The sequence below is a fragment of the Sitophilus oryzae genome, unplaced genomic scaffold (genome assembly GCF_002938485.1).
Source record: "Sitophilus oryzae breed Bouriz unplaced genomic scaffold, Soryzae_2.0 scaffold_866_pilon_pilon, whole genome shotgun sequence".
Lineage (NCBI taxonomy): Eukaryota > Metazoa > Arthropoda > Insecta > Coleoptera > Curculionidae > Sitophilus > Sitophilus oryzae.
The window spans coordinates 1,177,983-1,322,161 of record NW_022147490.1 but is presented as its reverse complement, the minus strand read 5'-3'; the positions used below and the strand labels follow the sequence as shown (position 1 = coordinate 1,322,161).

The 144,179-nt window shown below is 33.1% G+C and overlaps 6 protein-coding genes across 11 annotated transcripts; 2 read left to right on the top strand and 4 right to left on the bottom strand.

The window, feature by feature from the left end:
- Positions 1-28,621: 28,621 nt before the first annotated feature.
- Positions 28,622-57,915, bottom strand: LOC115890451 (eukaryotic translation initiation factor 5B). The gene is made up of 22 exons (XM_030910677.1): positions 57,708-57,915; positions 57,559-57,630; positions 57,260-57,422; positions 57,025-57,205; positions 56,689-56,966; positions 56,402-56,627; positions 56,208-56,346; positions 56,016-56,154; positions 55,197-55,368; positions 54,998-55,140; positions 54,794-54,940; positions 52,655-52,873; positions 48,785-49,002; positions 48,598-48,722; positions 44,219-44,400; positions 41,951-42,112; positions 41,579-41,701; positions 41,384-41,524; positions 41,062-41,138; positions 38,886-39,189; positions 37,128-37,289; positions 28,622-29,052 (listed from the first exon to the last, which is right to left on the bottom strand). Exons 1-22 carry the CDS (start codon positions 57,752-57,754, stop codon positions 28,945-28,947), a joined length of 3,528 nt encoding a protein of 1,175 aa, XP_030766537.1. The 5' UTR covers positions 57,755-57,915; the 3' UTR covers positions 28,622-28,944.
- A 77-nt stretch (positions 57,916-57,992) lies between these two features.
- On the top strand, positions 57,993-58,644 carry LOC115890452 (mitochondrial import inner membrane translocase subunit Tim9). The gene is made up of 3 exons (XM_030910679.1): positions 57,993-58,152; positions 58,214-58,309; positions 58,383-58,644. The coding sequence occupies exons 1-3, from the start codon at positions 58,090-58,092 to the stop codon at positions 58,509-58,511; spliced, it is 288 nt and encodes a 95-aa protein (XP_030766539.1). The 5' UTR covers positions 57,993-58,089; the 3' UTR covers positions 58,512-58,644.
- Positions 58,645-58,935: 291 nt separating this feature from the next.
- Positions 58,936-72,380, top strand: LOC115890459 (histone deacetylase complex subunit SAP30 homolog). The gene is made up of 3 exons (XM_030910699.1): positions 58,936-59,309; positions 65,635-65,850; positions 71,752-72,380. Exons 1-3 carry the CDS (start codon positions 59,139-59,141, stop codon positions 71,881-71,883), a joined length of 519 nt encoding a protein of 172 aa, XP_030766559.1. The 5' UTR covers positions 58,936-59,138; the 3' UTR covers positions 71,884-72,380.
- A 2,387-nt stretch (positions 72,381-74,767) lies between these two features.
- On the bottom strand, positions 74,768-79,332 carry LOC115890458 (exosome complex component RRP45). Its single transcript, XM_030910698.1, has 8 exons — positions 79,196-79,332; positions 79,043-79,137; positions 78,702-78,924; positions 78,427-78,647; positions 77,892-78,113; positions 77,661-77,836; positions 75,158-75,331; positions 74,768-75,099 (listed from the first exon to the last, which is right to left on the bottom strand). The coding sequence occupies exons 1-8, from the start codon at positions 79,268-79,270 to the stop codon at positions 74,981-74,983; spliced, it is 1,305 nt and encodes a 434-aa protein (XP_030766558.1). The 5' UTR covers positions 79,271-79,332; the 3' UTR covers positions 74,768-74,980.
- A 1,505-nt stretch (positions 79,333-80,837) lies between these two features.
- LOC115890457 lies at positions 80,838-111,956 on the bottom strand. 4 transcript variants are annotated; one of them, XR_004051647.1, is made up of 17 exons: positions 111,743-111,956; positions 111,322-111,681; positions 111,148-111,264; positions 107,067-107,147; positions 106,375-106,455; positions 101,505-101,618; positions 96,784-96,897; positions 96,404-96,517; positions 96,031-96,144; positions 94,895-94,999; positions 92,314-92,436; positions 89,928-90,017; positions 88,627-88,698; positions 88,472-88,555; positions 84,817-85,067; positions 81,554-81,695; positions 80,838-81,456 (listed from the first exon to the last, which is right to left on the bottom strand). XR_004051647.1 is itself a non-coding variant. In XM_030910697.1 (16 exons), the coding sequence occupies exons 1-15, from the start codon at positions 111,817-111,819 to the stop codon at positions 84,839-84,841; spliced, it is 1,875 nt and encodes a 624-aa protein (XP_030766557.1). In that variant the 5' UTR covers positions 111,820-111,956; the 3' UTR covers positions 80,838-81,456; positions 84,817-84,838. The 4 variants fall into 4 exon arrangements, 1 of the variants encoding a protein (XP_030766557.1); XR_004051648.1 differs by lacking the exon at positions 94,895-94,999; XM_030910697.1 differs by lacking the exon at positions 81,554-81,695.
- Positions 111,957-112,386: 430 nt separating this feature from the next.
- Positions 112,387-138,022, bottom strand: LOC115890453 (cystathionine beta-synthase-like). Of its 3 annotated transcripts, none has more exons than XM_030910680.1 (12): positions 137,866-138,022; positions 125,455-125,607; positions 122,973-123,085; positions 120,912-121,079; positions 118,024-118,205; positions 117,872-117,958; positions 116,642-116,801; positions 115,968-116,093; positions 115,642-115,819; positions 113,483-113,617; positions 112,581-112,768; positions 112,387-112,516 (listed from the first exon to the last, which is right to left on the bottom strand). In XM_030910680.1, the coding sequence occupies exons 2-12, from the start codon at positions 125,595-125,597 to the stop codon at positions 112,431-112,433; spliced, it is 1,566 nt and encodes a 521-aa protein (XP_030766540.1). In that variant the 5' UTR covers positions 125,598-125,607; positions 137,866-138,022; the 3' UTR covers positions 112,387-112,430. The 3 variants fall into 3 exon arrangements, with proteins under 3 accessions (XP_030766540.1, XP_030766541.1, XP_030766542.1); XM_030910681.1 differs by having other exon boundaries at positions 137,861-138,011; XM_030910682.1 differs by lacking the exon at positions 137,866-138,022 and adding an exon at positions 133,220-133,346.
- Positions 138,023-144,179: the final 6,157 nt, after the last annotated feature.

The window sequence follows — 144,179 nt, the reverse complement described above, 5'->3', positions numbered from 1 at the left end:
TTAAATTTTGTTAAATAAATTAATTTTTTATACTATAAATATCTTTTTTTCCTAATCTCCTACGAACTGATATAATATGACGAGCAATCTATTAAATTACAGAGATTATATGCTTCGATAACATATTGGTGCAGATTATTTTCACTCAAACAAATAATAACCCAAACTATACATTGATGCGGATTGTCTATGAACTCTTTCTGAAGGTCACAGAAACCTGAACGCGTAATTCGGTGTTCTTTCGCATCTGTTGTAGTTAATTTGTGCTATCGGTCTCTTCCACTGCTACTTTTTCAGATCTATTGTGAGCTTTCTGATATCTAGGTTACATTTTACTGTCCTACTCTTTTCAAAAAGTCTAATAACTTGGATACTGAACCCTCCATATAGCTCTTTGTCAAAGACTTTTGCCAAAAAAAGAATCGCACATTTGCCAAACACGCACAATCGCACTGACATAAAATATGTGTTCTGTCATTTCTTCTTCAGATTGACAAAATCTGCACATGGCATCGCCCTTCAATTCCATCAGCTTTCGATGCCTATTATAGTCAAAGCTGTAGTGACTACAACTTTAACTATCTTCTGTTGTTTCATATGGTGAAAGTAACTATAAAAATAAATGAATGGATAAAACTTTGGCCAATATTTTTTTTCCTAGGCATCGATCACCAGGATCATTAGCCATGTACGACCAGGGCCTATTTTTCATCTGGGGTGCAACTTTGTTCATGTTTCAAAGCGATAGCAAAGTAATTTGTAGCTTGAGGCACTATGTTCAGTAGCAACATCGATTCGTAGAGATATTCTGATTTCTCGCTTTGTGGCGAGGCGACTGCCTAGACATAGTCTAGACCGTGTCGCACACGTGTGCAAGAGTGTGATAGTGATATCATATTTCTCAGCATTTAAGCGACAAAAGTTTTGCAATGAACATAGTACCGATCTGGTTTCGACATCGCTTCTAAACGATCGGTTGCTAACTTGAACAAAGTTGCACCCCTGGTCGGGCCCTAAGACCCAAGCAAAAATTCGGGCCCTCTTTTCCAATAAAATTCAATAATTCTTTTGTTAGTTTGGGTTAAAAAAATAAAACAATTATTTTTATTTTTATTTTTTTAATAATTTTAAAAAATAAGTAAACATTATTATACCCAACAAAATAAATAATAAAAAAAATTATATCAATCTCTAAAGCTTATTTTATTTAATTATATTTTCCTTATCAGAGGTAACTGTTTTTTTTCTCTGCTATGTAAATTTACATTTGAAATTATGAACATTTTACAACCTGTAACGGGCCCCCCAGACCATCGGGCCCAAGGCCCAGGCTTAAGCGTAGTTTACACGGGCAAGTAAATTATCGCAAGTATATGTCTGAGAGCACTTCTACCAAAGTTGCATAATGTAAACAGTATCTGAAAGTACTCTCCCAGCAAGTCACAAAAAAAACTGGCGGGGAAGTGGTTGCGGCGAAAGACGCTTGCAAGTGTAAACACTTGTGTCTAGCCCTAGCAGGCAACTATTAGGCCCGACCAATCACGTTAGAGTTTTTGACAAACACAAATGAATTAACACACTTCAAATAACCACGCTAACCAACCTGATTGGTCAAGCTTAAAAGTTGACTGCTAGGGCTAGACACTTCTGTGTAAACAGGTTGAGATAATGCTCTGGCAAGTTAAAATTTATTTCCCTCTTGTTGGAAAGTTTTTGGTGCAAGTGATTTTCGAAGGCGTGTTAAATAACGATATTAAAATCAAATTCTGTAAACTTTGTTAAAATGGAGAAACGTATGTGGTCGAAAGAAGATACCATCACTTTGATTAATATATTTGAAGGATTTCCGGAATTGTGGCATGTCCAATTTTGATATTTTATTGATTATATCCAATTCGAAATTAGTTGCAGTAAAAAGTTAAAATCGACTTCTGACATTCGCAGAAAATTGTTTAAATGCTTTGGGTCTTCGTGTCTTAATTCTTTTAATCACATCGAGTAAGCTCCAAGACTAGGCCTTCTGGCAATCCATTCTTTAACCCATATTCTTTTCCTAGATTTTCTTGACTGCTTGCGTAAAATTGCAACAAGAAAAGCAGTGGCTGTAGCTCTTTTTACGGCGCGACATTTTTCTACTAAACAATATACTTGTGCAATATACACCATACCGTGTAAACGTGTATGCAATCAGTGCCGTACTAAGGGGGGGGGGCGGTAGGGGCGGTCCGCCCCGGGCCCCCTCTTTTAGGGGGCCTCCAAATCTTAGTAAATTTTTTTTAATCAATGTGTTCTTTCAGTAGTTATGAAGCAGTTTGTAGGTGGACTATGCAAACGATACGTATACGCCAACTATAAAACAGTATAAATGGAAGCAGATATTTACTTAATTACCAATTATATCAGGCCCCAGTAATTGTCAATGGCATTTTCTATTTAGGAAATTAAATAAAGGGATAATTTTCTTTGTTTAAAATATCGAATAATAATTATTTTTTATATATTTTGAGACTGAATTTATTTATTTTAGCTTTTAAGTTATTTTTCAATAGTTTCATTATTTATTTTTACTGAATAAACATTTTAAATTAAAACCAATGCACAGCATAACTTGTATTCTAGCTTCTTTACCGATGATGAGCAGTGAAGTCTTTAGTATAACGGGAGCCACGGGCCTGAGACAGCGAAGGGGCCCCCTTAAGATTTAGTTTGAAAACGTATATTTTTCTTGATTTTATCTAGCTTCCTTTGGCATTAAGTGTCAAACAGTCAGACAATTTATTTCCATCTGTCAGAAAATGAATTATTTGAATTTCCTATATTATAAATACTGCTGCTTAAAAGTTTAAAAAGTGTATTTATATAAATATATCTTTTATTTTCGTTCTTTAGTGATATCTAATAGTTGATATTTTAATAATATACCGTATGATCGAAAGAAAAACAGCGCAAAGTTAGCTTGGAAATGATGATCGATAATATTACTGTCATAGGCTACTGGTTAAAATTAAGAAAAATATACGCTTTAAAGCTAAATCTTAAATAACTTAAAAACGATTAATTTTAGGTACATGAACATGTATAGTCAAAAAGTAACAAATTTTAAAAACGAAAGTAACGAAAGCCTTTTCACGAGTGAAATATAAAAAGTGAATTTCCATTTGAAAAAAAAAGTATTTATGATAATTTTTTAATCGCTCAATTCCATGACAGCTGCGGCCATTATTATATTATGACATTCGGGCAATTTAATTTTTGACATAGATAGCTACATGTCTTATGGTATATACTTATGGTCTCTTTATGGTACAGTGCCTGTCGCAATCACTAAATTTGACGTTTAGGCTATATACATATTTTTGACAGGCAGTTTTTTCCTCCAAAAATTATAAATATATTTTTTCTCAAAAACAGTTAACGTTAGGTTAGAGTGTTTAATAGCAAAATTCATAAAATTTTACAGAGAATTTAAGTAAGTAATAAAAAATGGGGTCACCCATTTGAAATACGAAAGTTGCTGTCAACTTCCTGTACTCCCGAAAGTGGCGCCATATTGAAAATATTTTTAATCGATAGATCTCGTTGTGAAACAATGATATGCACAAAATCTCGGATCTAGATATTGTAGTTCTCTAGAAACTTCTAATGCAGGCTCAGCCTGGGATACCCTGTATATTGTATATGCACTACACTATGTATATATACTTCAATTTTGTCAACCATTATACATAAGTCATTCAATTTTTACAAAATGTGCATTAGAAGTATATCATTATCTGAAAAGACCGGGGGCCACATTTAGCTTCGCCGCCCCGGGCCCCCGACACGCTTAGTCCGCCACTGCATGCAATTTCTTGCTCAAAGCATATGCCTAGAAAGTACTTGTTGCAAGAAATTGCTTTAAAATTTGCTTAAATGTAAACACTATCGCAAGTTACTCTAGCAAGTTCTATCTCAATTTTCTATCCCGTGTAAACTACGCTTTATGGGCCTTATGGTAAAATAGGCTCTGTGTACGACTCGTTATTGATAACAACGCAATTACAAGGTGTGATGTCGTCCTTAGGGGAATCACTTTTACAAGGACAATTCAAAATTTAAAAATCTACATTGACGTTAACATTTCAAGTTGAGTGGGTGACAAAAAGATAAAAAACAAACACAAAAAAAGTAGAAAATAGGTAAGTATGTACATCAAAATAGCACAGTTGGATTAGAATATCACAGGTGAGTATCAATGGCCAATATTAAATTTTATTATGCAAAAACGTAAATCAAACCTGTGATGGTGTTTCTTTATTAATAACTTCTAAATAAATAAACTACAACGATTTGAATGATGTAGGCAGTACCTATCGTAATTACCATTAGATATAGAAAAGCTCTGACCTATTCTAGCTACCACCCAAGACTTAATATTCCATACCAGTATTAAGCCTTTGCAAATATCGTATTTGATCATTCATTATTTTCTATAAAACCGATAAAACCACGGTACCGTTCGATATGTATTTCTTATACATATGCACTTATGTGTATGCGTAGTTGCCGACATTTACTATATTCCTACGCACAAAATAAGTACACCAATTCTAACAGTACTTATAGAAAACTTCTTACATAACAATGTAGCAAGTTAATTTATAACTTATAGGTGACCAACCTGTCGTATTTTTTATTCATACGATTTTCTTTCTATAAAAACTTACCCAATCGCACCGACCAGAGGCGTTTTTCCGTATTTAATCTATCATTAAAGGTGTGAAATATATCGGAAAAAAATATTCTCTATGAACTCGGAACAAAAATCTTAATCTTCCATTGAACAGTACGTCTTTAAATGAAGTAATCATTATCTTTGTTAGATCTGTTCGATAAATTAGTTATTTACTTAACAAAATATTAGAACAAAACATCGACATACGTGTGACATAGGCAAAATCCAGTGACCGGTTTTGGGTATCGACTTTCGTGTGTACGAAGGGTGCAGTCAATGTGTTCAGACAATAAGATGTACTGAAAAAGAGACAAATTGAAAAGAGACATTTTATCTATCTTTTATTATCATCTTTTATCATTTTTCTTAAAAAATCATGGAAATGTAAATTTTTTTACTCAGTGTAAGTCTCTCTCTCTCTCGCTCTCTCTCTCACCTAGTGATTTTCCCTCTGCAGGGACCTAGTCATTTTCCCACTGCGGGGTCCTGGTCATCACTATAGTTATTTATTTTCAATTAACTAAGGTTTTTTTTTCCGTAGCATCTGTTAAAATTGCCTTATAGCCATGGCTGAGAAACTTAAATGGAAATGACGGTTCATTAAAAATAGTTTTTCCTCCAAGATGCAGAGGCGCAAAATATTAAAACTGTCAATATTAACAATGCAAATGTCAATATCTGACAATAATAAAATTTGATTTTTAACTGTCACTCAGAGACGCTTTTGTTGTGATTTTACGGTTTGATTTCGTTTTGATTTGTCGAATTATTGTAAAATTAAATTCCTTCAGAGTTTTTGCCAGTATTCTGTTTTTAGACAATGTTTTTTAAAAATGGTGGGACAATTTGTGTTTTGTATAGACTCTTAATTATTTTTTATCATGGAGTTTAATTGTTGTACACCTGGTTTCCGAAGGATACAATGGTAAGTAAATTAAACATATCTACTTACAGTTATAGATTTTTAAATTAGTACTGCTAATAAATGCCACCTGCTGAGCAGTTATTTAATTTTATTACGGTGCATGTAAGGAATTAAGGACGCGCGTTGTGTTATATTAGCACGATCAGCAGATGATTACATCTAATTTAATTTGTTTTTATTATTTCAGGTCTCAAACGGAAACAAACTGGGAATCTTGCCTACACCAAAATTATATAGCCGTTTCCAATTCACTTCAAAGGGAGGAAAATTATGTAAAACTGCCTGCTATTTGCTGAAAACCGCCAAAGATTAAATTATAACTGTAACAACATACAATATATACTATTTCTAGTCTTTTTAATATATTTTTTAATTAATATCCGACATATAAGAACACTTTGTATGCTTTTAATTCAGTTGATTTATCGTTTATAATATGTTCGACCTAATTAAAAGCACACAAAGTGTTCTTACATGTATGTCTAAATTTATTTTAAATTAACTAAAACAACCCCCCTTCCCCGCACCCCTCTCATCCATTAGTATTTCTTCCTCCATCTACCAGAGGCGCCCTTGTATAATAAAATTGAAATGTATTATAAGTTGCCTATCTATTTAATAGTATAAGTCTTTTATCTATGCTTATAGCTATCAAAAATAGTAGATGAAATGGTATTTTTCTCACAAAATTAATTCACTCGCGATTTCATCGCTCGTGTCATAAGTTATTCGGGATTTAAATGGAAGTAGTTTGGATATGGCGTTTGTCGCCTCAGCCTGAATATCTGTTGGTAATTTACTTATTTCGTTTTGAGCCATTTCTGGCACCAATTCAATCAGCAGGGGGCGTTTGATATATATATACCACATAAGGTGGTCAGGCGATCTCTAGAAACAAGAGGGGTGAACAGAACTATTATTCGCTGGTTTTGGGAAATGCTGTCAACACGAACACCAGAGGCTCAGATGGGCACCAAAACTGTAGCTGTTAAAACAACGCAAGGAACTCCACAAGGTGGAGTAACCTCCCCTTTGCTGTGGAGCTTGGTAGTGGATGAACTACTAGACGAATTAACTCTAGCGGGAATACACTGCATTGGGTATGCAGATGACATAGTCATCATCGCTCGGGGGAAAAGGCACCCTGTGTAATATTATCCAAAGACGACTCCGTATCACTGAGAGATGGTGTAGGACTGTCGTGCTGAGTATCAACTCAGACAAAACCGCGATAGTGCCATTCACCAGAAAGCGAAGTCTGAAAAACTTGAAAAGAATTCAACTAGATGGAAAGGTAATACTGCCAACACAGGAAGTTAAATATCTGGGAATAACCCTGGACAGTAAACTCCTGTGGAACAGGCATATTAAGAACACTACCAGCAAAGCCATAAAGGCTCTCATGATATGCAGAAGACTGGCCGGAAATAGATGGGGCTGCTCCCCTAACACTTTGCGCTGGATGTATACCATGATAGTAAGACCCATGATTACTTATGGAGCAGTTGCCTGGTTCACAAAACTAGAGCAACGGACGGCAAGGCTAAACTTGTGCAAAGTCCAGAGACTAGCATGCGTTTGTATCACAGGAGCCATGAAAACCTGTCCAACAGCAGCAATGGAGGTCATTCTAGATCTAACACCACTGCACATTGTCATTGGTAGAGATGCCCATGCGACAATGATTAGAATGGTCACTAACGGAATTAGAACTGGGAGAATTGTCAGATCAGGGGCTTGGAACACCCTCAAAAAGGAAATACCACTCCTGAAACTCCCAGTGGACGATATGCCAAGAACGTACAACTTTGAGAAAATCTCAATGTAGTATTGAACAATAAAAATGATTGGAAGAGCGAAACGCTTGCCCAGCAGTTGAAAGACCATACCATAACTTGGTATACTGATGCTTCCAAGACCAATACGGGAACAGGGATCGGAGTATTTGGGCCGAGAGCTAAATACTCCGAACCAATGGGCACTTACCCTAGTATCCTACAGGCAGAAATCTACGCTATCGAAAGATGCGTACAACTTATCTTAGATAGGAACTATCGGAAACAAGAAATAGCCATCTTGTCTGATAGTCAAGCAGCGTTAAAGGCGATCAACTCAGTATCAATCAATTCGAAATTGGTCAAAGAATGCATAGAGAAGCTGAATAAATTAGGCAAAGAAAACAAAGTCCTCCTACACTGGGTGCCTGCTCACCAAGGGATAGAAGGCAATGAAAAAGCAAATAATCTAGCTAGGAAAGCAGCGAACACTCCACTAACTGAACCAGAACCGTTCTGCTTTCCAAGTGGTAACCAACTCAAGGCGGAACTCAAGAACTTGGAAGATTCCATCCGCAACCTGGAATGGAAATTTTCCAATGGTCTAAGACACTCGAAGAAGTTTCTGAGGGCTTATGATGAAGAAAAATCACAGATCTTCCTGGGTCTGAGTAAGAACAATCTTCGGATTGTCACGGGGTTTTTAACAGGACACTGTCTCCTCAACGAACACCTCAGTAGATTGAAACTAAGAAGAAACGGCGAATGCAGATTCTGTGGGGAAGATGGGGAAACACCAGTACACCTCATCACTGAGTGCGCCGAGATGACAACCATTCGTGCCATGAATTTTGGTACGACTGATATTGGAGATGGAGAACTACCCTCTATAAAACCGTCCCAGATACTGGCTTTTGTCAAAGCCCTGGGACTGTATGATGAGTTATGATTCAAGAAAGGGGGACACAATGGATCTGTAAGGTCGAAGTGATTAACCCCCCTCCCACTCATTCTAAATTCTAAAATAAATTCAATCAGCAATCGGCATGAAAGAGAATTAAAAAATATTGACTCAAAACTGACATCTAAAGAGACAGCTTTATTTATTTGTCAAATTACATAGAAACCAACGGCAACCCAGCACAATATTGTTTTTACTCGTAATAAATTCCTTGAAATAATAATTTCTGAATATTTTTTAAAACGTAACTCGCTATGAAAAAAAAAATATTCTTTTATACACGGCGATAAAATTGCATTATCGTATATATATTATATACCATTTTATCGTCTTGTATAAAAAATAAGTATCAATTTACAGCCTTGGACAGCTTAGACTGACGACTTGATATCCCAAATAGAGTTATTTTTAGGCTTGGTCATGTGACAATTAATTTTTTCTAAAGTACCACCACGTTACGCCACTGCTTCTCCATAGTTTCACATTCCTGTTGATTTTATTTACCCTGCTAACGAACCTCAGGCTATTTCATTCCTTGCTACAAAACTATCAGATTACAAAAATAGTTTTACAGTGACCACAAAACTAAATAAATTTGTAGATGTAATTCATCAATTTCGTTCAAGGAAACTAAATGATGTCGAATTACTTAACAATTAATTTGCTGGCGGCGTAAGATCGCAATCAAGGAAAGACGACAAAAAATATCGGAAATTGATGATATACCATATTACAGTCACCATTATCCCGTTTTGAAATTTAATAGTTTTTTCGTTGTATATCAGTGAAGTTTATCTTTTTGTCTTTTTGTATTGATGTAATGAAAGGCAACGTAACTTATACTAAGGGCTGGCAAAGGTTAGTCTTGGGTCGAGATTTCCGTATGTAAGAAGAGTACAATGCGTTTATAATGTACTGAACAAAGAGAGGACAGTAAACACGTTGCCAAACGTATGAAATAAACCGAGAAACTGTGTACATCGCTAAGAGACGTGGAAGGGGATATAGCAGATTTATCGCAGTTGACCGGTCGACCCAATACCCAATCAATACCTCTGTCAGTACTTAAAGTTGTAGGGAAAGGTGTACGTCATGCGTCCAGCTTCACGATATAATTACGTCTCGTGACACTTAATTTCTTTATTTATTAACGAGTCGTTGTAATTTTCCCTATAGCTTGATTTTTTTTAAGTGCAAGCTAGAAACACTTGCATTTTTGGTAAAAATAAGTGGAATTGAGTGGGTGTTCGATAGTGGTCGCGCTATTAGAACTCTGAATTCAAAAATCGATATCTCGAAATCTATTTGAAATAATAGATTGTAGTTTTTTCAAGAAATTTGTTAATATTTCTGCTGTATTTTCTTTGTAGACAGTATGTGAAAATCTTTATCAATAAAAAAAATACACGATTGCTGAAAATTGCTATGCTCTAAAAGTAAATGGATGGATTGTTTACAATTTTTGAATGGAAAAAACAACCTTATCGAATTTTTCTTATGTAAACATATTGTAAAATATCCGATCTTGAAAATAAAAAAAAGTTTCAATATCTAAAGTGGTTCTTGAGTTATGGCCTGCTATTATATTATATTATTATCCTTATAATTCCATTTCAGATGCTCAGAAACATGTCTAATAAATGATAAAAGGCGTATCGATATCCCTCATAATTCCATTTCAGATGCTCAGAAACATGTCTAATAATTTTATCTAGTATTCTCTGAAAAAAAGGCTTTTAAAAATAAGCGGTTTGCGATCGTGATTTTACTTTACTTGATAGGGAAAGGCGTATCGGCAACGCCGCAACAACAAACCGTCGCGCGCCGCGTCGGTCGGTCGCATTTCTCTCACTCCGACTTAATAAGATCTCTATGCGATTTACTTCCACACATGTAAATGCCGACCCAAAAGTAACAGTTGCCAGCACGGTATGTTAATTTTATTTATTATAGCGCATGCATTTAAGCAAAAACAAAGAAGTAGAAGCCTTTAAAAAACAAATGGCCGAAGGAAAATTGACCAATAACAAAGTATCAAAACGAACATTTCCCTAATTGAAATTGAAAATTGCCCTAAGAACATTTTACCGAACCAGAAAGTTTCCCGAAAAAAACAATAATTGTCAGATCATTGCCATCACTGCCATCCTTGCAAATTTCTGTAAAATTGTATTTATTGTGCAATATTTTACCAAAAATTTACACTTCGGGAAAATTTTATTTCTGTCCATTGTAATTCGGTGATATTTGTTTTCGGGTAATTGTCGTTTCGTTCAGTTGTTTTCGGGCAATTTTCCTAGATCCAAATATGGTTATTAAATGTTTAATGTACGTATTTGTAAGATACAATCTTAAATTTGCTTAAGGTGCGTCCAGACCTAACGAGACGAGGGCGAGGCAAGAGCGAGACAAGAGCAAGACGAGAGCTAGACGAGAGCAAGACATCTTCTATCCATTTTTGGGGCAAGCCTGCCACGAGACAAACGAGTTGGATTATAGTGAAAGGAACCCAAACACATATTAAATTGTAATTGAATATAACAAACGATGGCTAAATAATAACACATGCAGTAATATTTTTTTTATCTTTAACATGGTATTTGGTTCTTCGTATTTTATTCATCGTCGTTTTTTATCTCGTTTGGTTGTTTTCCCTTTTAACCCTTCATTTTTTTCGAGACACGACGTCTTTTACAAAATACGGATTTCAACATTTTTTAGAACAAAATGTTAAATAGAAAAGTTATAGGGTAGGTTAAGAAGCACATTTTAAAATTACTGTAGAGTATACAGGGTACTTCACCCAAAAGTGTTGCGGATATAACATATATTTTTAATGGGAATACCCTATTTTTATTTTATTATTATATTCTACATACAATTCGGTAACTTTTTTGCATATGATATATCTGAAATTAATAGTTTGTAATAATTCAAATTTTTTAATAAATATTATATTTCGGTACGGTAAAAATTGTCAGTGACGCAAAATTGGTGACGCTATAGTAAATTGATAAGTGACGCAATATTGAAATTCTATCGGAAAAAATTATAATACAATATGGAGGCTGTACCATTTAAAAAAATTGAGATTATTTAATTTTAAATAGTCGAAATTCATAAATTAGCGAGCCTACGAAAAACACGTCCAGGCTGTGTCGCGAGCTTTCTTTGATCGGCTACCGCCGCACCGCCGCACCGCAGCAAAACTGGGTGATCCGAGAGCCTCGCGAGACTCGTCCACATTTAGCGAATTTGAAACGTCTCGCGCTCGTCTCGTTAGGTCTGGACGCACCTATAAATGCTAGGCAAGTGGCGGGAGTGGGGCTGTATGTTATCGGTTATCGGTCCCGGACCGAAAGGACCAAGACCAAGAAGAACTAGAGAAACTAAATAAAAGACTAGTTCACGGACAGATCGTCCAGCGCTAACGTAGGCGTAAAGTGCTTGAAGTGACAAAAATGCAATTTTAATTAAGAGAAAACTTTACCTTCTAATTATCATTTAGCTTCACCAACATGTGTCAGTATTAAGTATCTAATTATTCGCTCCAATGGGCTCTTTCACAAAAAATGAAATACCCAATTCAAGGACAAAATCTGAAATAGAAGACTATTTTCAGTATATTTATCAAAAAAAAAATAGTTCCATGACATTGAATAATTTTTTTATAGGCCCTCAAAATTGCTTTAATTTCAAATAATGTTAAAGTGCCAATTGATGACGTATGAAAAATACGCCCAATCACATTGCAGAACCGTGCTCGTGCGCCAGCCAACAACTGGCAACATTGCGATTTGATTTGACCAGCACCACCTCAAGTCAAGGCCAATCAACATGATATGGGCAAAGCGAATATGGCGGCGAAGGCAGCGCATTATTAAATTGTTTACCTTGAATATAAAAGCCGGTAGTGGTTTCTCGTTCCGAACACATAATATATAATAAGTAATTATCTCTAGTTTGTTGTGCTTCTGCAACACATTTGTTTAGTTCTTAGTGTTCAGTGCATGGTGTGATCAGAAAATTGTGATAAAATAACAGTGTAATAAAAATCCAAACCAGACATTCCACATAGGGAACTTCAAACTTTTGTGCTTGTCGTACTCCTCTATTATTAATTATTGTAAGGTAAGAACTAGAAGTATTTATCAAGATATTACACCTAAATGAGTAAAAAACCTTCGCCACCAGTCTGCATAGTACTTTATAATGGTTACTTACAATAATCAAAAGATAGGTATTAAAGGGTAGGTATTAACATTTTATTGGTAACATGCCTTTTACATGCTCTGTTCCAAATTGTCACGGGAATTATAGAGGAGGTCCCAAGGTTTCTGCTTTTATATTCCCCAAAAATGACGAGCTTCGTAAAAAATGGTTGACATCTATTAAAAGAGATAATTTCACTCCTACTACCTACTAGTAGTTCTCAGGTAAGAGACGTGCATTAAATATGCCTCAAAAAGGCCAAAGGCCCCAAAGCCTCTGTTACCCTAGTGAGGATGTAGTTATGGCTACTGCTTACACTTGCCTCACTATAAGTAAAATATTGGAAGAAGAATCAAGCTTTTTACATCAAAAAGATCACAGAAAGATATTGACAACATTGACATTTGAAAATATAAATGGCCTGGATGTAAGTCTTTTTTAGGTTACAATTGCTCCTCACATACGTCAGAATTTATTATTAAATCCATCTTGTTCACAATATCCAATATTTTATTGAAGAACTATGCACAAAAAGGAATGACGTCTTTACCACAAAGATAATGCCCTATATAAAGAGAAAGAGTAAAGAAAACTAAGCTAAGCATAAGTTTTACTTACGAACCCCCAAAAAGGTATTTAGGTTTTTTTCTATATAAAATCTTGAAACACATATTATATTTTTTTATTTTATCAAACGTTCAGTGAATTCTAAACTATGGTAGGTAAGTGTTTGCAATTGAATATTTAGTTTATATTGCTATTTTCTGTCATATATTTCTGGTTATTTCTTTTTCCGATGATTTTGATCACCCTATATATGCTATCTCAAGTTTGAATATTTTAACACTACCTATTTTCTGAGAAAGCAGACCTTTTTATAAAAAGTAACTAACTGATGTTTTCATAAAAGTAATAATTCAAAAAATTTCATATTTATGTGGAGAACTTTAGACTCCATTATTAAAAAATTAGTGAAATATTACGTAATCTAACCCGACATTTGTGTGAAAAATGTCTATTTGGAAATAAAATAGGTTTTAAAATACGCGCCAAATAAAGCACTTCTATCTCCGCCATATTGGAAAAGGTTGAATGGCCTTGTGTGGAGGTGGTGGTGGGTCAGCATGGTGGCCCGGCCGCGGCCGTGTTGCCGCTTTTCAACATGCCAGGTGTGACGTATTAAAAATAAAGTGCGGATTTTTATTCTGCGCTTTTTTGTTTTTATTTATTTTCTTAAGAACGACTTCAAATTTTGTGAGATAGCAGAAAATTCTAGAATTAATTGCTTTATTCAATTATGCTAATTCCAAAATATAGTGAAAGAGCCCATTGATTTGTGGTTATTAAAATTCTGATTTGGGGTTCTTTTTAATTTTTTGTTCTTATCTGCAATAAAATTTACCTATACGTTATATACGCAGTTACACCAATTACACGTCTCGTAATATTTCTGTACATTATAAAAATTATACAAATCATACTATAAATAGTTCTGACTTATAACGAAACTCATGAGCAAGCAACGGGGATGTCAATGGTAGTCGGGAACTAATGTGAACTAAAGACCTAGTTCAAGGAACTATTCCTCTGGAGGAACTAGAACTAAGGAATTAGTTCCTCACAAAGAACTAGAATTCCCACCTCTATCTTCTCTCAATCGTTATCAAGTAAAAACGAAATTTACGACTATATCAATAAATGTACTTCTTAAATACTAATTGGTGTGATTGGATCATGTCATCAATAATTGACAAAACGTCGTTTCCCAGTTAACATGGTAGCTTTTATTTTTTCAATCAAATATGTTATTGGCTTCGTTTCCTTTTAAGAAATCCCACCTGCTACGCCAATGGTGCCACTTTCCATCCACCCAGGCAATCCGCGTATACCTACTGGTCGCTGTGAAAGAATACCAAGAAATCGGGAAATTATTTCGGTATGTGGGTTCGGGCAGGCGTCTGCCCACCAGTTCTGTTGTGCCCGACGAACGCCCATTACGCTGCTTTATTTATTTTGTTACCGAAGCGGACAGCCGCCCGAATAATTAACGTTTACTACGTCGGCGAGGTAAATTAAATAAAGTTCATTAAAAATCGATTTCAGCCGTAAATTATTTTGTGTACAGGGTGGGCCAAATTGGACGCTTTTAAAGGGAAACACCCTTTTCTATAGGAGATAGACGAAAACTAATATCGGTATCTGGAACTCAATTTTTATTAAAAATACTAGCGTGTACCAGCGACTTCATTCGCGTCGAATTAATCATTTGTAATGATGATGATAAAGCAAAGCAAGAAATGCCATTAACATACGAACTGGATAAAATTTTCTCATATTTATGTCAGCATGAGAAAAAATAATATGGCGATATTATTATATAACTTCGTAATATTTGAGGGGTAGTTTCATCTCGTTTGTAAGGTAAGGTTCTGAAGACTGGTCAATAAAACAACTACTGCAGGAAATATTATCTTTTTTATTTTCCACGCTGATGGTTGTAAGTGTGGTTTAGTAAAAGTTCTACAAAGTTCTAAAATAAATTATAATTAATAGGTAACCGAGTTAAGGATTGTAAATCAATTTCTTACCGAACACCAGGTTTATACCCCAAAATAATAAGAATATAATATATTTGGTAATAAGTCGAAAACCAAAGGCTGTTAACACTTGTAGCGGTATAAATAAAATGGCGATCACCCGGATTCCATTATTGCAAAAAAGCGAAATTTATAAATTGAACTACCAGGGCCATCTATATATTAGTTTATAAGAAACCTAATGTTAAGATCCAGAAACCTGTTTTACTATTATATTAAATTAATGTATTATATTTAATATTTCCCACATATTTTATTAATTATGCTACACGTTGGAATTTGACTTTCGAGAAATCCGTTTGCTAAAAATAAGCTTTTTACGTCAAGCAGTTTAAGCAGAATCGTGGTTAAGAAATTACCCAACTTTTTGGAACACCCTGTATGATTTTTTTAAAAAAATTCAAAATATGTAAAAAAAAACAAATAAATTATGCTTGTCCAAGCGTTTTCCCGAAAGACTAACCGTTTTTTAAATAACAAATATTGTAATATTTGAGGGGCGTTTTCACCCTCTTGGAATTTGAGTTTCGAGAAAATCCCTTCTTATCGAACCTCTACACCCCAAAGTCAATCTGTTTTCCAAAAAATCAGCTTTACGTCAAGCGTTTAAGCAGGATCGTGATTACTCAATGACCAGATTTTTATGAAACACCCTGTATACATTTTTATAAAAATCTTAAAATATGTAAAACAACAAAAATAAAATATACGTGTTTAAGACGTTTTTCCGAAAAACTTAACGGTTTTTAAATAAAAAATATTGTAATATTTTATGGGTGGTTTCACCCTCTTGGAAATAGAGGTTTCGAAAAATCCCTTCTTATCGAACCTCTACACCCTAGAGTCAATCTGTTTCCAAAAATTGAGCTTTTACGTCAAGTGGTTTAAGCAGGATCGTGATTAATCAGTATGTCAGTCACTTAAGATTTTATATATTAGTATAGATGGTGTTTTTCAAAATGTGCATTTTTAACAAATTGTATACAATTTTTTTGCTATTGAAATTGTAAAAAAACAAAATACAGTTTACGTGTTTAAACGTTTTTCGGAAACTTAATAATTTATTATCAACAGAAAATTTGATTTTTTTATGGGACACCCTGTATATTTTTAATTCTCTGAAAAGAATTTAAAATTACCTTTCCAAAAATATAGCATACTCATTTTCCTGATGATAACTCTTAAATTATTGATTTTATTTTCCTCTTGGAAATAGAATTTGTTAAAAATGCCCTTCTTATCGAAACTCTACACTCATAGACGGTACCTGTATGCCAAAATTAGCTTAGGTTACGTTGAGTAAAAAATTTGAGCAGGATCTTTGATTAATCAGTATGTCAGTCACATAAGGATTTTAAATATTAGTATAGATGCGATGGCCTCAAAATGGTACGACGTTAAATTACTGTTTATCAGTGTCGTTCTAATGTTTTTTTAAAAAATGTGCATTTTTAACAAATTGCTGTAGACTCAATGCTTTGTTATTTTTTTACGTTGTGAATAGTGGTTGGTAGTTATTAAAATTTTTATTAATAATATATAATTTAATAAAAATAGATAAGTTATGAGTTTTTATTGGGACAACATCCGATACGCTACTGAAAAGGAATTTCAAATTAACGAATCAAAATTATTGACATACTGATTTTGACCTGTATAAATAAAAGCTAAATGCAAGAAAATTTATTTTTTAAATTTTTTTAAGTAATTTCATAAATGATCGGTTTACTACACGTATGTATATTATATAGTCACTTACTAGCGAAAAGTTGTTCCATTATTTCACTCAATTTTGCCGAGATCTACCGCACGCTACACATTCCATCTAGATTTACTACCTTTATACAACTATCAGTAGAATATAAATAATAAATAACATGAAAATAAGCTCCGTAAAGACTGACAAATCCACAAAATTTCAAATCAAATTCAAATGTGTCAAATGAATCGTCAAACAGAACTGTCAAGGATCCCACCCTAGAGAGCTTTTATGGTGGCTTTTTCCGCCCACCATAACATGAATAGATGGATAACAGATGTACGTTAGGTTAGTCTAGGTTATTCAAATTGGCGCCGGGAGGCACGTATAGCCGCCCATACTAAAATATGTTAATATCTCGAAAACTGCGACTTTGATTTTGATGTTATTACAAATTTTGCTGCAAATATTATTCCTAATCTTAATTTGAAAACCGCGTTTCGCTAGCTACTGTAATTTTGGAGTTACGATTTTTAAAAATTTTTAACCCCCTCCCATACCCCCATACCAACCCCCCACCCCTACCAAAAACTAATGGCCAGATTCTCGGGTGCCACAGTATTTTTGTGCCAAATTTGGTTAAAATCGGTTCAGCGGTTTTTGAGTTATCGTGTTACAGACGGACAGACAGACATCATGATAATATTTTGTATTTAGGTCATACTCATTTTGAGTGAAATTAAAAAAACTTTTTTTTGCCGATCTTAATAGCCTACCATACCTATTGGTATGGTCGGCTAATAAAAAAGAGTACCGGCCAAGTAAATGACATCTAGGGCTTGACCAAGCCAAAATTATCATCGCTTGTCATTACCCAGCCGTCCATGACGCCGTTTTTTTATTGGTACCTATGGTATATCGGCAATAAAAAGAAAAAGTAGCAAATCGTGTGCCCGTTCTTAAACTTAATTGGAGATGCACTTCCTCGTTCTTATCCGGTTATAAATCTTACATCACATACATACATACACGCTCAAAGATTACACACAAACACATTGAGGCTACCGTTACGCTTTCCATTCTAAAGTTGGTGTGCGCTCTGCTGCACCGAACCGGCAGTTCAGCTGTTCATTCACGAGAGTTCATTCAGTTAAACGGCATTTAGAGACCAACTTTGCAAATTTTGTTCTTATACAGGTTGTCTCTTAAAAAATGCTAATATTTTTAGGGGTAGTATATTTCCATCGCAGAAACACGTCTATGATTTTTTTTCCTAAAAAAAATAAAAATTTGTTTAGGTTAGGTTTTTTGAATTTTTTTAAATTTTTAGTTTAAAAAACATATCTGGATAATATTATGACCACATAGGTAGTAGATGAAATTTAGTGGAAAGAAAGAAGAAAGAAAAAAAGCAGAGGTTTTCAAAATTTAAGCAAAAAAACATATAATTTTTAAATCCAAAGTAAAATAATGCGGCTTAAAAATACCTCATTATTTTACTTTGCGGATATTGATTTTACTACGGATTTAATAATGCGGATATTTAAAAAAGAGTAATGAGAAAATATACTTTTTTATTTTTTTCAGATAAAAAAAACGAGATTTGGTATATGACATAAATTAGGATTGATTGACGTATTCAGTTGTTTGTAGTCACTTCCTTTTCCACTGGAAATTACTACAACTTCTGATTTTTAAATGGTACAACCTAACCATCGATATATTTTACTCTGAATAGAATGACATATCATATATAGTATATCACATAAATTAGAATTGATAGACGTATTCAGTTGTTTGTGGTCACTTCCTGTTTCATCGGAAATTACTACAACTTCTAATTTTTAAATGGTACAACTTAACCATCGACCATCGATATATTTTTACTTTATTCGATAGAAAATGACACTCTGAATAGAATGACATATCATATGTATATCAACTTTTGACGTAAAGTTGCACTCACAACTTTTGACGTTTTGGCTTAAAAAATTGTATTTTAAATTTCAATCTAGTGCCATGGCTGTTTTAAAAACACTAATTTTTAATTTTAATCAAGGAGCCTTGGAAAAATATATTTGATTGTCTAATGTTTTTAGTGTCTTGTCCTGGCCGGTTAAAAAGATGCCCAAATCGTATTTTTAATCATATCTCAATTTTTTCGAATGGAACGAGGGTGGTTCATTAGAATATTTGGAACAAGCATTGTTTACGAATAATTTGGTACCACACATTTGGTATTTCGAGTCAAATTGTCGTTATGAACCGCAAATTACAATTTCAAATAAACCATAACGTGAGAAAATATCAAAAGTTGACATATTATTATGTCATTCTATTCAGAGTGTTATTTTCAATCGAATAAATTAAAAAAAAATACCGAGGGTGTCGTTTAAAAATTAAAAGTTGTAGTAATTTCATACCTGAACTTTGGAAAAACAAATTGACACGCGTCGATACAAAAAAACGATTCTCTTTACTCTATTAAATCGTCAATCTAAGTATATACTTCGGAGGATCTTGTTTAACTCAAAGTTAAATCAACAAATTACATTGATTGTAAAAATAATCGGAAATTCTAGAACTACCTAAAGCTCTACATTACAAAATCTTTCTGTCATATAAGTTTTATGGTATCACCCTGTACACGAGCTTCGTACTGCATCTCGTAAACCGCAGCGCTTCCTCAAACCCAATTAGATTCATTCACTAAAAGCACTACCACCATTCATTTGCGCGATGGGTCTGCAAGTTTACGAAAGCGTTTCCGATACGGCGTTTCCTGCATCGGCGATTCACCATTTTTACCGACCCTAACGTTTCCACTTCCGCTCCACATAAAACTGAAACGGTCTAGCGACCCTACGTTATCCCTCTCCGCTTCCTTTACTCTATGGTAATTTTTACTGAATGGGCTTGTTTTCAGCCCATGAATTAGGGTTAACCGTCGCTGGCGTGCCAGTGAGGCCCGTGGCGCCTGCGAAGGACTTGAGTGATTGGCAGGCCAGTCAACTGGCACACCAGTTTTTCAATGGCTGCCAGTGAAACCAATGACGCCAGCTACTAGATCTCTCTACACGTATCCAGTTGCACGCCAGTCCATAGCTGGCGCCACTGGCCTCACTGGCACGCCAATCCTTAGCTGGTGCCACAGGCCTTAAGACCAATGGTGCCAGCTACTGGAATTCAATACACGTATCCAGTCCACAAGAAGGACTTGCGTGCCAGTGAGGCCAGTAGTGCCAGCGAAGGACTTGCGAGCCAGGGAGGCCAGTAGCGCCAGCGAAGGACTGGCGTGTCAGTGAGGCCAGTAGCGCCAGCGAAGGACTTGCGAGCCAGTGAGGCCAGAGGCGCCAGACTCCAGACAGATTTCCAGTCGGAAATGACTACAACATTTCATTTTTAAATGGCCCTCTCGGTTTTTTTACTTTGCTTGATAGAAAATGACACTCTGAATAAAATGGCATATCATATGTTAACTTTTGACATTCTCGCTTTAAGAATATCGTATTTTAAATTTCAACCTAGCATGGCTGTGTTAAAGACACTAATTTTTAATCAAGGAGCCTTGAAAAAATATATTTGATCCTCTAACGTTTTTCGTGTCTTATCATGGTCGGTTAAAAGATGCCCAAATCGTATTTTAACCATATTTCAATTTTTTCAAATGGTAACGAGGGTGGCTCATTAGCATATTTGGAAAAGCAATTTTTTACGAATAATTTGGTACCACACACTTTGTATTTCGGGTCAAATTGTCGTTATATTTATGGCCATTACATACCATTTAATTCAGAAAGTAATTTTCTATCAAATGAAGTCAAAAAATACTGAGGGTGCCATTTAAGAACCAAAAGTTGTAGCCATTTCCGATGAAACAGGAAGCGATCAAAACCAGCTGAGTACGTCAATCAATCCTATTTTATATCATATACTAATATACTCAATCTCGTTTTTTTATCTGAAAAAATAAAAAAGTTATAGGGGTAAGCCACTTTTGACACGCACCCGGTATACCAATAGTACATTTAAAGAACCATTGAATGACAATTTAAAATTATTTCAGCACAAATTGAACCGAACTAACTTTTTCTACACTATGTACGACCGTTCATTTTTCATTTCCGATCCATTCATCTCAATTCCAACTAACCCTAATTCATTCAACTTTAACAGAACCTTCCCCATTATCCTTCACGTATAGTAAAAGCACTTGTGTGTGCGTGTGTATATTAGGCCCCTATGCCATCTGGCTAGGCGGCTTGTTAAAACAGGAAGCCGGAAATAGAGGGAACAAGTTCCCGAAAAGATGCGAGAGGGTCGTAAAAATTCATTCATAGAAAAACAACCCCGGCTCGGAGTAAGGTGTGTGACAGATGTCTAATTTCGGAATGGTATAGAGGCCCGACCGGATTCGGATGTACTGTAGTTTGTGGGAATTGGTTCTACAGGGTGTGTCTGTAAGAAAAGTTTTGAATATGGTAGAATGAAGGTTCAAAAATGTTTTAAATAAAAATTAAAAATGTTAGAATATGTAGCGGAATTCAATTACCTCGGCAGTTTGATTTCGGAAAAGGCCAATATCGACTCTGAAATTCAGCACAGGATTAGCAGCGTCTCAAGAGCATTCTGGAAATTAAAAGACAGCGTTTTCTACGATCATTACTTGAGCACAAAAACGAAACTTGCAGTGTACCGAGCAATAATAATCCCCACCATGCTATATGGAAGCGAAACCTGGGTGCCGTACCACCGACACATGAACGCATTAAACAAGTTGCACCAGAAACACCTTAGACAACTCTTAAGAATCAAATGGTTCCACCATATCTCAAACGTAACGGTCATTGAAAAAGCTAGCTGCGAGAGCGTTGAAGTCATGGTTACAAAACCCCGCTTAAGATGGGCTGGTCACGTATGCAGAATGCAAGAAAACCGCCTACCAAAATATCTGCTTTACTGTGAGCTTGTAGACGGTAAGAGGAAACCGGGTGGACAACTTAAAAGATACAAGGATATTTTTCATGAAAACTTAAAGAGGATAAGCATGCAGAATAAGTAGGAATAAGCAGCGCACAATACAACACACTGGAGAAGAATTGTAAACTCAGTTAACAGCGACAACCAAAAAAATATTTTTGACAATTCTGTACAATTTCAAAAGTTCCCAGTTTATAGGATAAGGGTACGTCACAATTAAATAAAAGAGCTTATGAAAATATTTGTGGCAAATATATTACAATTTAAATTTATATACGGGTGCGTCTCAAAAGTGGCTCACCCCTATAACTTTTTTATTTGTTCAGATAAAACGAGAATTTGGTATGTTAGTATATGACATAAATTAGGATTGATTGACATATTCAACTGTTTTCGGTCACTTCCGGTTTCACCGGAAATGACTACAACTTTTGATTTTTAAATGGCATCCTCGGTATTTTTTTACTTTATTTGATAGAAAACGACGTTGTGAATAGAATGACATATCATATGTCAACTTTTGACATTTTCGCATATGGTTTATTTGAAATTGTAGCATGCGCTTCGTATCGACAATTTGACTCGAAATACCAAGTGTGTGGTATCAAATTATTCGTAAAAAAATACTTTTTCCAAATACGCTAATGAGCCACCCTCGTTCCTTTTGAAAAAATTGAGATATGATTAAAAATACGATTTGGGACAAGACACTAAAAACATTAGACGATCAAATCTATTTTTTCAAGGCGCCTTGATTAAAAATTAGTGTTTTAACACAGCCATGGCATTCTAGATTGAAATTTAAAATACAATTTGTGTTTGAGCAAACATGTCAAAAGTTGACATTTGATATGACATTCGATTCAGAATGTCATTTTCTATCGAATAAAGTAAAAAAAATCCGAGGGTGCCATTTAAAAATCAAAAATTGTAGTAATTTCCGGTGAAACAGGAAGTGATCGAAAACAATTGAATACGTCAATCAATCCTAATTTATGTCATATACTAACATACCAAATCTCGTGAGACGCTTTTGACGGTATTTAACTTTAAAAATATAAACACTTTAAAAATATATTTTTTTTTTACATATAAAGAACAAAGCAAAAGGTTCTAAAAGTACCTAGATAAATACCATACGATTGAAAAAAAACTGTCACAGTTGGTTTAGAAATGAAGATCTCTGTCCGCTTTCATTTTATACGCAAAATTGTATGGTATCATCGATCGTCATTTCCAAGCCAAACTGCCGGCTTTTTTTTTCGTACGATATAGAGTATGTCCCCGGATCGTCTTTACAAGAAGAAAAACTTTTTTGTTATTAACATTTTGAGACAAACAGATACAAATTTATAAAAAAAATTGCTGGTTCTAAAATGGTTGTTATTATACGAGTAAATAAAAAATAAGTAAAAAAACGCATGACCGCAAACCGCAAGTGTCTTTCACGCCTGGTCTTGGTCTTACGTTAGTCATGCACTGTCGGTCTTGGCCTTGCATGTCTAACCTGGTCTTGGTCTTGCATTTTTGCAATCATTACTAATCGTTACATGGGCGTAGAGTCGATATCAAAATATGCTTTATCTTAGGTTATCTGTGCTTATACTTTACTCAACAAAATAGTAACTTGATTATAAATCAAGTAATCTGCGAGATCTCTGGCTAAATCTGGCAAAATCTTGATTTCTAATTAATTTTTCGCTTATTGAACTAATCTGCTTTTCATTTACAAGTCTATTTCCTTCCAGTTCTCTGTTCCTACTGCTCTAGTTTCGGTAATTAATGTTACCCACGATTTGTTTTGACTCACTTGGCTAATTTTGTCACGCTTGGTCAGTACCAACCGAGCGCCTATATAAACGCTCAATTTGTAGATAATAGTTTAGTTTTAATAATCTGCTGATGCTGCTAACATGGTTAGCGAAATACGCGTCCAGTGTTAAAACTTAGGTGTATTATGGTAAATTAGTAGAGATGAGCAACAAATCGCAAACGGCGATTCAATCGCAGCGATTTTAAAATCGCAATCGGAACCTGCGATTTTTTCGACTTGCAAGTTTCAATTTAGGCAACCAATATTACCTACTCTAGCTGCGATTTGCGATTTTGTTGCGAATGTAATTTTGTGGTCCATTGAAGCATTTTATAGAAAAAAATGCGATTGAATTTTTTCTCTTATTTTATTTATTTATAGAGAATGTATTAATTTCTAGGGCCAAGATCAATAATATACCGGGTGTTTTTAAGAGTGGTTCGCCTCTATAACTTTTTCATTTTTTCTGATAAAAAAAAAACGAGATTTAGTATGTAAGAATATGACATAAATTAGGATTGACTGACGTATTCAATTCTTTTTGATTACTTCCTGTTTCACCGGAAATGACTAAAAGTTTTGATTTTTAAATGGCACCCGCGGTATTTTTTTACTTTATTCGGTAGAAAATGACACTCTGTATAGAATGCATAATACAATATTTAAATATTAAAATCGCAATTGTAGGTTACTGTCGCAGCGATTTAAAAATCGCAATCGCAGTTTTGCTCATCTTTATAAATTAGTGTTTTTTTTTGTTTTTGATGTATTTTAATAAAAAAATGATTATATATTTTTGTTTTCCGATCCACCGGTAAAATTACCCGGCTCTTTTCCATAAATAAAATTGCACGATCAAACAAATTATCGAACAAACAACACGCTCGAAACATCTTCAAATATCCAATATATTTCGAACATAAGCACTCTATACCGAATTAGTTTAAATTTAGCCAGACCCGGCAACATCGACTCACACCACCGCCGCACCCACGCGGGGGCGGCCAATACCCCCCTCTCACACCCAGCGCCGCCCCCGCGTTCATTCACGGTCACCGGCGGCGTCACCATGACAACAATTGAGCTACTACGCTCAACGCGTAGGCGGCCACAGGTATCGGGGGATGAGGCTTAATCGCGTGGGATCGGGGGCGGCACTACGCGTACACCCCCAGCGCCGCAGCCGCCCCCGCCGTCCGGTCACTGTCTGCCGGTAACGGCTGTGTTGCTACTGTGTTCGTATCTATGTAAATATCGTTCGGAGACATTTAGAAATGACGTCACGGACGGGTAGAGTTGTTTTTTTCTGTTGAAACTCAATTTCTCGTCGACGTTCGGGCTTTGATATGATTTTATTCCGAATGAAATGTGTCTCTAATAGAACAAATCATATTTCAATGTTAATGGAAAAAAGAATGAAGTTACCAACTTAATTTACTGACATATTGGTTTTTATTAAATAGATTTTTAATTAACAAAAATTGTGTGTTCACTATGTGCGCAATCATTATAACAGCTATTAAATTGAAGGATTTGAACGACATGTTTGAAAAAGTGTAGTTTGAAATGAGGCGTCAAGTCGCAAAGCCCGCCTTATCCATTTGTTTTAAAAAGGCCTCATGATGCACATTAATAATGGACCCTAAAATCTACATAAACATAGTCCCAAACTGCAGCAAAAGTCCCATATTCCTATATAAAATTAACTACAAATTAGTAACATTATTAGTAACTGCAGCAAAATCCGTCTTATCCACTTATATTTGCTTTTCATTGTCATTATTATTGCAATCCCGCATTTTTTCATAGGCTTTTTTACACAAATATAGTACCTATTACCACAATTAGTTTAATCACAGATTAGGTATACTGTATACAGATAAAAATCTTATCCCTAATTCGTGGTACGAAAATTGTTTTTTATGACAATGTGCAAACGAGTCAAATTTCCTGTGCGCAAAAATAAACTCGCGTAAAATAACAATAAACAGCGTAATAGAGAGATATCGCTAAACCGAATAGCGTGAATGAACATTAATAAGCGTGAATGAACATTAATTAATTTAAATTCAAAGTTAGAATTTAAAATTTTGAAATTGTTTTGTTTACTAGGTATTTTAAAACTAAAGGGCTAAAGTGCTTATTTCCAGTGCTTTATTGTTCAACGTCTGCTAGTGGGTTTAGGGCAAGCAACAAATTCTCTTAGAAGTCGTCATTTGCTGTAAACCTAAGCTTCTTTAATATTGGAAAAGGTGGAATCCATATTTTGGCCCATATTTATTTAATTAAAACTAATCCCAGCTACTTAAATATCAAATTACCTAATAAAACTAAAGTAATAATTCAAAACAATTCAAACATAACCTAAAATAAAAAATCTCGCCGTCCGGCCCGGTTGTCAATAAATAGCCGCACATGCCCATTTAGGCAATTTTTAAACGTTATTTAGAAATAGCTTGGTGTAATTGATCCGCAAATTACGTCAGGCGGTAGCGTTATTAGCGGGTGCATATCGTAACCATGATAAGGTACGCGTAAATACTGCATGACGCTATTCGGTTTTCCGATATCTCTCTAATAACTGTGCCGGTCAGGCGCTGTGCACAATTTTAGAGGCCCTAAGTGGGCGTGCTATGTGCGCAAACTATAGTAACCTAACTAGTGCCCGATTCCGAAAATTGGAACCACGAAAAACAATAAAGAAAAAACAAAGATTATAATCTGTGGTTTAATTAATTTAATATACAGGGTGTCCCAGAAATAAGTGCCAGTATTTCAACTGGTAGTATTTATAGTTCGTCCCCAGAAACACGCCTATGATGTTTTTTTCGCGAAAATTTTTTTTTGAAAATTCGGAATTTTTTGAAAATTTTGTTGGAATTTTTTTTAGTTTTATTTAAAATAAATATTTCTTGATAATCAGGCAACATAAGTAGTAGATTAAGAGATTATAAGTACAAAAAGAAAATCCAGAAAGGATCAGTGGTTCTCAAAATTTTAGCAAAAAATGATTTTTTTGGACTCCGTTATTTTGGACTTATTTGAAAAACGATAAAGAGAAAATATGTTTCTTTTATCGAGATCACCACCCCTTAAAATACTTGCACTTATTTCTGGGACACCCTGTAGTTTTACTACGACGTCTTATCCATTTCAAATCTACCTAATTTTAATAAAATAGCATACCTAATAATTCCAAGTTAGGATGCAAAAATTATCTTGCTGTAGCAAAACAACACGACTAAAAACGTACCCATTAAGTAAGTGGAATCATAGTTTTGTATCTGGTTTTTGTAGAAATAAAAATTAATATATAATTTTTAAAGAGAAAAAAACAGATAGAAAACAATGATTCCGCTTAATGGACACGTTTTTTTTGTAAAATAACGTTTCAAACATTTGCTAAAACAGTTTTTGTTTTTCTCGAAACATTTTTGGGATAAGGCGGGTTTTGCAACTTGACGCCTCAAATGTTCAGAAAGTAATAAATTAAAAATTAACAAAAAAATTTGATTCACTTTCACAAAATTTGTATTAAAATGACCTTCTGTCCGTTTGAGAACTCCATTCGGGTACCTCTATCAACGTGCCGAGTTTGGTTCCAATCGACCGATAATTAAGAGAAAAATCCTGATGATTTCGTCCATTTAAAGACATCGGTTCGAAACGTCGAAGGCGTCATCCTGTAGCCCGTCCCAAATTATGTCGAAATCGACCGACATTTTTCTTCAATATTAAGTCCTTAGTCCCACCCTGATGGAGAGATGTAAATGAAACGTCTTATACAACTTTGCAGGGTAGAACCGTGTGCACCGTCGTTCACATAGGCTACCCACCAAACTTGACGTTTCTTACGTCAAAACTGTCACAGTGACATGTGTCGTACATGGTCAAGTTGGCCTTGGTCCAATATATCGATCTACCAAATCTCATTTAAATCGGACGATTTTTCTAAGCCGTAGGCTGTCCTTACCGCTTTTCCTCTCGCCTGTTGTGTCGCCTGTCGTGTAACGGTATTTGAATTTTCACTCCTAATGCGCGTAAAAAAGTCTCACTTCAAAAATAATTTTAAAAATAAGTTAAGACGGAAACGGTACTGGGAAAAGTATCATCTCAGGAGATTGGAACCTTCTGAAAAGGAAAATTCCCTTCATCCAACTCCTAGTGCATGACATACCAAGAATGTACTTAACTTCTACAATGTTCTGCTTCCCAAGTGGTAACCATTTAAAGCGCAACTCAAGAATCTGGAAGCCTCGACCCCTAACCTGGAATGGGAATCTTCCAAATGTCTAAGACACTCGAAGAAATTTCTCAGAACTAACAACCGAGAAATATCAAAGATTTTCCTTCATTTAAGTAAGAACAAACTTCGAATTGTCACGAGGTTTTTAATAGTGATGGGAAAAACCGATAAATTTCAATAATCGCGCGATCGCTCGAGCTTAAAAAATACGGGTTTTCGCCCGTCGCTTGGTGTACTCGCAATTCGTAATGCCAAGCAAGCGACGATCGACGAGTAATTCGCTTGATTCAGTTTAGATTAAGGCATTGTCGATGTAAGTCGTAAAATTTTGTCATGCAGATACGCAACGGATAACGTCGCGTCGTATAAATTTGCTCCGTACAATGTATATAGAAAATTCGCTCGGCTTTGTATCGAGTATGTCACATTAAAATATTATTTCAATTTATTTCATTCTAGGATCGTTTGCGTTCACCGCTCGCAACTCGTTCATAATCGAGCGATGTCGGTTATTTCAATAATCGAGCACTCGATTGAATTTTCGCTCGAGTTATCCCATCACTAGTTTTTAACAGGACACTCCCCTGAATCAATATCACTTTACCATCGAATAAATATTAAATAAAGAAGAATGAAGAAGGGAAAAAAGAATACAGAAATGGTTGATGGTATTCAATTCGAAAAAATAAAACAATGAAATGCAAAGATAGTATTTTATTATATCTTTAATACATAACATACATCTTTATTTCCGGTAGTTGTATATGTTCAACTCAACTGAAGAAAAAATAAACTTTATAAAATAAAAAGTCCTGCGCCAAAAAGGGCCTCGAACATCGCCAAAATCGAATTAAAACAACATATATAGGATAAATAAATAGTTTCTCGATTATGTTTACATGGATTATGAAAACATAGATTTATTTGATTATTACACTGCTGGTTCCACCAAAGCAAACTTTAGCGATACGGTCACTTTTCGCCCCCGTTCGCTAATATAAAACATGTATATATCAAAACGACTACAAAATCTGGAAGAGTTTCTTTAGTTCCACCATCAGTTGCCAGTCGGACTTCAGAAGGTCGTCTCTGAAGTAGTCTTTGCAAGCATCAATCGATTGACGAGATATCTGAAACAAGAGAAAACATTTAGATGAAAAAATTAATACTTTTCGTCAATGAATGAAGTCCGTCGTTTCCAAAGTGGATACGTACAGGGTGGACAAATTTAATTTTTCAATTGTAAATCTGGAATAGAATACTTGTTTCGAGAAATTAGACAAATCTAGATCTAAAATTAAATAATGCATTTCGATGCAAAAAATTTTTTTATTGTTTATTTAGTTTGATTGAGAGAGAATTGACAATGAAGTTTTATTAATTTCGTATATTCATCTGGTTCTAGTGTTGATACTTAATTAAAAATAATAAATTTAGTGAATATATAGTATGTTCCCGGATTGTCTATACAAGAGGAAAAAAACTTTTTTATTTTTGACATTTTGAGAAAAACGCCTGCTTGGTCTAAAATGGTTAATCCCGTTAATTTTCCAAATTTCCATACCCTTTTACAAGAAATTTAAAAAAAACCGGGAAAATATGATTGAAATTGTATTAATTACTCTTTTATCGACCGCTTTTATATAGCCAAGGATGCAAGTGTGTTCAGTGAGAAGTTAACTTTAAGTTTGTACAATTATATTTCCATTTTTTTTTCGTTGGACTTTCTAAATACTCGTTAAAATGACTAGAAAGTGTTCAATGTGCTAAAGTTCTAATATAAAGGTCCCCGAATTATCTTTTCATATGCAAGTATTCAGTTATTTTATTTATATTAAGCCACATGCATACTTTCTGGTTAGATTTCCTAAGAATACTGATATTCGTACGGAGTGGTTAAATGTATTTTTTATATAATTTAATTTTTGTGACGGTAAACATTCAATTTATTGTTCAAATATATGCATTTTACAAATTATATTTTTAAAATTAATGTTCAAACTTGGCGCGTGGACGCTAGGTCCTCGACAAGGATAGATAGAGTAGAAGCACCGCCTGTGCAACAAAAAAAGAAGATAAATGGAAGTCATTGTTATGTTTGCGACAGTTTCCATAGTGATTTACTTATCAACGTAAGCATAGGATTGGAAAGCCCGTAAAAATTTTGGGTCGCGAAATTATTATGGGTCGCGACCGTTATACGCGATCTGGCGCTGGTATAGCGGTCGCTAAGAACAACGGCAAACAAAAACAGAAATAATTTTCTCTTGTCAAAGTCAGAATCTTCAAAAATCATAATAATCTTTCAAAACCTAAACCGCTCTGATTAAAGAAATTCCGAAAAGTGTTTATAGCGTCCATTTTCAAAGTAATTATTGCTATCTTGTGAGTTTAATTCAAGTTTTATTTACTCCAACCGGTAATAATTGTGAAAAAGTGGCATTAAAAACTTAAAAAGCTGTGCTGTGAACTGTGAACTGCAAAACCATCGTGGATCGTGGCATAACGTCGGTTTCCAATGTTTCATAGGTATTTCATACATGCGTCCTTATATAAAATAAAGTTTCTTGTATGCAACACACTGTATTTTATTTATAAAATTAAACGAAAATAATAATAAATTTGAATAAACAATATTTGGCGATATAATTCCGGAAAAAGCCGAACCGCCCGAAATTTTTAAAAGTTTTGGGTCGCGACCGTTGCAAGAATAGCGCCAAATAGTGTTTACATTGTCCTTATGGGCATTTTCCAATCTAAACTTACGTAAGTATATATTATGATCTAGGTCATTTACACTCTGTACAAACGAAAAATATGGATGTGCTTTCTATTTATCCGCATTTTTTGTTTAAAAACCAAATCGCCAAGTCACGGCCATTGCGGAACGAATTCTGCGAATTCGTCGCAAAAAAATTACCAATTTTATTACAGATACTGGAAAAAAAGTTGGGAAGCGCAAAAAAAATTAGTCTAAACAGCCGACTGCTGTGTTCTAAACATCCGTTGTCGGTGCCGATCCCAAACTGGAAACATTGTTTACATTTCGCCTTCCGAAACAAATTTTGCCAAGTGCGAACTTACATACGAATAGATTTTATGGTGCAATTGGCTTAGGCATCGAATATTAATAATTCTAGTCTAGTATGTACTCTACTACTACTGCCATTACTCGCTGACGAGTATTTGATACGCATCAGAAAATGGTTAAGCGGGGCGTTTTCTTTCATAAGCTTTTCTTTGGCTGAAAAGCCCGATACGTGATGTTATCCCTCTTCCGCACTCCGGACATTCAAAAATCTCATTACTTTGTTGCCTCTTTATTTTTTGGTTGGCGTTGTTAACTGAGTTTACAATTCTTCTCCATTGCATTCTTGTGCGCTGCTTCCTCCCCCTGATTCTATATGCTTATCCCCTTTAAGTTTTCATGGAAAATATCCTTGTACCTTTTGAGTTGTCCATCCTGTTTCCTCTTACCGTCGACAGGTTTACCATAAAGAAGAAATTTCGGTAGGGAATTTTCTTGCATCCTGCATACGTAAGCAGAGAGCCATATTAAGCGGGATTTGGTAATTATAACTTCAGCGCTCTCGCAGCTTGCTTCTTCAAGGACCGATACGTTTGGGACATGGTGGTACCATTCGATTCTTAACAGTTGTCTAAGGTGTCTCTTTTGTAACTTGTTTAATGTGTTCATGTGCCGCCGGTACTGCACCAATGTTTTATGCCAAAACGGCAACAAGGCTTCCATATAACATAGTGGGGATTATTGCTCAAGGCATGATTGTAGAAAACTCTTTTACTTAATTTCCAGAATGCTCAGCACAGAATTAGCATATCTGCCTAACTCCTATATTCGTTAGGAAGGGATCGCTCAGTGATCCATGATGTGATACTTTAGACTTGTTATTGTTATAGAGTCTAGTTGTACGACTCACAGAACCACCAACTTAGAACAACAAAGAACAGGTCCACCAACAACGGCAGTCACCTAGAAAAATGTCAATGATGTACGTAAGCTGATCCAAGAAGATCGACATGTTACATATCGTAAAAATGAAGCATCTTTGGGCATTTCAAAGACCTCAATTCAAAAAAATTTCATGAAGAAGAATCTGCAAAAAATAGTTTCTGGTTGGATACCGCTTCTGTCGAGTGAAGAACAGAAAGAAATTAGAGTCAATTGGTGTCAAAAAACTCTACACTGGTTTAACGTAGAAAACTCAAAAAAACACATACAGTATTCTCAGTGATTATGAATCCTGGATATGTATATATTTTTTTCTTATGAACCCAAAAATAAACGCCAATCGACTGTTTGGGTGTTCCGAGATGAACCAAAACCGATGAAAGTTATCCGTTCTCGAAGTTATCAAAAGCGGTCATGTAGCAGCAATTCCTCTGTAATATCAAAGAACTGTTACTGTTGATTGGTAGATATCTATTTGTTTGTCAGAAGTAGTTGCTGAGTTTCAACAAACCAACCCTCAACGACGAATGATCCTCCACCAAGCCAATGCAAGTTCCTACACAGCTCGAAAAACAATTGAGTTTTTAAAGCAAGAAAACATCGAATTGTTAGACCATCCTCCACGCAGTCCCGACCTAAGTCCTAACGACTTTTTTTCTTTTCCAAAAATTAAAAATGAACTGTGTGGTCATAGGCTCTATTCTCCAGAAGATGCAGCCAGCGCCTTCAAAAACGCAGTTTTAAACGAACAAACAATCATTTTTTGGAATAGACTACTTTATGATATGCGTTTTATTATCAAAATTTATTATGGGCACATAACCTAATATACCGGGTGGGTCTCAAAAGTGGCTCACCCCTATAACTTTTTATTTTTTCAGATAAAAAACGAGATTTGGTATGTTAGTATATGACATAAATGATTGATTGATGTATTCAATTCTTTTCGGTCATTTCCTGTTTTACCGGAAATGACTACAACTTTTGATTTTTAAATGGCACCCTCGGTATTTTTTTTGCTTTATTCGATAGAAAATGACATTTTGAATAGAATGACACATCATATGTCAACTCTCGACATTCTCGCTTAATAAAAAATCGTATTTTAAAATTTAATCTAGAGTGCCATGGCTATGTTAAAAACACTAATCCTTAATCAAGAAGCTTTGGAAAAATAGATTTGATCGTCTAATGGTTTTAGTGTCTTGTTATGGCCAGTTAGAAAATGCTCAAATCGTATTTTTAATCATATCTCAATTTTTTCAAATGGAACAAGGGTGGCTCATTAGCATATTTGGGCTTTTTCCAAATATGCTAATGAGCCACCCTTGTTCCATTTGAAAAAATTGAGATATGATTAAAAATACGATTTGAGCATTTTCTAACTGGCCATAACAAGACACTAAAACCATTAGACGATCAAATCTATTTTTTTACGAATAATTTGATACCACACACTTCGAGTCAAATTTTCGTAACGAACCGCAAGTTATAATTTCAAATAAACCATATGCAAAAATGTCATAAGTTCACATATGATATGTCAGTGTATTCAGAGTGTTATTTGCTATCGAATAAAGTAAACCAAGGGTGCCATTTAAAAATCAAAAGTTGTAATCATTTCCGGTGAAACAGAGGAAGTGACTGAAAACAATTGAATACGTCAATCAATCCTAATTTATGTCATATATTAACATACCAAATCTTGTTTTTTTAACTGAAAAAATAATAAAAGTTACAGGTGTGTGCCACTTTTGAGACGCACCCTGTATAGATATTTTTTGATACACTGTTCACTAATTAAAATAAAAAAAATATATTTACAGATTAAGTCTAATTAATTTATTTCTCACCGTATTTTGATTAGTCTCACATTATTATGGAAGACAAATTTAAATATCGTAAAAAAAATCATATTGTTTAATTTTTGGTTTGTTTTGACTCTAGCGATAACAGCCGATAAATATTCAAATTTCTTAAATTTATTTCCAAACAAAGGAGCAAAATCATTGTTGATCGCAAAAAAATAGCCAAACCGGCAGTACCTATACGCTCGATGCTTTGGCTCGCACCAACATAAACTTGACATTGAAAAATCTATTTTAGTTTGACCGAGAATTAATTCATTAGATTCATTCTAAATAATGTATTATTGAATGAAATGAAACTTGCCAGACATCGCTGTACATTAAATAACGGAGAGCGGATAGGCGTGGTTTTCGTCAATGAATGAAGTGCGTCGTTTCCAAAGTGGATACGTATAGGGTGGACAAATTTAATTTTTCAATTGTAAATCTGGAATAGAATAATTGTTTCGAGAAATTAGAAAAATCTAGATCTAAAATTAAATAATGCATTTCGATGCAAAGATTTTTTTTATTGTTTATTTAGTTTGATTGAGAGAGAATTGACAATGAAGTTTTATTAATTTCGTATATTCATCTGGTTCTAGTGTTGATACTTAATTAAAAATAATAAATTTAGTGAATATATAGTATGTTCCCGGATTGTCTATACAAGAGGAAAAAAACTTTTTATTTTTGACATTTTGAGAAAAACGCCTGCTTGGTCTAAAATGGTTAATCCCGTTTATTTTCCAAATTCCCATACCATTTCAGAGAAAATTTAAAAAATCATGAAAACAGTTGAATTTTTTCAAAGTCCTAAAAATCGAAAGGTGTTTCTATGGTAATATCATTTCGATTTCATTCTTTGACAGATTGTTATTAATAGAATTTTAATTAACATCATATTTTTGCTGTTTTTAAAATGTTAAAGTACAAAATTTATTTAGTACAATGCTACGGAAAGAGTGTCGATAGTTATCGGAAAATGTGATACTTTAACAACAGCAAAGAATATGACGTTAATCAAAATTAATAACAAAATTAATAATAACAATCGATCAAAAATCTGTAAAAGTATGGAATTGGTATGGAATTGTATGGAATCGAATTGATATTACCATAGAAACGCCTTTTGATTTTTAGGACTCATTTTTAGGATTTTTAGAAAATTGTTGAACTGTTTTCATGATTTTTTAAATTTTCTCTAAAACGGTATGGGAATTTGGAAAATAAACGGGATTAACCTTTTTAACCTGCACTTGTGTCATGTTGATAAGATATAAAATCATTTTTTCTCTAATGAAAATAGCCAAAATTTGCCAACTTCCTTAAATCAAATATCCTACAGAAACAATGAAATCTGTCCGCCCTGTAAATACTTGACATTCTCGGTAAAATAATATGTTTCTGTTAGTTAACTCGTGATTACCATTACATAAAATTGTAAAAGCTATGAAGTAAAAATAAAAAGACAATTTTCTTGTGCCAATATCACAGATTAGGTATCCTATAAGTATACAGATAAAAATCTTGTCCCTAATTCGTGGTACGAAAATTGTTTTTTATGACGATGTGCAAACGAGTCAAATTTCCTGTGCGCAAAAATAAACTCGCGTAAAATAACAATAAACAGCGTAATAAAGAGAGATATCGCTAAACCGAATAGCGTGCATGGACGTTAATAAGGCCAGGTGTTATTTCCTTTACGTGAGGTGGTATTAACTCTCTTCATTTATAGTTATCGGATCGGAAAGAATTCTGTTCGCGTCGCGTCTGCTATTTAAACTTAACCTAACTTTGAATTTAAAACTTTGAAATTGTTTTGTTTACTAGGTATTTTAAAACTAAAGGGCTAAAGTGCTTATTTCCAGTGCTTTATTGTTCAACGTCTGCCAGTGGGTTTAGGGCAACAAGCAACAAATTCTCTTAGAAGGGCTAAGTCGTCATCTGCTGTAAACCTATAAGCCTCTTTCTCTCTCTTTGGTCCGTTTCCCTGAAGAGGGATTAGTGACTATGATGTTCCTGTAGCGGTTTTTATCGTATTGTGCCAGTCCGCTCTGTTTTGAGCCATGCTGACGGTTTCATGAAGGCCTTGGCCGATTAGGTCTTTAGTTTGATCAACCCATCTCTTGGGTGATCTTCCTCGTGGTCGCTTTCCCTCTACCTTTCCCTCGACTATTAGCAGCTGCAGTGAGTCCGTTCTTCTAGCAATGTGACCAATATATGTCAGAAAACATCGGTTTATTTTTTTTGAGAGGCTGAGTTGTGAGTTTAGTTCTTGGAAAACTGACTCATTCGTACGATGGGCTGTCCAAGGTATACGTAGCAGACGTCTATATGCCCACATTTCAAAAGCATCTATTCGCCTGGTATCGCTTTTCTTCAGCGTCCATGTTTCCGCCCCATACGTAGCAATCGGGAAAACAAGCGAGTTCAGCAGTCTTAGTTTGGTATTCTTAGTGATGGCTGTATCTTTCCATATCTTAGTTAATTTAGTTACGGCTGTTCTAGCCAGCGCAATTCTACGTCTTATTTCGCCTTCGCATGAGCCGCTGTTGTCGATTAGCGATCCCAGATATAAGTATTTATTAACCACCTTAAATCCAGCTATGTTTCCCACGTGAGGTTGGTTGTTGTTTTGTCGGTCCACAATCATGACAGTAGTTTTGTTAGGATTAAGTTTTAGCCCAAATTCTGTACTAGTTTCTTGGAGACGTTGCATAATAAATTCCATTTCTTCCATGGAGCCTCTTTACAGGTTCTTTAATAATGGAAGAGGTGGAATCCATATTTTGGGCCCATATTTATTTAATTAAAACTAATCCCAGCTACTTAAATATCAAATTACCTAATAAAACTAAAGTAATAATTCAAAACAATTCAAACATAACCTAAAATAAAAGATCTCGCCGGCCGGCCCCGGTGGTCAAATACCCGCACATGCCCATTTAAGCAATTTTTAAACGTTATTTAGAAATAGCGCTTGGTGTAATTGATCCGCAAATTACGTCAGGCGGTAACGTTATTAGCGGGTGTTGCGTTAAAAATTGACTCGCGCATATCGTAACCATGATATGGTACGCGTAAATACTGCATGACGCTATTCGGTTTTCCGATATCTCTCTAATAACGATGCCGGTCAGGCGCTGTGCACAATTTTAGAGGCCATAAGTGGGCGTGCTATGTGCGCAAACTAGTAACCTAACTAGTGCCCGATTCCGAAAATTGGAACCACGAAAAACAATAAAGAAAAAACAAAGTTTATAATCTGTATAATCTGTGCCAATATTCTAATTTTCAAAAAAAAAATCTTTAAATTAGTATGAAATTTAAAAATCCATCAAGTACCATTCTTTTTTAATCATTAACGAACTGTATTCAGACTTACCTTACTAACTAGCATATCAGTTTCATCAAAATGTCGGCCAAACATCTTCGGAGATTCTCCAGGTATTGGTTCGATTTTGATGCATATTTCCATTCCTTTCCTAGCATTTTCTACTGGTTTATGATTGTTTTCTATGCTAGTCACTATCCCTATATCAACAAACTGAAATATAAAAAAACCTGTAAGTAAATCGTAAATATAGTAGGTTCTTTTTTAATACAAAAAACTTTCAAACTGTGCTTCAAACATATACTAGCCCTGGTAACTTCATCTACGTAGTCTTTATTTTAATGCATGCGACAGAGATAAACATAAATGACCGGTTGACAGACAGAGACAGAAAATAAAAAGCGGCATACAGTGTTGCCGATTTTTAAATTTGTAGGAATATGTGTGTAGAAAAAAATAAACTATTTTAAAAACTTTCATGTATATGTCGGATAATTTATAATTTAATGATTAAATGTTAGACGTGGCAATATACTACAAATATACTACTGAAATGAAGATAATATATCTAAGCTAAATATAATCTATTACATCTGAAGTAAAATGAGTAATAAAATTTTGAAAAATAAAGTTCCAACCCTAGATGCAACATTTTTCGATACATGTGATACTTGTGCGATTTGAAATTTTGATGCAAAATCTGGCAATACTGCATAGAAGAAATGTATCAACCCAACTTTTATCATTTTTAAAACATTTGATTTTTCTTTAAGCTGCCTACATCACTGTCTTACACGTTAAAATCCAGACCACGCTTTTACAATGACCAGGTTGGTATACCCTACAACTTCTGGGTATACAGGGTGCTACAAATTCGAGGTACGAGCATTGGTGTCTCGGATAGATATGAACATAGTTAAATTGGGGCAAAGTTGCGCCTTGGGCTGTCCACCAAGATGCTATTAAAAAAGTTAAAAAAATTTCAAGGATAGCCGAGTTTTTTTGAAAAAAATAACGGATTTTTTTGAAAACAATTTTATTTTTTGACTATCTGATAGGATTTTTTTTATATTTTCAAATTAGCTGATAAATTGTGAGGTACATAGCCAACTTAATTTTTTTTAAATACGGATCTGCATTTTTTATTTCAGGTTTTGAAAGAACACGGTCTCCTGAGTACAATGATGCCACACTTTATACTTTTGTTTTTGTTTTGGGTACCCTAACAGCAACAAAACTATTTAATTATTATTTAAAATAATTTCAAGTCCGACTCTATTTTTTTAAATTATTTAATCTGATTATATTCATCGCACCAATATTGATCACCGCTAATTAACATGGAATAACGAAAATTAGAGCTAATTAAAGGATTCAAATAAATAATATCCGGATCAGCAATTTAAAGATATTATTTTTAACTTTTTTTATTGTGAATTTGAAATCTCAGTGTATTATCTAATAATTTGCATTATATTAATCGTAGTCATTATGACTAAATTAACTTCTACCAACTAGTTTCTAATGCTCTACATGTTTGAAAAGTTTACCAGCCTCCCTATTGCACAAATTTAGTTTTTCTGATTTTGAAGGAGCAACTTTGCCCCAATTTAACCATGTTCGTATCTATTACGGTTAGCGAGATACCAATGCTCGTAACTCGAACTTGTAGCACCCTGTATACCAGGTATATACCCAAATTTTATTTACCTACCTACGACCTTTGATTATAAAATCAAAAGAGCCTCGATTCAAACTTTGACTGGTGTAAACAATTTTAAAGATACTTTTTAATCTTACTGTACTTACTTCTTTACTAGGTACGCAAATAGGAGTTCCCTCTTTGACGATACCCGCCTCCACCATAACACCGCACACGATAGGATCCCTGGAGTTGAAGACGAACTGGGGAAGAACACGTAATTTGCAAGGAAACACAGCGATATTCTTGAACTCTTCCCGTTTCCTCTGTTTTAATTCCTCGCGGTAAGCCATGAATTTATCGAACAAGTGATAGATTATGTCCGCCTGGAATATTTTCACGCCCATGCTGTCAGCCAGTTCTTGAGCGTCTTTTTCGATTTTCACGTCGAAGGCTAATATTGTCGCGTACCTGTAAAAAATAAAAATGCATCTTATATATTATAAGTTTTTTTACAATTTGCAACAATACACTGAGACACCTGTTACACTGAAAGACTTTATTCTAAATATGCTTTTACTATAAAATTTAAAAGAAAAATATTAATGGTACTGATATTTTGCAATGTTATTATCAACTACATATACCGGGTGCGTCTCAAAAGTGGCTCACCCCTATAACTTCTTTATTTTTTCAGATAAAAGAACGAGATTGGGTATGTTAGTATATGACATAAATTCGGATTGATTGGCTTATTGGATTGTTTTGGTCACTTCCTTTTTCACCGGAAATGGCTATAACTTTTGATTTTTAAATGGCACCCTCGGTATATTTCTACTTTATTCGATAGAAAATGACTCTCTGAATAAAATGAGATATTACGTGTCAACTTTTGACATTTTCGCTTAAAAAATCGTATTTTAAATTTCAATCTAGAGTGTCATGGCGGTGTTAAAAACACTAACTTTTAATCAAGGAGCCTTGGAGAAATAGATTTCATATAGAATAGATGACTTGATCGGCTTAATGTTTCTACTGTCTTGTCCTGGCCGGTTAAAAGATGTCCATATCGTATTTTAAATCATATCTCAATTTTTTCAAATGGAACGAGGGTGGTTCAGCATATTTGGAAAAAGCATTTTTTTACGAATAATTTGATACCACACACTTCGAGTCAAATTTTCGTAACGAACCGCAAGTTATAATTTCAAATAAACCATAAGAAAGAGAACCATAGAAGGTGCCATTTAAAAATCAAATGTTGTAGTCATTTCCGGTAAAACCGGAAGTGACGGAAAACAATTGCATACGTCAATCAATCCTAATTTATGTTATATACTAACATATCAAATCTCGTTTTTTATCTAAAAAATAAAATAAAAAAGTTATAGGGGTGAGCCACCTTTGGACGCACCCGGTATATAGCCTAAATTTCAATAAATTCGTCATTTTGATTCAAATTTAAAGTTTGTTTATTATTCACATTTTTTGGATTTCTTTTGAAACAAACATATTCCCTCGCTAAATAGACTATGGGTTTGGTGTATTTCCGCCGATTTTTAAAATTCCGACAGCAGCGCTAGACACGGCAGAAATCAGAAATTTCTGACTTTCCTAATAATACAATATACTCGAAAAAAAAACGGCATCACCGATATCTATGAAATGTCATTTTAAATGTAAAATTATATGGGGAAAGTCATCGATCGTCATTTCCAAGCCAGCTGGACGCCGTTTTTTTTTCGACCGTATGGTAGCTTTCAGTTCTGTACAGGGATAAGGTCAAACGGTACTGGTTTAAAGAATTATGATTAAAGTGAAGTTAATCAAGTTTTAAAGTAAAAAAATCAGTACATATTTGTAAATTATTAAAATTATTATTAATAAAATATTTTGTTTCATTTATGTTGTGCTTTATTACCCTAATTTCTGTGCATATCAAAACATTTGCCGGAAGTTTGAATGTAAGAAATAATTATTTTTATATACACGTTAAAATACTTATATATTTTTTATAAACTAAAAATAGCTCAACCCAGTTTTTTTCAGTTATATACATATTTTTTCAAATTATAGGTACCTATAGTATCTTAGAGTAATAATTTTCCACTGAAATTCTATTTATTATTGAATATCTATTGATTTCCCACTTGGCATTCCAATTGTTCCCACTTATTTCTTTATAAATCCAAACATATTACATATGAATTAAAATGACACATCTATCACTGCAATGTCAAGAATTTTCTTGTTAAACAGACTATAGTTCTATCATCAAACAAGATTAAAATCATGTTATTCGCTGTCAGGATAAAAATACAGTACATATAAAAATATACTTACTGAGACTCATGTTCTAACATAATTGATGCTTTCATAACATCCTTCTTTACAACTGGACCAATCCTAATACCAGAATACTAGAAATAAATAACAAATTACAAATTGACAACTAAAAATCAGAAAAAATATACATATGGTAAAAATAAAATATTTTCTTCAATGTTAATATGCATGACCAAAAATACTTTAAGAACACATATATGTTAATTTATCGCTTTCATTTACGAAAATATATAACTATCAAAGCTAAGAAAATAGTTTTAAAACATTATGGATTTTTTTTGGAATAACAACTTATTTCATTTGACAACATTATACTTACAGGTATTTTGCTGACTTTCAAAAATTCAAGTAAAGCCTCAAGAGAACCCAAAGTCGATGCTTGAACGTAAACGCCCCTTTCTTGCAATTTTATGCCAGACAACGCACTTCTTAATTCACGAGCCACTTCGTCCCTTAATATCTAAAAATTACTATTATTTTATTTCTTTATTATATAAAAAAACAATAAACTTACCTCAACTTCGTCTGGTTTCACAGCCACATATAAATTTAAACCAGCTATAGCCTTTTCAAGCTCCTTTGCCGCTATCTTAACACCTTGGGCAGCTTTCACTTCCCTATATTCAACATAAGCATTCTAAAAAATTAATAAGTAGGGTTAGGTACATAGAATTATATTTTTTATTAAATTAAATAGTATGTTTTAAAGCATTGAAAAAACAAACTAAGGAAGCAGTATATTAGCAAAAAAGATAGTAGGCTCAACAATTTGCTAGTTTTGTTGTACATAAAAAATGTTAACAGTTATTAAAATTATTAAAAAATACATTTGTATAAAATTATTTTTTTTGCTTCTTAGTATTTGTATTCAATGGTTTATGCTTACCTTAACCCTGAGTTCCCTCATTGGCTGGGGCATTAACAACGACCTAATTTGAGTAACTATAGGGCCATCGGTACCTGCTACTAGCATAGTTTCACCTTCCCTTAAAGTACCGTTGACTAGAATAACGTCAATCGTGGTACCTAGACCAGGAATGGCTTTAACCTAAAATAAAATATGTTTATCAAAACTTAAATATATTTCTTAAGTAAAAATAACAATATCTTCTAAATAAGATGTTAAGATAACAATTTAAAAAATAAGAATTCCAGATAAATAATGGTAACACTACATTTCGTGTAGAGAACTACTTCTTTATTTAAATCCACACTATTAATAAGAAATGTTGGTACAATATTTTATTTTCTATATGAACAAATACTAAAAATGCCAACATTTGCCACTTTTTTTTTGACGTGTGATTTATTAAAATCAGTAAAACATAAATAACTTTTATCAATTGTGAATTTCTCGTTACTTCCTTTGAATTTATGTCATAAATAAAGCCACAAAATATTATCAAAAAATGATAATAACGAAGATTACGCCAACATTGATATCCCATCAAACTTAAAAATAACTGTATACAGAGCAGAAGCCAGAAAAAATGGAAGACAAGTGAGGGAAATGAGTGAGTAAAATGGAAGAAGAAAGAAAAGACATTTTCAAGTAAGAATTACACTTTCAGAATTGTACAAAGTGGGTAATGTCAAAGTTTATAGAATTAATATTACTGTAAACTTTGCTAAAGTCGACATTACCGGTTATAAATATGTTTTTTTATGTAATTTCTACGTCCATTATGACTGCTCTCGCATTCCATCATATTCTGTATTATACACTGTAATAAAATATATATTCAATAACAATTACACTTTTAGTTACGTAATCGAGGGCGCGATTTTTAAATTCATTATTGCCAAGAATGGACGACAATGGAAGTTAAATTTCCCGCTGGGGATTCAGGTGGTAGCTCTACTGTAAAATATGTCAAGTTGCCACCTTTATTTATTTATTTCCATAGATAAATGAAACAAGTTTAGATTGGAAAGTGCCCATAAGGACAATGTAAACACTATTTGGCGCTATTCCATAGATAAATGAAACAAGTTTAGATTGGAAAGTGCCCATAAGGACAATGTAAACACTATTTGGCGCTATTCTTGCAACGGTCGCGACCCAAAACTTTTGAAAATTTCGGAGCGGTTCGGCTTTTTCCGGAATTATATCGCCAAATATTGTTTATTCAAATTTATTATTATTTTCGTTTAATTTTATAAATAAAAGACAGTGTGTTGCATACAAGAAACTTTATTTTATATAAGGACGCATGTATGAAATACCTATGAAACATTGGAAACCGACGTTATGCCACGATCCACGATGGTTTTTGTAGTTCACAGTTCACAGCACAGCTTTTTAAGATTTTAATGCCACTTTTTCACAATTATTACCGGTTGGAGTAAATAAAACTTGAATTAAACTCACAAGATAGCAATTATTACTTTGAAAATAAACACTTTTCGGAACTTCTTTAATGAGAGCGGTTTAGATTTTTAAAGATTATTATGATTTTTGAAGATTCTGACTTTGACAAGAGAAAATTATTTCTGTTTTTGTTTGCCGTTGTTCTTAGCGACCGCTATAGCAGCGCCAGATCGCGTATAACGGTCGCGACCCAAAATAATTTCGCGACCTAAAATTTTTACGGGCTTTCCTATCTAAACTTGTTGCATTTATCTATGTTTATTTCCTGACATTGTCATTCTTTTTGACACTTTAGTTGTTTAAATGAATTGTGTTATGATACTTTAAGCATAAAAAAATAATATTAGCAGGGGACCTTGCAGTCAACACTGTTCTTTTTAGAACCTCTTTTAGTGCAAAGTGTATAATATAGGTTAATAGCCATACAAAACTCATCGCAAATTTATTAGAATATCTTGAATGGGAAAGCGGTAGTAATGGCACTTTATGTCCGGTAAGTGCTGTTAAGGAGCTGAGTTTTGTTGATTTAAATAATAACTGTTTATATATTTATAATTAATTTATTTTTGTTTCCTAAAATATTATGATTAAAAGAAAATATGTAAAAATGGGCAACAGTGTGCCGGTCAAGCTTAATCACGTGACTAAAAGTTTATTTGATATGAACTATATGTATAGTTTTATTAGTGATAAAAATAGCATTATAGCTTGTTATTTGACTTGAATGTGTCAAAATTCTTCTATCCACTAAAAAAAATATATAAAGTATATTCAATAACTTACCTCAAGGACGGTAGCTTGTAAGTCTTCAGAGTACATCAAACGCTTACGTATTTTCGTTTGGCAATAGTCTACAATTAAGGCCAATAGATTACCCATACCCTCGCCAGTAATGGCACTAGTGGGCACCAATGAAATATAACTACGTGGATCGGGATTTTTGTGAAACAAGGCAGCATTTAGACCTGTCAAAAATCATTAATAAAAAGTATAAATAATATTCCTATTTCTTGTTCATAAATATTAAATATTATATTGAAGCATTTAGTATACAGGGTATTTCAAAAAACATGTGCCAGCTCCCGTGGGGAGATTCCTCACGTAAAAATAAGATTTGTTTTTCATATCAACCTAGGTCCGATTTTGCTTAGTTTTGTAGTTACAGTAGAGGTGTGTAGTTTGTGAACGAACTAGTTCCAATGAACTATTCCGACCCCGGAATGAAAGGAACTAGTTCCTGGTTTCTCAAAGAACTAGTTCCTCAGGACCTATTCCGGGATCGAGACTGTGACCGATATAGAATAATATGCGACGGGGACGGGTCGGCTAGCGCGCGTAGCCCGATGGTAGGCAGGAGTGGGGAGTGCCAGCCGTACGCTATCGGATCTGGACCTAGAGGAACTAAACTAAATAAAAGACTAGTTTACGTACGAATGGACTGGGCCAGCGCGATCGATGCTAGGCAGGAGTGGGGAGTGCCAGCCGTATGCCGTATGTTATCGGATCCGGACCTAAAGGAACTAGAGGAACTAAATAAAAGACTAGTTTACGTATGGATCAGTCAGCGCGATTGATGCTAGGCAGGCGTGGAGAGTGCCAGCTGTATGTTATCGGATCCGGACATAGAGGAATGAATTAAAAGACTAGTTCACGGGAATCTATTAGGTCGGCAGATCCGAGATATAATACAAGGGACGACGATGGATTCGGCCTTGTCTATTGCCACAGCCGGCGCGGCGTAATTACCACAGAAACTTGTCGTGGATACTGTTTTTCATTTCTAGTTTGTTTTTTAAATATTTTATGGGAATTGTTTCACTTTAGGTCCCTAAAATTAAGAAATATCTTATAAAACGAAGTAGATATTCTGAACTTTTAGACAAAAAGAAAAAGCTTGAAGTGAGGAAAAATGTAATTTTTCGTAAAATTTTTGTAATATTTGCTCCAATTGATTTGTGATATAGTTTTTTAAATTCTGATTTGAGTTTTTTTTTATTTCTTTTTATCTGCAATAAAACTTACCTATATGTTTTTAACATACACAATTACACGTCTCGTTATATCTCCGTACATTATAAAAATTATACAGATCCTACTGTGAATAGTTCTGACTGACAACGAAACGCATTAGCAAGCAAGGGGGATGTCAATGTTAGTCGGGAACTATTGTGAACCAAAGACCTAGTTCAAGGAACTATTCCTCTGGAGGAACTAGAACTAAGGAACTAGTTCCTCCCAAGGAACTAGAATTCCCACCTCTAAGTCGCAGGGTGTTAAAGTCTTAATAATTGTTCGACTTATTATAATTTTCTTCCAAGTACTTTTAGTGATTCAAATGAAATTTTGAGGGTAAAAGTTACCATAAGTGCTACATATTTTAATGCTAAAAAAGGTCGATAAATTCATCAGGGACGTGCATATGGATTAAGTGTAAAAACTGTAATAAAAATATTCCAGTGTTGATCCATATCAACACTGGAATATTTTTCAAAAAAAACCTGTTTGCTACTGACTTTTTTCTTTTGATATCAAAATTGTGTAGGCCGTTTAATGCCAATTAAAAGTTATCTCTTGATATTTTGTCGAATTCGGTCCTCCTTGTTGAGATAAACAAAATTTTATTAATCACAATAATTAATAAAATTAAATTAAAAATAAAATTAATAAATTATATATTTTACCTAATTTATTTTTAAATATTATTACTACTATTAGTCCAAGCTACAGCAATTGCCAATAAAAAAAAATAATGGCATGTAAGATAATTACAAAAAGCTTAATTTTAAAAACTTTTTAACATCCTGTAACTCTAAAACTATGCTTTTCTATACCCATGTTTATAGGAACTTTTTTTCATATTTTTTGATGAGGAATCAATGAGTACTTATTTAAAACTTTCGCAAGTTAATGATATTAAAATTTTTTAAAGGTTGCTATTATACTTGGATTAAGGCAAATTAATAAAATTGCGTTTGTCTCATCATGCAAGCCGAAATCGACAAAATATCAAGAGACAATTTTTAATTGGCATTAAACTGCTGGCACTATTTCGCTAATAAGAGAAAAAAGTCAGTGGCGTACATGCTTCCAGTGATAACCCATATCCACGTCCCGGGTGAATATGTCGACACTTTATTAACTTTAAAATATGCAGCATTTATAGTAACTTTTACCTTCAAAATTTCATTTGAAGCGCTAAAAGTACTTGAAAAAAATTATAATAAATCGAAAAAAATATTAAGACTTTAACACCCCTAGCTACTATGTTGATATGAAAAATAAATCTTATTTTTACGTGGGGTATCTTCCCACGTAAATTATGAGATGGCACAGGTTTCCTGAAACACCCTGTATAACACTTTGTCAATTGCATTACTGCATGGCATCTTTTCTGCGAAAATAGTAAATAGGGTCACGATGCAACGTTATTAGTGCATAACCCCTAATTATGACACTTTACTTGTTTACAGTTGAGGGTTGGAACCTTTGGTGTTACACAGCAAAATAAAAACAAAAAATGGCAAAATGGTTATCAAGGGAGTTCGAAAATTTACCTGATCATGAACCTTCTTTCTCAGTTAAAAATAATATTGAATTCATTAACAAAATTAAAGATATAACATTGCACGAAGGTGAAATTTTGGTCTCCTTTGATGTATCTTCATTGTTCCCAAGTGTTCCAATTCCACATACTTTAGGCTACTTAAAGGAATTACTGAACGCAAATGGTCTCGACAACAAAACTGTGAGTGAATATATTGAGCTTACATCGTTATGTATGAAACAAAATTGTTTTCAATTTAATAACAACTTTTATGAACAGCGGGAAGGTACAGCAATGGGTAATCCATTGTCTCCATTTTTGGCTAATTTATTCATGAGCAGGTTTGAAGTGGAGGCTAAGAATCAGTTTGAGTATTTTCCAAGAGTATGGTTTAGGTATGTAGATGATATTTTTGCTGTTTTTGACACACATTCAGACACCATAGATAATTTTATTTCTAAGTTAAATAATCGTTTTCCGTCCATTAAATTTACGCATGAAATTGAGAACAACGACAGATTACCATTTCTAGATGTATTAGTTATTAAAAATACTAATAATTGCCTGGAATTTGATATCTATAGGAAAAATACGACCACACGCAGCTATATTCCTAATGAATCACATCATAGTGTTGAACATAAAATGGCTAGTTTAAATTTCTTAGTTCATAGATTACTTAGTTTCCCACTTTCCAACGAAAGATATGAAATAGAAAGAGATTACATTAGGAATGTAGCTGAGTGTAATGGATATTCTCCTTCACTAGTTGATAAATTAATTAGAAAACGTAGGTATAGGTTAATGATTTCTGAAAATTCGACTGTTCAAGTGGAGAAAGATACGTCTAAATATTTTTCGATACCGTTTGATAGAGAGTTATCCCGTGGTCTAAAAGGAATTTTTAAGAATGTCAATTATAAACTTGTGTATAGTGCTAATAATAAATTACAACAATTATTAGGTAATCCAAAGGATAAAACACCTCCACTGGAAAGATCGGGTATTTATGAAATTTCTTTGTAAAGATTGTAATCAGAAATATGTTGGGCAAACTAGAAGATCAATATTAACTAGATTTAAAGAACATTTAGCTCAGATAAGATACGGTAGACCGGATAAATCTTGCGTTGCCGAACATATTGTTGATAATGAACATTGTATAGATCTTAATAATTTAAAATTAATTAAACAAGTCTCAAATTACAGGCAATTAGATGCATATGAAAGCATCAGAATTAATAAATGTAAAGATAGTATGAACAGAGTCAACGGTCCAATTCCTTCAAGTTCTTTGTTCCTACTACTCTAGTGGCGTAAATCTAACTGTTACGCTCAGTTGGCTCTGACTCGGTTGGCTAGATTTTGCCACGCCCACTCGTTGCCCACTGAGCGTGTATATAAACGCTCAACTTGTAGATTGTACTTTAGTTTATAATCATCTGCTGATGATGCTAACATGGTTAGCGAAACGCGCGTCCAGTGTAAAAGTAAAAGTGTTTTGGTGTATTGTGGTGATTTAGTGTTTTTATTTTACTTTACTTGTTCTCCCGTAATATCGCATGTCGTTGTTATCCCAAATATATTTTTAACTGTGATTTTTCCAAATAAAACTTACCCTGTTCAGCGAATTGCACAATCACAGCCTGAGTTCTTTGCTCAAACTCGAGCTGAGTGTTGGCAGCTTGAGCTTTTAAAATATCTGTCACGTCCTTCCTATTCATTGTCTGCCAGTCATATAACCTAAAAATTGTCATCATATTAGCGTTATTAATAACAATTGCTTTATAGAAAATTTAACGTACCTGTCAATTTTGTTTAGCGCTACAACAAACGGACAATTTTTCTGCTTCAACATGTTTATGGATTCGATTGTTTGGGGTTCTAGACCGTGCATAATGTCTACAACTAATATGGCAATGTCGCACAAAGAAGAGCCTCTATTTCTAAGATTCGAGAAGGACTCGTGTCCAGGTGTATCAATAATCAGTAATCCAGGTATCCTTAAATCCATATCGTTAGCCTAAAAGGTTGAAAAAATGTGTTAAGAAATTTAAATAATAATAAAGATCCCAGTGTTACCCAGTGCCGAAAGTACCGAAAGAACAAGGAATTAATTTCGAGTTCCAGTTGTTCGATGGCTCAAAACAACCGGAAATTCCCGGTACTTACGAAACAGGTATTTCCAACTAAATCCTATTGGGTAACGATAAAGTTGCAAAATGGTATTTCGATTTTTAGAGAACCTAACAGTACTCCTCCGAGTTGTAGCACAGAATAATAGGTTTACGTGATTAGGTACTCTTTATCTTCTATAATGACTATGAGCACAGAATATCTAGCTACGCAACAGAAAAATACTCGAAATGAAAGAGCTAAAATTGCACAAATAAAATACTAGATGGCGCGACAATATCATAATCAGAATATAATTGGAAATTTTCAACTTTCGGTTTCGGATCGACGTAGATCGACGGCCTTGAAGCTCGGTTAAATATGCACAGTTGCCAGATTCAAAAAGACTTTAATTGGCATCCCATTCTTTTTCTGGTGTATAATAATTTCTTTCTGTTCTTCATTTCTTGTCAGATACACTTATATTAATTATTCGTTTGGCTTTTAAAATAGTTTTAATTTTAAGTATATTATTAGAAAACATATGCTCTCAAAATACATTTTTAATATACACTACTTTATTATGTTAACTAAGAAAATAACTTTAATTACCTTTAAAATTAATAATATACAGAACGATTGATAGTGATATTTATTAATGCTAAAACGTTAGTAATGAAATATACGTTTAATAATAATGGAAATGATTTATTAATAATGATAATGCAGTACAAAAAATGTTAATTGACTAAAAAAATACTATAATAACAATTTTTTTCTGTTTGCCACGTTATTTATATAGACCTAGGTAGATTTTAAAAAGTGACACAGGTACAATTAATAATATATTAGTTCGGCATAAAAATTGCTGTCACGACATCGTACAATAAATTAAAATTCGTAAAATAAATGAAAATTATTAATTAAACAAATCTTTATAAAGAAACGCAAGTATATCAAATTTGGGCCCAATCGAACGCCAGGAAATGGTATCGTAATATGGTACTACATTATGGTACCCCTTGATATGCTTCATGGTACCATAATATTGGAATGTCATCAAAAATACGCAAGTATAATCAAATATACTACTACTACTGCCATTACTCGCTGACGAGTATTTGACACGCATCAAAAGATGGTCACGCAAGGCGTTTCCTGTCATGAGCTTTTCTGTGACTGAAAAGCCCGATACGTGATGTTATCTCTCTTCCGCACTCCGGACATTCAAAAATCTCATTACTTTGTTGCCTCTTTACTTTTTGGTTGTCGTTATTAACTGAATTTACAATTCTCCTCCATTGCGTTCTATTGTGCGCTGCTTCCTCCCACTGATGCGGCATACTTATCCCCTTTAAGTTTTCATGAACAACATCCTTGTATCTTTTGAGTTGTCCACCCGGTTTCCTCTTACCCTCTACAAGTTCACCGTAAAGAAGAGATTTCGGTAGACGGTTTTCTTGCATCCTGCATACGTGGCCAGCCCATCTTAAGCGAGATTTAGTAATCATGACTTCAGCGCTCTCGCAGCTTGCTTTTTTTTAAGGACTGATACGTTTGAGACATGGTGGTACCATTTGATTCTTAAAAGTTGTCTAAGGTGTCTCTGTTGCAACTTGTTTAACGCGCTCGTGTGCCGGCGGTACGGCACCCAGGTTTCGCTTCCATATAACATGGTGGGGATTAGTACTGCTCGATACACTGCAAGTTTCGTTTTTGTGCTCAAGTCATGACTGTAGAAAATCCTGTCTTTTAATTTCCAGAATGCTCTTGAGGCGCTGCTGATTCTGTGCTGAATTTCAGAGTCGATATTTGCCTTTTCCGAAATCAAACTGCCGAGGTAATTAAATTCCGATACATATTCCAACAGTTCTTCTCCGATTTTTATAGCGCTGTTATGATTTTCCGGGGGAGTGCACATGAATCAAATATGAGCCCAATCGAACGTCAGGAAGTGGTACCGTAATATGGTACTATATTAAGTTACCACTTTATATGCACCATAGTCCCATCATATTACAATGTCACCGAAGATACTTACTATACCAAGTATAAGTCCAATCGCACGCCAGGAAATGGTATCGTATATGGTACTATTATGGTACCTCTTGATATGCTTCATGGTACCATAATATTGCAATGTCATCAAAAATATGCAAGTATATATCAAATATGAGCCCAAATGAACGTCAGGAATTGGTATCATAATATGGTACTATAGAAGGTACCTCTTTATATGCTCCATGGTACCATAATATTACAATGTCACTGAAGATACGTAATATACCCTGAAGAAGAAGAGAAGTTTAAGCCCAATCGAACGCCATGTATCGTAATATGGTACTATATTACGGTATCACTGGATATGCTTCATGGTACCATAATATTGCAATGTCATGAAAAATACGCAAGTATATGTTAAATACCGTCAAAAAATACCGTCGAAAAAAACGGCGTCCAGTTGGCTGGGAAAAGACGATCGATGACATTTCCCATATAAATTCACACATAAAATGACAGCGATTTTCATTTCATAGCCATCGCTAACGCCGTGTTTTCCCGATCATACGGTATGAACACAATCGAACGTCAGGAAGTGGTGTCATAATAGTCGAATTACAATCAAAATTCAGGATTCAGTTAGAATCAAAAGTCAGGAAGTGATTTTAATTCAGCTCGTAAGATTTAACTCCAACTAACATGGCAAGTTAAATACTTAAACGTTTGAAAAAAAAAGAGCTCTAATCTATTTTAAGATGTTTAAATGATGTAGCAAATTTGAAGGTAGGCTTTATCAGGAAGTATTACAATATAATTACACAATGGTAACACTGCATAAAATTCTTTTAAATTTTGTTTGTAGAAAACTGTTTTCTTTTAAATTTATCGCCCTCTATTATGTAGTAGCGAAACTACCGCATCAAAATATCTGATTTGGAGACAGGCTTTAAAAGCCTGTCTCCTTTTGAGACCTACGATTTTATACATGTAACGAGGCTTCTGTTGCGTAGCTAGATATTCTGTGCTATGAGTGTAACGAAATTTGTGTGTGTTTCTAGGCACTATTAGATTTAGACGATTAGGTACTTTGTTATTTATTTCTTTTATATTAGAGTATTTGTATTAAATAATTGAAAAAAAAGATCTGTTTTTTTCTATTGTTGCTTTTCTCCCTACACATCATACATGTTTAAAACTCTGTTTATGCCTTAAACAGTTTTAAAAGTTTAACAAGTTTAAAAGAAGTTTAAGACACGTTTAAAACAAGAAAGTTTTTAAAATAGCTTATATTTTTATACACACATTTTCCTACAAATGTCAAAAACGGCAAATTTTTATATAATTTGATTTATTTTTATATATATTTTTTTAACGACAGTGTTGCCGTTTTTTATTTTGTCTCTCTGTCTGTCAACCGGTCATTTATTTTTCGGTAATTTTATTGTCACACACATTAAAATCCAGGCCACATAGTTTGGATGACCAGCAGGGTATATGTTAAAATAAAAGTAGTACTGAATGAATAGTGTTATGAAACGAAATTCTCTCATTATACTTACCCCTTTGACGATTTTTATCTGTTCTTTTATAGCATCAATGGGCACGTTAGTCGCGCCAATTTGTTGCGTAATACCGCCAGCTTCTCCATCTTGCACGTTCGTTCTCCTCAATTTATCCAGAATCTTCGTTTTTCCTGTATCTACGTGACCCAAAACGCACACGATGGCGGCGCGAAGGTTATCTATGCTGCGATGTTTTTCAGCCTCTTCTTTACGTTTCTAAGTTAAAAAAAATAATTATGAAAAATACATAATATAAAAAATTATTAAAATTAAAATAAAAAAGAGTAAAATATTACTAATAAAATAAAACAATAAACAAATTATAAAAAGAAAAAATTAATTAAATACTTGTAACAAATCAAATAAATGAAGAGTCCAGGGGAAAACATCGTAAGCCCCATTTTTCTAGTTTTACTGGAGAGCACTGGACGGCTGGTGGTTATCAGGTTCTTTCTCTGTACAGGGTGTCCCACTAAGAATAGCTCTCGGCTATATCTCGGAAAGTATTAGCCGTAGGGCCTGCGGAAAAAAAATATTCATAACTAAAGAGGCCATGAGAAATTGCTGGAAATTATTTTGAAGTTTGTATAATGGCCGCTAGAGGGCGTAACTGCTATAAAAAATAAGAAAATGAGAGTTTTTACACAATTTTGCCTAGAAAAGGGGTACTATAAATAATAGCTTTATAATTTTCAGTAAATTCTGAATATTTTTTATTAGAACCATTTTCCCCTATCTGCCAAAATAAAGTGGTGGGGGAAGGTTAGGTGTGTTTTTATTTAAATATTAATAACTCCGGATTGGATGGACGGAATCCAACAAACGGGGGCTCGTTTGAAAAAGCGTTTCTTACTCTGTATTATACCATATAAACATTAATAATAAGCTTTTGTACGTAGACGCTAGGAGGAGCTGTGTTACAAATTAACAAACATAGCGCGGTTTTTCAAAAAAAAATAAATGCGATAGAATATGTAATTTTAGCTGATAGTAAAGAGTAATAAAAGCTTAAAAAGTCAGTGAAAAGCTGCTAAGACTATCAAAATGTTGATCTAATAACAATTTGGCGTTTATCAAAAGCAACTTTTTTCCAAAGCCTACCATGACCTCACTGAGGATCGTTTCTTGGTCACTGTTATAAACATCTTAATTATTAGATATTAATATATCTGGTATTATGGTATTCTGGTATATTGTCCATTTTAAATAATCTAATCGTTTCTAAGTTATTTTTTATTAGAATGGGCATAATCAAGAGGGCTACTGATACCGTATTATAAAAATATGGTAATTAAGAGCTTATATTTTCCTATATAATATAATTTTGCTAATATCTTCGGTTCGAAAGAAGGTATCAAGATGCGGTTTTCACTGACTTTTTAAGTTTTCATTATTCTTTACTATCAGCTAAAATTACATATACCATTGCATTTAATTTTTTTGAAAAAACGCACAATGTTTGTTAAATTGCAAAACAGTGCCCCCTATCGTCTACGTTCAAAAGCTTATTATTATTTTTATGGTATAATATAGAGTAAGGAACGCTCTTTAAACGGAGTTGGAACCCTCGTTTGTTGAATTCTGATCATCCAGTCTGGAGTTATTAACATTTAAATAAAAACAGATCTAACCTTCCCTCTCCACTTTATTTTGGCAGATAGGAGTGGTTTTAACAAAAAATATTCAAAATTTACTGAAGATTATGAAACTATTATTTATAGTACCCGTTATCTAGGCGAAATTGTGTAAAAACTTCTTTTTCTTATTTTTTATAGCAAACTTGAAAATAATTTCCAGCAATTTCTCATAGCCTCTTTAGTTATAAATCTTTTTTTCAGCATGCCGAACGGCTAATTCTTTCCGAGATACAGCCGAGAGCTATTCTTAGTGGGACATCCTGTACATATATTTTTACTAGGCATATATCATAGGACTTAACAACTTATTGCCCTGCAGAGTCTATACATTTTGTAGGGACCAGTTAAACCTACTATAATGTTGTAAAACCTGGACCCTTCAAATGTTAACTAACTTAAAAAATCTGTCTGCTCTAATAGAGGAATTGTGGCGGGATTGGACTTTGCCATATTGTTCTCTTAGCAAAACCTAGTAAATAATCAACAATAATCAACTTACTCTAATCCTTTCCTCGGCCCTCTCTCTTGATTTAGCAGCAGTATTTTTAGTATCTTCCTCTTCCTCATCTTCATCATCAGAGTCTGATTCGCTACCAGACTCTGTCTCTTCTTCAGAACTACTATCATCTGATTCATCATCTTTTTCCTGTTAATTTTTCTTTTATTACAATCAAAGAGAAGTAACACTATTTACAAAATTTACCTGTTCTGCTTTAGCTGCTGATTTAGCTGGTTGTGATTTTGCTTCTGCATTCTTGGCTGCTGATACTTCTTCTGATTCGTCCTCGGAAGATGAAGCATCCCAAGCATCCTTAACATCCTCTTCTTCTTCTTTTGGTTCTTCAACTACAAAATAAATAGAAATTTTCGAAAAAAAAATACTTAAAAAATCTGTAAAATACCTTTAGGTTCTTCTTTTTCTAATTTCTCTTTTGGTTCTTCATGCTGTTCTTCGTTTGGAGTTTCTTCTTTTGTTTCTTGTTGTAAAGCATCTTTCTTCGGCTTGCTTGGCTTTACTCTTGTTCCAAGTCTGGGTTTCTTTTCGCCAACATCTGGCAACTCAACGCCTTGTGCCTATATAAACAGAAAATTGATAAAAATACTGTATGATCGAGAAAAAAAACGGCGCCAAATTGGCTATAAAATGACAGCGAACTTCGTTTCCCAGTCAAGTATGACGCGGACTTTTCGCACGCATTGTATTTTTTATCACAGTGAAAGGTCTACAGTTGTAATAAATAAATAAAATAAATAAACATAACGTAAGTAAAAATTAAAAACAAATTATTAAAAAATAATCAAACAGAAAGTTTGAAACTTTTTGGTTTGGTACTTTTTTTTGGTACCTTACTAAGTAATTGTTATCAGGTAGTAATTGTTAATTTTGAAGTTTAACTTGATAATATAATGTCATTTTAACAGAATGTCAACAGTTTTTATAGATGTATCTGTTGAAAAAAAAAGTGTTCTCGAATAGTTGCACTTAGACATTTTAAATAGTTTTTTTCTTTGTTCTTTGTGGTTTTTTGCCTCCGACGACGGGAAGAGATATACTTTCTAAAACGTTAAGCATTTTTTTGTCCGTTAGCAAATTTGTTTATTAGTAAATCACTGCTGACAATTAGTCTCTGTTTGATTATTCTATATTGTAGATTTTCTTACGGTGGCGAAATACCCATAGGACTTTTTTGAAGATATAAAAAACTTATACATAGACTTACCTTTAAACTATCAATCAATGCTTGTGCTCTTGCTCTGTCAGCCTTTTGTTTGGCAGTTAGCAGTTTGCCTTCTGCCTTCAGTCTTTCTTTCCTTTCTTTTTCTTTCTGTTTTTTCTTATCTTTTCTCTCTTGCTCTAATCTTAAATTGTATAAAATTATAACTCAATAAATTATAAAAATATCTAACTCTACCTTAAAGCCTCCAATCGCGCATTCTCCGCTTCTTCCTCTCTTTTTATTCTTTCCTCTTCTTCACGTTTAGCTCTCTCTTCTTCCTCTTTAAATTTCTTTAGAGTTTCTTGCATAGCAGCAATAGTTTTTTTAGCGGGACCTACAAAAATAAAAATGATAAAGATATATGAATAATAAGAATAACAGTTTTAAACCTTTTTTAATTTTAGCTGATTTATCTTCTTTTTCTTTGGCACCTTTTTTCTTTTTGCTGACTTTTTCTCCTTCATCAGCACCATCCTCTTTACCTTCTTCTTTAGTTTCATTCTCAGCAGTGTCATCTGTTGCTTTATCTTTATCTTTACCTTTCTTTTTCTTCTTCTTGCTTGTTTCTTCTGAGACTTCTTTACTCACATCTTCACCGGTTGCTGATTCACTAACCTGTCAAAAATACATAAAACATTAAAACTATCAATCTTAAACCTAGAATAAATAGACATACCTCTAAATCATTAACTACCTTATCTATGCCAGGTGTTGATTCTTCTGTACTATCCTGTTTTTTAGTTTTATTAAGCAGTTTTTTCTGTTTTTCCCTCTCCTTTTTCTCTTTCTTTTTTTGAGCAGCTGTTTTAACTGTCCCACCTTCTTCTAAGTTATCTTGATCTTCAACAGAATCAACTAAAGTTTCTTCTTTTGATTCTACCTTATTTTTATTTTTACTCTTTTTACTACTTTTAGTTTCGGATTCTTCTTGTGGAGTTTCCTCTTTTTTAACACCTTACAGAACAAAGATATTTACCAAATTAAATTGAACAAATTTAAGGATATCACTTACCTGCATATTCCATTTCTAACTCAGCCAATGCCTTTTCCAATTCATCATCATCATCATCTTTTTTCCTTTTACTTTTTTTACCTTTCTTGCCCCCTTGATCTTGTTTAGTTTCATTGGCTTTCTTCTTGTTCTTTGTAACAGGTTTCTTTTCACTATCGCTCTCACTATCTTGCTGGGCAATCTAAAAAATAAATAAAAATATGCATATATAATATAATTTAGGGAAAATACTTACAGGTTCATCTTCACCACTGTCCTCGACTTGTAACAGAGCAAAAGCACTCTGTACTTTAGTTACAGGCGCCTCTGCATCTGAGCCTTCAGAATCGCTTGCATGTTTGTCTGCTTTACCTTTACCCTTTTTTTGTTTAGGATTTTCTTTCTCACCGTCCTTGTTTCTGGAATATTTATATACTTATTATACAACCTTTACACTATCAGAAAGTACAATTCAAATAATATTCTTTCCAGTAAACTTGACTGACCACTTAAATATAACCTAAAAGTTTTGTAACATATTGTAACTACACCTACTTTAAATTTTTACCCTTCTTATTGTTGGTCTTTTCTATAAGGTCTTGTGTATCTACTTCAGAGTCTGAATCGCTAAAAATATAAATCGTACTTATAGTTACGTATTTTATTAATAAAAATGCAGCATGTCGGTAGAAATAAAAACTAACCTTTCGTCGCCCTTCTCGCCTTTACGTTGCTTTTTCGCCTTACCCATTTTGAAAAGCTGTTCAATTCGATTATACTATTCTTGTTTGTAAAAACTATCATAAGTAAAATAGGGTTTATAAATATTTTGGACAATTTTCTCTTTTGCCAAAAAATCGACATAAAAAAGTCGAAATCAGGATAACCAACATGATAACAATTATTATCCCCACTGATCAGTACCACCAACAGTAAAATTCAAATTTTCCTGCTGTGCTGGACAGTTGTCAAAATCAAATCCGCATGTTTTTTTTTAAATTTTGACATTAAATTTGACAGATAATTAATAATTTAAGAAAAAGGTTGCTTTTTCTTTTAATTAAATAAAACAGCACTAAATTAAAAATGAGTGTGCCATTACCACCAGGAACGGGTTTAGAAAATATAGATGGTGAACAAATTAAGACTGTAAGTTTTCTTTTTAACAAAATCACATATGCAAAACTAACCTTAAATATTTTATTTTCAGTTTAAAGACTTCTTAATATCTTATAATAAATTAACAGAAATGTGTTTTATTGATTGTGTTACTGATTTTACTAGTAGGAACATAAAGCACGCCGAGGTAAGTTTGTTATTTATAGAATTGTCAACCAGATCATATAAAAACACCTTACAAAAATGTTTGATATTTTCAGGATAAATGTGCATTAAATTGCTTAGAAAAGTTTCTTAAAGTAAACCAGAGGATATCACAACGGTTTCAAGAATTCCAAGTTCTAGCTAATGAAAATGCATTAGCTGCAGTGAAACAAACAGGCAGCTGAGTTGTGAAAATTGAGATATTTTAGAATGTTCCTAAATATTAGTCTTTTGTTAAATTAGTTTTAATGATATGGTATGTAAAATAAATCACTAAGTGCGAGTGTCATTAGATTTCCATGAGATTTACTAAAACTACATTAGTTTTTAATTGTAACCAAGTACCTTCTTAAAATATAGGTTTTCTGTCTATAAATTGCTTAAGAAATTGATACATATTAGTTAAAGAGTACTAGTCCATATTTAGATGACAATAACTCATCTTTAAATATAAAGTTCCATTCGATTATAGTTTAATATAATTTTAATATTTTTTTATCATTAAATTAAATCAAGATTTTTAATAATTAAAAATAGATGATGGTTGTTATATGACTAGTAATACACGCATCTGAAAATCGATTGGTCTCGAGGCGTGACACCAAGTTTGACGTTTGCCTGGCGTGAAAACGTCACGAAAGTTCAAGCTTGCGAAGAATCAACAAATAAAAATATCGCCAAGCCGAACGCGCAGTGATTTCGTCGACGAACTAAACCTAAAAAGCCGGTTAAAAGTTAAATGTGTTAATTAACCAGTTCGGTGAAATGAAGTAATGGCTGCTGGATTGTCTCGAAGCCGCCGTGTTTAGAGAATGAACGGTTTCAGCACCGGTGAAGAAGATTCGCGGGGTCCTACGGACCAAATTTGTTGTTTAATTGATAACGGGGAACGGTGCATAAAGGCTGCTGGAAACGCGTCGTATAGCAAAAGAATTCAGAAAACTGTAACGCAGAGAAGACTTAATTTGTTGCTAGATAATACCGTAAGTAGTGTTTATTTATTAAGTAGGTCATAGGTGTTTTCTATTCAAGAACTTTCGTGCTTTACATTTTAAAATGGTTCCTTTTTCAATGTCATTGTTACGCGGTAATATATAAACATGTGTTTGCTTCTTATATAATGAAATATGAGCAAGTTAACTGTGGAATATTTGAATAAAGTTGTTAGAGACGCATTAAAAGTTTTGGAAATATTTGGTAAATATTTACATAACGCAGCATGGTGGTTGTGATAAATCATTAAAGACCTTACAATGGACAAAATGTATTTGTTTATAATATCGAACTTAGAATATTATCTGAGATACTATTCTTGGGTATTTTTGAACAATGAGGATTGGAAAGTAAATATAACAAATAATTTTCGTGCTGTTATTTATTGGTTTTGTTTGAAAAATCTTACAAATTTTTCTTTCCAGGGTGCCTATCTAACGTTTAAATTAACATTTTCATCCCAAGATATTTTTCTCTTAAATTATACTTTTTTATATATAGTGTTTTTATTTTGCCAAATAATATATATTTATATTATTATATTCCCTTCTTATTTATCCTAAATAAGGAATTAATGAGAGATATAATAATATGATAAAAAATAGGCTCTGGTGCACAATAGGTCCCCACGCATTTAACACTTTTTTGGGATTTTTTTGCAAGATTATCTTAAACTGAATATTTTTAAGCATAAAAATTAAAATAAATTTTATAATAAAAAATATAATAATTTATATTTATTACTAATTATTAGATAGGTACCTACCTATTAATTATCAAAGTGTTGTAAGAGTATTTCGTACTTAACGAAATGCGTTGTATTTATATGATAATTAATAAGTAAAAATATTGTTTATAATTTTAAAAAAATTAGAACACATGAAGTTCACTCTTACTAGCATTTTTTACCATTTTTGACCTTAATTATTATTGCATAATTTGTACATAACTGTTGTAACGAAGATCGAAAAAAATGTGACAAAATGAAATTAAGATTTTTTTTCAAATTATTTTGTGTTTTTTACCAAATAACCAAAATCCGAAAAATATAAAAAAAAATCTCTAAAAAATTGTGAGCGCATATTTGAAGTGAAACTTCTTACTTCCGTCTGTCTGTCTGTCAGTTTGAGGACTTCATTCGGGTACCTCTATCCACGTGCGGAGTTTGGTTCCAATCGACCCATAATTAAGTAAAATCCTGATGATTTCGTCCATTTAGATTGCAGTAGAGGTATTTGATCGGTTCGAAACGTCGAGTGCGTCATTCTGTAGCCCGTCCCCAATTATGCCGAAATCGACCTACACTTTTCTTCAATATATCAAATCCATAGTCCCACCCTGATGAAGATGTAAACGAAACATTGTATTCAACTCTGCAGGGCACCTTGTGCACCGTCGCTCACATAGCCTACCCACCAAATTTGGTCGCGATCGAACGACATCAACTTTTGATCACAGAATATACTAACGAAACTTTTGATGTTTCTTACACACACGTCAAAACTAATTGTCACAGTGACACGTGTCGTACACGGTCAAGTTGGCCTTGGTCCAATCTATCTCAACCTCTAGAATAGCCTATTATGCCCTTTTTGAGTCACATCTTCGTTATGCCCTTCCATTCTGGGGTACTTGCTGCGCAACAAAATTTGATCGTGTTTTCAGACTTCAAAAGAGAGCAGTTCGATATTTATTGGGACTGAACAGTAGAACTCACTGCCAGAATTTTTTTAAAAATTTGAAAATACTGACTCTTCCTTTATTCATTTTTGAATCCGTTTGCTTAATCCACAAGCACATATGTGCTATTCCCGAAAGGCCATTTCATAACTATCCACTTAGGAATGCAGAGCACGATCTTTATCTGCCAACCCCGAGCTCAGAACTAGTTAAAGGTTCAATACTGTACAATGCCAAAAAAATGTACAATCATCTGCCTTTGCATATCAAGTCGCTTTCACTCTTTCCCGCATTTCGCAAAGCACTAAAATCATACCTACTGGAGAGAGCCCTATATGCGGTAAACGACTTTTTTGTTGATGGTTAATTATGAACAATTTTGAATTTTAAAATTTTGATCATCTCACACACTGGTCAAAGGTCAAGTATTTAATATTTTATAACTCTAAAATTATATCTATTTACTGCGTACTCTTCTAAAATTGTCCATGTATATTCTTTTTGTAATTTTAAAGACTTAAATTTTTTTGAATTGTATTATTTGTATTGTGTATTTTTTGTTGTTTCTATTTTTTTTTGTGATTTTGTTGTTTGTGAGTGCTTTGTCGATGAAGCTGTTTTGGCTTTTTGTACAATAAAGCGTTGTTTGTTGTTGTTGTTGTTGACATACAAAATTTCATTTAAATCGGACGATTTTTTGATTTGATTGATGGTGGGGTTTCGTCAGTGGCGGATACAGGGGGAGGGCTCATGAGGCCCGGGCCCCCCCTAAAGTCTGTGAATTGTGTAAAATATTAGGCTTTTGCGTTAAAAATGGCGCCCTAAAAAGCATATTCTACATTGATTTTCATTTTGGCCCCCCCCCCCAAATAAATTCCTGTGTCCGCCACTGGGTTTCGTAGTGCACGAAACGTCGTCAATATGAAAAGATGGGACTCGAAAAGTCCCATCTACATTACGAATTTCAGCCCCCTAGCTCACATAAGGCCCGAGTTACGACGCTCCAAGATCGTTACCACTTTTCCTCTCGCTAGATCGTGTGTCACAGCCTTGAATTTTTACTCTCATCGCGCGTAAAGAAATTTCACTTCAAGAAAATAAGAATTGCTTAACTCGTCGGTTCCATTGCTTATCCATGGCATTTATTTTTCTATGTATATACAGGATCTGTCATTCAAATTCACGAGTAAATTATATTTTCTATAATTTCATAGATGTCGTCTGTCCAAATCTTCCCTGACTTGTTGGACAGACTTTACTATTCCCTAATGTAGTTAATTTTATTCACAGGCACAGGTAAGTTGTAAATGCCGTGAGATATTTGAAATAGAATGAATCTAAAATTTAAAATCTGACACAATAAGAATAGTCACAAATAAATTAGGGTTGCCATTTAAACAAATTCTCGATTCCTTCCTGTTATACAGGGTGATCCCGTGATCCGAATTGTATTCCGGAAACTTCAGCAGCATATTGTGCAGATAAAAATAAGTAAACAAGTTCGTATAAATGTTTGTCCTAAAATGCTTAGTTTCGGAGATACAGGGTGTAGAAATTTTATTTTTATTTCGATTTTTTCCAAATAATTTATGAAGTAACGTCAATATTTGGATGAAAATTGGTGTCTGGGAGTTTTTTGACATGAGAAATTTGATTTTGATGTCAATATGACTCCTACTTGTAGAGGGCGCCACCTACATATTCTTTTAACTGGTTTGAAATGTAATAACTATATACGTATAATAAATCATAAATTTTTCTGCAAAAAAAAAGATGATAAAACAGTTTCTGTTGAACTATTGGCACAAAACATATCTCGAGAACCATTGCTCGCAGCGATTTTCTCAAGAGATCTCTTTTACCTAAAAAACGTTGTAAATAGTGATGGGCAAAACTGTTATTTTTAGATAACAGTTGAAACTGTTATAGTTATTTATAAAAAACAGCTTAAAATAACAGCTTAAAAATAACAGGTTTCTTTATTTTACTGCTAAATATCTGAAAGAGTATGAGACGGTCATCGCCAGGCGTATTAACGCAGTTGCAAGTTGCAGCAATGACGTGCTCGGTGGTAGTATTACCAGGGTGTCAAAACATTTCTAAATATCGATTATTATCTAAAATACCTCTCTAAAAACGGTGGTTATTTACAAATAAGCGCTTTTTACAAATTGCGATATAAAAAAAGCCAAAATTCGGCCACTCGTCTATAGTATATACCTACGCCCTGCCCCTCGATCCGCGTAGATCCTGAATTGCGTAGCAGTGTACAGGGTGCATCTCACTCGACGGGCAAGAAGCTCTTAGTTATGATTTTACCATTTGCAGTCAAAAAATAGCAATATAAGAAAATGTGTAATATATTCTTCATAAGTAAACCAACTACACACTAGAGTTCGAATTAATTTTACACTTAAACTAGCGTGTACCCGCGACTTCGTTCGCGTCGAATTAATAATTTCTAATGGTGATGATAAAGCAAAACAAGAATTTCCATTAACATACAAACTGGATAAAATTTTCTCACATTTGCCAAAAATAAGCTTTCTAACGTCGAGCAGTTTAAGCAGAATCGTGGTTAATCAATTACTCAACTTTTTGGAACACCCTGTATGATTTTTTAAAAAATTTCAAAATATGTAAAAAAAAAACAAAATAAATTATGCGTGTCCAGGCGTTATCCCGAAAGACTAACCGTTTTTTAAATAACAAATATTGTAATATTTGAGGGGCGTTTTCACCCTGTTGGAATTTGAGATTCGAGAAACCTCTCCTTATCGAAGCTCAACCCCACAGTCAATCCGTTTGCAAAAAATCAGCTTTAAACGTCCAGCAGTTTAAGCAGAACAGTGATTACTCAATGGTCATATTTTATGAAACACCCTGTATATATTTTTAAAAAATCTTAAAATATGTAAAACAACATATTAAAATATACGTGTTTTAAGAGTTTTTCCGAAAAACTCACCGGTTTTTAAATAAAAAATTTTCTATTATCAATTTCAGAGTAGTTTCACCCCCTTAGAATTCGAGTTTCGAAAAATCCCTTCTTATCGAACCTCTACACACTAAGTCAATCCGTTTTCCAAAAATCAGCTTTTTACGTCAAGGGCTTTAAGCAGGATAGTGATTAATCAATGACCAGATTTTTCAAAACACCCTGTATACATTTCTAAAAAATCTTAAAATATTATTCTGAAAATTTTTCAGAATAAATATATACCTAAATATTGAAACTTAATAAGTAAGTACTGAAACATACAGCGCCATAATATCTCGACCTCCGTCCGTTATGCTCGTAACAGGTTGAAACAGAATGTATCTAAAACAACTGATGCGTTATTCCCCAACCTGTTTCGAACCTCCATCGACAATCGACCGATGCAGCAGCGTTCCTTTCCCACACCTATTATCTCGTCCGCCGCCCTGTTATGCTTGTAACAGGTTGAAAAACAACATATCTAAAATGACTGCTTCTCCAACCCGTTGCGAGCCTCCATCGACAATCGACCGATGCAGCAGCGTTCCTTTCCCACTCCTGTTATCTCCACCGCCAGGCGTTATGCCCGCAACTGTTTCAAAAACCTGCTTCTTTTATAACCTATTATTTTTAAGCTGTTGTAAATACGACCATTGACGGTATCGACCGAAGCAGCTACGTTCGCCGTAGCGCTTTCCCCCTCCGTTGTCCGTTGTCTCGCCGCCTGTATCGATGGTTGACGAAATAACATGTTTTCCATCCATACTAGTTGTTTTTTTGGAATTGCTTCGAGCAGCATAGAATTTCGTGGTGATGCAGAGCGCCGACTTCGTTTTTCCTTTCACGAGCGGCCGATCTCTACGTGTCGTTATTTTATATCTGTTATTTTTTAAAAGTAGTAACGGTTGCGTTATGTTATTTATAAATAATTGTTATAAAATAACAGATAGTTAAATAACAACCCATCACTAGTTGTAAATGTTTATTTTTTTACTCCGTAGTTTTATACAGGTACGGACGAAAAGTTATTACTCTTCAAACCAGTTAAAAAATATGTAGGTGGCGCCCTCTTCAAGTTGAAGTCATATTATATTTGTTATTATAGTTTATTTTTTTGACATTGACATCAAAATCAAATTTATCATGTCAAAAAACTCCCAGACACCAATTTTCATCCAAATATTCACTTTTCATCCAACTTCATAAATTATTTGGCAAAAATCGAAATAAAAATGAAACTTCTACACCCTCTGTATCTCCAAAACTAAGCATTTTATGTGTAAGCAATATGCTGCCGAAGTTTCACAAATACAGTTCGGACCACCCTGTATAGTACTGTCATCCAACCAAGAGAGCGAAAAGAGGTAGCATTTAAATTTTCAGACTATTTATTTAGTCTTAGAAAGAGTCTATTTATTTAGTCTTTCTAAGCTTAAGTCTAATCTATTGAAAACATTTTTAACATGCCCAATCCAATTATTGTAATAATTACTCTCCCTGTAGTGCTATAAGGCTATTCTCTGTAGAGATCACAGCAGTCCTACAATTAGTTTTTATAATGTTGTTTGAAATTTCGTCAATTATTTGGTTTTCTTTTTCAAACAACATTAGTTTGAAAAAAAATCAAATAATTGACGAAATTTCTTGTTAATCAGGCTCGTCACATTTACATCTGCGATTTCCACAAGATGATTATACAGTGTGCCAGGACGAAACGCCGAAGAAAAGACTCCGAGGACGATAGCAATGAGACGGACACGGACATACCGGAAGTGGATCTCTTCAATTTGCAAGTCAACACTTTGCGAAGGTACAAGAGACACTACAAGGTGCCGATGAGGCCGGGACTGAACAAAGCTCAACTGTCAGACGTAAGTTCAAGTGTATTTGTGCCAGCATCAAAGAGCAAAGAGCAAAGTTCCCCATTCCTTGAAATGCCTAGTCAATTTACGTATTGCCGGCAAACAGCGTAAAGCTTGATTTTCATGCGTCCGTTATCTGCCGATACGACGGTTCAACGGTGCTCTGATTGACCATAGCGTTTTCGCGCCGTTTTTCATCCGTAAATTTTTTACTCTAGCCCGTCAACGGAGAAAGATCGTACGATAACGGCCGTTTTGACACTTTTTTTGATAAATTTAATCTAACCTTAATAAAAATATAATAGTACAAGAGCTAGCAACGTCGGGAAAACGAGAATTTTAAAAAAGCTGGTTTATTAAATAAACCATAATATCATTCATCCGTTATACGTTGATACGTTGGTCCGACGGTGATCTGATTGGTCATAGCGTTTTCGCGCCACTTTTCATCCGTAAATATTTTACTTCAGCCCGTCAACGGACCCGTTCATACGACAACGGACGTTTTGACACTTTCTGGACAAATTTAATCTAAACTTAATAAAAATATAAGTAAAATAGCAAAATCGTTATGGAAACGAAAATATGACACCAACGACGTATATCCGATAAACGGAGGCATGAAAATGCAATAAATTAAAAAGTGCGTTATTTTCTAACCAATCAAAGTCTTTCAATTCAACCAATAACATTAATATCGTATCAACGTATCGTCGGACAACGGATGCATGAAACTCAAGCTTAAAGCTTGATTTGAAAAGCTTGAGTTTCATGCATCCGTTGTCTGACGATACGTTGATACGATATTAATTTTATTGGCTGAATGTAAAGGCTTCGATTGGTTAACCGTTTCTAACCAACCGAAGTCTTCAAATTCAACCAATAAAATTAATATCGTATCAACGTATCGTCGGACAACGGATGCATGAAAATCAAGCTTAAATCGTACAGCCGATGAACGGAGGCATGAAAATGCAATAAATTTAAAAACTGCGTAATTTTCTAACCAATCGAAGTCTTTAAGTTCAACCAATAAAATTAATATCGTATCGTCGGATATCGGATGCATGAAAATCAAGCTTACAGTACGTCTGTCCGATCTGTAGCTACGGGGTGTCCGTGAGAGGGGAAACGATATTCTTTCGATGTTTTTCGTAAAAAATTAGACGACGCGTTCCATCAATAAAAATTCGACAAATTTGCAAGTAGCCAATAAAATGAGTGGGCGGAGCGATTTGCGGTGACGTACTCGTCAAGTCGACGTATAAAATATATTGCTGTTTTATGTAAATGTTTTTTGTCCGCATTCCTTTCATAGACACAGATCCAGCAGACGTACTGTAACTGTTCAGTTAGTACATCGTTGGACTGGGGATTTCAGTCGTCCTCTGTAATGAGGGAATATTTTATTGAAACGTTGTAAGTTACTTAAGACAGTGTGCAAATTAGTGTATCAAAGTAAGATATTTTTCAATTTTATCTTTTGTTAAACGGTTCCTACATCCTATATACAAAATCGATATTTATAGGCGTTAGTCATTAAAAGTACTTGCAACAAGAAATTGGGCGAAAATTAATTGAAAACGTCAAAGTTAACTTATTATTATTTTTTTAATTTACGTATTTAAAAATATGATTTATTGTGGCTGCCTATACGTCTACAGGGTGGCGCACCTCATTCGCCTTGGTTGATTATACGAAAACGAAAAGATGTAGAAAGAATATGACTTAGTTTAATATATACAGGGGTATCAAAAATTGCTGGACTATTTTAAATATTAATTTTACATAAAAACATCTTTACTACTGTATTTTTTTAAATAAATCGAAGCAGATTTGAATGCACTGTCAAACTATATTAGGGTTTCTTATATCCTTGTAGCCATGCATATTTAAATATCTCAAAAATCAAAGATTTTAAATATATTTATCCCTTATAATAAACATCATTTTCTGGGCCCAAGAATCCAAAAATGAAATCAAATACCGGGTGTTCCATAAGAAAAAATATAACTTTGTTATGGATCTTAGTTCTGAAACAACCTGTATATTTGAAAATCATTTTAAATTGTGCACATTGCCTGTCCACATATACCCATAAATATTTTGTTTTGTTACGGATTCCGTGGGTCCACTATTTAAACTCACAATAAAATACTTAACGAATTTATTTGTTTCACTCTGTACACACAACTTATACTATTTACAACACAACTTATGCAACTACTATTACTCTAACGGTATTTCGCGGTATTTTCAAACTTCAGACTTCAGACTATCTTCAGACTTCAAAACTTTAAACTTTTAACTTCAAACTTTTAAACTTTTTTCCAACTGTCAAAGCGCGGGCCTTATATACCCCCTGGCGGTTGTTTCTAGATTTTTCTAAAGAATTCTATAATTTTCTTTACTTTCTGGCGAATGCGCCAGGTTCCTCAATGCACCGTTGCGGTTATGCAACCAGTAATACACCTTGACCTTAACATTGCCCCCTTCTCAAATTTGATCGTCCCGATCAAGGTTTCCTGTCTGGTATCTCTTCAATCGATCCAGATGAACTACTTTCATCTTACTTCTAGGGCTGCGTTGAATCCGGTACACAACATCATTTATCCTCTTGATGACTGTATAAGGACCTTCCCATGCTGGAGTTAACTTTGGGGACCTTCCTTTCTTGCGCTGTGGGTTATACAACCATACCCTATCGTCCTGTTGAAATCCCGTAGAATTAGCTCTGAGGTCGTAACGAGCTTTCATCCGGTCACTGGCTAGCGTAATCTTACTTCTCACGGCCTTATGAATTCCCAATAATCTTTCCTTCCTAACGATTCTTTCGAACGACAGTCCAACGTTATCTTGTTCCATTTTTCCTCCAGATCGAGTACTTGGTCCTTGTCTAGCTGCGCAAATCTTACATTGTCGACACCATTTCTTGACATCTTCGCAATAATCCACCCAGTAAAAACGGTCTCTCAGCTTGCTCAGGGTCTTGTTTACCCCAAGATGGGCTCCAGTTTTACCACCATGAATTTCTTCCAATACCTGGGTAACTTTCTTCCTTGGTACCAGTAACTGAGTTGTTACTGTCCTGCCATCCGCACTTTCCCACGTGCGCTTTAACAATCCATTCTCAATCACCAGTGAATTCCACTGAGCCCAGAGAGCTTTGAAAACGAGCCCTCTGTCCGCAATATCCTGCCACGGTGGTCTCTCGCCGTTACCTTCCTTGAGCCGTAGTATTGCTCCGATGTCTGGATCTTCCATTTGATCTTTCCTCAATTGTATCGTCGTCCATTGTTCGTCAGTTCTCAATTTAAAATTCCTTACTCTGATAGTGCTTTCACGATGTTTCATTTTCTTGCCCAAGGTAGCTCGTCGTCGATCTGGTTCGTTGTCGATAATTTGTATCCGTCCTACACTCAGAGGTTTTCTCCATTTTCCCGAACACAGTCTTCTTGGCATCACCAGGTATCATCACAATTTCCGCTGATCTTGCTTCCATATTTCCTGGTCTCTTCTCTTTAGATACAGAAAATTCCTCATTTCCGATTTTCAGGATGTTTCTATGGTGATCAAACGAAAAACCATGTTGACTGATCACATCCATACCCATGATAAAATCATCTTCAATGTCAGCCACCAAAACGCTATGCCGAAACTTCAAATTCCCTAACTCCAATTCCATGAAAGCCTCTCCCCGTACAACGGCCATTTCCCCCGTAACTGTACGTAAATACACTCTTCTTCTAAGAGGCATCATCTTCAATCCTTGTACCGAGTTAGTCCGCACCAACGATACCATAGCGCCTGTGTCCACAGTCATTCGAATTCTTCTACCATTGACCTTCCCGTTGATCACCAAACTGTCAGCGGTTTTTCCTAGACTCCTAACGGAAAACATCCTAGGGGCTCTGTTTTCTTCAGCCAATACTCGCTCATTAGTGTTGATTTCCTGGTGCCTATGTTCTCTCGATGGTAAACGGAATCGCATTTGGATGTGACAATCCCGTTTGATGTGGCCATTCCTGCCACATCTATAGCAACTTATGTCCTGGAATCTTCTTTGGTTCTCTGTCTGGGTGTTGTTGACTCTCTTGTTCACTAGTAATTCACATAGTTTATTAAACATCTCCTCCAAACGTATGTGAGAACTCTTTGGCTGTTCCTCAACCGTTACCGAGCCTATCTTCGGTTTAGGAATGGCGCTAAATGCAGCTTCTATTTCCAGCGCCCTGACGAGTACTTCGCTGCTGGTAGAAAATCGCGATATTTGCAGCGCCCTCTGTAATTCATTGTCCCTCAGTCCGCTGATAAAGCACTGAGCAGCGAGTTCCTCCCTAAACCCTTTCGGTGCTTCTGGGTATGCTAGGTGTACCAGCCGACGTAAGTCTGCTTCAAATTCCTGCAGACTCTCTCCGGACCTCTGCAGGCGTGTCTTGATCTGGGCCTGGTAAAGTTGGCGTCGATGTTGGTCGCCATATCTTCTGTCCAGTGCAGCGACCAAAGTTTGGTATTCCTGCTGTTGGGCTACAGGAATAGTTTGCAACAGTTCCAGGGCAGGGCCACGCAGCGCGATGACAAGTGCCGCTGCTTTCTCCTGGTCAGTCCATCCGTTGGCAGCGGCGGCTGCTTCAAACTGACGGTGGTACATTGTCCAGGTCGTTTGTCCATCGTAGGTCGGTGCCTTGAGGTTCGCAGTTCCAGAAACGCCAGGTGTCCTTACTTGTACCTTGGTCTTCTGTAGGTCCATCTCTAATTTTTCCATTTTCTGCTGAAGGCGCTCCTCCAGATCTACTACGACTTCTTGGAAGTGGGTCTCTTGTCTTCGTTCCGAATTTTCGATACTCTGTTGAATACGGTCCTGCTCTTCTTGTTTGTCTTGTTGTCGCTGAATTTTTAAATCTTCTAAAATTTTCTCAAGCCGGTCCTGTTCTTCTTGTTTGTCTTTTTGTCGTTGAATTTTCAAATCTTCGAAAATTTTCTCAAGCCGGTCCTGTTCTTCTTGTTTTTCTCTACGATGTCGCTCCTCGAAACGAATTTCCAAATTACCCAACATTTTCTCTTGATTTTCCATAAGTATTTTCTGTAGATGGTCTTGTTCCTCTTCTTTCTCTTTTCGCAACCTCTCTTGTTCTTCTGCCTTTTCTCTTCTCATATTCTCCATAAAATCGCCTAATAGTTTGCTTACTTCCTCCATTTTCTTCGCTTGTTCCCTTGTACCAACCATAAAAATACTCTAATCCGGTCCAAAAATCTTCCAATCCACTTAATTTCTTCTTAAAATCCTCTTGAATCGCACTTCCGACACCAATTGTTACGGATTCCGTGGGTCCACTATTTAAACTCACAATAAAATACTTAACGAATTTATTTGTTTCACTCTGTACACACAACTTATACTATTTACAACACAACTTATGCAACTACTATTACTCTAACGGTATTTCGCGGTATTTTCAAACTTCAGACTTCAGACTATCTTCAGACTTCAAAACTTTAAACTTTTAACTTCAAACTTTTAAAATTTTTTCCAACTGTCAAAGCGCGGGCCTTATATACCCCCTGGCGGTTGTTTCTAGATTTTTCTAAAGAATTCTATAATTTTCTTTACTTTCTGGCGAATGCGCCAGGTTCCTCAATGCACCGTTGCGGTTATGCAACCAGTAATACACCTTGACCTTAACAGTTTCTACATATACCATAACCAACCGAGACGAATGGGGTGCGCCACCCTGTATATGCTGATATATATACTGCTGTATAATTGGTGTAAGTAATTTTAAAGTCCATTGTTTTTTTGCTTGATTCGTACACTTTTGGACAACTAAGAACCAGTTTTATTTTAATTCTACTAATTCTAAGAACATTATAATGGAAAAATGTAATTTTATCTCCATTTTTCAATTTTAGAATTTGATGAAGCATTTTAAAACAATACCAGTGAAAGAAAAAGACGTAGTTACCTTTTTCATCTATACCGTGAAAACGAACGGCAATAAGTTGGATCAGAAGAATGGCATAAACAGTACCGACACCACTTAGATTAAAGACGTTTGACAACATTAAAATGTAAGTGAAGCTTTTTTTATTAATCATTTTCGAATCTACGATTTTAGACTAGGTTTCATTTCATATTGAAATGAATTATTAAAATGAGCCCTGTTGTTGCTCAAAGATTTTAAACTTGTTCGAAAATGAGTGATTAAAAGGCAAATAAATATAAATCATAGAGAATGATGTAATATGATACATTTCAATTATATTTTGTAAAAAGAAGGTTGTATTCGTTTTATTCAAAGGTTTTATTTTTGTCTTAGAGAAATAAGTAAACATAGAGAAGTAATATTTATACTTCTGTGGCGAGAACTTACAACCGAGAAAAATCAAAGATTTTCCTTGATTTAAGTAAAAACAATCTTCGGTTTGTCACGACGTTTTTAACAGCACACTGTCTCCTCAACCTTAGGGCTCGAACACACTGACGACCAGGTCGCACCGGCCAGGCCGCAGCTACCTCTAAAACCATTAAATCAAATGATATAGCGCACACTAACGTCCTAGCCGTGCGTTGGTCGTTGCGACCAGAAGACTGCACGGAAATATTATTATTTTCTGCCGCTTGTTGCCGGTTTTCTTCCAAATTAATAATTTTTCAGATGAAATCCCTCAAATTCAAGGCACAATATTTTATTTTCTATAAGATATAGTGTTTTAGTGTAGTTTCTGCACACATGCTGAAAATCCAAAGAAATAGTATACAGACTGGATCAAAAGTAAACTTAAATCTAATCCCTTTTTTTATCAAGGGTCGATTCTAGTAAAAACTCAAAACATTTTTATATGACATATCTACTCTATTTATGGTTGGTATGATACCTGTTATTATACCTTTGAGTTTCGATGTTAAAAAATAAAAAAAAATAATATTTAAAGTTTTTCTACAACCACTAGTTTTTTTTTATTAAATTAGTTTTTTTAGTTGTAGTCATGTACAAGGAGGACAACTGTATTTTAAATATTATATTTCATTTAACGTTTTTCAAACAGGGTTCGTTAGACTATATTTCTACTAGGTACATTATTTTGAAAAAAAAATTAAGAAAGTAATTTAAACATTCATAAAAATAGAAGTAATTACTGTTGTAGATTCTTCGTTATATTGTAAACATTGAAATAACTGGAAGCTAAACTTTCTACCTGCTTATATTTAGAGCCAGTGTCTGACGATCTTTTTTTACGATTACCCTAATATGTTTACTTCTAAAGTCGATAAGGGCGCCATATCAGTAGAAAAAAGAAACCAGAATATCTCCCTTTTTGTCGGTCGCGCGTACACAATGCTTTTTGTTTGTTGGGAATAGCAACTTCGCTTTTTAGTTAACTCGGATATTTTAACATTTCTGAAACAATATTTTCTAATTGGTAAAACGTAAAAAATCGTTAGATTTGACAACTCTGTTGAAATTGGTCGTTCATCTGGCCGCAGCTAAAAACGCAATACATCCGGCCAGGTCGTTGCGACCTGGTCGTCAGTGAGTTCGAGCCCTTAGTAGATTGTAGCTAAGAAACAACGGCGAATGCAGATACTGTGGAAAAAATGGGGAAACACCAGAACACCTCATCACTGAGTGCGCCGAGACGACAACCATACCATAAACTTTGGTATGACTGATATCGGAGATAAAATAATTAGTCTCCGTAAAGCCGTCTCAGATACTGGTTTTTATCAAAACCCTGAGACTGTATGATGAGTTATAACTCGTTAAAACTCAAGAAAGAGGGACACATAATAGATCTGTATGTTCGCGGTGATTAACACACCCAAGTTTCATAAAGATATCAGTAAATAAAATCAGAGTTATTATGAAAAAAAGTTTGTTTTTTTTAGAAAATTTTACCACCCTATATCTGAGAAATCAACACGTTTAGGACATACATTCATAAGAAGTTTTTTTCTTAGAATAGGTCCAAAAGAATCCATCCCTAATTAAATATTAGTGATTAAGGAACACCCTGTATATGAGAGAGAAGTGCGTCTTAACAAATAACAACAGTTTGTACGAAATGTTAAGGAGAATGTAAAGAAACAATCTTTAATCATTTGCAACAATTATCACAAAAATAATAATCTACAATAATTTCTCCTTATATTATTAAAATAATTATTTACTTATATTAGGTATACAAAAAAAATTCTAAAATTCATATTATAAACTTTTGCTGAACTGATATTCTGTGGAATGTGGTAACATTGCAGGATATATTTCATATAAAGACAAAAAAGAAGCTCATTTCCCTCAATAATTTACAACTTCTCTAGGTTTACCTATTTCTCTCATATTTTAGTGTGATTATTTATTAAAACAGAATATTTTTAGCTAACTTTAATCAACTTTAGCTACTGTGATGTGTAATAAAATTTCAGATATGGATCTAGAAAGTTTTGTTGTTCTTTTTTAATGCTTTTATCCGTTTTTTTATCATTTTTGACTAGATTTTTTCCAGAATATAGAGCTATATTCTGGAAAATCTACGGCACAACTGTCACGGTCATGCGAAAAAGATACTGTTCGATAAAAAAAACGGCGTCATAGTGACCTTTGAAAGTCAAAGATAATAAATATTCTGTCGCATCGATCAATAGAGTTGATTTTATTAAGAATTACATAAAAACCTTTTTAAAAAACGATTTTACACCATACAATCGAAAAAAACGTCGTCAGAGATGGCTTGGAAAGATTGATCCAAGCTATTTTTTTCGATCATATGGTACCGTATGATCGAAAAAAAACGGCGTCCAGTTGGCTTGGAAATGATGATCGATGACATCATTTTCCTTATAATTTTACATATAAAATGACAGGGATCTTCATTTCATAGCCATCGGTGACGCCGTTTTTTTTTCGATCATTTTATATGGGGAATGTCATCGAACGCCAACGGGACACCGTTTTTTTTCGATCATACGGTGACAAAAAATTAATTTTTTATATCAACTTATGATAAAAAAAGCTTTATTACACAATTTCATAATTTAATTTATTTAGTTTAAATTTAGATAAGTAAGTGTTGTGTTAAGATTATTTTTATAATTTGTAAATGTATTTACAAAATGATTTTTTTAATAAAGTGGAAAATGTCAGCTTATAATATTTTTCTTCTTTTTCTTCTTCTTCTTTTTAGCGGCTGACCTTTGAACTGGATTCAATACCAATACTTGTTCTTCTTCACTGTTCGAATCAATACTGAGTGTCTCCACTGCAACAACCGAAAATATTATTTATAAAACGAAATACTAATTTGATTGAAATCTCACCTTTAGGTTCTACAATTATTACATCGTCTTCTTTTTCAGATTCTTCATCGCTTTCTATTGTTATCCACTCATGTTGAGCTGTACTAATGTCTAGTTTTGCCGTTCCATCGCCTAGATTTGTAATACTTTCCACCTTTTCCTGCGAAACGTCCATAGATTTATCTTCTTCAGACTCTGAAAAACGAAAAAATAGCTCTTTTTGATTACTCAGTTATAAAAAAGAAATCACAATTTGTAAATAATTTTTTGGTGGATACTGGATAACTCAATTACTAAAGAATACAAGCACGCGTAACGTGCATATACGGGGTGGAGCAAAAACTGCGATGTTAAATTGAAGACTTGAAGTGCCAAAATCATTATTTCGAGATAAACAACATTTTTTGTTACATAACAAATGTATAAGAAGGGGCGGTATCTTTGTTGAGAATTTTTTTCAATACGATTATAAGCCGTAGCGCTTTTTATACTGTGCTGGCAACTCTTACTTTTAGATTGGTATTTACATGTGTGGAAGTAAATTGCACAGGGATATTATTAAGTCGGAGTAAGAGAAATGCGACGGTGTGCTGTTGCGGCGTTGCCACATTTCTCCGGTACGCCTTTCCCTATCAAGTAAAGTAAAATCACGATCGCAAACCGCTTATTTTTAAAAAACTTTTTTTTTGAAAAGATAACTAGATAAAATCATTAGATACTATGTTTCTAAGCATCTGAAATGGAATTACAAGGATATCGTTAGGGTATCCAATTTTTTATAACGAGAAAACGTCAGTAATCGCGATAATAATTAAAAAACTCAACTTTTTAACACATAACACATGATAACTAGATATTGAAACTTTTATTTTATTTGCAAGTTTGGATCTTTTACTTAAATTGAATCTTTCTTATTTAAATAAGAAAGATTCAATGGACTTGTTTTGTTTCCATTCAAAATTTTTAAAAAACCTAACCAAATGAAAACCCATCCATTTACTTTTAGTGCATTGCAATTTTCAGCAATCGTGAAACTTTTTTATTTATAAAGGTTTCACATAGGCACTACCTGCGAAGAAAATATAGCAGAAATATAAAGAAAGTTTTTGAAAAAAACTACAATCAATTATTTTTAATAGATTTCGAGATATCGATTTTTGAATTCAGAGTTCTAATAGCGCACCCACTGTCAAACACCAACTTAATTCCACTTGTGTGACACCAGTACACTCAACCCTCCAGTACACTGCGGGGTATTTTGATACCCCATACGCTTGTTTTACTTAGATATCTTGACGAGGGAATGTCAAAATTACATGCCAACTCTTGTATTATTTAACCCTAGTGTGTGGGTGTGTCTGTTAGCAAATAGTCGCAATCATGTCACCAAAATTTAAGAAATACTTCTTTTGGATGTTGAGGAACCAACAAGATCTACTAAAGTACATTTTCTTGAAACATTACATGTGCAAAAATGGTTCAAAAGGTGTTATTTTTGTCCCAGAAATCATGAAATAGCTCAAGTGCACTGATTGGATATGTAAAATCCATCAACAATGGCTTAGAAAATAAGGCCAAAACATGTTCTGAATTCAGAAATATTTAGTTATATTTTATTTAAGTTTTGAATGTCGACAATTATTAAAATTTAAACGAACATGTATGTTTTATATAATTACTTATATGACATCTAAATTATTATTTTTTTCCCATCAAAAATTAATTGGGGTATTAAAATACCCCATGTGAATACCTATATAGAAAAAGAAGGTGCAAATAAGGAAGTTTAACTTCCCCTAGGAGATGCAAGACCTTGTCGTTGGTGGGGAAGCTCCTGGTCAGGTGCTGGGGGGAATCCCCCCTAGCACTTGGCTTGGTCTAAGAAGCATCTCACTCATCATCTTGTCCCTGACTGTAGTGTCGTGGCCAGGGAATTGCACCAAGACATATAACGATACCGGGCGGGGCTATGGACAGCCTCAACCTTGGGGCACCGGGAGGCACCCCATTGTATTTTACCCCTTAATTCTACATGCGGGGCTCTGTCCGACTGTCCCTAGCGACTCATGGGAACACTATGAGATCTGGTAATAATAGTAATAAAAACATCACCGGTGAAGCTGTGGGGAAACCCCCTAGCAACACTGGGAACAGTAACAATGAAAGTTCCAAGGGGCCAAACCCAAAGAGAACTACAGGAGAGGTGGCTGACACTTGCGTGAAACCATCCTCCGCAAGTGGCATACAAGTTACCACCTCCTCCAAGGGTCGGGAGCCTACCTCCTAACTCGAAACCAACAGGCGACACAAGCTATCGTTTCGTCTACCCGGCCTGGGTCGTAGCTCCTCGACTGTGAACGACACGGGTCTCCGTAGGAAGTCCTGGGACTGTATGATGAGTTATAACTCAAGAAAGGGGGACACAATAGATCTCTAAGGTCGCAGAGATTAACCCCCCTCCCACTTATTCTAAATTCTAATTCTAAGGAAGGTTAAATATTATTTGAAAAATCATTATTCTTACCTTCTTCAGTAGACTCTGTTTCTTCCATTGGTGTTGTAACTTTTTGATTCTTTTTTGGATTTCTCTTAATCTTATCCATAGTCCAGTGATCTAGATATTTTCCTAATTCATCTACATGAACATCACTGATCTGTTTATCCAAAGTATTGTGAAATCCTAAACTTTTCATTGTTAATCTGTAAAACATGATATTTTATTTGATAATAACAGAATAATATGATTAAAAAATACCTTTCATTAGTATCAATCTCCACTGCTTCCTTAATTAATTGAACTAAATCAACTGCCCTTTTTGCAGCCTTATTTGAAGTCTCTAAAATTGCTTTAGTAGTTAAATGTGCGTTTCCACCTAAATGGAGACCACAAAGTTCTTTGTATGCATTTAGGCCTATCGTTAAAAAGGCTTCTGCTACTCCTTCTTCTAATAAGGTAGGATCTGCTAAAATATATTCCCTAAAAAGTTGTTTGTAAATATATAACAAATTTAATTTATAGTTCCATTTCTAGAATGAATTCAATTCTAAAAAATCCAAAATTGGTAATTTTTGATATATGTCCATACTAATTTAAAATATTTTAGAACATATATTATTAAAAAAAACAGTGTCATGTATATAAGAATCAAAATTTATGCAGAACATAGGTATGTAGACTGTAATTGATTGTGATTTCCAAGTCAACTTGACACCATTTTTTTTACCATAAGGTATTTTTAACAAACACATTAATTAACACTAGCATGAAACTAGGCTTATTTAAAAGTTACCCTTCTTTCACAATGGCATATGTTATACAGACTGGATAATGGTGAATAACAGTTGGTATAGGGTCTCTTTGTTTTACATTATGTATCTTATATTCTTCCCCATCACATGTCACATCGGGTCGTCTAAAATGAGCCAAAGAACTCAACGCAGCTATAGAGGCACAATCCAATATGTTTCCTTCGTGATTCAAAACATTTATATCTACTCTAAATGCCCAGGCCTTAAATATCACAAAATTATTTTTCTAAACTCTGTCTGTTTACAAAGTGCTTACTTTTTCATTCACTTTTACGCATAAACTTTCTAAATCCACAGCTTTAGAATCTTTAATGCATTTTTCAAGAAGACGGTTCAATTGTGAAGATAAATCGGATTGTCTTCCTGCTTCAAAACTCGGTTCTGCCATGGGATTTAATTCTAAGTTTATGTTTAATACACCTTCATTCGGTCTGGACGATTTAGGTTGTTGCAATTCACAAGACACCTGACTAATTACCCTAAAAAGTTAATAAAATGATATTGGAGACTTACAATGTGTTTTCCATAATAGCATGCATATTGCCACTTATTTATTCATTATCTTTATGGAGATTATTCTTTGTTGTATATACTTACATAGTTTTTCCTAAAGAAACTTTGCAGCATCCCCAGTCTTTTCCAAATTCAATTTCTACATTTCGAAATTCATTAAAAGCTCGACCGTCTAACCTCTATAATAAATGAAATGTAATAAATACGTAAATTATCTGAAAAGTGTAAGCCACTTACAGTCCATTCTGATAAATTCTTTATAAGAAAATTCTTTTCACAGTTCGTAATTATTGTTTTTCGAATTGACGACATTGCGACTTTCGGCTATTTTACATGTTCCAAAAATAGGTTATGTTGTTATATCCACAGACCACAGAGGAAGATAAAAAAATGTACAAACGAACTAAAAACAAGAAGGCAACTAAAGGTTGTCGCCCACTAGACCGCTGCGCGGCGCGGCGCTGGGAAGAGAATTTTTTCCGGCTGCGAAGGAACTGCGCCCACTATAGCGCGCTTTTGAAACGCGGCAACGCTATTTAGTTATAGTCGAAGTGTTTTTTACTTACTGTAGTTTAGTTTTTAAAGCAATGAGTTCAAGTACGGACGAAAGCGTATTTTTTATGCTCTTCTAACAGAGGAAGAGGAAGAGGGGGTGAGGAAAAGTTTGGACTCATACGATTAACAAAAAAAGAAAGAAGTTTGGAGAATTTTACCATCTTTTTCCAGATTTAATAAAAGACAAGATAATTTTTTTTCAGTATTACAAAATATAAAGGAAACATTTTACGCAGTCCTCAATTGAGGGTTTTAGAAGCAAAACACCGAGTATCTCTACTCATCATATTTTTTCAGAAGAGACAAATTACTAATACTTTTGATAATTCTTATTTATTCTGATGTGTATATTAGTTATGTGGTGAAAAAACCCTGATCTTTTTTATATATTTAGGTAATTAGAATTTAAAAATTGGAGATTGTCACTTTTGTTAAAAAGTGGAGATTGCCGGTTTTGCCTCTACACCCCTCAATTATATTAAATCTTTGATAGAAAGGCATTTCGTCCATCTGTCTCTAGTGAGGGAAGACTATAAATAAAAATTATCATATTCCTTTATGAAAATCGATTTGCCTAATTTACCTTTAAAAATACAATTCTACCAGTGATACGTATCACTAGTTCCTAGTCAAAAAGCCAACTGAAAAGACTCGAATGCAAAATTATTTCCCTTGTGAGTACGCACACTGCAACGCGTCAAAACGCGGGAGACGGAAAAAAGTTGCTAGAGAAGTCTTCCAACTTCTTGACGGAAATAACCGCGGCGCGCTTCTGCGCTGCGCGCTCTAATGTGCGTTGGTCCATTTAAATACATGGCAAGCAGACAAAAGAAATTTCCACATGGCGCCGCGCCGCGTCGCGCCGCGCTCTAGTGGGCGACAACCTTAACAAGGCAACTTTATAATCTAACCAATGTCACCAACATTTGAATACGATTTTACCCTGGATTTAAAAATTCCCTCCCTGGCTGAGAATTTCAAAAAGTAATGGAAAACATTTTTAACCTTAAATTTATTTACATCTTACCATATAAAGAATCATTATATACGAACCAATAAAAAATAAACTTTTCATTAAGTGTTAATAAAGTCCGCCCAACGAGTCAGAGGACATTTCGACAAACGACATCCGACAGAGAAAACAATTTGCCCACAATTAGCCTAAGAATTAAAGTCTCTATCAAGTAATATAATCTCATTGTTGTCAAGTATCCAGTTATTGGGCAGACTATGGCTTGATTTTAAAGCCAACTTTGACGACGTTTTTTTTTCGATCGTCTGTTAATAGGAGTAAAATAATACACAAACGTACAATACTTTTTGACAATAAAAAATATAATATCTGATATATATTCTATACAATTATACATTTTATAAAACAAATTATTCTTGAGAACTTATTATACACTATGACAAAAAAGGCATCACAGTGGTTTTTGAAATGGCAATCAATGGGTAATTGTGTAGAGTGGGAATCCCTATACATATATCAATTATAAAATGGGTGAGAAAAGGGATTGATTTGATAGAAATTAGCAATGATTGACGTTTCAATGGCTACCGTGATGCCGTTTTTCTCTATTATGTACAGATTTGTACTTTGACGCGTAAATTCAATGGAAATAAGTTCAATTTTTGCGTGGCATATGTTTACAACTTATTTAAATTTTATACAACTACAAAATTATTAAAACTTATTAATAGAAAGGTCACAAAAAAATAAAAAATGAAACACACAAAGATCATAATACGAATCAGAAGTGAAATGCTATTTCTTTAACACTTCATTTATACATTGATTCGGATTCTATAAATACATATCTAAACCATATTTGTTTGATAAATCCTCCTGTAACAACAACATGTGATTTCCTTTATGTAACATATTGTGTCTTATTCTGCTTCAATCCCATTTTGGTATATATGTACTATTGTATTGCATACTAAAAAATAGTAATATACATGGTGTCTCAATATTCCATGGACATAGAACTACTACGTATTTTTGGAACGAAAATAAGTTCATTGGACACAATTTACCTCTATACAAAAGTGCTTGGTTTGTCCAATAGATGGCATCAAACTTTAGAAAAATAAACACATTTTTTAAGACATTTTAAGAACCGTTATTCAGATTTGAATGAGATTTGGGATGCCTATGTTTTCCTAAGCGCTTTCACATCTGAAACACAAAAGTCAATAAAATGCACGGGAATGTATAAATTTTAAGTTAATTAATATTCGGGTTTATTTTTCACTGACAATAGACATGTTCACTAATTTCTAATTTCAATGAATTTCGATAGCTACATATAGTATACAGATAGCTACATATATATATATATATATATATATTATATATATATATATATATATATATATATATATAGAGTAAAAAAACATGGCACTCAAAATTTTTCTTAAAAACTATAATTTTCTTACATAAACGCAAGACAAAATTGAGAAATGCAGCAAGGCTAGAAAACGTACCCCGCTCTGTTTTTGACCACAAAACATCCCCCTTTAGAACTTCGTCTGTCATGTTAAGAAATGAAAGTAAATAATAAAGCGCCTCTCGTGTTTGTTCGCACTCTAAAAAATTCAATTAATGCCTGTATATATTTTTAATATATATTTTAAATTTACATTTTTTTAATTGTAAAGTAATATATTACATTTAAATGGAATATATTACATAACAATTATGTCAATTACAGGATTACAAGCTTGTTTTCTAACATTTTTTAAATAAAACGAATTATAAAATTTCAATATATGTATATTTGTCGTATGGTATGAAGAAAGTAAAACATAAAATGGACAAACGCTTACTTACATTGCAATAAAACTTCCACTTTTAGTTTTGCAATCCAAACGCAATATTTCTATTTCACAAATAAGAATATCCGACAACACTAAAATCACTGAAACTTCCGCGGCTTTACAACGAAAACTGAAAAATATAACGGCACTTTTTGTTTTGGACCTGCATATCAACATTACGCTGTACTATTATGTGTTTGTCGTTGAAATAATATAAAATATCTAATTATAACTTGTAAATTTTAATATTTTTACACGATTTTAACTACTTTTAACAATAACTAACTTTTTGTTATCAAGATGACATTTTAGACGGCAACTGATATATATGTCATAATATTTGAATCTTAAATATGTATGTAATATAATTTAAATTACTATAATGCAACTTTATACTAAGAAAACATTCATACATTCACAAAATACAACAAAGTCTAATAATATAGTTTGAAACCCATGAATATTTAATTAAAATTGAAAAAGTTAAGCGCGACCCCTTGTGTCAAAATTAGATGATAATATTTTCGCAATTTTTACACCATTTGATGACCGGTGGCGCCTCTAGTGTTTGTTCGGGCGGTTGGTCTTTTACTCCCGCTTATGGCCATTAAAGAAAAAGTTCTAAAGGGGGATGTTTTGTGGTTTTTGACGTCACTGCGTTGATCGATCGATGGCGTCCGTACGATCGTGCACTTGCCGCATACATACACCGAAGGTGTATTGTTTATTTTCATTGTTTTGGTGTTTTGAAGAAGTAAAATGAGTTCAAATAAGTGCTGTTTTGTCCCTGGGTGTATTAATACTTTAAAAAATAATCCACAGAAGTTTAAATCGTTACTTTGCGCCCCTTGCTTTTAATTCTTATTTTCTACTTTTAAGTGCATTTAATTTTAAGCTTGTTTTTAAAAAGTTTTTTTTATCAATTTTTTCACTTGTAAATTTTTCACTTAATATGGGTCCTATAGGGTGTCCAATTTAAAATGAGGTACATGAGGATCTCTTGGAAACCGTTGAAGATACAAAGTCGGTTAAATGGAAGCAAAGTTGCGTATTTGTGTGCCCAAAAATAATCTATGCCTATTTTATTTTAAATCCATACCGTTACGTAGATACAACGTGAAAAAGAAAAAATGAACATTTTCGAAAAACCACCATATTTTCTTTATTATTGGAGCTAAGGTAATCAAAATTTCAATATATGGGCAAGGCACCATGGCAATTTTAAAAATGATATCAAGAAAAACCTAGGCCTTCTCTGTTGCGCACGGCCGAGGTCACCTTTTATTTTTCTTATGAGCGCCATATTTAAATTTGGTATTTTAAAAATCCTTATTAAAAATGTTTTCAACCATGTATTTCAATATGGCGCCCACAGGAAAAGCAAAAGTGCACTTCGGCCATGCGCAACGTAGTAAGCCTAGACTTTTTTGAACATGATTTTTAAAATGTTCATATTGCCTTACACCTATGTTAAAATTTTGATGACCTTAGTTCCAATAATAAAGAAAATATGGTGGTGTTTAGAAAATGCACATTTTTCTTTTTCTCCCCGTATTTACGTAACAGTATATGAATATTAAATAAAATAGACCTAGATTATCTTTGGACACACAAAAACGCAACTTTTCTTCTATTTAACCAATCTTGTAACTTAAACGGTCTTCAAGATCCCCATTATTCCCCATGTAGGTGCCTCATTTTAAACTGGACACACTGTATACGTGTGCGACTTTTCAGGTCAGTACAATTAAAATTTAAAATTTGGCTCCTTCTCCTTAATACGGCCCTATATCAGATCAACAATGCGATAATTTTACATTGTCTTAGCTTCTATATACGCATGCAAATTTTCAGTTTAATATGATAATTAAAATTTAAAATTTGGCCCCCTCCTCCTAAATACGGGCCTCTGACAGCTCAAAAACTCAATAATTTTGTATTGTCAAAAACCAAGTGTTGTTTGTTATCGCTTTCAAGTAAACCCGTCTTCCATCTCACTAAGTAGTTTTGTTTTTAAACTAGTAATCAACTCCAAATATTAATCACAATAAACCAAATTTAATATACAAACTACATCCAAGTACAACGCGATATGTCGTATTCTAGCTTGTTCTGTTAGAAATTCCACAGCGTGCAGACAGCACCGTTTACTCGCGCGGAAATACCGATCGAAGCAGTGCCGTCAGGCCGCGTTTAGCGGATTTAAACGATTACGATAATTTCGCACGGATTTTTGAGGCATAAGCCTTTTACGGATGTTATGAAACTTTGCATACTGAGTCTTAATGTCATAATGAATGATTTTATGAGAAGTAGGCACGTTTTAATTTTTATGTGAACATTTCTATTATCATATTTTGATTAAAAAAATTCGTAGTTGTTCCGATGGCCACGAAATATTGGGACACCCTGTATGCAGTATTAAAATCTACATTTTATAAAGTACATACGTTACATTAGAAATAAAAATGTATGTGTACCTTGATAAAAATATAATTCAATCTAAGATGCAATATTATTCTCAATATCATTATTAAGAGTTATTATTGCATCATCATCTAATTCAAATCGGAATGGCCCTCTAGATGACACAGTTTCCGTTACTTCCACACATTCGACAGGTTGCTCTTGAATTTCGACCACATTACAGTTTTCTTCTGTTGGTGGATTTTCCTGAATTATATAAATTATTTGTCCCTCCTGTTCACCAATGCTGATGATATTTTCAACGCTAAATAAGTTTAAACATATTATTATTAAATACACGTGGTTATCAATACGGGTTGTAATGTTGTAACAGAGAGAACGTTACCTCGATACGAATTATACCGGGTGGGTCTCAAAAGTGGCTCATCCCTATAATATTTTTATTTTTTCAGATAAAACAACGACATTTGGTTTGTTAGTATATGACATAAATTGGGATTGATTGACGTATTAAATTGTTTTCGGTGACTTCCGGTTTCACCGGAAATGACTGCAACTTTTGATTTTTAAATGGCACCCTCGGGATTTTTTTACTTTATTCGATAGAAAATGACACTCTGAATCGAATGACATATCATATGTCAATTTTTGACATAGTCACTCAAAAACAAATTGTATTTTAAATTTCAATCTAGAGTGCCATGACTGTGTTAAAAATATTAATTTTTAATCAAGGAGCCTTGGAAAAATATATTTGATCGTCTAATGTTTTTAGTGTCTTGTCCTAGCCGGTTAAAAGATGCCCAAATCGTATTTTTAATCATATCTCAATTTTTTCAAATGGAACGAAGGTGGCTCATTAGCATATTTGGAAAAAACCTTTTTTTACGAATAATTTGATACCACACACTTGGTATTTTTAGTCAAATTGTCGTTATGAACCGCATGTTACAATTTCAAATAAACCATATGCGAAAATGTCAAAAGTTGACATATGATATGTCATTCGATTCAGAGTGTCATTTTCTATCGAATAAAGTAAAAAAATACCGAGAGTGCCATTTAAAAATCAAAAGTTCTGATCATTTCCGGTGAAGTCGGAAGTGACTTAAACAATTGGATACGTCAATCAATCCCAATTTATGTCATATACTAACATACCAAATATCGTTGTTTTATCTGAAAAAATAAAAAAGTTATAGGGGTGAGCCACTTTTGAGACGCACCCGGTATTGTGAATATTCAGAATGCTCGTTGACGTTTTCGAGGATTATTGGGCGGGAATGTTCCCTTAAGAGAATGCATGAGAACAAACGAGTAGTAAACGATAGCATCAGCTTGATACAAAAATAATATACAGGGTGGTCCGAACTGTATTCCGGAAACTTAGGCAGCATGTTCAGCTGATAAAAATAAGTAAAAAAGTTCCTATAAATGTATGTCCTAAAATGCTTAGTTTCGGAGATGCAGAGTGTTCAAATTTCATTTTTTCCAATTAATTTAAAGTAACGTCAATATTTGGATGAAAATTGGCGTTTGGGAGTTTTTTGACATGAGAAATTTGATTTTGATGTCAATACGACTCCTATTTGTAGGGGGCGCCACCTACATGTGTTTTAAATATTTTGAAGGGTAATAACTTTTCGTCAGTACCTGTATAAAACTACTGAGTGAAAAAATATACATTTCCGTGATTGTTTACGTAAAAATCTCTCTTGGTAAAAATCGCTACGAGCAACCGTTCTTAAGATATTTATATTGGAAATAGTCAATACATGTCATTATTGACTAAAAATAAACATGTTGAGTAGATAGTTATTTGATCGAAATGATCATTTTTGGAAATTTTTATTTTTTTAAATTAATCATAAATTTTTCTTCGAAAAAATTATGATAAAACAGTTTCTATTGAACTTTTGGCACAAAAACATTTCAAATTTATGATTTCCGTCTAATAACTATTTAGTTAACAAGTTTAATTCATCTTAATGGTGACATGTATTGATAATTTCGATTCCAAATATCTCGAGAAACATTACTCGCAGCGATTTTTACCAAGAGACCTTTTTTACGTAACAAACGTCGTTAATGTATATTTTTTACTCAATAGTTTTATACAGGTACAAACGAAAAGTTATTACTCTTCAAACTAGTTAAAAAAATATGTAGGTGGCGCCCTCTACAAGTAGAAATCATATGGACATCAAAATCAAATTTATCATGTCAAAAAACTTCTAGACACAAATTTTCATCCAAATAATGACGTTACCTCAGAAATTATTTGGAAAAAATCGAAATAAAAAAGAAACTTCTACACCCTGTATCTCGGAAACCGAGCATTTTAGGACATACATTTATACGAACTTTTTTACTTATTTTTATCTGCAGAATATGCTGCCAAAGTTTCCGGAATACATTTCGGACTACCCTGTATTTTATATATATACAGGGTGTTTCAAAAACAGGTGCCATCTCTTGTGGGGAGATTTCACACGTAAAAATAAGTTTTATTTTTCTATTCAACATACGTCCGATTCCGCTTTATTTCGTGGCTACAGGGTGTTAAAGTCTTAATGATCTTTCGATTTATTATAATTTTCTTCCAAGTACTTTTAGTGATTCTAATGTAATTTTGAGGGTAAAAGTTACCATAAGTGCTACATATTTTAATGCTAAAAAAGTATCGATAAATTCAACAGGGGCGTGCATGTGGGTTAGCACTGGAATGTTTAAAAACAAAAACATGTCCGCCACTGCATTTTTTTGTTAGTGTAAACAAAATTGTGTAGGCCGTTTAATGACAATTAAAAGTTATCTCTTGATATTTTGTCGAATTCGGCCCCCTTGATGAGGTAAATGCAATTTTATTAATCACAATTAATAAAATTAAAATAAGATTAATAAATTTTATTTAATTTGTTATTAAAAATTATTACTATAAGTCCAACCTACAGCAATTTCAAATAAAAATAATGGTATTTAAGATAATTACAAAAAAACAAATTTAACAAAGTCATTAACATCCTGTAACTCTAAAACTATGCATTTCCATACCCATGCTTACAGGAACTTTTTTTATATTTTTTGATAACAATCAATGAGTAGGTACTTATTTCAAACTTTCGAAAGTTAACGATATGATTTTTTTTAAAGGTTGCTATTTATTGCTAATAAAATTGGGTTTATCCCATCAAGGAGGCCAAAATCGACAAAATATCAAGAGACAACTTTTAATCGGCATTAAACTGATTACACTATTTCGGTAACAAGAGAAAAAAGTGAGTGGCGTACATGCTTTAAAAAAAATATCATAATTATAACCGATATGCACGTCCCTGGTGAATGTCGACACTTTTTTAGCTTCACGAGAGATGGCACATGTTTTTTGAAACGCCCTGTATAGTATCTACCGTGTGGTGCATCGGAACACGAGACATAGGAAATCCCACGTAAATTTTGAAAAGGTGACATATTATCTCCCCAGATGATTCTATGCAAAAGTTATATTAGACTTTTTTGAAGAGGCGTTCAAGTTGTGCTTTCGTCAAAGAATTTTTTTTGACATTTAAATGATATTTGCAAAATCTACCTTCAAAATACTAAAATTTTATAATACAGCCCAGAGAAAGCTACAATTAAAATACCAGAAAAAATATGATTTTGTCATTGTCAAATTCGATTAGCCAGTGCGATATTATTATGTCTTACCTTGGAACTGCCTCGTTATCAGGTTGATTGTTAATTATAATGGGTCCCATAGGTGTCCCCGGTACTATATTTTGTATAGGAACCCTGAAAATATTGTTTTTATTATCCAGAAAATGTACATATTTTATAATTCATAAAAATATCCATATAATTACCTTATCAGTTTTCGTTTAGCTTTACGTAATATAGGCGCTACATGTTGTGCCTTAGTGTGTAATGGTGGAACCCTATAAAATATTCCTTTGTATATTTATAAAAACACACTTATACATAGTACTGTATGGTAAAAAAGTTATCTGATAAGAATTTATTTCCTATCATTATATATTAAGGGCTGGCAAAGGTTAGTCTTGGGTCGAGATTTCCGTATGTAAGAAGAGTACAATGCGTTTATAATGTACTGAACAAAGAGAGAACAGTAAACACGTTGCCAAACGTATGAAAAAACCCCAGAAACTGTACACATTGCTAAGAGACGTGGAAGGTTTAGCAGATTTGTCGCAGTTGACCGGTCGACCCAATCAGTACCTCTGTCAGTACTTAAAGTTCTAGGGAAAGGTGTACATCATGCGTTCAGCTTCACAATTTAATTACGTCTCGTGATACTTTATTTATTTATCAACGAGTAGTTGTAATTTTCCCTATAGCTTGAAAATTTTTAAATACAAGCTAGAAACACTTGCATTTTTGGTAAAAATAAGTGGAATTGAGTTGGTGTTCGACAGTGGTCGCGCTATTAGAAAAATCGATATCTCGAAATCTATTAGAAATAACTGATTGTAGTTTTTTCGAAAACTTGCTTACTATTTCTGCTGTATTTTCTTCGTAGATAGTATGTGAAAATCTTTATCAATAAAAAATTACACGATTGCTGAAAATTGCTATGCTCTAAAAGTAAATGGATGGGTTGTTTACAATTTTTGAATGGAAAAAACAACCTTATCGAATTTTTCTTATGTAAACATATTGTAAAAGATCCGATCTTCATAATAAAAAAAAGTTTCAATATCTAAAGTTCTTGAGTTATGGCGTGTTATGTGTTAAAAAGTTGAGTTTTTAAATTAACCCGATTACTGACGTTTTCTCGTTATAAACAAAATGACACCCTAACGATATCCTTATAATTCCATTTCAGATGCTCAGAAACATGTCTAATGATTTTATCTAGTTATCTTTTCGAGAAAAAAGTTTTTTAAAACTTTACTTGATAGCGAAAGGCGTACCCGCAACGCCGCAACAACACACCGTCGCATTTCTCTCACTCCGACTGAATAAGATCCCTATGCGATTTACTTCCACACATGTAAATACCGACCTAAAAGTAACAGTTGCCAGCACGGTATATGCTTGATCATAACACTTTTTGATCATATAGTACTATTACTACCAGCACAATTACCTCACACTATTATGTCATTTTATAATTAAATAATAAAAATTTAAATAAACGTTATACCTTGGTTCAATCTTTACTTTTTCTGGCTGTAATACTCCTATGTTTGGTTGTATTGGTGTTAATATAATACGATCCTGTGTTATACCATTACTATAAATAAAAAAAAATATATTCAGTAAAAATAGGGTTTGGGTATAGTAAGTGTTTATGGAGACATATACAGGGTTATTCTCTACCTTTGACACAGAGTACTGTAGCCAAATAATTCGATTTTACTAAAGCTACAATTTAAAATTACTTTGAAAAGTTAAAGAGTGTCCCAAATAAATAAAAAAAAATCAAAGTTATAACTTTTTAAATGGAACACCCTGTATATTTTTAGATTCTACGATTAAAATAAAGGCAAAAAAGGTTTACCGCTTGGGTTTACCGTACTTTAAGAGTACCGTTTTTGAAATATTTACGATTTTGTGAAAATGCAGTAACAATAATTTTAATGCTTCATTTCTCTCAGCGTATTTAAGTTTTTAAAACCAAATATTGTACTGATGTTTTTCTATTTACTAAATTTTGTGTAATAATAAAATAATAAGTATCTGAAAATTTATATTAAATAATTACTGGCTTTAAACTGCAATACCTTGCTTAATTTAAATGGAACACTCGGTATATTTTATAAGAATAAGATGCACAATTTAATTGTCTATCAAATTGTGTTACACAATTTTTTCCCTGTCTTCAAATTTTCGTAGAAAATGCATTTTCTTATAATTTAGACCTCGTTTATTATAATATACAGGGTGTTTCAAAACAAATGCGAAAAACTTCAGGGGGTGATTCCTTGTTCAAAATAAAGGGTAGTTTGCTTCATAAACGTTGGGTCAAAAGTCAACCATTAGGGAGATATTGCGGTACAAAGATGGCGGAAAAATAATGTTTTTATTTTTTATCTTGAAAACGAAAATAGATAGATTAATAAAATTTTATGGAAGCATTATTGTTATGAAAACACACTTTCTGGAAATTTTTCACTTTTTAAAATGAGTGAAAGGGGTTGAAATAAACTACCCCTATCATTCTTGTTAACGAAATTTAAAGAAAAATCTTATCAAACACATGCAAAAAAATTAATTTGGATAGTTCAGTTTGTTTAGAAACTTTTTTATCTCTTGTATTTTTTTGATAAAACTCACCGATTTGAAATTAAAAAATAAAATGTAAAGCATTACATGTCAGGACCAAAAACATTTTCTGATAAAGAATCTAGTGGGCTGCTGTAATTTTTTTAGGAAAAAATCTAGTCGGCCGCTGTTACTTTTTAGGATATTCCTAATATTATTTTATTTGACATTACTCTACTGCAATACGTTATTATTTAGATGATTATTATTATCGTTATTATCACTAGATCCTTAATCTAAAAATGTTTTTTGTCCTGACATGTAATGCTTTACATTTTATTTTTAATTTCCAATCGGTGAGTTTTAGCAAAAAAAACACAAGAGGTAAAAAAGTTTCTAAACAAACTAGACTATCCAAATTAAAGCATTTGCATGTGTTTGATAAGATTTTTCTTTAAATTTCGTTAACAAGAATGATAGGGGTAGTTTATTTCAACCCCTTCCACTCATTTTAAAAAAGTAAAAAAATTACCTGAAAGTGTGTTTTTATAACAGTAATGCTTCCATAAAATTTCATTAGTCTATCTCCTTTCGTTTTCAAGATAAAATATAAAAACATTATTTTTCCGCCATCTTTGTACCGCGATATCTCCCTAATGGTTGACTTTTGACCCAACGTTTATAAAACAAACTACCCTTTATTTTGAACAAGGAATCACCCCCTAAAGTTTTTCGCATTTGTTTTGAAACACCCTGTATATTACATTTTAGACTTTTTTAATGCAACAAATGTACACAATGTATAGGTACGTACTAAAAACGATAATATTGCTAGCCCATTTGTTTACAAAAAGAAAACTACTTAAATCTTTGTAAAAGAGTATACCAATTAAATATACCACCATTATTTCCGCCCAAATATTAATTAATTAAATATTTAATTGTGTTAGTTAATAAATTATTCTAAATAAATGTGGATTTGAATCAGAAAAGAATATAATAATAAATTATGAATACCGTTATAAATTAGCATTCGTCAAAAAACTATATAAAATTTATAAGGTTTTACTTTTTACCACACTGTCTAATACACATACAAAGTTCAGTTTTTTTAACAGGCAGGCACAGGCAACTCTGCATTTCTTTCTATCCCTGTCTGCAGACTCGTTATAACATATGACAACTTATCTCTGTCTTACACATTGGAAATGCAATGAAACTTAATACATAATATGTATGTATTAAGTTTCATTACTATAGGCACCATCAGCAAATATATTTCATTAGTATCAGTGAATCAGTGATTCACTCTGTATATTAATTACCTTGTGATCAAATTGAGAGTTTGTGGTTGTTGTTTCTGAACATTTTTCAATATACTTGATCCATTAACTAGTTTCGTTGGTTTCTTGGGTGCAACAGGTGATACAGCTGATTTTAAAATAGACCTAGAAATACGGTTTTTAGTCAAATAATATTAGTCAAACTAATTAAAGAAAATAGGTTTGAGTGAGGTGATAAAGCAAGTAATAAGGAAGATGAGTGTTAAGTAATATAAAGGAATAATATACACTTCTCCAAAAAATTAACGTACCACTTTGAAATTCTTGACCCAGTATATTTTTTCCCAGAGAGGAATTCATACCTTTAGTTTATATTTTGTATAGTTTTTGCCCGATACGTGTCAATTTTTTTTTGTGCCAATTTGCCTAACCAAACTTTTTTTTTAAAGAATTCACAAACAAGTAGTAAGGTGTCAGTATGTTAACTAGCGAAGAATGCGCTCAAGCTGTTGTGTTGTGGGAAGAGGGCTGGAGCTTCCGAAGAATTGGTCGTCAATTTGATGTTAATCATACAACCATTTCACGGGTAGTACAAAGATTCCTAGAAACAGGGAATCATTCTCGTAGGTCAGGACAAGGTCGAAATCGTATTAAAACTAAATCAAGATAGATTTTTAAGAATTCTGGCTCTGAGACAGCGTTTTGTCACATGCCATACCCTATAGACTGAGGTCCATGGTCTGCAAATTAGTGCTGAAACAGTTCGATTACGATTAAGAGAATCTGATTTAAGACCAAGAATTGCTGATCGAGGTCCTGCTTAACCATAGATCACCGACGAGAAAGACAGGCTACACCACCCCGTATTCAAAACCATTTGCCGGTCCGTAGGGAAAGGGCCAGAATCAAAAAACCGCTGTTTCTCTTGAAAATTAACAGAAAAAAATTTGTAGCATTTATTAAGGGTTGTGCCGCAACGAGACCACCTGGAAACGATGTACAGATGACAAGGGTACACCACCCCGTATTCAAAACCATTTGCCGGTCCGTAGGGAAAGGGCCAGAATCAAAAAACCGCTGTTTCTCTTGAAAATTAACAGAAAAAAATTTGTAGCATTTATTAAGGGTTGTGCCGCAACGAGACCACCTGGAAACGATGTACAGATGACAAGGGTACACCACCCCGTATTCAAAACCATTTGCCGGTCCGTAGGGAAAGGGCCAGAATCAAAAAACCGCTGTTTCTCTTGAAAATTAACAGAAAAAAATTTGTAGCATTTATTAAGGGTTGTGCCGCAACGAGACCACCTGGAAACGATGTACAGATGACAAGGGTACACCACCCCGTATTCAAAACCATTTGCCGGTCCGTAGGGAAAGGGCCAGAATCAAAAAACTGTCATTTTACCTAAAAGAGATCACATAAATTGGTTAGAGGCTGATTGGGAACGTGTGCTATTTACAGATAAGTCCCGATTCTGCCTGTACAATAATGAGAGACGTGTCCGTGTTTTTCGACGACCCAATGAACATTATGCCCAATGCAATTTCTCACAAACTACATTGTTTGGAGGAGGGTCAATTATGGTTTGGGGAGGGATTTTTTTGACGGCGCATACGGATCTAACAGCGCTTTCAGATGGATGTTTTTTCAAGATAGCATTTAAACTCAAGGAACTAGCGGACGGTACGCGCGGACGCTCTGTTCCATCTGAAAGCGCTGTAATGGTCATAAACAATAGAAGTTTAACCGCTGAGCGGTACATACAAGGCATCCTAAAACAACATGTAGTACCTTTTGCACCATATATCGGTGAAATTTTCTTGTTAATGCAAGATAACGCCAGACCGCACGTTGCACGAGTTGTCAGAAATTATCTAGACGAGGTCAACTTTAACAACCTGGCATGGCCGGCTCGTAGTCCAGACCTAAATCCTATTGAAAACCTGTGGGATATCTTAAATAGGCGGTTAAGGTCAGAACAACCCAAACCAAACAATCTGGAAGCATTGGGTGAGAGGCTAATCCATATCTAGGAAAATTTGGACCAAGACGCAATTAGGCAGCTTAATGCACGTATGAATCAACGATGCCAAGATGTTATTCGTGCCAGAGGTGGAAATGCTCGCTTCTAAAAATGTTTTTGTCAATTTTGTTTTTATACCGCTAATTTAGGTGCCCGGTGGCGTAGAGGTACAGGCTCTCGTCTACACGAATCCCACACCCGGCATTTCATCAGCCGACTATTTTTATTTAAAATAAAAATAGTTTGGGTACCTAGATCGACTCAGCCTTAAATGAGTATTTGGGATTCACAATCCTGAGGTAATAATAGGCGGTTGAAGCGTAGTGCTAGCCGCATTATACCTTCCTTATATACCGAACGGCTCTAGTATAGGAAGCTGTACCTTGCTACTCCCAAGGCGTTAAACGCTATATACGGGAGCTATTATTACCGCTAATTTCAGAATTTTCACATTTTTAGAATTTCGGGATTATTCTTAAGATTAAACAAAACTTTATCCATTGTAAAACCTAGTAATAAGAAGTATTTTAACTAACTTAATAATGTGGTGTGTTAATTTATTGGAGAAGTGTATAATACATAATTTTTAGAATTACCTTGGGATTAAATTGAGATTTTGTGGTTGTTTTACAGTTTTCAATATTGTTTTATTTAGTGGGTTATTGGAATCCACAGACTTTACTGATGGTAGTAAAGCAGACCTAAAAAAACTTATTTTTTAAAGTTTTCCCAAAATTACCTAATTACAGGTTTGTAAAGTTACTACTCGTATATTTCATATCAATTAAACTTTTAGTTACGTAATCGAGGGCGCGATTGTTAAATTTATTGTTGCCGTGCTGACTAACTGGAATTTAAATTTCGCGCTGGAGATTCAGGTGGTAGCTCTGTAAAAAATGTCAAGTTGCCGGATTTATTTATTTATTTCCTGACATTATCATTCGTTTTGACACATTAGTTTTGTATTACGAGTTTTTGGTTTAAATAAATAGTGTTGTGATACTTTAAGCTTGAAAATGTTTACTAGCAGACCTTGCAGTCAAACATTGTTCTTTTTAGAACCTCTTTTAGTGTGAAATGTACAAGATATCTTAATAGCCGTAAAAAAACTCTTCGCAACTTTATTAGAATATTTTGAACGGGAAAGCGGTAGTAATGGCCCTTTATGTCCCTTAAGTGCTGTTAAGAAGGTGCGTTTTGTTGATGTAAATAATAACTGTTTATATATTTATAATTAATTTATTATTGTTTACTAAAATATTTTCATTAAAAAATATACAAAAGTGGGCAACGCTGTGCCTGTCAAGCTTAATCACGTGACTAAAAGTTTATTTGGTATGAACTGTATAATAATTAATAAACAGATATCCTATTGTATATAATATGATTGTGCTCTATCAAAGTAATCAAAATTATGTTTTGTTTTCTCATTTTGTCAATAGCTGACAGGGTATATAATAGGCGCGTTTAGGGATGGTCAGCGGCTGAATGGCTGAGTAAGCGACTTCCCTGAACTTCTATTTTTACACAGAACAACGGTCAGCCGCTGAGCAATCCTCAGCGGTCAGTCACCCGCTGTGTTCCCTGAAAGCGCACAATGATAGCGTTCTTCCCAAACACATTCTGACGTTTTTTTTTTCGAACGTATTATTACCTTGGAACCACTTTTTTAGGAATACCAGTGTTAAGTAATATAAAGGAATAATACATACTTTTTAGATAGAATAATTACCTTGGGACTAAACTGAGATTTTGTGGTCGTTTTACAGGTTTCAATGTTGTTGATTTATTAAATTGTAGTGGGTTACTAGAAGCCATAGACTCTACTGATGGTAATAAAGCAGACCTAAAAAAAGCTTATTTTAGAAAGTTTTCAGAAAATTACCTAATTACAGATTTGTAAAGTTACTAGGTAAAAATATCTTTAGCGGTCAGTCAGCCGCTGTGTCCCCTGAACGCGCACAATGATAGCGATCTTTCAAGCAAACTCTGCCGTCTTTTTTTCGACCGTATATTATAATATTACCTTGGAACCACTTTTTTTAGGAATATGAGTGTTAAGTAATATAAAGGAATAATACGTAATTTTTAGATAGAATAATTACCTTGGGATTAAATTTAGATTTTGTGGTTGTTTTACAGTTTTCAAAGTTGTTGGTTTATTAAATTGTAGTGGGCCATTGGAATCCATAGACTCTACTGATGGTAGTAAAGCAGACCTAAAAAAACTTATTTTAGAAAGTTTTCAGAAAATTACCTAATTACAGCTTTGTAAAGTTATTAGGTAAAAATATCTTCAGCGGTCAGTCAGCCGCTGTGTCCCCTGAACGCGCACAATGGTAGCGATCTTTCAAGCAAACTCTGACGTCTTTTTTTTTCGATCGCATATATTGTAATAATACCTTGGAACCACTTTTTTTAGGAATATGAAGGATTTTTAGGTAATATAAAGGAATAATACATAATTTCTAGATAGAATAATTACCTTGGGACTAAATTGAGTTTTTGTGGTTGTTTTACAGGTTTCAATGTTGTTGGTTTATTAAATTGTAGTGGGTTACTGGAAGCCATAGATTCTACTGATGGTAATAAATCAGACCTAAAAAAAATATTTTATAAAGTTTTCCCGAAATTACCTAATTACAGGTTTGTAAAGTTACTAGGTAAACATTTCTTAATCAATGCTATTCAGCAATTTTTATTAGTTATTTATAACTTTATCTGTTGTTTTTTCGTGATATGATTGAACACAATCCGTTAAAGTAAAAGGATTGGCACTTTTTAAATAAATTTAATACGAGTAAAATAACAGAACCAGACCAAATTGACATTAATTATTAATTAATTAATTAATGAAAATATAGTTTTAAGGTGAAGATTGACTTGAGACGAGCGTCGTAATGTAACGCATTGTAACACGAGCATTCGCTAGTCGATACAATATTTTTAAAGTTGCACCATTGGTTTTCACCGTTTTGCGAAAATATACTTCTCACAAAAGTTTAAAAATAATGTAATCGTAATTTTTTTGAGGACGAGTTGTAAGTTGTGGATATAACGTATGCTATTCAAGAAATTCACTTCTTATTTTTGCGGTACATCTCTAGCTGAATTTAAGTAAAATAATGCCCTTCCCTAGTTTGCACCTCTGCAATTTTGGGAATACCGTGAGTGCCGTTCGATGTGGTAGCGCAGGGTTGCCATTTATATTATTAGTTTAAATTGTTCTTAAAATTTATTGATAACAGACGTTGTATATTTCGAGCACAGTTTGGCGTGTGTTTGCTTTTTGTCTTCAGAGGATAATCTTTGTCAGAATTTTAAAGATTTACTCGGATTTTCGACACTTCCATTTCAACAACGGTGAGTCCCAGAGTGGTTTTCATCTTCTTAGAAAGTTTTTGTACATCCCATGTGGCGGAGGTAACCCTGCGTTTTGTGTCCTTTACCGTCTTAAGGAAAGAATTGGCATTTTAAGAACATTTTGGAGGAGTTTTTTGCGAAGATTTTGGGAGGAGTTTTTTTCAGAAGATTTTAAGAGCAGCAGTATTTTGTTGAGCCCCGAGATTTTTTTGAGCAGTTTTCTGACTGGTTCCGTGAAGGTTCCCCTGTTGGAGGGTGGTGTGAACTGGCAGGTTTCCCCCTTTGTGCAATAATTTTTTGAAGTTTCTGATGGTTTGGAGCAGTTACAGCATCATGGATATGGGCCCAAGTACGATACGAAATCAACCCTAATTGACTACAGCTTCAGAGCAAATGCTAAGTACTCATTTATGTTTTGTTTTAGAATTTTTGCTCTTTTTTCTCAACTTTCTACCTTTTTTGGCCTTTTCCGCTTCTTGTATTTTGTGTTTATGTATATACCCTACCAAAACTTTCAGCTCCATCTACGGTAACGTGGATGGAAGCAACATGTTCTACCTTTTTATTAAAACCATTTAATGAAACTTAAACTGATTATGTTTGGTAATTTATATTTGGTAATATTTAATTTAATTTTCAATATATTAAAATAACATTAATTTATTGTATATTTTTTAATAACTACTTTTTCCTTATTAATTTTCAAACTGAGTTTCAACCTATTTAATTATTATTAATAAATGTAACACGAGCATTCGCTAGTCGATACAATATTTTAAGTTGCACCATTTTCACCGTTTTGCAATATACTTCTCACAAAAGTTTAAAAATAATGTAATCGTAATTTTTTAGCGAACGAGTTGTAAGTTGTGGATATAACGTATGCTATTCAAGAAATTCACTTCTTATTTTTGCGGTACATCTCTAGCTGAATTTAAGTAAAATAATGCCCTTCCCTAGTTTGCACCTCTGCAATTTTGGGAATACCGTGAGTGCCGTTCGATGTGGTAGCGCAGGGTTGCCATTTATATTATTAGTTTAAATTATTCTTAAATTTATTGATAACTTTCCTGAACGTTGTATATTTCGAGCACAGTTTGGCGTGTGTTTGCTTTTTGTCTTCAGAGGATAATCTTTGTCAGAATTTTAAAGATTTACTCGGATTTTTCGACACTTCCATTTCAACAACGGTGAGTCCCAGAGTGGTTTTCATCTTCTTAGAAAAGTTTTTGTACATCCTATGTGGCGGAGAATAACCCTGCGTTTTGTGTCCTTTACCGTCTTAAGGGGAAGAATTGGCATTTTGGGAGAACATTTTGGAGGAGTTTTTTTTGCGAAGATTTTGGGAGGAGTTTTTTTCAGAAGATTTTAAGAGCAGCAGTATTTTTGTTGAGCCGAATTTTTTTGAGCAGTTTTTCTGACTGGTTCCGTGAAGGTTCCCTGTTGGAGGGTGGTGTGAACTGGCGAGTTTCCCCCTTTGTGCAATAATTTTTGAAGTTTTCTGATGGTTTGGAGCAGTTACATCATGGATATGGGCCCAAGTACGATACGAAATCAACCCTAATTGACTACAGCTTCAGAGCAAATGCTAAGTACTCATTTATGTTTTGTTTTAGAATTTTTTGCTCTTTTTTCTCAACTTTCTACCTTTTTTTGGCCCCTTTTCCGCTTCTTGTATTTTGTGTTTATATATACCCTACCAAAACTTTCAGCTCCATCTACGGTAACGTGGATGAAGCAAGCATGTTCTACCTTTTTATTAAAACCATTTAATGAAACTTAAACACAACGATTATGTTTGGTAATTTATATTTGGTAATATTTAATTTAATTTTCAATATATTAAAATAACATTAATTTATTGTATATTTTTTTAATAACTACTTTTTTCCTTATTAATTTTCAAACTGGAGTTTCAACCTATTTAATTATTATTAATAAATGTAACACGAGCATTCGCTAGTCGATACAATATTTTTAAAGTTGCACCATTGGTTTTCACCGTTTTGCGAAAATATACTTCTCACAAAAGTTTAAAAATAATGTAATCGTAATTTTTTTGAGAACGAGTTGTAAGTTGTGGATATAACGTATGCTATTCAAGAAATTCACTTCTTATTTTTGCGGTACATCTCTAGCTGAATTTAAGTAAAATAATGCCCTTCCCTAGTTTGCACCTCTGCAATTTTGGGAATACCGTGAGTGCCGTTCGATGTGGTAGCGCAGGGTTGCCATTTATATTATTAGTTTAAATTATTCTTAAATTTATTGATAACTTTCCTGAACGTTGTATATTTCGAGCACAGTTTGGCGTGTGTTTGCTTTTTGTCTTCAGAGGATAATCTTTGTCAGAATTTTAAAGATTTACTCGGATTTTTCGACACTTCCATTTCAACAACGGTGAGTCCCAGAGTGGTTTTCATCTTCTTAGAAAAGTTTTTGTACATCCTATGTGGCGGAGAATAACCCTGCGTTTTGTGTCCTTTACCGTCTTAAGGGGAAGAATTGGCATTTTGGGAGAACATTTTGGAGGAGTTTTTTGCGAAGATTTTGGGAGGTTTTTTTCAGAAGATTTTAAGAGCAGCAGTATTTTTGTTGAGCCGAATTTTTTGAGCAGTTTTCTGAATGGTTCCGTGAAGGTTCCCTGTTGGAGGGTGGTGTGAACTGGCGAGTTTCCCCCTTTGTGCAGTAATTTTTGAAGTTTTCTGATGGTTTGGAGCAGTTACATCATGGATATGGGCCCAAGTACGATACGAAATCAACCCTAATTGACTACAGCTTCAGAGCAAATGCTAAGTACTCATTTATGTTTTGTTTTAGAATTTTTTGCTCTTTTTCTCAACTTTCTACCTTTTTGGCCCCTTTTCCGCTTCTTGTATTTTGTGTTTATATATACCCTACCAAAACTTTCAGCTCCATCTACGGTAACGTGGATGAAGCAAGCATGTTCTACCTTTTTATTAAAACCATTTAATGAAACTTAAACACAACGATTATGTTTGGTAATTTATATTTGGTAATATTTAATTTAATTTTCAATATATTAAAATAACATTAATTTATTGTATATTTTTTTAATGACTACTTTTTTCCTTATTAATTTTCAAACTGGAGTTTCAACCTATTTAATTATTATTAATAAATGTACATAGTTTTTAATTAAATTTTGCTGTTTTAATTTGAGAAAGATCATTACAGAACATCTTTAGCCCTGTGGCAATTTTCTTAATTTTTTTTTAAATATCGCCTTCACTTGGCTTAAATTAAGTGGTGCCCTACAATATGCAAAAACAATTAAATAAACCTACACCTATTGTTCACCACACGAAGAGCAGCCGTACGCTGCGGTTTTCTTTTTAATTTTTACCATCTTTTTACATCATTTTTTCTAAACCTTTTAAAGTCGCCGCAATCTATTAATTTCACAAACGTGAGTACGAGTATTTATTTCTTGTTTCGGTTTAATATAAATATGATCACTAGCTAAATAAGAGACATAATAGACCCTCAAGAAATAGTTCTATGGTTCGAAAGGAGACATTCTCGCTTCACGCAAGCGGTTGTTAATGACCTCTACCGGCTACAATGGCACAAGTTCACAAAGCAATAAGACTTCAACAATAAGCGGAAAGCTGGTGCACTATATTACAGCGCCCAGCTCAAGTCAATCTCTCCGACTTTACAATAATGCATATAATTAAATTGTTCTTTTAACTGCTTTTAAAATGTATTTACTAAAAAGTAAAGATATAGCAGAACATTTAAAAAGGAGGTAAATCAAAATATCAGAGAACTTGATAAGAATTTTTCTAGATAAATGGGTCACCCTGTAAATATAGTTACCTTGGGATTAAATTGACAGTTTGTGATTGTTGCACATTAGTCAATAACGCTCCTTCATTAAATTGTATTGGTTCTGTGGGTGCTTTGGATTTCGGTGATGCTAGTAAAACGGACCTACAAAAAATTGTTTAGTTTTCTCAAAATGGGCACCTTTGTAAAAAAACAATGTCAAACCACTATCAAAAAATTTGATAGTGGTTTGACATTTGTTTTTGTTTATCACATAAAGTTTTATAATATATAGGGTGGTCCGAACTGTATTCCGGAAACTTTGGCAGCATATTCTGCAGATAAAGATAAGTAAAAAAGTTCGTATAAATGTATGTCCTAAAATGCTTAGTTTTGGATACAGGGTGTAGAAGTTTCAATTTTATTTCGATTTTTTCCAACTAATTTCTGAAATAACGTCATTGGATGAAAATTGGTGTCTGTGAGTTTTTGACATGAGAAATTTGATTTTGATGTCAATATGTCTCCTACTTGTAGAGGGCGCCACGTACATATTTTTTACTTGGTTTGAAGGGTAATAACTTTTCGCCCCTACCTGTATAAAAGTACTGAGTAAACAATATACATTTGTGACGTTTTTTACGTAGAAAAGGTCTCTTGATAAAAATCGCTACAAGTAATGGTTCTCGAGATATTGGTAATCGAAATTATCAATATGTACCTGTTGTTATTGACATAAATTAAATATGTTGACTAAATAATTATTAGACTGAAATCATAAATTTGAAATGTTTTTGTGCCAAAAGTTCAACAGAAACTGTTTTATTATCATTTTTTCGAAGATAAATTTATGATTAATTAAAAATCCCCAAATTTATCATTTCAGTCAAATAACTATCTACACGACATGTTTATTTTTTGTAAATAATGACATGTATTGACTGTTTCCATTCTAAATATCTTGAGAACGGTTGCTGGTAGCGATTTTTACCAAGAGATATTTTTTAAGTAAAAAATCACGGAAATGTATATTTTTTCATCCAGTAGTTTTATACAGGTACGGACGAAAATTTATTGCTCTTCAAAATAGTTAAAACCATAGACTTAAAATAAAATATAGACTGAGCATCTCATTCATAAATAGCTGGAACATGCGGTCAGACAATATCTTGTTATTGTTGTGTTATTTTTTTAGGTTATAACAAGTGCGACACGAGCGATAGATAGGTTGTCTCTGTCGTAACGGTCGTTCCCTGACGACTCTGCCGAGAAACACAACACTGTCTTTCGTTTCTCAAGTACACCTGAACTCTCCGTCTCATAGCCGGGTAATTTTTTTATTTTAATGAAGCTATAATTAAATTAAAAATATATCGTATTTAAACTTTTTATATTTTATTAAGATTTAGGACAGGTTTTTTAAATAAAAGTTTAGAAAAAACGTCTTAGAGTCCAAAAGGATAAAAATAATAAAATACACGTTATAGAAGAAATTTTATAATCAAAATTACGTAATTTTTGAAATTAATAATAAATTATTAATTTTAGTCAAACATTTACAACCCCTAATATTAATCAAAACAGGATCTATTCCACAGATATAATAGAATCGGCGACAGGGAGAGAAAAAAATATGATTGTTGTAATTTTTTTCTGGTTAAGTGATGATGTCTTATGTAAATTAGAGAAAACATAAATCTGTTCCATTAAAGCAAGGAAGATGATAGGAAGTGGATAAAATGAAAAAACTACATTTATTTAACTCGGTGCTGTCTTTATTATACCGGGTGCGTCCCAAAGTGGCTCATCCCCCATAATTTTTTTATATTTTCAAATAAAAAAACAAGATTTAGCATGTTAGTATATGACATAAATTAGGATTGATTGACGCATTCCATTGTTTTTGGTCACTTCCTGTTTCACCGGAAATGACTATAACTTTTAATTTTTAAACGGCACCCTCGTATATTTCTACTTTATTCGATAGAAAATGACACTCTGAATAGAATGACATATAATATGTCAACTTTTGACATTTTCGCATATGGTTTAATTGTAATTGTAACACGCGGTTCATAACGACAATTTGACTTGAAATACCAAGTGTGTGGTATCAATATATTCATAAAAAAATGCTTTTTTCAAATATGCTAATGAGTCACCCTTGTTCCATTTGAAAAAATTGACATATGTATGATTAAAAATACGATTTGTACATCTTTTAACCGGCCTAGACAAGACACGAAACCTATTAGACGATCAAAACTATTTTTCCAAGGCTCCTTCATTAAAACTTAGTGTTTTTAACAACACCATGGCACCCTGGATTGAAATTTAAAATAGGATATATTTTTAAGCGACAATGTCAAAAGTAGATATAGGATATGTCATTCTATTCAGAGTGTCATTTTTTATCGAATAAAGTAGCAATATACCGAGGGTGCCTTTAAAAATCAAAAGATGTAATCATTTCGGTGAAACAGGAAGAGACCAAAAACAATTGAATACGTCAATAAATCCTAATTTATGTCATATACCTACTAACATACAAATCTGTTTTTTTTAATCTGAAAAAATAAAAGTTATAGGGTGAGCCACTTTTGAGACGACCCGGTATATTAAAAATATTGTTTCATAATGTAATATCATTTTAAAATTCTTGTATGTTATTTTAGATTCTGAAGATAATTTTAGAATAAACCGGAATATATTTTTAATAAAAACATTATTAATTATTAACAGGGTTATAATTATGATTTTGTTACAATGTAAGTAAGTAAATAATGTAATGTAAGAGAAAAAATTCAGACTTTACTAAAATATTATCTAAATAAGCGCCTTTCTACAACAACGCCACTGACTCCCAATGGGTAAATTGAGAGTTGCCTACCGGTCAAAAGTCGTTTCAAGACTTAAATGGATTATTTAAGTCAAATTTGGCGAACAACACTGGCGAACCATATTTTATATTTCAAAAAAGTCAATAAAATAAACACTTAAGGACTACAAGCTAAGAAAATGCGTTAATACAGCCGGGGAGATAGCGGCAACAAAGCTTTACCGCACACGTGCGACACGTACTACAAGGTAATAAATGAATGAATAGGCTCCCTCGCCTCTAATCGGTGTTGTCATATTGTAAGGAACTTATCCTTATTAAACAGTATCCCACTTATAATTTAGTAGTATAAGGACTATTTAATACATCTATGGAATATTAAACCTACTTTATTAAACTGTAGTATTAATATCTCAATATATGTGTATAACAAGAAAAAAAATATTGATAATATTAAAGACGTGACAACATAGGCTGGATGAGGAAGGCTCGGTCGACTGTACCCAGAAGTAAACATGTGTACAAAAAAGATTGTTTGACCGCGTTTAGATGTAAATAGTGTAGCCTATATTTTATTTTAAGTCTATGGCACATATTCTTTCGGTAATGAACGGCAAGTAGTAAGCGGCGAGCGATTCGCTTGATTTAGTTTATTTCGAAGCATTGTCGATGTAGGTCGTAAAATTTTGTCGCTCAGATACGCAACGGATAAATATACCGGGTGCGTCTCAAGACTGGATCACCCCCTATAACTTTTTTATTTTTTCAGATAAAACAACGAAATTTGGTAAGTTAGTATATGACATAAATTAGGATTGATTGACATATTAATTGACTTCTGATTTCATCTGAAATGACTGCAACTTTTGATTTTTAAATCGCACTCTCGGTATTTTTTTACTTTATTCGGTAGAAAATGACACTCTGAATAGAATGACATATCACATGTCAACTTTTGACATTTTCGCATATGGTTTATTTGAAATTGTAACATGCGGTTCATAACGACAATTTGACTCGAAGTACCAAGTGTGTGGTATCAAATTATTCGTAAAAAAATTCTTTTTCGAAATATGCTAATGATCCACCCTCGTTCCATTTGAAAAAAATTGAGATATGATCAAAAATACGATTTGGGCATCTTTTAACCGGCCAGGGCAAGACACTAAAAACATTAGACGATCAAATCTATTTTTCCAAGGCTCCTTGATTAAAAATTAGTGTTTTTAACACAGCCATGACACTCTAGATTGAAATTTAAAATTTACAATTTGTTTTTAAGCGAATATGTCAAAAGTTGTCCGCATGTTATAATTTCAAATAAATATGTGAAAATGTCAAAAGTTGACACATGATATGTAATTCTATTCAGAGTGTCATTTTCTATCGAATAAAAAGTAGAAATATTCCGAGGGTGTCATTTAAAAATCAAAAATTGTAGTCATTTCCGGTGAAACAGGAAGTGACAGAAAACAATTGAATACGTCAATAGATCCTAATTTATGTCATATACTAACATACCAAATCTCATTTTTTTATCTAAAGAAATAAAAAAGTAATAGGGGTGAGTCACTTTTGAGACGCACCCGGTATATACGGCGTCGTATAAATTTGCTACCTGCAATGTATGTAGAAAATTCGCTCGGCTTTTTATCGAGTAGGTCACATTAAAATCGGATTTCAATTTATTTCATTCTAGGATCGTTTGCGTTCGTCGCTTGGTACTCGTCACCTGCATCGCTCGTTCATAATCGAGCGATGTCGGTTATTTCAACAATCGAGTACTCGAGCGAATTTTCGCTCGAGTGATCCCATCACTAACAAATGACTTTTTATCAAAATGTCTTTACATTTGGACGGAAGGAATATTGCTGGTTGCTGTAGATAATTTTCTCAGTAAAAATACGTAAATAAAAGGACATTTTAGGTCAAAAAAAGTTAAAAGGACGATTTGTTCCAAAAAAGGACTGACTTTTTCAAAAAGGGACAGGTGGCAACCCTACTCATAATTATAGATTTGCAAATTTAGTAATTTTTTACAGTAGCAACAATGAAATTTTTTTATTACTAGATATATTTTACCTTGGTTTCACACGTAATTTTATTTGTTGTACTGTTTGTTGTACATTTTCCACTACTGGATCATCTTGTGTTAGATCAATACTATAAATAAAATACTTCGTAAATACCACATTTTGTTCATCAAAAAAATATAAATTATTCTTGTGAAAATGTATATCTGTACCCCAGAAGCAAACTATGTTGACCAGTGACCAAACATAGTTTTGAGAACAACGAATTTAAAGTTCTTTTTTAAAATTATTTCCTAATTACTCGGTTATTTTTAAACCTATGATTGTAATATTTGGTATATGAACAATTTATTTTGAACTTAAACGAAATGTAAAACAGTTTTTTAAATAACTTACCAATACAATTACAAATACCAAAATTTTTTGTATGACAACATAATTTGTATATTAAAATAAACAAAATCTTATTCAAATCGGAATAACGGTTCTTAAAATATTTGAAAAAAAAAATGATATATTTAATGTTTGATGCCCTCTAACGGCCAAACAAAGCACTTTTGTATAGAGCTAAACACTGTCCAATGAACTTATTTTGATTTCAAAAATACGTAGTAGTTCTATGTCCACGGAATATTGGGACCCCTGTATCTCAAATATGCGCCCCCAACTTTGGACTTAGCATAGTTTGCTTCTAGGGTACAGATACAGGTACATTCAGGAATTTTAGTTATTATATTTTACCTTTGTTCCACTGGTAATTCTATTTGTTGTACTGTTTCTACTTGTTCCTCTACCTCCGGATTGTCTTCTGTTAAATCAATACTATAAATAAAATCCTTAGTAAATGTTACATAAAAAAAATATAATAATATAATATGTATACAGGGTGCTACAAATTCGAGGTACGAGCATTGGTATCTCGGTAACCGTAATAGATACGAACATGGTTAAATTGGGGCAAAGTTGTGCCTTTGGGATGTTCATCAAAATGCCATCAAAAAAGTTTTAAAAATTTCAAGGTTTGCTGAGTTTTTTGAAAAAAAAACGGATTTTTTTGAAAATCAATTTTATTTTTTCCTGTCGTTAGTTTTTAGAAAATCAAAAAACTAATTGCATATTCTCATAGCCACTTTATTAGGGCTATCTGATAGTATTTTTAGATTTTAGAAATTAGCTGATAATTTGTGAGATACAGAGGCCGACTTAATTTTTTTGAATACGGACCTGCATTTTTTATTTCAGATTTTGAAAGAACTCAGTCTCCTGAGTACAATGATATGCCACACTTTATACTTATTTTTTGTTTCAGACATTTAAACATAAAATTTATTTAAACTAATTTCAAGTCCGGCTCTGTTTTTTAAATATTTAAATTATTCATCGTTACCATATTGATAATGTTAATAATATGGATAAGCCTTCAAATTTAACTATGACGTGGGGTAAAACATTGAATACGAAAAATCAAATTCAATAAAAAAAAATAATTGCATTACCAGACGTCATTTGTAAAACTGAAATCAATATTTTTCAACATTTACAATAAAGAGTAAAAATGCATTCGGAAGTATAAGAAGAAGATATGTTCAAAGAGCTATAAATAAAATTGAAAGAATAATAAATTTGTGCAATAGACAAGGTGGTAATAACCCTTTCGAACATGTAGAGCATTAGAAACTAGTTTGTAGAAAGTGATTTATTTATAATAACTACGATTAATATTATGCATATTGTTAGATCGTATACTGAGAATTTCAAATTCACAATAAAAAAAGTTAACAATAATATCTTTAAATTGCTGAGCTGGATATTATTTATTTGAATCTTTCAATTGGCTCGATTTTCGTAATTTTTGCTGTTTTTGACACACATTCAGCCACCATAGATAATTTTATTTCTAAGTTAAATAATCGTTTTCCTTCCATTAAATTTACGCATGAAATTGAGAACAACGACAGATTACCATTTCTAGATGTATTAGTTATTAGAAATACTAATAATTGCCTGGAATTTGATATCTATAGGAAAAATACGACCACACGCAGATATATTCCTAATGAATCACATCATAGTGTTGAACATAAAATGGCTAGTTTAAATTTCTTAGTTCATAGATTACTTAGTTTTCCACTTTCCAATGAAAGATATGAAATAGAAAGAGATTACATTAGGAATGTAGCTGAGTGTAATGGATATTCTCCTTCACTAGTTGATAAATTAATTAGAAAAGGTAGGTAGAAATAGGTTAATGATTTCTGAAAATTCGACTTTTCAAGTGGAGAAAGATACGTCTAAATATTTTTCGATACCGTTTGATAGAGAGTTATCCCGTGGCCTAAAAGGAATTTTTAAGAATGTCAATTATAAACTTGTGTATAGTGCTAATAATAAATTACAACAATTATTAGGTAATCCAAAAGATAAAACACGTCCACTGGAAAGGTCGGGTATTTATGAAGTTTCTTGTAAAGATTGTAATCAGAAATATGTTGGGAAAACTAGAAGATCAATATTAACTAGAGTTAAAGAACATTTAGCTCAGATAAGATATGGTAGACCGGATAAATCTTGCGTTGCCGAACATATTGTTGATAAAGAACATTGTATAGATCTTAATAATTTAAAATTAATTAAAAAAGTCTCAAATTACAGGCAATTAGATGCTTATGAAAGCATCAGAATTAATAAATGTAAAGATAGTATGAACAGAGACAACGATCCAATTCCTTCAAGTTCTTTGTTCCTACTACTCTAGTGGCGGAAATCTAACTGTTACGCTGAGTGGGTTCTGACTCGGTTGGCTAGATTTTGCTACGCCCACTCGGTGCCCACTGGGCGAGTATATAAACGCTCAACTTGTAGATTGTACTTTAGTTTATAATCATCTGCTGATGATGCTAATATGGTTAGCGAAACGCGCGTCCAGTGTAAAAGTAAAAGTGAGTGTTTTTATTTTGCTACAGGGTGTTAAAAACTTAATTATCTCTCGATTTATTATAATTTTCTTCCAAGTACTTTTAGCGATTCGAATGAAATTTTGAGGGTAAAAGTTACTCTAAGTGCTACATATTTTAATGCTAAAAAAGTGTCCATAAATTCATCAGGGACGTGCATATGGGTTATCAATGGAATATTTAAAAAAAAAACATGTGCGCCACAGATTTTTTTCTTTTGATATCTAAATTGTGTAAGCCGTTTTAAGCCAATTAAAAGTTGTCTCTTGATATTTTGTAGAATTAATCAGAATATTAATCACAATTAATAAAATTAATAAATTATATATTTTACCTAATTTATTATTAAATATTATTACTATTAGTTAATATTACTATTAACCCAACCTTAACATCCTGTAACTCTAAAACTATGATTTCCATACCCATGTTTATAGGTACTTATTTTCATATTTTTTGACGAGGAACCAATGAGTACTTAACTTTCGCAAGTTAACGATATTCATTTTTTTTGAAGGTTGCTATTAGACTTGAATAAAGGCAAGTTAATAAAATTGCGTTTATCTCATCAAGGAGGCCGAAATCGACAAAATATCAAGAGACAACATTTAAACGACTTTAAACTGCTTACACCTCGGCTTACACTATTTCGCTAACAAGAGAAAAAAGTCAGTGGCGGACATGCTTTTTTTAGAAAAAATATTCCAGTGATAACCCATATTCACGTATCTGGTGAATATGTCGACACTTTTTTAGCTTTAAAATATGTCGCATTTATAGTATCACCCTCAAAATTTCATTGTAAACGCTAGAAGTACTTGGAAGAAAATTATAATAAATCGAAAAAATATTAGGATTTTAACACCCTGTAGCTACGAACTAATGCAGAATCGGATCAATATTGATATGAAAAATAAATCTTATTTTTACGTGAGGAATCTCGTCACGAGAGATGGCACATGTTTTTTGAAACACCCTGTATATACAGGATGGAAACGGTCGATTATTGAGTAAAATATACGAGGTACCGCAAAAAGTTAAATATAAAAGTTATAGGGTTTTTAAATGTCTATTGGCGAGTAATATATTAAAGTATACAGGATCGGTTATAAAGTCGTGGCATATCAATGTTTCATTATTTTAAACGGAAGCCCTGTATATTATTGTATATTTCAATTCTTCCTTCAATTCTAAGCAAAAACAGAGATACACACAATGTACCTCAAACCAACCGTTTTTGAATTATTGACTTTTGAAAATATCACTTAAACAATTCGATTTAATTAGTTTCAATGTCATTTAACAATGCCATTCTACGAAAACTATGATAGTTAATCATATTTAACATTAGTTTTCAAGTTAGCATTTATAGATGTATAAAATGAGATTATATCAAATCTGGAAATTACAAAATTTTTGTTTAACATTTTAAAACTAAAACTCGATATCTTGGAAACGGTTGGTTTTAGGTACATTATGTGTATTACAATTGCTTAAAATGGAACGGGTTCCATTTAAAAAAATGAATCTTTGAGTTGCCACGACTTTATGACCGACCCTGAATACTTCTTTAAATTTATCACAAAATGTTAGGCATTGAAACCCTATAACTTTCGTATTCAACTTTTTGCGAGATCTTATATACTTTGCCCAATAATCAATCGTTTCCATACATATCAGCCTGTATAAATTATTCTTGTATAAATGTATGTACCTCTATACAGGTACTATGAGTTAAAGATAGGGAGATTCTTTTTCAGAACACTGAATCACCCAGTATGTATATTATCACTGTACAACGAACATGCAACGAACCACGCAATAAAAAAGTAAAATCCCTGGTGCCTTAATTTATTACGTATTTTTACCTGACCTCTGGCTCACTATTCTTCACTTGTTTTAAATCTTCTCCATTTTTATCTATAGACGCTAGAACACTCTCTTTTGTTAAATTCATACCAAATTCTCTGTTAATAATATTAATACTATAAACATAAAAAAATACTTAATACATATATTGCATCTAGACATTACATTAATACCTGTTGTTCATAATATTTTCTGCTCTTGCAAGTATTCTATAAATAGGTCTCCTTATTAAAGGTCTGGATTTTAAAAGTGAAGGTGTCATTAGAGGATTATGTCTCATTTTGTTTCGAGCTCTTTGAACTGGTATTCTTCTCAACGGGCCCCTTGTTAAGTTCATAGTTATTTTTATAACTGGATCCAATTTGACCGAAGGCAATGCGTTCGGACGGAGACATTTTTTCCCGAAAAACGTATAGTAATCTGATTCTTTGAAATGCTCCGAGCATACTACTTTGCCTTTTGGACCATCCCAGTTTTCTACAGTCCGATTGACTAATTTGAGCCATTCTTTATAGATATCCTCTTTGGGGAACCTTAAAAGTAAAGTGAAACGTATACATATGTTTATTTTAAACCATTTGTTTAGATACATACGAATGAAAAATAATTTGGCTATTTTGTGGTAAGAATTTTGGATGATTCTTACAGCTTTTTACCGCACAACAGGGCATGATTTATCAAAAGAAAAATTCAAACTACTTAAATCAACTTTTAGCTTTTGTATTCTTTTCAGAAATTCTTTTTTAACAAATCATATCAAAATCAAAATAATGTTTTTCATATAGGTTATGTTGTAATGTTATGAGTAGTAGGCCCACTGAACAATAATGTTAAGTGGACCTACAGATTACAGATAGAGATCATAGTTCACATAAACTGGATGCACATTCCTACTCTTGAGGACGGTGTAGGATTGAGCTTTAATATATCGATATATAATAAATTTTCTCGTCAATTTACATACAGAGTGTCTCAATATCCCGCGAACAAAAAAAAAACTACATATTTTTAGAATCAAGATAAAAAGTGCTTCGTTTGTCCGTTAGCGTCGGGCGATTTGGCAATTTCCATAAGCCAATATTCCTTTTTTATAAGAGACGAAAAATGTAGGAAATACTAGAAAAAAACATTTTACCGCATTTTACAAAAAAGTCATTGTTGAAGTTAGAAAATATATCTACTAAAATTTATGTAGAGATGGGAGTAGAATATAGTACAGTGAAAGAAAAAACAAAAACCATATTTTTACTTTCATTTTTATTAAAAAAAATGTATAATAAAATTAATTCTGTTTTGTAGCAGCATAATTGAATATATCTTCTCCGTATATCACGCCTATCGGTGTTTCAATTTTATTACCACCACTACCTATAACAAAATAAATAATACATTTACTAAAAAATTCTAAAATAAAGATTTTTTCTATATTTACCAGTGGTTTCGATTACAATCGCAAAGTGGTCGTTCTCAATTATGCGATAGGCTCTGCCTAAAATCGAATCTTTTGTCAATTTTGGCAAAATTCTGCTAGTACACCTGTCAACTGGATCGCTAGGTTTAAGGGTTTGCGATAGGATTTTGTTTTGTATGGTTGGAATGTCTACTGTGCCTACTAGATTTCTGCAATAAAACATAAAGTGTTTATAAATGATAAATACAATGCAATAGAAAAAAACACTTTGTTAGCGATGGCCTGGAAATGTAGATCGATGTCATTTTGTAAGTAAAATTATATGGGGAATGTCATCAATCGTCATTTCCACAAAACAGGACACCGTTCTTTTTCGTGATCTATAGGTCAGAAAAAGCTCTCATACGTTTTAACTAAGCAGAAGCAGGTAAGTCTGACAGGCAAGACATTTGCTGTCTTCCATTCGCGAATTTCAAATTCCAGAGCTTTACGCCCTGGCCTACTCGAGAACGGTTCTGAAAGGAGCTGTGCGCTATAGACTGGTGCCTCCATATGGCGCGGAACAGTTTTGAACTTTTTGACCTAATTGAATGGAGTGAGAGTATCGTGTTTTTGAACAGTTCAGAGCTGCACAACTGCGTGAATGGAGGACAGTAAATTGCTGCCCTCCATTCACGAATTTCAAGTTCCAGAGCTTCACGCTCTGGGTTACTCGAGAACGGTTCTGAAAGGAGCTGTGCGCGATAGCCTGGTGCCGCCATATGGCGCGGAATAGTTCTGAACTTTATGACTCATTTGAATGGAGTGAGAGCATCGCGTTCTTGAACAGTTCGGAGCTGCACAATTGCATGAATGGAGGATAGTAAATATGTACAGATAAGTGGTTGAAAAGAATTAAAACTAAATAGGGTTTAAAGTTTTACCTGTTGGATTCTACAACTGCCGCTTCGTTCCGTTTTTGTGATTGTAATAAATTCAAAGCTTTTTCCAGAGAATCAGTAGTGTTTACAATAAGAGGAGTGTTGTATTTTATGTCTGACACTTTCTGATTCCACCACCTATAACAAAAGAAACAAAAAATAATTTGTAAATAAATAAATAAACGTATTATGATATTTTTTATCAAATATACTGCAGGATCAAATTAATTAATCATCTTCATTTTAATTTTTTTTTTAAATATAAAACAAAGCTATCTATAGAATTTTTTTATTCAAAAGAAAACAAATGGAAACACTTTTTGTTCACACTTCTGATGTTAATACAGTTTTTTTTTGAAACGTCACAAAAGTATTGACATGATTGACAATATAAAAAAATCATTTTAACGCCTAGGCATAAAAGTAAAGCACTTTTACGCCTAAGCACAAAAGTACGAAAATATATTATTAAGCTGACATAAAGTGTCAAATTCAACTAGCGTAACCATAGTTTCTCAATATATAATTAGGTACATAGAAGCTATTACTTTTATTTTTTTTTATATTATTTGGAACGTTTGAAATTACATATTTAAAAAATTATTTGTGGCGTTTGAAAAAAAAATAGCATGTTCTATTAGGAGTAAAAAATGACTTTTTGTGACTCGCCTGTATGCCAAATCAAAGGTACAGTCTCGCCACAAAAAGTGTCATTTTTACTTTTACCCTTAATAAAACAATATACTATTATTTAAAATTATTGCATTACGAATGTCTATATGTTATTTATACAAAAAAAATGTTTTGTATGAATGAAAATTAACGTCAAAAATTTTAGGTCGTAAGTTAAGACATAATACATGTATACTGGTCTATAATGGGATAAAATGAGCTAAAAATGTATGTTTTGTTTATGTTTAATTATTCTACGATTTTCAGAGACCGTCAGAATCACAGCTTACTCACTACCAGTTGACCATCTACGCTTGTTCTTGCGTATTCGCAGGCAGATGTTTCACAGGTCGCGCCTGTTTTCCTTCATATATGTCAGCAGTCGTCAGCCGTAGAAGAAAATATATATATATATATATATATATATATATATATATATATATATATATATATATATATATATATATATATATATATATATATATATATATATATATATCGTATGATCGAGGAACGGCGTCCAGTTGGCTGGGAAATGAAGATCGCTGTCATTTTATATGTAAATTTATATGGGAAATGTCATCGATCGTCATCCCAGCCAACTGGACGCCGTTTTTTTCGATCATACGGTATATATATATATATATATATATATATATATATATATATATATATATATATATATATATATATATATATATATATATATATATATATATATTTGGGACCACTAATACACAGCTTGGGATTTCTACTACCAGAAATCAATAGAAGAATTAAGTTAGCATGGAATACTTATGGAAGAAACCCAATCATATTCAAATCTAGAATTCCACTCTATCTAAAGAAGAAAGCATTCGACCAATGTGTACCTACTATCAGTCATGACCTATGCATGCGAAAGCTGGACACTTAAAACGGACATCATAAGGAAACTGCAGATCGCACAACGATTAATGGAACGAAATATGCTGGGAATAACCAAGAGAGACCGTAAAAGAATAGAGTGGATACGACAAAACACCCAAGTAATACATGTCATCCACAGAATCAAATCCCTCAAATGGCAATAGGCAGGACACCTGCCAAGAAGAACGGACAACAGATGGACCACAAAAATTACAGCGGTACTCACGAGGAATTAAGAGACCTAGAAGAAGACCGAACCTGAGATGGGACAATGATATTAGGAAATTAACAGGGATAACTTGGGCCCGTATAACCAACAATAGATAACAATGGGCCCAAGTACAAAGAGAGTATGTGAGGGAGACTACACTGTAATTGGAAATAGTTGAACAAGCTGATAATGATGATGTCAGCAGTACTTCCAAGACTTCCAAGCAAATGATGGGAGGTCGACATGCTGGGTATGAACAGGCTGTGGTCAGAATATTATTAAAGCATTTTCTTTACCGAAAAAAAAAATGTTTTGCTGATATGCATTTTTATAAAAGAAAACTGTCAAGCAAAAAATAATTAATACCTACCAAACGTTGTATTTATTTTCGCACGGTTGGTATCCTTTGGCGTCCATCCAACGATCGGACACAAATTTTGTCATGTAGTTTCTAATACTATCCGGAAGCATTATGACGCAGTTTTGGCCCTTTTTTAGTCCTTTGGCAGCCTTGAGGGCGGCAACTAAAGCAGCTCCACTGCTCATGCCTAAAATACAAAATATTCATACCTATAGCTGAGGAACCACTACCTCTACTAGAGAAAATAATTGGTTATAAAACTAAAATTCTGAATGCAAGTTTTAAAACAAAACAATACAAAAATAACTTGGTTACAATCAAGTTACAATATTTACCTACTAATAAACCTTCTTCGCGCATCAGTCTTCTACACATAGGCAATGCTTCTAAATCGGTGGTTTTGATCCAATAATCCATAACACCTTGATCCAATGTTGGCGGAACTACTGTATATCCAATTCCTACATAAAAATTTTAAATATCAAACAGGCGTAAACAAAATATGTCAGTTTATAGTGGCACACCCTGTATATAGGGTGTGTCTAAAATAAGTGCAAATACTTTCAGGACCGGTAGATCTCGATAAAAGAAATTTATTTTTTCTTTGCCGTTTTTCAAAGAAGTCCAAAATAACTGAGAGTTATTAACCATATTGGATATGAATTTAACTGATTTAAATAAAACAAAATCTATTAAAAAAAGAAAATCAGATTAAAATAAAAAATGATTTTTTTAAAAAATATGTATGCGAAAAATATGTATATGAAATGTATTACATACCCCTAAAAATACCTGCACTTATTTAAGGCTGTTTTTACTTATATACGACCTTTTGGTGTATTCTACCAATAAGTACCGTATGTTTGAAAAAAAAACGGCGTCGAGTTGGCTTGGAAATGACCATCGATGACATTTCCCATATAATTTTACATATAAAATGACAGCGATCTTCATTTCATAGCCATCGTTGACGCCGTTTTTATTCGATCATACGGTCTTTTAGCATTACCTTCAATTTCAAAAAACGTGACGTCAGTTTCGTTAAGACTTGCCGGACATGCATACTTTGATCCTACTGGATCGAATCCTACTAGTTTTGTGTGAGGTGAAACTTCTCTAAATTTACGGCCTATTCCAGTTACTGTACCACCGGTACCACCACCAAACACCTAAAACAAATATATTATAACGGGTGCGTCTCACCCTTATTATTTTTTTATATTTTCAGATAAAAAAACGAGATTTGGTATGTGAATATATGACATAAATTAGGATTGATTGACGCATTCAATTGTTTTAGTTCCTGTTTCACCGGAAGTGACTACAACTTTTGATTTTTTAATGACACCCTCGGTATTTTATTACTTTATTCGATAGAAAATGACACTCTGAATAATAGAATGACTATTATACGTCAACTTTTGACATTTTCGCTTATGGTTCATAACGACAATTTGACTCGAAATACTAAGTAAATACTTAGATAATGATACTTAAATAAGTATCAAGTTATTCGTAAAAAAATGTTGTTCTATTTGAAAAAAATTGAGATATGATTAAAAATACGATTTGGGCATCTTTTAACCGGCCAGGACAAGACAGGAAAATATTAGACGTTCAAATCTATTTTTTCAAGATTAAAAATTTGTTTGTTTTAACACAGCCATGACACAGCCGTGTTTTTAACACAGCAAATGTCAAAAGTTGACACATATGTCCTTCTATTCAGAGTGCCACTTTATATCGAAGTAAAATATACCGAGAGTGCCATTTAAAAATCAAAAGTTGTAGTGTCATATATACTAATATATCAAATCTCTTTTTTTTATCCGAAAAAATAAAAAAAGTTATGGGGGTGCGCCACTTTTGAAACACATCCAGTGTATTATAATTTATTATATTATGTATAGCAGTATGTATAATTCTTTTTTGACATAAATGAGCAGATTCAATCATATAGGTCATAGAAAAGGACACCGAAGGATGTAGTACCATATGATCGAAAAAAAACGGCGTCAGCGATGGCTATGAAATGAAGATCGCTGTCATTTTATATGTAAATTTATGTGGGAAATGTCATCGATGGTCATTTCCCAGCCAACTGGATGCCATTTTTTTTGATCATACGGTAGATATCATCATCATCATTTAACTTATTATAAAATTAAATAATCAAAAAATTAAACTCTCATGACATAATATTTCAACCACATTTTAAAATATATTTTGATAAACTCACAATCATGTCGACTTTGTTATCGAGTTGGTCCAGAATTTCCAGCGCTGTTGTATCGTAGTGCGTGAGGGGATTCCCAGGATGAGAAAACTGAAATTAAAAAAGGATACAAGTTTAGCTTTGATTAATTTTTAAAATTAAAATTGTATTTATACTTGATCGAATATGAAGGAGTTCGGAATTTCATTACGTAATCGATGGGCAGCACCCCACATTCCATCGGGAGCATCAAGGGGGGCGTTGACTGGACATCGAACTACGCTGGCTCCCAAAGAAGTTATCACTGCTTCTTTTTCGCCGGATATTTTCTCTGACATCACAATTATGCATTTGTAGCCTAAAAATATTTAACATATTGTTACCTTGTAGAACTTGTGTTAGCAGACATTTTTTTAACATTAGATCCAAAAAAAAATACTTAAGAGTCTATTACGCTGTACTAGCCGGAGAGCTGGCAACATATTTAGAGAACATATTTTAGGCAAGTTAGAATAACAAAAAAAAATAAGTTTAATCACTTGTGAACCCAGAATTCTAAGTCTGTCTGGGGGGTTGGGGGTATTTCGCTACTGCGCAACCCATAACATTTGCAAAAAAATAAATTCAAAAAACATTCTTTAGGCAACTTGAAATTTGTTTATTCTTAAATTTTAGCATCTATTTAACCTAGAAATAAGTCTGCCAGACTTTTTTTTCGGGTTTAAAGTGTAATCAGACCATTCCAAATATGTTTAATTATTATACCTGGAAAACATACTTTAGGCATTCTAAAATTTTTACAGCGTGTTTATTAGATGATATTAAAAAATATGTGTTAATTGCCAGACGAATTCAATGGGATTTAATACTTGCCAGACGCGAATAAAGATTTTAAATGAGCGCGATAAGAAAGTCTTATAAGTATCTATAAGCGCGAGAAAGATATAGTTTATTGAGACCCGTCGGCAGCCGATGCGGCTGACGTAACAGTATTTTGGTGTACTTCAAATTTTCATAAAAACAATTTTTTTTCGGTTTCAATTATTTGCAGGCTTTTAATTCCGAGATTATTTTGTTGGAATTAAGTTACCATGTACAAATATGTATTTATAAATTAAATATTAACGTGCATAGTGTAAATAGTTTAGAATAATTACAGCAAATAAATATTTTAGTAACTACTAATTTCGCTACTAACTACTAAATCACAAGGGATAAAAAACATTTAAGTTGTGTAGTTTGTAAAAAAGTTACTAGTGACAAAGTTATTGTTTTTGATGAAGGCAGACTACAAAAATGCAAAGAATTTTTAAAAGTGCGCCAACAACATGGTTTAAAATTTAAAGAAGTGGTTTTACCAGAAAACGTAGTCCCGACAAAAGGGTACCATGTACAGTGCTAAAAAATAAGTATTCTGGAATTTTATTAAAGTACCATTGTTAATCTTTCTAAATAGATTCAAAAGTAAGTAAAAGTGCTTTACTTTTATGCTTAGGCGTTAAAATGACTTTTTTATATTATCAGGTCGCAAAAATTAATAATAATATAATATGTCATAAAAGTATAATAATAATTATACTTTTGTGACGTTTGAAAAAAATATATTTTATATTATGCTAATTTTTAAATAATTATTCCTCTTTTTATTCTTTCAGATACAAAATACTTAAATTAAAAAGTCTTTTTATTGAAAGGATTTCAATCATACATTTTTATTAAAAAATGTTTCTTTTTATTTATTCAATATTAGTTAGTTTTTTTTTAAGTTTTTACGACTCCAAAATGCTGTTACGTCAGCCGCATCGGCTGCCGACCGGGCCTCAATAAACTATCTTTCTCGCGCTTATAGGATACTCATAAGACTTTCATATCGCGCTCATTTAAAATCTTTATTCGCGTCTGGCAAGTATTAAATCCCATTGAATTCGTCTGGCAATTAACACATATTTTTTAATATCATCTAATAAACACGCTGTAAAAATTTTAGAATGCCTAAAGTATGTTTTCCAGGTATAATAATTAAACATATTTGGAATGGTCGGGTTACACTTTAAATCTGGCATACTTATTTCTAGGTTAAATAGATGATAAAATTTAAGAATAAACAAATTTCAAGTTGCCTAAAGAATGTTTTTTTGATTTATTTTTTTGCAAATGTTATGGGTTGCGCAGTAGCGAAATACCCCCAACCCCCCAGCCAGACTTAGGATTCTGGGTTCAACAGTTAATAAACTATACATTTTTAGTTATTCTAGTTTGCCTAAAATATGTTCTCTAAATATGTCGTCATCTCTTGGGCTATACTGTTCGGGTCGCTCTCACGGATTGGGTAAAGCGGGTGTGTGGCTGAAGAAAATATATCGTCCCATTGCTGCCAAAAGTCACTAACTTACTTTTTATTACTTCCGAGAAAAATGCGTCTAAAGAAGAATTGCATTGCATAAAGATGTTATAGTTAGTAACTATTCGGTATTAAAATAAAACATAAATAGCCAGAAATCGTAGTTAATGACTTTTGCAATCGATTCTCCGCTTCAAAACATAGTTAGTGATTGAATTTGGTTGTTCGGAAAAATGTTAGTTAGTGACTTTTGGCAGCAATAGGACGATATATTATATTCCAGAAATCTGCCTAAGGGCTGAGCCCGATTCTGTCGTGTTAAGCCACGCCCAAAATTCCAAACACACGTGCTTTAATTAAGGCTTGATTAAGGTTTGCAGAACTTCAGCATTTGCCATAAAATAGCGAGCAATTTGTTACAAAATCATATAAATTATATATCACAGTAATCATAAAACTTCAATCTACTTCCGTATTGTAACTGAATTTTAAATTATATCTTTATTTTCGAGAAAATTTAGTCCAAACATAAGGAATATTTTGTTGATGTTTGACCGTGAAATTCTTAAATATAAAGAATTTGTCTAAAAATGTGCTACAATACAGATATAGTATAATCCTTTATCTTTAATTTCCTTCTTCATTTGTGTAAAAATACCTAGCCAGTTTTACATAAAACGTTGCTACTTTTTCGGACTGGCGAAATGGACTCTTAATACTCACCCTTTAGAGCACAGATTAGTGCGACCGCAATACCAGTATTTCCTGACGATTGCTCTATGATAGTCATTCCAGGCTTGATTAGTCCTTGTCTTTCAGCATCTTCGAATATTCTTTTTACCATTCTGTCTTTTACCGATCCACCGGGATTAACAAATTCACATTTTGCGTCTAAAATTGATAAAATAACTTTGATTGATTGTCATAAAAACATTAACATATAGAAAGTGAAAATACATTTTCGGTTTTTGAAAAATTGATATTTCGTTTGAAATAATTCTAATAAAAATCTGAAAAATTATACGGAGTGTCAAAAAATAGTGTACCGGGTGTCCCACTAAGAATAGCTCTCGGCTGTATCTCGGAAAGTATTAGCCGTAATGGCTGCGGAAAAAAATATTTATAACTAAAGAGGCTATGAGAAATCGCTGGAAATTATTTTCAAGTTTGTAGAACGACCGCCAGGGGGCGCAACTGCAACAAAAAATAAGAAGATGGAGTTTTCACACAATTTTGCCTAGATAAGGTGTACTATAAGTAATAGCTTCATAATCCTCAGTAAATTTTGAATATTTTTTGTTAGAGCCATTTTCCCCTATCTACCAAAATAAAGTGGTGGGGGAAGGTTAGATCTGTTTTTATTTAAATATTAATAACTCTGGACTAGATGGTCGGAATCCAACAAGCGAAGACTTGGTTAAAAGAGCGTTTCTTACTCTATATTGTACCATATAAAACAATAATAATAAGCTTTTGAACGTAGACGCTAGGGGGCGTTGTTTTACAATTTTACAAACATTGCGCGGTAAACGTCAAATTGTTATTAGATTAACATTTTGATAGTCTCAGCAGCGTTTTTTATCTTTTGATTCCTTTTTCAAAATGCCAACAACTTTAACTACTTCAAAGAATAAAGGCATTTTGAAAAAGCAATTAAAAGATAACAAACGCTGCTAAGACAATCAAAATGTTGATCTAATAACAATTTGACGTTTATACTATTACGCGAAAAGCAACTTTTCCAAAGCCTACCATGACTTCACTCAATCATCATTTCTTGTTCACTGTTATTAATGTTTAAATTATTAGATATTAATACATCTGGTATTATGGTATTCTGGTATTTCGTCGACTTTAAAATAAACTTTAACTTTTTCTATCTTATTTTTTTGTTAGAATGGGCATAATCAAGAGGGCTACTGATACCGTATTGTAAAAATAAGGTAATTAAGGACTTATTTTTTGGTATTTATTATAATTTTGCTAATATCTTCGGTTTGAAAGAAGATATCAAGATGCGGTTTTCACTGACTTTTTAAGCTTTTAATACTATCAGCTAAAATTACACATACTATCGTATTTAATTTTTTTGAAAAAACGCGCTATGTTTGTTAAATTGTAAGAAAGCGCCCCCTAGCGTCTACGTTCAAAACATTAGTATTTTTATTTTTATGGTATAATATAGAGTAAGAAACACTCTTTTATACGAGCCCTCGTTTGTTGTATTCTGATCATCCAGTCCGGAGTTATGAACATCTAAATAAAGATAGATCTAACCTTCCCCCACCACTTCATTTTAGCAGATAGGGAAAAATAGTTCTAACAAAGAAAATCCAAAATTTACTGAAGATTATGAAGCTATTATTTATAGTACCCATTATCTAGGCAAAATCCTGTAAAAATTCTATTTTCTTATTTTTCATAGCAGTTGCGCGATTTTTCATAGCAGTTCATAGCAGTTGCCCCCAAGCGACCGTTTTACAAACTTGAAAAAAATTTCCAGTAATTTCTCATAGCCTCTTTAGTTATAAATATTTTTTCCGTATGCTCTACGGCTAATACTTTCCGAGATACAGCCGAGAGCTATTCTTAGTAGGATACCCTGTACCTAACTTGGGTGGGTCATTCTACAAATAAATATAAAACAATACATTCCTATGAACATATGCCCTAAAAAACTTCCCGAAAAAGTTAGAGCCCTCGAAAGGTTAAATAAAAATAATATATTTTATTTTAAAAAAATTGGTAAATCGTTTTTCCTGAATTTATAGAAGAAATACTTACATATATTACATTCCACACCGGCACTTTTAGGTATGTTGTTTAACTTTACCATTGGAGTATTGCCGATCATGGAAAGAACATCTGGGAAAACTAACTTTGGATACTTTTGCTTCCTGAAAATATAATAAAACAATATGTAAAATGGAGATCTGAACCACTTTGTCTTTTATTTGTAAACAATACTTTATACAGGGTGGCGCACTTCATTCGTCTCGGTTGATTATATGAAAACGAAAAGATGGAGAAACAAAATCTTTTGTGGGTATATGTAGAGAGACAATGTGCATAATTTAAAATTATTTTCAAATGTACGGGGTGTGTCAGAACTAAGATCCATACTAAAGTTATATTTTTTCTTATGGAACACCCGGTATTTTATTTCATTTTTGGATTCTTGGGCATAAAATAAGGCATTTATTATAAGGGTTTAATATGTTTAAAAGCTTTGGTTTTTGAGATATTTAAAGTTATTAAAATTATAATAAAAAAGTTTATCATCACCTCGTACATTACTTTTCGGAATTAATTCGTGTACTGACTTTCAAGCCAGATAAATAGACTTTACTAAAAATTTTGATCTTAGTTCTGACACACCCTGTACATTTCAAAATAATTTTAAATTATGCACATTACCTTCCCACATATACCCATAAAATATTTTGTTTCTGCATCTCTCCGTTTTCGTATAATCAACCGAGGCGAATGAGGTGCGCCACCCTGTATATTAACTGCTTTATAGAAAAATTAAATGTAATTTTTAAATTCTCTTTAATACAGTATATCAGAAGTTAGAATTTGTTCTCATCAGTAATTTGCTAGATAGTCAGGTGGATAGTCACTTCAGTCAGGTGGTACTTAAGGCATCTATGAGTCCAAAGATATGTTCGAGGACCCTCTTCTGGGAATGCCTGGATGAACCTCGAACTGACGGAAAAGAACAGAATTAAATTATTCTTGGTGTTGGGCCACAGCGGTACGATGCAACTAAAATTTGATGAACCAGCAAGGCAAGCATCATCAAAATCCTATCTTGGTCCAGAGCCAGTAGGAACTGGGAATACCCAAACGAATGATAACTTAGTTAGAGTGTAGTAAAACTCTGGATTAGAGAAAAGCAGACCGTTAGCTGGAGAAATAGACAGGGACACAAGCATAGCAAGGTTTTCATTCAAGGAACTGCTAATGCTCAGCAGTAAAAAAGGGCGGATTAAAAGAGATCTCTTAACAGGACATCTGGCTCCCAAATGCTATCGGAACAAACTTAACCCGTATCAAGGAATCGTTCTTACTTAAATCAAAGAAATCTTTGATTTTTCTCGGTCGTAAGTCTTGAGAATTTTCGAGTTCTTTAGACCGTTGCAGGATTCCCATTCCAGGTTACTGATGAAGTCTTCCAGATTCTTGAGTTACGATTTGAGTTGGTTTCTACTTGGGAAGCAGAACGGTCCTGATCCAGTTAGTAAAATGTTTCCTCTTTTTCTAGCTAGATTGTTTTCTTTCCCAGTACATTCTATCCCTTGGTGAGTAGGACTTTATTTTCTTTGTATAATTTGTTCAGCTTCTCTAAGCATTCATTGACCCACTTCAAATTGATTGTTACTGAGTTGACCGCTTTTAAGCCTGCTTGACATATCAGATAAGATGGATATTTCTTTTTTCAGACAGTTCCTATCTCTAAGTTGTACATCTTTCGATAGCGTAGATTTCTGCTTGTAGGATGCTGAGGTAGGTGCCCATTGCTTCGGAGTCAAAATACTCCTATCCTCGCTCCTATCCCTGATCTTGCTTTGGTTTTGGAAGCATCAGTATACCACGTTGTGGTATAGTCTTTTAACTGCTGAGCAAACCTTTCTTTCTTCCAATTCTTTTGTTGCTCAAAACTATATTGAGGTTTGTTTGTTGTTTTTCAAAGTTGTACATTCTTGGTATGTCATCCACTGAGAGTTTGAGAAGTGGAATTTCCTTTTTGAGGGCGCTCTAAGCTCCTGAGCTTATAATTCTCTCAATACTGTTTCCGTCAATAACCATTCTAGTCATTCGCATTGGCATATCTACCGATTACCGATGACAATGTGCAGTGATGTGTTTACAATGACCACCATTGCTGCTGTGGGGCAGGTTTTTATGGCTCCTGTGATGCAGATGCATGCCTACCTCTGAACTTTGCATATGTTTTACCTTGCTGTACGTTGCTCTAATTTTGTGTATCACTTATTGAGGCTACCAGATCAAAAGCGGTATAATCCACAATTTCGCTTTTTTTTGAAGTCGACATTTATTATTCATACACTTACGTCTAAATTTTAGTTCATCAGGTCTTTAGGCAAATATTTGCAGCAAAATATCAAAGTATTGTCCACAAGTAAAACTAATAGCGTTCTTGTTACTAAACTTTATTCTCAAAACAAGGTTTTTGGGGTTAGGCCGTTTTTGCGGTGGTAGCCTCTCATGTAGTTTATTAATAAATACATAAACATCTTACCAGTCATGAGAACAATGTGGGGATGGAATGTGTGTTGTAAGAGATTCCCTCCATTTACATTTGATGGGTTCTCCTGGTTGATGGAATACCTTATCGTTCGATGGCGATATGAAAATCAGTTCATTGGGAGGAACATGCGCCATTATTATCTATCTGTAAAATAAAGTAAATTGTTTAGTTAACATATTTATCTGTCGACATTTTTTTAGCATTACAATATGTCGTATAATCTATACTAATATATAAAATCCTTAAGTGACTGACTCACTGATTAATCACGATCCTGCTCAAACCACTTAACGTAAGAAGCTCAATTTTGGCATACAGGTTGATTATAGGGTGTAGAGGTTCTATAAGAAGGTATTTTTCGAAATTCCAGTTCCAAGGGGGTGAAACCACCCCTCAAATATTACACTATTATTTATTTAAAAAACGGTGAAGTTTCCGAAAAAACGCTTAAAGACGTATATTTTATTTTTTTTACATATTTTAAGATTTTTAAAAAATGTATACAGGGTATTTCGAAAAATCTGATAATTGATTAATCACGATCCTGCTTAAAGCGCTTGACGTAAAAAGCTGATTTTTGGAAAACGGATTGACTTTAGGGTGTAGAGGTTCGATAAGAAGGGATAATTTGAAACTCGAATTCTAAGGGGGTGAAACCACCCCTCAAATATTAGAATATTTTTTATTTAAAAACCGGTGAGTTTTTCGGAAAACTCTTAAACACGTATAATTTATTTTGTTGTTTTACATATTTTAAGATTTTTTAAAAATTTATACAGGGTGTTTCATAAAATATGACCATTGAGTAATCACGATTCTGCTTAAACTGCTTGACGTTTAAAACTGATTTTTGGCAAACGGATTAACTGTGTGTGTTCGATAAGGCGGGGTTTCTCGAATCTCAAATTCCAAGATGGTGAAAACGCCCCTCGAATATTACAATATTTTTATTTAAAAAACGGTTAGTCTTTCGGGAAAACGCTAAGACACGCATAATTTATTTTGTTTTTTTACATATTTTGAAATTTTTTAAAAAATCATATGGGGTGTAAAAAATCATAATCAGGGTGTTCCAAAAAGTTGGGTAACTGATTAACCACGATTCTGCTTAAACTGCTTGACGTAAAAAGCTTATTTTTGGCAAACGGATTTTTCCAGTTTGTATGTTAATGGAAATTCTTGCTTTGCTTTATCATCACCATTGCAAATGATTAATTCGAAGCGAACGAAATCTCGGGTACACGCTAGTACAACTTATATAGTAACTTTTATCCATAAAACTTCATTCAAATCGTTAAAAGAACTTGCAAAAATTATAATAAATGAATAAGACTAATCTATTTTAGTTACGAAACAAAGTAAAATCGGACCTATATGTTGATCTTATTAATTATTATATGTTGATCTTATTAGAAATCTTGTTTTTACGTGAGGAATCTTCCCACGAGAGAAAAAAAACAAAAAAAGTCAAACATCAACAATAAAATATTCCTTATGTTTGGACTAAATTTTCTCGAAAATAAAGACATAACTTCAAATTCCGTTACAATACGGAAATAGATTGAAGTTGTGTGATTACAGTGATATATAATTTATATGGATTTATAACAAATTGCTCGCTATTTTATAGCAAATGCTGAAGCTCTGCAAACTTTAATCAAACCTTAATCAAAGCACGTGTGTTTGGAATTTTGGGTGTGGCTTAACACGACAGATTTCTGAAGATCATTATTATTTTTGAATGATTTATGTAAATTTATGTAAATTATTATCACAGGTTGTTCAGCACCAGCTTGTCATCTTCGCTTTTTTTGGGTATATATGCATCTTATTAATCTAACAATCAAATAAAATAACATAAAGTTAAATAGGTAATGAAGTTATTTATTGATGAAGCGTGTCCAGTGAGAGGATACATGACAGCGACTGTTGTGTCTGTCAATTTAAGACATAGGTAAATTGTACAATATGATCGAAAAAAAATGGCGTCAGCGATGGCTATGAAATGAAGATCGCTCTCATTTTATATGTAGAATTACATGGAGAATGTCACTGATGTTCATTTCCAAGCCAACCGGACGCCGTTTTTTTTTATCATACGGTATTCTTTATCAAAATCCTTCAGGACTCTTTCAACAGGCTTAATAAAATATGACATAAAAATAATAATTATAATCTTCCTAAGATTATAATGTTCATATCAATTAATTCGTTATCTTTTAATGTCCGGGATCAAAAAGTACTTGTCAAGTGCGGTACTATTTATGCGGTTAGTACATGTTTTGATCCGAAATGTGGATAACTACTGACATGCAGTTTTTCAGTTGTGAAACAATTGCGCAATGATTTGATCCATCTGTATTAGCGATGGGAACTATCGAATGAATTAGACTATCGAATGGTTACTGAATGAATGATTTCAACTATCGAATGGTTTTATTCGAATAAAATCATTCATTCATTTGTATACTAAAGCATATGTGACAACCTCGCCGTGCGACTAAATGGTTAAATTTAGTATTCGTTTGATTTTTGTGTGCGTCAGTGCATTATTAGTTCTTCCAAATTTTTATAACTTCGCCTTGTAAATACTATGCTATTTTTTCGTTTATTAAAATATTTAAAATACTAAAATAGTAGTTTTTTTTAATAATTGACGATTGTGTGCGCAGTGGTCAAAATTTTTCCGAAAATTTGTGTGATTTTCCGTAGCCCGATCTTTCAATTATTTAATTTTATATGGTATATTATGGTTAGGTTAGAATGCATTTTTTTAAAGGGAAATTTTTAGGCGAAGTAGCAATTTTTAACAGAGATGAGATGAACTTACAATTAATTTTAAAAATACATATTTGTATTTTAGATGTTTTAATAATATGAATTAGTTGGAACTTAATAATCATATTTAAGTAATGTTGTTAAGTAAATGGGGTTATCGAACTCAAACTATGGGGTGAGAAAAATAAAATGAAAGTTTTACACGTGCCAATTTAAAAAAAAGGTTAGCAATGTTTGTATTTTGTTTATGTTAATTCTCTTACATGTAGTTTTTTGCGAAGAAATATTTAATTTATTTTTTAAAGTAAATGCCAGTAAAAGTAAATATAATTTTTAAATAGTAATTATAAAGCACCTAATATAAATAATTTTGATTTCTAATTTTTTATTTATATTTCCCTTCCATTACATTGCATGCTTAGAAAATTAATAAATGTTTATATTTCATGATTTTAAAATTTGTTGTTAATATAACAAATTAGTTCTGTAATTATTATTCTTTAATAAACCAACCTTGCCAAAAAATTTAGAGACTATATTATTTTTAAATAGGATCTAATATAAATAATTTTGACATCTAATTTGTTGTTTATATTTTGCTACTACTTAAAAAATGTTTATATTAAATTATTTTAAATTTTGTTGTTAATAGGTATAACAAATTATTACTATTATTATTATTTATTAAACCAGTCTTTGCTTAAAAACATTAAAAATCATTTTCCTACATCCAAAATAACAAGTATTATTGCAGTGTAATAACACAATATTAATAAAAAAATGCAGAATATATAGGCACACTATCCCTAACTGACTAAAGGCAAACAATAATAGTCTTTGCTAATATCAACTAATACCAAAATATGGCAACAGCGCCCTTCATAATGTATTTTCTGTGTAAATACTAGCACCACAACTAGCACCTCAATAAAAAAATAACGTGTCCTTATTTTTATCTGACTCGGCAAAAAATCAAAGATGCCGGCTTCTTTCATAGCATTGCCACCGACCGCTGTAGGGTTTCTCGGAAAGAAACCTACGTCGCCGGGCGACAACTAAAATTCAGTTAATATTTTATTATAATCGATCCTGACGAATAAATGAATTTCATAAATGAATGAATTTTATAAATGAATGGTTTTTGCTGCCGAATTACTAGAATACAATGTTTCAGGGCAGATGACGGATCTATTCGATAATTTTTATTCGAATAGTTTTCAACGAATGTTTTCTTACTAACTATCGAATTATTCGAATGAATTGCAACTATCGAATGTTTCGATAGTATTCATTCGATAGTTCCCACTACTAATCTGTATCCATTGTGTCGCTGACAAGTTCAGTGCAATTGTCCTTAATTTCAAGTGTAATACATCGGAGATTAGATTATTGAATAAGGAGTTATTTGAAAAAAAAAATATTATAGGTATAATGGCAGCAAAAAATGTAAGGCAATAAAAACTTTTTTTGGCTGTAACTTACTCTGCTGAGTGTCCTAATATTCCGTGGACATTTATATGGAATGTGGAAATTTATGTGGAATATTTTGGGTATCTATGTTTTTGCTTTAATATTCGACTTTCACAAAAATCAAGAAAAAATACGGGAAGGGTGAAAACTACCCCCACCTCTATACAGGGTGGTTAGGTTAGGTGTTTTGAGGTAATTTTTTTTGCAACGTGGGTTCATTTTTTGAAAACTACATACTTTTTCCTACAAAAAGGATACTCTTGTTGAACATCGCCCAGAGCGATGCTTTTCGAGAAAATTGGTGGCAAAGGGTTTGCTATGACGGGTTGCTAACTGGTTAATCAACATGAAATTATGAAAGTTATGGCGGTTCAAAAGTAACCAAGTAGTTATTAAATAATTAATTGGAAAATCAAAATTTCATGATTTTTAAAACATCTTATTTGCTTTAAAAACGAAATAATCTTTTTTGGTTTTAAAAAAATTTGGTTTTCTCAGTGTCGATTAATACTGAAGAGCAACTACGGCAACGCATTATTGACTGTTCCAATCAAATTCGGACAGCAACAAGGATATTCCACAGGGTACGCAGATCGTGGAGAAGAAGATCAGATGTCTATATTGAAATGAATGGTGGTCACTTTGAACATTTACTATGAATGAATTAAGGAATGCATTATTTTAATAAGGAATTTTGGTAATTGGATTTTGGTAAAGCAGTAAGATGTTTTAAAAATCATGAAATTTTGATTTTTCAATTAATTATTTAATAACTACTTGGTTACTTTTGAACCGCCATAACTTTCATAAGTTTATGTTGATTAACCAGTTAGCAACCCATCAGAGCAAACTCTTTGTCTCCAATTTTCTCGAAAACCATCGCTCTGGGCGATGTGCAACAAGAGCACCTTTTTTGGAGGAAAAAGTATGTAGTTTTCAAAAAATAAACCCACGTTGCAAAAAAAATAACCTCAAAAAAGTTATTCACGAAAAAAACCCTACCTTTGCAAAAAATACCCTTTCCGCTTTTCCAAATAATTTTTCAGTATCACCATTTGATTTAGGGTCAAAATTTATGGCAGAGGATTTTTTTTCGAAATTTTATCTCGTTCTTTAAGCCTACAATTTTAAAACAACCGTTTTTTAAATTCACCCTTTCAGTGCCTCTAACTCCCTTAATATGCATTTTCAGCCCTATACTTATAGAAACTTTTTTTACTATTTTGAGGAGTACTATCACACCCCGATTTTTTTTACACCGTTTCAATGACACCCTGTATACATTTTAGTAAAAATGAGGCGTCAAGTTGCAAAACCCGTCTTATCCCACAAACGTTGTTTCGAGTTTGGAGATAATAAGCAAAAACTGTTTTAGCATATGTTTGAAGCGTTAATTTACAAAAAACGTGTCCATTGAGTGGAATCATTATTTCGTATCTCGTTTTTCTAGAAATAAAAATTAATATTTAATATTTAATCATGAAGTTTTTAATGATCAAGTAAAAACGGCGTCAGCGATGGCTATGAAATGAAGAACACTGTCATTTTGTATGCAAATTTATATGGGAAATGTCAACGATCGTCAATTCCTAGCTAACTGGACGCCGTTTTTTGATCATACAGTATTTGGATCCTGACTTGATTTATTAACTATAATATTTTATTAAAATTAAATAAGGATTTGAAACTGCGTCAGTAGTAATAGTAATATTATAATATAATAATAGCTCCCGTATATAGCGTTTAACGCCTTGGAAGTAGCAAGGTACAGCTTGCCATACTAGAGCCGTTCGGTATACAAGGAAGGTAATGTGGCTAGCACTACGCTTCAACCGCCTATTATTACCTCAGGATTGTGAATCCCAAGTACTCATTTAAGGCTGAGTCGACCAAGGTATCCAAACTATTTTTGTTTTAATAAAAATAGTTGGCTGATGAAATGCCGGGTGTGGGATTCGAACCCACTACCTTCAGATTGGTAGACGAGAGCCTGTACCTCTACGCCACCGGGCACCTATAGTTTTATTATACTTCTAGTAATATTATACTTGTGTATGAAAAAATGCGTGATTTGTAACAATAATGACAATAAAAAGCACATATAATTTAACTGGATAAGAAGGATTTTGCTGCAGTAATGTAATTTGTGGTGAATGTTATCCAAGAATAGGCGACTTTTACTGCAGTTTGGGATTATGTCTATGTAGATTTCAGGATCCATTATTAATATATGTCATTAGGCATTTTTTTTTTAAAATGGATAAGGCGGGTTTTGCAACAATTTTTTGCATCTCGTAAAGAAACGCCAACCGCGCATACTTTTTGAACAAAAAAAAATATTTTTCTGAAGCTGACTTCCAAAAAAGAGTTTCTTGTTACATCTAGCCGCATAAAATTTACTATGCGCTAATAAAATCAAGTTCACAGTTTCAAGTTCGCGACACTTAAAAATACCCTAGAGTTTTGATAGTATGTCAGTGAGTCACTGTCGAAATTAAAGAAATTTGACAGATGATTATTCATAAACTATGAGGTATAATTATAAATATATTCTTAAATTAATTTTTTTGGGACATTTAGCTTCCGAAAAAAGAAAAATACAACACATTTTGTTTTAAATGTCATTTTTAAAACGATTTGCATTTACCAACATTGCTTGCCCGTGGCTGTATCGTACTAAAACTATTTTGTATATCCTCTAGCGACAACAAGTGTAAAAAAGAACGTTTTATTTCTCTTTTTCTTGCAAAAAAATTATATTGTTCGAAAAACTAGTGAAAATCATGTCATTGTGCTGTGATAGATTGTCTGTTTTTGGATATTAATTTTTGTAATTTCTTTTATGGTAAGTGTTAAAACAAATTAACTTCCAAGCATTTTATAAACTTAAAAAAAAAATAATGTAATAAAAAAATAATGAGAAGAAATGTTTTTGATAAGAATAAGATCTGATAAGAAAATTGTTTGACTAGGGCTTTATTATCTGTTTTTTTTTGTTTATTTGTATAACTCATTAAGCTTTTAATTACATATATGTTTGTTTTGTAATTATTTTAACACATTTTTTAAATTTTTTAACATAACTTTTTGTAAATAATAAATAAAGATTGTACTTTGTTGTAGATACTGATGAAGGCTGTATTGTGGGCCCAAGCGTTGGTCTATAGACCAAATAAAGTTTTTTAAACAAGATGAAAACATAATTTCAGTGTTTTCGGAACCTAAATGTCCCAAGAAAATTAATTTACGAATATATCGATACAAGGTTCAAGAACTTAAAATTTCCAAGATTATATATATATTGGCAATCTAGCCAGCTATAATATGTCTTCTATATGATCAGTAAAAATTAATATTATTGCTTTATCCACAACGAAGTTACAGGGTGGTCAAAAGTGCCGCTAATACATTCGAGAAAAGGATGGTACGGCTGTGCTTTGGCTGTGCTCGACTAGGCCACTAACGTGCGCCTAGATAATATAAAGTGATAAAAATTCGAAAAACTTACTGGAAAATACCATTAATTTACCACTGAGCACTACAAATCTTATATTTTTCTAAATATGTACCGTGTGTTAATCAAATATTTTACTACTGAATCACATATGAGATGAAACTGTAAATTTGTGTGATCCAAATAGAGGATTTACACTAACTAAGAAAAGAATGTTTGTTACATAATATTTGATATTATTAATAATGTAATATTATAAACATATTACGTCATTTTTTTGTTAATTGCCGTCTAAATCAAAGTTGATAAGACAAATATTCAGCGCAAACAATAAGTCTTTCAAATTGCTTTAAGGTTTAATAGAGGAGATTAGTTATAATGTAACACAATAGAAAATAATTTCGCCATTGTGTGAGGTCAAATCAATAGATATCGGTAACAAAGAGCGCCGATATTGCTTATAGCAAAAAAACAAATCAATTTAAATGAGGCTGTTTTGTAATAATAATCAAATCGGTACCACTGACGTTCATATCCATTTTAATATGGATTTATATTGTTGAGATTACAAACCAAAGACATTAAAAAGATAGACCGAACATGTCATTCAGAAATGCTCCTTTCTTGTGTATCAAACGGTTCAGGTACTCTGATCAAACATTCAAATTATTTCCAATGTGTCAAACAAAGACAGAAGAGACAGAGAACTCTAAAATTTCCGATCAAGGTAGCTACACGCTTCTGGGTTGCTTTTTTGAGAAGTATACAATATTTAAAAAATAAAATCAATTTGCTTCAACCGTCCCCATGCCCGGGATGGTATTATTATTTTAATCAGTCTTCAGTATTTTAATATAGATACAGATAATTACTGTAATTAGTTTTTGACAAGTAAAAAACATTTAAGTAAGTAAAGTGAAAAAAAACAAGTAAGAGAATTAAGTAAAACATGTAAGAAAAATAATTAAAATCTACAGTATTGTTTAAGAGAAAGCTACTAACAAAATTAATTTTAAACTAAAAAAAACCGCTTTATTGTACAAAACGCCAAAACAGCTTCATCGACAAAGCATTCACAAAACAAAAAAGCACAAAAACAAATATACAAATAATAAAAAAAAATGTCATACAATACAAAGCAATTCAAAAAATTTACGTCATAAAATTACAAATAAAACATATATGGACATTGCAGAACACAGGCGTACCTAGAAAATTTTACAAAAGGAAAACTGTAAATGGATAAAATCATGTTATATATCATAAAATCAAGAGTTATAAAATATTGAATATTAAATACTAGACCTTTAACCAGTGTGTGAGATGATCAAAATTTTTAAATTCAAAATTGTTCATGATTAAACATCAACAAAAAAGTCGTTTACCGCATATAGGGCTCTCTCTAGCAAGTATAATTTCAGAGCTTTGCGAAATGCGGGAAAGAATGAAAGTGACTTGATATTCGAAGGCAAATGATTGTACATTTTCTTGGCATTGTACAGTATTGAGCCCTTAACTAGTTCTGAGCTTGGGGTTGGCAGATAAATATCGTGCTCCGCATTCCTAAGTGGATAGTTGTGAGAAGGCCTTTCCGGAATAGAGAATATGAGCTTGCGGTTTAAGGAAACGGATTCAAAAATGAATAAGGAAGGAAGAGTCAGTATTTTGAAATTTTTAAAGAAATTCTGGCAGTGAGTTCTACTGTTTAGTCCCAATAAGTATCGAACTGCTCTCTTTTGAAGTTTGAAAATACGATCAAATTTTTTCGCGCAGCAAGTACTCCAGAATGGAAGGGCATAACGAAGATGCGACTCAAAAAGGGCATAATAGACCATTCTAGAGGTTGATGATGGTATGGTAGATGATGGTAGATGGTTCCTTAGAAACTGATCTTAGCGCAAAACAGGCAGAGCTTAGTTTCTTTGATAAGGCTTCGATGTGCAAGTCCCATTTTAACGAGTTGTCTACAACAAGTCCTAAGAATCTCACAGAGTCCACGACGTCAATAGTGGTGTTATTAAGTACAAAGGGCTTTTATATGACAAAACTTTAGTTTTTGAAAGGTTAAGGTATAGGAGATTAGAATCGCACCAAGATTTAATGGTGCGTAAGTCATTGGATATAGTATTATATAGTGCCGTAACATCTGGGCCGCTCCAAGTGAAACAAGTATCGTCCGCAAAGAGGCAGATTTTACCGCTAATGTCTAGATTTGCAATGCCGTTGATAAACACCAGAAATAAAATAGGGCCAAGTACTGAACCCTGAGGGACACCACATTCTATAGGCTTACAAGAAGACATAGACGTATCAATCCTCACATGCTGCCTTTTGTTGCCAATATACGACTTAAGCCATTCGAGCGGCACTCCCCTGAATCCATAGTATTGCAATTTGTTAATTAAGATATTATGATTTACACAGTTAACACAGTCGACAGCCTTAGAGAAATCACAGAAAATTGTAGCTGTAGAGTGATGGTTATGCAGGCTACAGTATACATTATTAAAAAGGTCGAACATAGCATCATTTGTGCAACTGTTACTTAGAAATCCAAATTGATGGGTAGAAAGTACTTTATATTTAAGGAGAAAAGATAGAAGCCTTCTTTTAACCAATCTTTCAATGATCTTAGATAATGTGGGCAGGAGAACTAAACTAAACGGAAAAATTTCAACAATCAAACATAAATCAACTACTATTATTTACTGTTTCAACCGTCCCCAAACCTAGTTCATTAACAATTTCTTGAAAAACACTGTATATAGTAAAACACAATAGGAATTCATATCGCTATGAAAAGAAGTCAAATCACAAATTGTCGGTCACAACAAAGAGTGTGCCGCCATTTTATATACTATAAAAGATAACATGAATTACGTGGATTTGTAGAAACAATCCAATCTGGTATATTTAATAAAAGAAAAACAAATTAAAAAAATATCGGTAGTTAATTATTAATATCAAAAACTATTAAAAAGCTTAATTCATTCCTTTTAATGAAGAGGTTAATGACACAACGATTGTTTTTTTTTAATTTGATACTTATCTTATTACAATCTTATTATTTTTAGATGTTTAAGTTTCACATTAGCGTAACTAGCAATTTATCCTGGGGTGGGCCTGGGGGGGGGGGTCCTGGGGCTGCGCCCATGGGGGGCCTAGGGCTTTTGTTTTTTTAAAAATGAAAACTAATTTTAAAAACAAATTTATAGAATAAAACGTTTACATGAATTTCTCTATCAATAAATCTCATAGACTTGGTTATCAAACCGTGTTCCCGTAGATTACTTAAATAACTACAAATTTTCTAAAAAAAATAAAAATTAACACATTTTTTGAACATAACAAAATAATATTAACTAAACAAAACTAGAAAACGTCATTTTTACTGCATCACAACCAAATAGAAATTAATACGTAGCCAAGAGTCATAATTCAGGATTCCTCTGGGGTGGGGGGGGCGGCACCCGCGGTCGCCCCTGTAGTTACGCCAATGGTATTTCATTAAAAACGTAGCTCCATTTATGGGGGAGTAAAAATTTTCGAAAAATAGCTCCAAAAATATTCTATTCACTCAAGACTAAACGTACTACATGATATTATGTTATTTGAAAAAAATAAAAAACCAAAAACTAAAAATATACTCTGTACAGGGCGAGTCTTAAATAAGTGCAAATAATTTCAGTGGTAGTATATTTCGACCCCAGAAACACGATTATGAGGTTTTTTTCACGAAAAAAAAAATTGAAAATTGGAATTTTTTGACGTAAAGGAAGTTTTTAGGCAAAAATCATAATTTCTTGATAATTATCACCACATTAATATGGCAACATAGGTAGTAGATTAAATTTACAAGAAAGAAAACCCAGAAAAGATTAATGTTTCTCAAAATTTAAGCAAAAAATCATTTTTTTTTTGGAAATTTTCAAAGTAAAATAAGTCGGTTATTTTGGACTTATTTGAAAAACGACAAAGAGAAAATATGTTTCTTTTATCGAGATCTACCAGCCCTGAAAATATTTGCACTTATTTAAGACTCACCCTGTATAATTAACATTCCCTATGCATTTTTTCAAATCCTATTGAGATGAATCAAAAAAATTATCGAGAAAAGATATACCTCGATGATAATTAATTTTTGAATTCCTTACTTCGTTAACATATTCCGCAGGGTGTTTGTTCTCCCTATATAATTGACAGATGGGAATTTAAATTTAACCTAAAGCTAAAACGAGTTTTTTTTTGGAAAACTCCCATTTATTAGTTGACGTTTAATAGACTCTAATCAGAAAAATAAATTAAATGTCTCCTTGAATTCGAAACCCATGGAATGTTTACACAGATATTTTCAGTTTACGCTCTCTTACAATAAATATTTTAATAAGTTTTCCGGGATACAAAGAAACACGTATTATATATTTTTGTAAAGCACATGTTATATCTAACATTTATGTTGTCAACATAATATAAACTTTAGCTGTTCTTTATATAGATCCGTGTAAACCAGGCTTCTACAGAACGGTGTTTTTATTAGGTAATAAAGGATTTTAGTCCTTGATATTCAGTCACGATTTTTTTAATAACGTGTTTTTTGACCTCTAGATTACCCATACTTTAATTTATTTTTAATATTATACAAGGGATGACTTATATCGATAAATTTTACTAGTACTAAAAAAATGGCAAGCCTACCTTACCAAAATTTATTCCCACAAATCTGACAACAACATATAGAGCCAAAGTGTTGCTACTGTGACACGACACACAACTTACTGACTCTGGCTTGCCAAACGAGACTATATATGTAGATAGCTGGAGTGATATTTATCTCTATTCCACGCATACACTACTTTACTACTTGCACTGTGCTTTGCTCAACGATCGATGGTACCAAGACCAAGCAGGAAATCTAAACGAAGGTCATAGATTAATAGGAGAGGCGTAGTCCAAAAGAGGTCCGTTTTACACTGTGTCACATTATAACAAAATTAGATAATAGAAAAAATATCACTCGGTATATAGGGCCTACCAGTGAGAATCATATACACTGTACTATTAAAAAACTCTTTGAAAAATTCCTTATACAAAAAATATATAAACATTTTTGTGCGATGCAGTAAAAGTTCTTAGTGAATTTGTATTGTAACATCTCAAGTTATTTTAACAACTTTAAAATCTATATCAATATACAGGGTGAGTTTCCTACGATGTTCTCTATGGGCAACTCGGAAACTACTGGAGATAGAGAGTCGGTTAAATGGGGAAAGAATTGCAGTTTTGTGGGGTCATAAATATGCGCCTTTCAGATTTTTGAAAAAGTTTATGGCTTACTAGATATTTCGAAAAAAACAAATTTTGGCTATTTTAAAAATTGTCTCTAATTCCATTATAATCTATTTTAGACAAAAAGTGTTCAGATAAAAGTTGTAGATAATCACATTCTTAATGAGTTTGTGTTCTCCGATTTTTTCTAAAGCCTGTCATTTTTGACAGATGACAAACATGTGTTTTTTTAAATGGAAACCATAGTTGGCCATGACTTCATAAAAAGCGCCATTTTTTAAGCTTTTCAGCGATATAAGCTATAATATGTTTCTTTCACAAAATTACTGAGTTATAGCCAATTCTTATCTTTCTTGACTAATTTCACTTAGTTAGCCATGGAAACAAGTTCAATCGTCGTTGCTCTTAGAAATATGAAATTATCATATTCAATCTTTGCGAATTAAAATAAACAAAAATTGTAAATAAGAGTTTTTCAAATGAAGAAAAGCGTGTAGGATTATTGGTTCAACTTTTTTTAGCCATACAGTTTCGAGGATACGTTAACCAGTGAAAGTTATTTACGTTTTTTAGAGAACGGTTTTCAATGGTGTTCTAATTTTGTTATGATTTATTACTTATTAAAAGACAAAATATATTATTAATCTATATTATAAAGTTATTTTAGAAAATTTTCAAAAATTCCGCAATTGTTTTGAGTACATAAATAGATCTTTTTAAAACTGAATTTCTAGCTATTCTCCCAGAACGACCGGTCGACTTAATTAAACTTCTCCTGTTCCGCCTCTTGGAGTGCCTCTCTTAATTCATAAGTTCTTCTGTAAACCTTGTTGTTAACCATACCGCATAAAAAAATCTAAAATGGATAGGTCAAGTGACCAAGGAGACCCATGCAATTTGGTCCACCTCTTTATATCCCTGAGTCTAGATAATTATGATATAAATAATTTTTAACATTTCTTTCATTGTGTGTTTGTGGGGGGGGGGATTGGGGTTGGTGTGTCATAATGAAAGTCATGTTGGAACCACTCTGTTAATGGGCGAGTATTAATAAATTTAACTTTTCTAACATGTCTTGAAAACCTTTCTCTACAAAACGGTCAACGTATCCTCGAAACTGTATGGCCAAGAAAAGTTGAACCAATAATCCTACACGCTTTTCTTCATTTGAAAAACTCTTATTTACAATTTTTGTTTATTTTAATTCGCAAAGATTGAATATGATAATTTCATATTTCTGAGAGCAACGACGATTGAACTTGTTTCCATGGCTAACTAAGTGAAATTAGTCAAGAAAGATAAGAATTGGCTATAACTCAGTAATTTTGTGAAAGAAACATATTATAGCTTATATCGCTGAAAAGCTTAAAAAATGACGCTGTTTATGAAGTCATGGCCAACTATGGTTTCCATTTAAAAAAACATATGTTTGTGTCATATGTCAAAAATGACAGGCTTTAGAAAAAATCGGAGAACACAATCTCATTAGGGATGTGAATATCTACAACTTTTATCTGAAAACTTTTTGTCTAAAATAGATTATAATGGAATTAAGGACAATTTTTAAAATAGCCAAAATTTGTTTTTTTCGAAATATCTAGTAAGCCATGAACTTTTTCAAAAATCTGAAAGGCGCTTATTTATGACCCCATAAAACTGCAATTCTTTCCCTATTTAACTGACTCTCTATCTCCAGTAGTTTCCGAGATACCCATAGAGAACATCGTAGGAAACTCACCCTGTATAAAATCTTTAAGTGACTGACATACTAATTAATCACGATCCTGCTCAAACCACTCAACGTAAGAAGCTCAATTTTGGCATACAGGTTGATTCTAGGGTGTAGAGGTTCGATAAGGAGGGATTTTTCGAAATTCCAGTTCCAAGAGGGTGAAACCACCCCTCATATATTACAATATTTTTTATTTAAAAAACGGTCAAGTTTCCGAAAAAACGCTTAAACACATATATTTTATTTTGTTTTTTTACATATTTTAAGATTTTTTAAAAAGGTATACAGGGTGTTTCGAAAAATCTGGTCATTGATTAATCACGATCCTAATTAAAGCGCTAGATGTAAAAAGCTGATTTTTGGAAAACAGATTGACTTTAGGGTGTAGAGGTTCGATAAGAAGGGATTTTTCGAAACTCGAATTCTAAGGGGGTGAAACGATCCCTCAAATATTAAAATATTTTTTATTTAAAAACCGGTGAGTTTTTCGGAAAAACTCTTAAACACGTATATTTTATTTTGTTGTTTTACATATTTTAAGATTTTTTATAAATTTATACAGGGTGTTTCGTAAAATATGACCATTGAGTAATCGCGATTCTGCTTAATCTGCTTGACGTTTAAAGCTGATTTTTGGCAAACGGATTGACTGTGGGGTGTAGAGGTTCGATAAGGAGGGGTTTCTCGAATCTCAAATTCCAAGAGGGTGAAAACGCCCGTCAAATATTACAATATTTGTTATTTAAAAAACGGTTAGTCGTTCGGGAAAACGCTTGGACAAGCATAATTTATTTGGTTTTTTTACATATTTTGAAGTTTTTTAAAAAATCATACAGGGTGTTCCAAAAAGTTGGGTAATTTCTTAACCACGATTCTGCTTAAACTGCTTGACGTAAAAAGCTTATTTTTGGCAAACGGATTTTTCGAAAGTCAAATTCCAACGAGATGAAACTACCCCTCAAATATTACCAAGTTATATAATAATATCGCCATATTGTTTTTTCTCATGCTGACATAAATGTGAGAAAATTTAATCCAGTTTGTATGTTAATGGAAATTCTTGCTTTGCTTTATCATCACCATTACAAATGATTAATTCGACGCGAACGAAGTCGCTGGTACCACGCTAGTGTATTATAAAAATCTATTAAAACAATATAAATAAGTACATTTTGCAAAAAAGCCAATTAATAGTATTTATTTTCTTTATTATACACTTTATTAAAATTACTAAAGTTGGCAAAAATTTAATTTAATACCAAAAATTTCCTATACAATATATACAGGGTCGCTGATATGTATAGAAACGATCGATTATTAGGTAAAATATACAAAGTACCGCAAAAAGTTAAATAAAAAACTTATAGGGTTTTTAAATGTCTATTATTCAGTAGTAAATTTAAGTATACAGGGTCGGTCATAAAGTTGTGGCACATCAAATTTTATTTTTTTAAATCCAATCCCTTGTATATTATTGCATATTTCAATTCTTCATACAATGTTAAGCAAAAATCGTAATATATACCTAAATGATTTTGAAATGTTAAACGAAAATTTCTAGACTTGATATAATCTCATTTTATACATCTATAAATGCTAACTTGAGAACTAATGTTAAATATTATTAAGTATCAGTTACCGTAGAATGGCATCGTTAAATAAAACTGAACACATCGAAATTAATTAAATCGAATTGTTTAAGTGATATTTTCGTCAATAACTCGGAAACCCTTGGTTTGAAGTACATTGTGTGTATCTCGATTTTTGCTTAGAATTGAAGGAAGAATTGAAATATGCAATAATATACAGGAGGTTCCATTTAAAAAAATAAAACTTTGATGTGCCACGACTTTATGACCGACCCTATATACTTAAATGTAATATTGGCCAATTGGTATTTAAAAACCCTATAACTGTTATATTTAACTTTTTGCGGTACCTCGTATATTTTACCTAATACTCAACCGTTTCCATACATTTCAGAGACCCTGTATATATTTTTTACAATACATTTTGCAAAGAAATCAGTCAACTTATGAAATAACTAAAGTTGGCAAGCATTTAAATGACACACCCATTGTTATCGGTTTTTGCGCCATTGTCATTATCAATTTTTATGATAAAATTTATGATTTTTATATTTCTAAATCTTGTATTGTTAAATTAAAAGAATAATAATTGTTCTGTTTAGTTTATGATAACATTTGAGAATTATTCTCAGGTATAGAACATAAAAGTAAAGGTAATTTTTGAAAGGTATTTAAAAAAAAAGAAAGATATAACTATTAGCCTTGTATAAGGCTATTAGGTACATTATATTAACAATCCGCAAATAAATTTGATTAAAAATAAAATTCTACAATTTCTGAAATACAATTAGGCGCGGTTGTACAAACATAGCTTAACCACGCTTAACGTTCACGTGTTCAGGGTGTCAATTTTCGTGTTTCTCGTTTTTATGAAACAAGAAGGTGATGTTTTCACATCAATATGCTACATTTTTTATGAAACTAAAGATGCTACACACATATTTGTCCTAGACCCCTTGGTTTGTGGAATACAGAGTGAATTTGAAAATTTTGCATAAAGACTATGTTTTTTATAATTTAATTACAAATATTATAGTTTTCGACTAAAAATATATAGTTCCCAACTGGCAAAGGAGTACGACAGGGAGACGCGATATCCCCAAAGCTGTTTACAACAACATTAGAACAAATCTTCCATCAACTGGACTGGACCAACAAAGGATTAAAAATAGATGGAGAATATCTTAACTAGCTAAGATTAGCTGATGACATAGTCCTAATTGTCAATAGTCCTGCAGAACTACAAGCACAAATTAATGAACTAAATACAGCCAGCAGTAAAGTGGGTCTCAAAATGAATTTAGCAAAAACTAAAGTAATGTACAACAAAGCAGTGGAAAGAAAAGTCATTCAAATAAATAACAAAACACTGGAAATAGTAGAAGTATTTTATTATATCAACAGAAGAATTAAGTTAGCGTGAAGTACTTATGGAAGAAACTCAATCATATTCAAATCCAGAATGCCACTCTATCTAAAGAAGAAAACATTCGACCAATGTATACTACCAGTCATGACATATGCATGCGAAACCTGGACACTTAAAACCGAGATCATAAGGAAATTACAGGTCGCACAGCACGCAATGGAACGAAATGCTGTGAATTACCAAGAAAGACCTTAAAAGAATAGAGTGGATACAATAAAAGACCTAATTAATAGATGTCATCCACAGAGTCAAATCCCTCAAAATGCAATGGGCAAGACACCTGGCAAGAAGAACGGACAACAGATGAACCACAAAAATTACAGCATGGTACCCACGAGGAATTAAGAGACCTAGAAGAAGACCGAACCTGAGATGGGACCATGATATTAGGAAATTAGCAGGGATAACTTGGGCCCGCATCGCCAACGATAGACAAATAATTGGCCCAATTACAAAGAGAGTATGTAAATATTTGAGGGAGGCTACACCATAATTGGAAATGGTTGAATAAGCTGAAAATGATGATAATATAGTTTTCAGATTTTTCCCTATACTTGTAGTAGAAAGAACACGAAGTATTATTTGCCAAATTTCATCGTCCTAGATCAACGGAAAATACCCTATAAATTTTAATTAACATTCGACCAATGTGTACTACCAGTCATGACATATGCATGCGAAACCTGGACACTTAAAAACCGAGATCATAAGGAAATTACAGGTCGCACAGCACTCAATGGAACGAAATGGTGGGAATTACCAAGAAAGACCTTAAAAGAATAGAGTGGATACAACAAAAGACCTAATTAATAGATGTCATCCACAGAGTCAAATCCCTCAAAATGCAATGGGCAAGACACCTGGCAAGAAGAACGGACAACAGATGAACCACAAAAATTACAGCATGGTACCCACGAGGAATTAAGAGACCTAGAAGAAGACCGAACCTGAGATGGGACCATGATATTAGGAAATTAG

Bases quoted from the DNA above. Each gene is read 5' to 3' on its own strand.
- LOC115890459 (XM_030910699.1), top strand. From the start codon at position 59,139: ATGAACGGTTTCAGCACCGGTGAAGAAGATTCGCGGGGTCCTACGGAC. The intron at 59,310-65,634 runs GTAAGTAGTGTT...CTTGTTAATCAG, and splicing joins ATTTGTTGCTAGATAATACC to GCTCGTCACATTTACATCTG. The intron at 65,851-71,751 runs GTAAGTTCAAGT...TTTCAATTTTAG, and splicing joins ACAAAGCTCAACTGTCAGAC to AATTTGATGAAGCATTTTAA.
- LOC115890457 (XM_030910697.1), bottom strand. From the start codon at position 111,819: ATGCCCTGTTGTGCGGTAAAAAGCTGTAAGAATCATCCAAAATTCTTA. The intron at 96,898-101,504 runs GTAACTATATTT...TATTTTTTTTAG, and splicing joins ACTGTCAATTTAATCCCAAG to GTCTGATTTATTACCATCAG. The intron at 88,699-89,927 runs GTATAACGTTTA...AATATTTTATAG, and splicing joins AAAGTAAAGATTGAACCAAG to GGTTCCACCATTACACACTA.
- LOC115890452 (XM_030910679.1), top strand. From the start codon at position 58,090: ATGAGTGTGCCATTACCACCAGGAACGGGTTTAGAAAATATAGATGGT. The intron at 58,153-58,213 runs GTAAGTTTTCTT...TTTTATTTTCAG, and splicing joins ATGGTGAACAAATTAAGACT to TTTAAAGACTTCTTAATATC. The intron at 58,310-58,382 runs GTAAGTTTGTTA...TGATATTTTCAG, and splicing joins GGAACATAAAGCACGCCGAG to GATAAATGTGCATTAAATTG.
- LOC115890458 (XM_030910698.1), bottom strand. From the start codon at position 79,270: ATGTCGTCAATTCGAAAAACAATAATTACGAACTGTGAAAAGAATTTT. The intron at 78,925-79,042 runs GTAAGTATATAC...TTAACTTTTTAG, and splicing joins GTTTCTTTAGGAAAAACTAT to GGTAATTAGTCAGGTGTCTT. The intron at 77,837-77,891 runs GTATTTTTTAAT...CATGTTTTACAG, and splicing joins GAGATTGATACTAATGAAAG to ATTAACAATGAAAAGTTTAG.
- LOC115890453 (XM_030910680.1), bottom strand. From the start codon at position 125,597: ATGGCGCATGTTCCTCCCAATGAACTGATTTTCATATCGCCATCGAAC. The intron at 123,086-125,454 runs GTAAGATGTTTA...TTATATTTTCAG, and splicing joins CCACATTGTTCTCATGACTG to GAAGCAAAAGTATCCAAAGT. The intron at 116,802-117,871 runs GTGAGTTTATCA...TATTTGTTTTAG, and splicing joins ATAACAAAGTCGACATGATT to GTGTTTGGTGGTGGTACCGG.
- LOC115890451 (XM_030910677.1), bottom strand. From the start codon at position 57,754: ATGGGTAAGGCGAAAAAGCAACGTAAAGGCGAGAAGGGCGACGAAAG. The intron at 48,723-48,784 runs GTACGTTAAATT...GACAATTTTTAG, and splicing joins GCGCTAAACAAAATTGACAG to GTTATATGACTGGCAGACAA. The intron at 41,525-41,578 runs GTAAGTTTATTG...AGTAATTTTTAG, and splicing joins TGAAACCAGACGAAGTTGAG to ATATTAAGGGACGAAGTGGC.